Source organism: Balaenoptera borealis (assembly GCF_965194805.1).
Source record: "Balaenoptera borealis genome assembly, chromosome: 12".
Taxonomy (NCBI): Eukaryota; Metazoa; Chordata; class Mammalia; order Artiodactyla; family Balaenopteridae; genus Balaenoptera; species Balaenoptera borealis.
This window is the reverse complement of record NC_138869.1, coordinates 68,899,156-69,039,115: the sequence shown is the minus strand read 5'-3', so window position 1 is coordinate 69,039,115 and position 139,960 is coordinate 68,899,156. Positions and strand designations below refer to the sequence as shown.

The following is a 139,960-nucleotide window of genomic DNA, read 5'->3' as shown; positions in this document are numbered from 1 at the left end:
GGTGGTGTATCAGGACAGAACAGAAGGGTGTCCAGAAACAGGCAAATGGCTGCTGTATTTCTGAGAAAGAACCCTTGTTTATATGGCTAAGGGCCAGAGCTCCCTTCGGATATACTTTTTCTGACCAGTAGGGATGTCTTAGGAGAAAAAAGGTGGAATTAGGGCTTGGGGTGGGGTGGGAGGTGGGAAGTGGAGGCCAGAGAGCAGAGGTGGAAGGGAAGCTCAGTTCTAAGCCCAAATCCAGACGGTGGTGCAGAAGGACAGCTGAGGAGAGCCATCTGGGGGCCCCAAAGCCCATGCTCAGCTCTTGGCTGGGTAGGGTTTGCCAGCGCAGCATCCATCTCAGAGGTCTGCCCAGCTCTGGGGTAGAGCTGAATCTGCACAGATCCTGGGCCAAAGTACCCAGGACATTCACAGGAGGACCCCAGGGACCACGTACCCCTCTCGGGTCCAGAACCTTGGCATCTCTTGGCTGAAGGGGTGGAGGAGAGGAGCCCTTTTGCTGGCTTTGAAATGAAGGCAGTGGTTAAGAGGTGAGGATGCTGGTGGGGGAGGAGGGATGGGGCAGCATTCTGGGAAGGTGCCTCCAAGCAAGGGAGTGAGGGGTCGACAGGTGAGGGGCCCTTGCTCCAGGATTGAGACCCTCTCCCCTCCCACCTCACCCCTGCAGACAGTTTCAGAGTCCCTCCGCAGAGGAAGGGGGGGTCTGGGGTGGCAGACAGCAGCACAGAATTTCCACTGGCCCAACCAGCACCTCGTCTCCACCCCATCCCCCCTGCAGTCCCCAAGGGACATCTCTCCAGCCAGCACTAACACCCCCGGAAGGCTCAGACAGCCTGCCAGAATCCCGTTTTGAGCTGCCACAGGTCCTGCAGGGGCCACCCTAAAGAGAGACGGCCCTCGCCCAGGAGCTCCAGGGAGCCGGGCCCCTCTCCTGGGGGCCTGCACCCCCCAGGCTCCTCTTCATACACTTGCCCCAGAGGCCCTCCAAGCCAGGCCTGATGGGGTGAGTTCTGTCCCTGGCAGGGCCCCTCTGGCTGTCCCACAGCTTTCCTCTGCTCAGCCAATGGGAAAGGCTCAGGTAAGAGCCCGGGGTCTGGTCCTCAAGACCTCAGCTGAGCACCACCCACCTAGGCAGCCCTCCCCAGTTTCCTCCTACTCCTACTCCCAGGTGGCTTCTTTCTCAGGCCAGCTCCAGAAAAAAGAAACACACTTATAGCCCTACTGATCAGTCTGAGCCTCCGAAAGCCTGCTGATCCACGCTGGCCACGGCCCTGCCTCGGTTCTCTGTCTCTCGCATCACCCTCCCCTCTGTTGAAGCCGCAGTGCCATCCCACTGCCCCTTTTCATGGGGCGAGGAATTCCTGTTCGGGGGCCTCCCTCCTGTAGGCGCTCCTCATTTGCAGTTGCTTGTCATGGAAAATCTGGGCAGGTGGGAGGCAGGGGAGAAGGGTGGTATGGGGGCAAAGGAGGTGAAGCTTTAAACAATGCAGCCATAATGGCAAATATACTCCGCCAACCCCTGGATGTCAGAGATAAGTGGCCTACGGGATGCAGAGTGAATCTCCGAAGATCTTGCTCGGGAATAATATGAATTGGTCGCCCTGGGTATAGCACTCAAATGGACAGCTCTACAGTATAAATACTTGTATTTTTTCTTTTTTTTTTTAATTTATTTATCTTATTTATTTATTTTTTACTGCGAGGGGTCTTTGTTGCTGCACGCGGGCTTTCTCTAGTTGCGGCGAGTGGGGGCTACTCTTCGTTGCAGTGCGCGGGGTTCTCATTGCAGTGGCTTCTCTTGTTGCAGAGCACGGACTCTAGGCGCGCGGTCTTCAGCAGTTGTGGGGCAGGGGCTTAGTTGCTCCGCGGCATATGGGATCTTCCCCAACCAGGGCTTGAACCTGTGTCCCCTGCATTGGCAGGCAGATTCTTAACCACTGTGCCTCCAGGGAAGCCCTTGTATTCTTTCTTTATTAGAAGGAACACAGTTTGAAAGAAGAGCTTTCAAACTTCGCTCCTTGCTCTCCATGCATGAAGGGAAGATTTTTTGATGCCTTTGGTAAATCCCTAAAGACAATGTGCACAGGGATACTGGTCCTGTCACCTTCTGCTCGCCCATTACTTTTTTTTTTTAAATTTTGTTTATTTATTTATTTATTTATGGCTGTGTTGGGTCTTCGTTTCTGTGCAAGGGCTTTCTCTAGTTGTGGCGAGCGGGGGCCACTCTTCATCGCGGTACGCAGGCCTCTCACTGTCGCGGCCTCTCTTGTTGCGGAACACAGGCTCCAGACGCGCAGGCTCAGTACTTGTGGCTCATGGGCCTAGTTGCTCCGTGGCATGTGGAATCTTCCCGGACCAGGGCTCGAACCCGTGTCCCCTGCATTGGCAGGCAGATTCTCAACCACTGCGCCAACAGGGAAGCCCTGCTTTTTATCAGGTCTTGACTCTTTGGGCGTCTTCAGAGAAAATTCCCAGAAAGGGACCCAGGAAATCATCTCACCCATCCCCCTACCTCTGCTTAGACCCCAACTCGCCCCCCCAACCATCCCAGACAAAAGAGGAATAATCTCGTGCTCAAAGCTTTTCACAGCTGAGACTCATCTACTCCCAATCCTCCCTTCCCTGATGTCTTAGGATAGGAGGGCAGGCTCTCCATCTATTCATCTATCCATCCATCCATCCATCTGTCCATCCGTCCGTCCGTCCGTCCATCCATCCATCCATACTATAGCATGGAACTTGGAATTTCCCAGAGAGTCCCAATCGAATATAATTTCATTTTTTAAGGGAAGGTGATGTTTCAATAAAGCCCTTAATGGGCTTGATCTTTTTTAAACCTTTATGTGAGGGACTTCACAAAGGCTACAAGTGTGATTGCTGCTTCTGAAGGCACGGTGACCGAGGGAGGACACTGCCCAGTGCTTGTGTGAATGGGAAGGCACTGCTGGATCCAGGTCATGGGCAGGGCCAGCAGCTGTCCAGACAGCCCCATCCTGTCTCCAGGAACTGGGACCAGGTCGCCAGCCTTAGCAAAAGGGACCCTCGATGGCTGGTGACTCAGAAGGGACAGGGGCACTGGTTCATAGGCTGTAATTTCACAAGGGATGAGTCCCTAAAAACCAGAATGCCAATTATTTATTTACATTGAGAAATATAACTGTCATGGGGACGACAGCCTAAGGTTGGACCCATCAGCGCATTTCCCCCTGGAGAATAGTCACTGTGGGAAGGTAATTCATAACTGAAAGTTTGGGGCAGGAATCAGACTGGAGGGGGAGGCCCTTGGAGCTGCATTTGTGTAGTTCTTTATTGAGAAAATATCAACATCAAACAAAACAGCTATGAAGGGGCTTCAGCCATCGGGCAGAGGGAGGTCTGTGGCCCCAGTGGGGTAGTTTGCCCTACTTCTTAGCTGCCCAGCCTCTGAACCCTTTTCTGATGCCTGGGGGCCCCTCTCTCCCTACTAAGCAGAAAGTTTGCCTCCTTTTACAGAAATGCAAACTACCAGATACTCACTTTTCACGCTCCTTTGCAGCTTGGTTGTGGCATGAGCCCCAGGCCCACCAGTGGCGCACAGCATCCCAGGCCTCGAGTGGGAGGCTGGGGGTGGGAGAAGCTTCCGTTCCAGTGACAGTGGCGGCCTGGCCATTCTGGTTTCCAAGGCCAGCTGTTCTTCCAAGAGCATCCAGCAGCCCCCAGCATCCAGGCCTGTCTATCTACTGTGTAAACCACAGGGGCTGGGACCTCAGGGGTGACAGTCGCGGCCTCCGGACCAGCTCTGCGGCTGAATTTCAGACACTGTTCCTAGTCGACTGCCTTGCAGAGTCTGAGCTTCCCGGTGTCCTTTTAATAAATTCCATTTCTGCTCACATCCACCAGCGTCATTCTCTGTGACCTGCAAATAAGAACCCTGCCTGATAGATGACCCCTTGGCACTGCTACCTGTCAGCTGTCCAGAGTCACACAGCTGGTGTGGCACACCTTGGACAAGTTCCGAGCTCCCCGCCTGCTCTGCTGTCAGCCCGGGGAGTCGTAGGGAGCTGTGAATGCCGCGTGTGTGCAGAAGAGGGACCCATCCTTGCCAGGCGTGGTGGCCAGAATAGGCTTCTTGGAGACGGTGGGCCAGAAGGGTGAGTAAACTAAATGGGCTGAGAGGAAAAGGGATGGTTTTCTGGGGAAAAGACATTAAACTAAGCCTGACCATTTGGACAGTAGTGTTAGGAAGTGGCTCAGGATTGGGGACGTGGCCCTTGTGCCAATATGTCACCCCTCAGCCCCTGGGCACTGAGCTGACAGCAATGGGGAACAGAAAAATGAGCCCTTGGCAACAATTAATTGCTAAGATGCAAAGAAAAATTGTTTTGAATATTAAAATTATACATATAAAGCTATTAGGAGCATGATTCAGAGTTTATGAAAACATTATTTATATTGATTTATTCCCAGAGCCATCAAGACTCCTTGAAAATAATTAAAGTTGACATTTCCATCACTGAAGCTAAATGTTGATATCATATAACGAAAATTATATGCTTGGGATGGACGGCGCGTCTAGAAAGCATTAAAAGAAACACCAGCATCTGCAGATCTCCTTCTACTGCCCCCCTCGCCCCCCCCCCCCCCCCCCCCCCCGCTTATTATGTACCCAGCCACCGATGGACAGGCCTCTGAGGCTCTTCGCCCTCTGGCCTCTGGCCCAGCCCCCAGCCATCAGGCACCCCAGGGACTCTCAGAAATGATGAGGAGGGCGAGGAGCACACCCAGGGCCTTGAGCAAGGATGGGGCTCAGCCAGGGCCGTGAACCAGGGAGGGGTAGTGTCCAGACAGGGAGCCAGCTCAGCCAGGTCCTGGGTGGTGACTAAGCTGCTGAGTTCCTGCTGGCCTTGGAGGAAGAAAGGAAGTTAGGGAAGAGAAGGGAGAGAGGGGAAAGGCGGCGAGTGAGCAAGGCAGGGAGGCTGAAGGAAAGGGAGGGAGGGAAGGTCTTCCTCCCAGCCTTGGGAAATTGCTTACACTTCTATGACCTCCAGGCTGGCAGCTGAATGGCAGTCTCCACCTCTCTTGAGGCAGCCCATGGCTACTGGGTTCTTCATTTGCTGACGGCTTTATAAGAGCTGGTGGTCTCCTCTCAGGAGCCGCGTCCTGTGTCATCACCTCATCCTCCAAGGGCCGTGGTGCTGTGTTCTCCGCCCTCCTCTCTCCACCAACCACACGGACAGCTGGCTTCTCATGTCCACTTTTACCAGACCCTAGAGCAGAGGGAAGTGCCTTAAGTTGAGGAATTTCACACAGCAAGATGGGGACCCATTGGTGAGTAGTGAAATCAATTTCATGGGCTGCGACCAGAATTACCACACACACACACACACACACACACATACACACACACACAAAGTAGAATATATCAGTGGGTATGGCAAGCAGTGAAGAATAAATTTCTATGAAACCTTGTTTAAGTAAGTTATGTGGGTGCATGTATGGGTCCTGTGTAATATTTATTTTTCAAAAACAATGTGAAGCCTGTTTGTAGCTCGAGGATTTTGTCCAGATTTTAATGTTTCCATATGAATGTGGGTGAAAATGAGTACCTTCAACCCTATCATCCCTGTTAATTTCTATTTTGATTCCAGGATGTGTTCCTGAGGGCTAGGATGGGGTGGGGAGGGAAGTAGAATCAGGTTAAACTACACACGCTCACCCACACATTCAAACACACTCACACACACATACACGCACACACTACAAACCAGCAGAGACTCAGGAATTGTGCTCTGTCTGCACAGCCCGCACAGGAAAAGTTAGTCAAAGGGACCATCCAGTCACCTGGCTTTGTGCTCACTAAAGGCCCACGAACCTGTGGATTTGCTCTCATTGGTAATTTCCATAGGCAGCAAGTGCCAAAGCAGGAGCTCCGTGTTGCTGCCACGGAACCAGCAAATCCCCTTGCTCCTGAGGGTCACCCAGAGGGCTTTTGAATAGACTGAACCATCACTGTGCAATACTGTGTGCGTTCGTTCATTTTTTCAACTAACCTTCCTGAAACATCCACTGTGTCCCATGCTCCATGTGAAGGGTTGGTGATTTTGAGACATCGGAGCCAAGTCCTAGCCTCGAGTTGTCTTCTCTGATGGGAGATAGAGCTGGGCAACCGTGACAACGCAGGATCCTACGGGCCCTGGCAGCCATGAGTGCCAAGGAGGGGAGGGCGGGTGCCAGGATTGTCCTGGCAAAGGGCAGCACCCTTCGCAAAGGCGCAGAAGCCTCAGAGACCTGGCCGAGGGTGGAGTATGAGGAGGTCCGGCTGACAGAGGCCTCAGGAGCCCAGAGTAGGAGTGAAGTTCTTGGAAAAGCTGAGTGGCTCTGAGGGTGGGTGGGTGCGGGAGGCTCCAGAGGGAGCAGCTGCTCCCCAGCACTTGCAGGGAGGCTTGGTTTAGTTCTGACGAAAACAGGTGTCTGTGAGATGCTCAGACTGTGGGTCAAGTCACTGCCCTGATGTTTTAAGAAGGGCATTTTCATGAATGAAGGCGCCCTGCCCCCCAGGGGGATGAGGTTCCAGGAAGGGAAAGGATCCACCACGGGAGATACGTGCCTCCTCAGATGCCTGTGTCTCTCCCTCAAGCTTCCTTACCTCCAAGTACTCAGACCTGCCCTCCGCCCCCAGCTCAGGCCCAAGAATGCTAGATAAGCCATGGGAGGTGGGACCGCGGGTGGCCTCCCATCTGGGCAGGTGGGCAGAAGCTGATAGGGAAGGATGGGGGGTTAGTGGATGTGGAGACAACACAGGTTGCCTGAAGGGCCTTTTCCCTCAGATTCTGGGCCCCTCCCTTTAGCACGCTCCGCCCCCTACCCCCCACCCCGCACAAGGAAAGGCCCAGAGAGGAGAGACCCTTGGGAGTGGCCCTTGGGCATCCATGGGGAACACTGGTTCTTCCCCTTAACTTGTGCCCTCCCCCTTCCCCTCTTCCCAAGAGCCTCTGATCTCTTTGGGGGGATCCTGGGCTCTGGGGAGGCACACGCTACTCCTGAGCTGGACCACATGACCTGGGCTGAGCCAGTTGTATGTCTTCTACAGTGATTGGATCAGGGCTAGTCATGTGACCTGCATCTGTCCAGTCCAATTGGAATGTAGCTTAGGACATTGGCTACTCTTTCTCACTTTCTTTCCTGCATAAATGAACTTGGAAGCACACAGACCCTAGAGCTTCTGGAAGCCATCTTGGCAACTACTGAGTGGTATCAGGCTTGGAAACCAAACTGTGGAGGACAGGAGAGCTATGGAAAGAAGCCTGCCTGCTGGGCCCCTCCACAGTCCAGGAGAGGGTCCCTACTCTGCAGTGGGTTCAGATCCCAGTTTTGCCACTCACTAGATGTATGACCTTATGCAACTCAGAAGAGATGCTAATGATGGAACTTAACAAACAGGTGCAAGGCTTGACCCAGTGCAAGCACTTAGTGCTTCCCTGGGCACACAGAAGAAGAGCTACCATCCTCTCGTGCCAGGCCCTGTTCTAAAGGCTTTTCTTGCTCTAATGTAAGTCTTACACACCAGGCAACCACTATGGCTGAGCTTTAAAAGGTGAGTAGGGGGGGAAATGAGTACGAACTAAGAAAGGGAAATTGCAAAGGCCCAGAGAAGTATAAGGTCATTGTGATTGTAGGAAACTATGAGCAGCTCCTTATTATTGGAGCCAAGGAGAAACCCAGGAGGAGCAGGTGTTGGAGCAGAGCTGTGAGGAGGGGCCCATCACAGAAGACCTGGTGTACTTGGAGTTGAGACCATTCTCTGAACCAAGGATCACAAACCCAAACGCCAAAGTCAAACATGAGACCTAACTGAGGGAAGCAGGGCGTGTGTGAGAGAACAGAGAAAGCCCAGAGGTACTGAGGGGCAATAGGGAGTGGTGAGGACGGTGGCCAACTAGAGAGCACTAGGGTTCTCATGGGAGCCTCCCCCACTCAGCCCCTTTGCACTGTTGCCTGCAGAGATTTGGGCTCAATGGGGCCACATCCGGTTTTGTTTTTTCAAGTAAAGCCAGAACTCCAGATTCATGTGTGAAGTCCCCTGATTGTAAAAGATAATGCACTTAAATTTCTCAGAAATACTGGGCAGGCCAGTGCCAAGAATGTCCTGACAAATCATGGCTGCAGGTTGTGTTCGACCCATGGGCCGCCAGTTTGAGGCTCTGATGTGGGCGATGGAGATGCCCTAACCAGGAGAGCAGCACGTTTAGCTTTGTCTTTTATAACAGGGACTCTGGCAGCTGTGAGAATAACTCCTTTAAGGGAAGCTGCCTGGTGGCTGGAAGGATACTGGAATATTCCAGATGGGAGATAATAAAGACGTGGACAGGGATGAGGAACTGGATCTGAACTTGAGGAAGGTGTAAAAGGCACAATCAGCTGGGCCTGGTGGCCCACACCTCCCGCAGGATCCTGCATCCTCTGTGAGCCCTGGTGTGGGTACCACTCCCCCGGCACATGACCTGCCAGGTCATGCACGGCTCACAGGTGTGAGACACACCAGGCAGGGTGCAGTTCCTGAAGGGCAGGGGCTGTGCTTTCCTCCCCGCTCCTCAGGACCCCCACACACCACAAAGAGCACCCGGCACACGGTGGACCAGCTCCAAACGTTAACCCCCTTGGGAGCAACAGCCATAAATCTATCCCGAAAGAGCCGTGTGCTCAGCCAGTCAAACACGCATGCACGGAACACCTCCTCTGTGCCAGGCTCTGGTCGCGTGCCGGGACAGCCAGGAATGTGTCATCTCAGCGAGGTGAGTGACTTGGTCGCCCTGCCCTCCTGGAGCAATGCGGGAGAGGTAGACAAGGAGCAGATGATTTGTCAAACATAGAGGGGAAAGAGACGTTGATCAGCTCTGGGGGAAACAAATCAGTTGAGGTGGGGATGGAGATGGAGTGACCAGGGATGCAGAGAGGCCCTCCTGAGAAGATGACTTGAAGGTACCAAGTAGGGGGGAACTGTGGGGGGGAAGGTTCCAGACAGAGAGAGCAGCACCTTCAAAGACGCAGAGGTGGGGTGTAGCTGGTGTGGCTGGACCAGAGTGAACGAGGTGGGAGAGGCAGGAGAGGAAGCACAGGGCTGAGGGTGGAGCAGATCGTGTGGGGCCCATCAGGAGGACTCGGACTCTGATGGGAGGCACCGCAGGGCTTAGAGCAAAGGAGTGGCGTGATCCGACTTGGGGTTAACAAGATGGCCCAGCTGCTGTGTTGAGTGTGGCGTAAGGGCGGGAGCGGTGAGGCCAGGCTGTTGCAGTCCGTCCAGAGAGACAGGGAGCAGCCAGACCAGAGGGAGAAGCCGTGGAGGTGGTGAGACCCAGCTCACATCTGGAGGTGGAGCTGGTGGCCAGTTGATGGATTGGGTGTGGGCTATGAGAGAGGAGTCGAGGACAGCTCCCAGGATGGGGTCTGACCGGAAGGGTGGAGCTGCCATTCAGTGAGATGGGGAAGCTTCAGGAGGAGCAGGTAGGGTTTTTTCCTTGGTTGGCGGGGGGGGGCAAGGGGGTGCGGACAGGACAGCAGCACAGACGTGATAGTTGCCGGCAGGAACAGAACACAGCACACGTGTGAGGCTCCCGCCCGAGTACTCTGCAAGCATGATCTCATTTAATCCTCACAACAACCCGGGGAGAGAGGTGCTGCTTTTGCCCCCGGTGGCAGGACAATTGCTTAAGATACTGTCCTGCATTCCTCCTGCTCATTCTTGCCCCCCTGTGCACCCTCCCCATAACAAACCAAGACAAAATATGAGCAGCCAGGTCCCAGGTAGTGGAGGCAGAGAACAGAGAAGCTGCTTGAAGGGGCTTTTCTTGCCTTTGGTCAGAGCCTGAGCGCAAAGATGAGCTAGTATCTGGTGGGGCTTGGGGAGGGGAGGCAGAGCCTCTGGTCAGGCTGTAGAGGGGCTGCGAGGGGCTCTCCGTCTCCCCCAGAGCCCCAAGCAGCAGAGCGCAGTCCAAAGAAACCACAAATGCCCCCACGTTACAATGAATGGAGACACCAGATACTTGCACGACCTTTATGGGGAGCCCAAGCATAACTGAGAAGGAGTTCCCTCCCAGAATAGCAAGACTGGGTATCCAGGTCAGATTTTTCTGGTCAGAAAACCTGGCCAGTGTGGCTTACACCCAGCCTTGTGCAGAAGCTGGACTGCAGGGACTTGCAAGAGCCAATTGTGTGCCCCTCTTCCCAACTCCATGTTCAATGTCATCCGGTTGGTAGCTTGAATCAGCCACAGGAGTATTTATACTGTGGGAATCGGCAAACACTACACATCAGGACTTTCCTCCAGAATGCATGTTGGTAAACATTTACTAACACACTACTGCTTAAACCCTTGTCCTCAAAGTGTATTGTGACTTGTACTGGCTAACACCACTGGGACATCCAGGACTAGGACTGACTATGGGACACCCAAATGTCATCCCTAGGGCTCAGACTTTCTCTCCGCATCATGTACCTCCCAGGGTGGCAAAGTGGAGCTGGTATCTAGCTCCAGATCCTAGAAGTCCCAGCTTATTAGAGACCCCAGTGGAGGCAAAAGCTTCTGTGCCCCACAAGTCCCAGCAGAAGCCCCATAACTGAGCCTCATGGGTCCCACCAGACCGCCACGTGCTCACCCTGAACCAATCATAATGACCAGGAAGAAGAAAATGCTGATGGGCCCGGCCTGGATCAGGAGGCATTTTGTGTGTGCCGGGGGGACTCCTACACAAACCAGCATACTGAGAGATGCGAAAGGCTGGTTCCTCAGAGGAAAACTGGAGGGCTTTTAGTGGTAGAAGGGGTAATGGATGTTGGGCGGGCAACACCACCAGTGTCTATCACACCTGCCCTAGTGACTGGTCCAAGGTCACTCAGCCAGCTCAGGATTCGCGTAACCAGGACCCAGGCTCCTTCCATCGTCCTGCTCTGTCCTGCTCGGGGTCAGCCATGACTACTGAAACTCTGAGCTGTCACCCGCCCACCCAGACAGCCAAAGCCAGATTCAGTGGCACAGAGCTCCACCCCTGGGGGCTTTCCTTGTCAGGTGAAACCTTTCCGGAAGCCCCTCGCAGGCTTCCCCTCATATCTCATTGGCCAGGACTGAGTCACGTGGTCACCCCTCCACCAAACACTGTTCACCTGTGGGGCTGGCCCTTTAAAACCCACCCAACATTGGGGGTTGGTCAGCCAGGAGGAGGGGACAGTGGCCAGCAGAGCCTGCCAGGGGAGAGAGATTGCCATGTGGTCAGCCACGGCGAGGTAAGAGACTGACGAGAGGCGTCTGCACTAAGGCTCATGCCTGCTTCTGAGCCTGGGGGTGGGGAGGGGGACGGGCCCCGCAGGGTCACCACTCTTAATGGTTTGTCCAGACACGATGGTTTATGCCTGTTGTCCCAGTGTAACTTCTAATTGCACCCCCCTTTCCCTCTTGGAGCGGTCCTGGGCTGGTAGAGGGCAGCCATTGGCATCCCAGCAAGACTGGGGCATGGGCCGGCTGAGGTATCTCCAGGCTAGGACACAGGGCAGGAGGTGGAGTTTTCCAGAGGTCTCTTCACCAGGCTCCCAACCAGGCTGAGGGCAGGAGCATGGGGTTTAGGGTGGGATTTAATTCCCCACCCTGCTCTGGGAGCCTGGCAGAGGTTCCTTTACTGTGAACTGAGGCACTCGGGCGCAGCTTGGCTGAAATCTCCCCCAGACAGTTGGGGACTACGCCCTGGTCCCTCAAGCCTCATTCCTGAGAATGAAGCACACAGTTGCAGCCCTCAGGCTAGGTGGGATGTCTCAGGCCAGGACAAGGCTGAGGAAAGGGAACGTCAGTGGCGTAAACGTGCTGCTGCCCCCGGGTCTTGGATGGTAAAATCCATGTCTTTATTGGGGCACTAGGAAGGCTTTGGGGGAGCACCAAGCAACAGAGAAGCCTGGGACCATCAGGGAGTATTTTCCAGCTGTACATTACCACCCATGAGTGGGAGAGTCAGTTTATGGTTTGCAACCAGCCTTTTTTTTAGGGGGGGGGGGGAAAAGGAAAGAGAACACAAAATATCAGAGTATAACACATATAGTAAGAGAAAGCATCGGTTCACAAGATTTTGTGTCAGTTCATGAAATTTTGTCTCAGTTTTAGGTTTTGTAGATACATATATTGTATATATTTTGTCCTGATATTAAAATGCATTTCAAAAAAGTTTAGAAAATAGTAGCTCCATCCGACCCTAAACAGAGAGGCAAAGTGATCTGCCCAAGGTCACACAGCAAACCAGTATGAGAACCATACCGTGGTTTTCTGGCCACCCATAGACTCAGCGGCTGATTTTTGGAGCAGCTGCTCTATGCCAGGCACCGTGCTAGATGCTGGGAGAGGGCTGCTTGGATGACACAGACACATGAGGTATTTTAATGCAAGAGGTGTGTTGGGAGCCCAGAGGAGACATCTGCGCCAATCCCCAGGCAGGGACTGGGAGTGGGGAAGGGAAAGGATGGGGACCAGGAAAGGATTCCTAGAGGAGGGGCCTGTGTGGTCAGCTGTGGTCAGCTGTGCATTTGTTCCCGAGGTTCTTTTCTAGAGGGCACAGTTCAGACAGGACGAGGTGCAATGTGCCTTTAGGGGGGCTGGCGGGGATGCTACTCTGTCTGATACTGGGGGTTCACTGCCTACACTGAACTCCATTTCAAGGCTCTGCCTCCCGACTCCATTGCCCATCTCTGGTTCCGGCCAGGGAGGGGATCCCCAGACAGCCAACAACTCCGGGCTGGCGTGGGCCCTCGGCCAGGCTGAGAGAAGGCATCAGTTGCATCTTCCATCCTGGGCCTGACCTCTGGCTCCCCCGGGCCCCTGTGCCCCCTCTGCCCTAACTCTGGGCCTCTGAGCTGTCCAGCCCACCCAGGCCCCGCCAGCCTGGGTGCTCCGGAGGACAGGGATGGTGCCGCAGAAGCTGGGAGGTGAGTGGTAAATGCTGAGTGGCTGGAACCAGGCCTGGAGGGGCCTGTGCCTCCCTGCACCCCAGGGTCCTCACCCCTAGGCCAGACCCCCTTCCCAGGCACCCTAGGGGTGGGTGGCCTGGGCAGGGTGAACTGGTCCCCCAGTACCCACCCTCCATGGAGGGGTGTCTCTGCTATTGAGGCAGGAGATAGATGGGCTTCAGGCTAAGCATTTACAACTGGCCTCCTGTTCACACCTCCTAGGGTGAGAAGAAGATGGGCTCCAGGCCGGACATTCATTCAGCACCCTGTTTACATTTCCTGAAGCAAGAGACAAACGGGCTCCAGGACTACATATTTATGACCGGACTCCTGGCTGTATTTCGAGATCTGCACCTCAATATTAAAACCAGCAACAGAAATAGGGTAAATAACGAGACATTGGACATTTTTATGGCAGGGACAGAGTGGGACTAAACCCTGTTAAAAGATCAAGAGGTCATACATTTCCCATCCTTGGGGCTAGGGAAATATTGCACATGCACAGAAAGGCTCCTTGGGGGGTCAAAAAGAAGGGGGCACTACCACATAATATGTGATGCTAAGGCCATCCCATAGGCCTCTGGGCTGTAATCCATCTTGGAAAAAAAGTTGCGCACACACGTTGGGGAGGGTCCTAAGGCAGGTCAGGTGTGGAAAAAGAAACCAGATAATTGGCCAATGGTACACAAAGACCCGGAAGAACTGCCCTGTATAAATGATTTAACCGCCTCTTTACTGTGCTTCTCCTCATTAGGGAGAACTCTCACACACTTTCTCTCCAGGTGGGCATCTCTGCCTTGCTTCCATCTTAACAAACTGTTTCTCTGTGTGCTCTCCCACTTGTGCTATGTCTCTAATAATAAACTTTGTACCTGTTTTTACTGTTTTGCCTCCGTGAGAAATGCATTTTTCACTGGGGGCAAGAGTCAGGGGGTGTGGTGGCTAGGATTCCTAGTTTTTATCCAGGCTACCCAGGTTCAATTCCTGGGCAGGGAATTAAGATCTCGCTTCACGCCACCACTCACTGCTGCCTCTCTGAGATCACTCTCTGTCCGCGCCCCACTGGAGACAATCCTGGGCTTGGGGCAAGGCAGCAGGGAGGCCAGAAGCCTAATTAATGCAAAAAGCACTAAACTCAGGCTCCCCTGTCTGCCACGAGCAAGCCGTGAGGTTTAGAGCCAGCAATTCCCCCACGCTGGACCCCAGGCCCCCAGCCACAAAAGGAGAACGATGTCCAAAGTTCCCGCCAGCCCCAGAGGCTGAAGACTCTCCTCAGTCACAGCCTCTTCCTCTAGAAGTCCTTCTAAGCATCTCACCTGCAACCCACTAGCTTGCGGCAATATCCATGAGCAACAGTTGTCTCCAGGCTGAGAAGCCAGGTGCTGGAACCCAAACCCCACCCAGCCTGGGCTCCACTAAGCAACCCAGCAGCCACTCCCTCCCAGGAAGCCTGGTCCAGGTGGGCAGGTTGACGGAAGAGCTGGGGACTGGGTACTCACAGGCTGATGATGAAGCTCCGCTGTGCTGGTGTGAGTTCATTACCCTGGAGGCCAAGGACAGAGGAATGCTTCACAAAGCCAGAGCCGCCTGTGACTTATTCATCCTCCATCGTTGTAAGAGACAGCCACGGGGGCACCCAGCCTGGGGGGATGCTCCAGGTGCTGCCTCTTGCCCAGAAGGACGCGCTCCTCTCACTCCCACCCCCAGCCCTGGCCTGAGCCCAAGGGGGACTTGGCCAGGGTCATTGGAGGGCCCTGGGTCCCTCCCTTGCCCTCTCTAGTCCTGGCAACGCTTCTGGACTAGGTGGCATGCTCTGACACGCTCCGTGCCATGTAACCTGGGGGTGGGGCCGGGGTCAAGACCTCGGCCTGCCACAGGAGGCACTAGCCTGGGAGAGAGAGTAACCTCGGGCTCAGTACGGTCGCAACCAGACCACAAGCAGGCAGCCGCACAGCACTGGCCACTGTGGGCTGGAGAGACGGGCATGGGCGCGGTGTGACATTTGCCCAACTGTCACACACACACACACACACAGACACACACACACACAGTTGCAAGCGGTGGGGGTGGGTATCAGATGCCCTAGGGATCCACCCCCAGCACTTGTCCATGGCAGTTCCAGGACCCCCATGGCTTGGTCGTAGCAGAGGGAAGGGATGACTAGCCTTGTCCCGAAAGCCAGTGTCGCGCCCACAACCTGAGCATCCTCCACTGCCTCCTGAGCCCTCAGAACCTCCCATTCATCCGCCTAAACAACCTCCTTCCTTGCAACTTCCTAATAGGAAGCAGGTGGGCGTGCAGGTGAGGGCAGCCTCCTCCGTCCCTGCGTGGGCCCTGTGCCTGTTCCTGTGTGTTCTGACCTGCCCAGACTGCTGGGGCAGGAGGCACTCTTGGGAATGCCGGGACCCCACCGCAGCCCCCAGCCCACATGCCCTGGAGCAGACCTGCCTCTCTGGGGACGGTCCCTCTGGCCATCTTGGTCCAGGTTCAGCCCAGGGGGTGGTCTGAAGCCCAGGCCTTTCCTGCTCCTCACCACACGCAGCTCAGCCCTAGCCCCAGAGGAACCTTCCTCCACAGCACAAAGCAATGCCGCACTCCAGCCTGGCCCTGGCACCCTGGGGCTGCCTTGGACAGGAGGGGGTGGGGGACCAGGAGGGAGATGCGAGCACAGGATACAGCCAGCCTGGGGCAGGGGGCGAGTGCCAGGGAGGGAGGGGAGGCTGTCCTGGGGAGGTCTCCCACTCCTCCCTCCCCTCCCACCCAGGCTACTGCCACTTCCGTTTACACAGCTTCCCTAGACTCTACTAGCAAGCTTCATTTCCAGGAACTGAGGTCCCGAGGGGAGGACACTCGGGGGTAGAGGGTGGGCAGGCATCCACCCTCAGGCCTGCTGCCTGGGACCTCATCCCCATCTCCAGCACTGTCCTGCCCTCGGGCCAGTCTCTGCCCTTCTCAGGACCTCAGTCTTCTTATCTGTAAAAAGGATGCTTTGGGCTTCATGATCTCTAGGGCCCCTTCCTGATTCTCCCTTCCCTCTGGGTGAGCTGCATCCTCCCAGCCTCTGACCTGGATTCCCTTTGGCCTCTAGCCAGCTGTGCTGCCTCAGGCAGGATTTCAGCCTCTCTGAGCTTGTTTACTTCTTTGTACACTGGGCTCATATCCCTTGCCCTGCTGACCTCGGAGCCTGTTGTGAGGGTCAAATGTTATCAAGGATGGGAATGTGCCTTTTTTTTAAATTTTTTTTTATTGAAGTATAGTTGATTTACAACATTGTGCTAATTTATGCTGTACAGCAAAGTGATTCAGTTTTACATATATATATATATATATATACTTTTTTAAATATTCTTTTCCATTATGGTTTATCTCAAGGTATTGAATACAGTTCCCTGTGCTCTACAGTAGGAACTTGTTTATCCATTCTATACATAATAGTTGGCATCTGCTAATCCCAAAATCCCAGTACTTCCCTCTTCCACCCTCCTCCCCCTTGGCAACCACAAGTCTGTTCTCTATGTTTGTGAGTCTGTTTCTGTTTTGCAGATAGGTTCATTTGTGTCGTATTTTAGATTCCACATATAGGTGATATATGGTATTTATCTTTCTCTTTCTTACTTCACTTCGTATGATAATCTCTAGTTGCATCCAAGTTGCTGCAAATGGCATTATTTCGTTCTTTTTTATGGCTGAGTAGTATTCCATTGTATACAGGTACCACATCTTTATCCATTCGTCTGTTGATGGACATTTAGGTTGTTTCCATGTCTAGACTATTGTGAATAGTACTGCTATGAACATACAGGTGCATGTATCTTTTCGAATTATAGTTTTGTCTGGATATAGGCCCAGGAGTGGGATTGCTGGATCATATGGTAATTCTATTTTTTAAATTATTATTTATTTATTTATTTGGCCACACCAGGTCTTAGTTGCGGCACACGGGATCTTCATTGCGGCATGCGGGATCTTTTAGTTGTGGCATGCAGGACCTTTAGTTGCGGCATGTGGGATCTAGTTCCCTGACCAGTGATCGAACCTGGGCCCCCTGCATTGGGAGCACGGAGTCTTAGCCACTGGACCACCAGGGAAGTGCCCTCTAGTTTTTTGAAGAAACTTCATACTGTTTTCCATAGTGGCTGCACCAACTTACATTCCCACCAACAATGTAGGAGAGTTCCCTTTTCTCCACAAGGGATGGGAATGTGCTTTGAAACCATAAAGCCCCCTGCAGATGTGTTGTAGAGGGACTGCATAATTCTGAGGTCTCCAGGTGCCAACCTGGCTCTGTTTTGTTTGGCTGGCCTGGTGTCATCTCGTATTTGAATGCCTTCAGGCAGAGCACACACTGTCCAGTATGAGCCAGGCCTCCCCACCACCTGTTCTCTCAGAGCGGCCAGCTGCGTCATATGGCTGCCTTTGTGTCTGGCCCCAAGTTTGGTGGCATCAAGTCCTCACTCCCAACTGGAAGCTTCTGGGGTCCTGTGGGTACCTCCCGACAGGAAGATCACACGCCTGGAACATACAGCTTGTGGAGGGCCCAGCAGGCCGCCTCTGCCTCCTGTCCCACTCCCCACACCCTCCAATGCCTGGAGGGTAGGAAGGGTAGGAAGGGGCCCACAGGTTCTATCTTCAACCGCAGCTTATGACAAATTGCTCCCACGGGTTCTGAAATGACCGCACAGTTTTCCCTTTTTCCGGTTAGAAATTTGCCAAGTTTCCCCCAGCCTGGGCCCCCCCCCACCCCAGTCTACACCCTGCCTGTGCTCCTCAGACCTTAAAGAATATTTAACCACCTGTTAAATGATTTATCCCACTGAAGCTCCAGAGCTCAGGGCATCTCACGGGCCTCCTGGAGAATTAACTAGAGCCATAAATCAAAGCGACATTTGAGAAATTTCCAGCTGCCCCAGACAGTAGGCAGTGGCTCAGACCCAGACAGGGGAAATGGCATTTAGATGGGGCCAGGGTTGGGGGGGAAATGGCATTTAGGATGGAGAGGCAAGAGTGCTGGCGGGAAGCGGCCTCCAGGCCGGCTCTGGAGGAGGTGGTGGGCCAAGGGCGTTCTGCTTCCACAGGGCTCTGTGGGGACTGCGGGCACATCCTCTTGGCTCTTTGTGTCAAATGCATGCAGCACCTTAACCCCTCACACATCGAGAGCCTGCAAAGAGCTTTCCCACCTGTTGTCTCGCCTGATTTCAGAACAGCCCAGGGAGACTGGCGTGGGGAATGAGGGCAGTTAGGCCTAATGGTGGGGTTCCCGGCAGCTGCCGTCCGGGGCGGGGCAGTCCTGACTTGTGGCAGCCCAAGAGTGACAAGTGTGGAGGGACACAGGGACGAGACAGCGACTTGGGTCGAGGCCTGGTGGCAAAAGACGATCAGGTGAGGCGTGTTCAGATTCTGGTTCAGGGTTCAAGGGCAGCAGAGGGAAGGAAGGTAGGAGAAGTTGATAATGAGCGCCAACTATGTGCTAAACCCAGAGCCAAGTTGCAGAGATGAACCCCTTAAATCCCACAAGAACCTAAGAAGGGAGCGGGGGGGGGGGGGGGGGTTCGTTCTTTAAACCCCATTTTACAGATGGGTAAACTGAGTTAGCAAGTATCAGAGCTAGGAATTGAACCCAGAATGGTCAGACTTCAAATTCTGTGCTTTTCTTCCCCACTATGAGGTCTGCTAAAAAATGAAAACTAAAATGTACCGGTCACTTGACTGTGCCTGGCACTCCATTTACCTGCATTATCACCTAGAGTCCTTACAGCAACCCCGGGAGGTTGGGTTTCTTATTCTTTCCATTTACAGATGAGGAAGCTGAGGCCCCTAAGCCCCCAGTTCTAAAAGACCCCCAACCAGTCTGACCCCAGAGTCCTTGGTCTGTACCCACCACACATACGGTCTCCAGTGTTTGGAGGCTCCGTGTGGAAGGCTTGGCGGCAGTACCTTCCAGGCAAGAACGAGCCAACTGGACCATCAGGCCCTGTCTTGGAGGGAGAGGAGAGAATTCCACAGGGAGAGGGCCTCAAGCCAGATGCTCAAAGACCAGGCTGGGGCCAGCTGATAGAGTGCTGAGGATGGAGGCTGCAAGGAGTCCCTGGGGGTTCCATGGGCCCCTGTGCCAGAGCTCTTGTCAGCAGGCCTCAGTGGGCCCCAGGCACCCAGCCATCATCGGCTCCAAGGCAGAGGGGCGGGGCCGAGGCCTGGGCTCATCTCCATTCAGGAGGGCACCCCCAGGGAAGCGGCGGCTGCACCCCACTCTTTCTCTGCAGTGGGGAGGAGTCACCCTGAGCCACTGTCTCTTCCACCCCTGGAGAGTGAAGGCTAGCGGGGGAGGCCCTCACTGCTGGGGTCAGAATCTGCAAGGAACCTGACTGTGTTCGCTGAGGCTCAGAGAGATTGAATAACTCGCCCAAGGTCAACAGTTGGTAAGGGGTGGAGCTCTAAGAAGGCCATGCCCACCTTGGATATGGGAGAAGGAATCAAGCTGTCATAGGGAGCCAAGGACATTATCAAGAGGCTCCGGTGTCATTCCTACAGGCAGCAGGCCTTGGTACAGGGACCCAGCTGCTGGCCTCCCACTCCTCAGCCTGGCTGGTCAGCCCAGGATGATCCCACCCAAAAACGTGCCCCACCCCCAACTACCCCTTCCCAGGGTGTAAATTCAGCCAAGTTCTCAAAGAGACCAGCGCCGCCTAGTGTCTGCTCAGGGCACAGCCCAGGGTCCCCAGGCCGGGAGCCACTCACCCCCTCGGCAAAAGGGCAAGAGACCCAAACAGTGGTGAGGAGGGTGGAGTCTGTTCCAGATCCCACTTGCCCCGCTGCGGGCCTCGTGCTGCCCTCTTACCAGCCTCTCCCCCTCTGAGTCCCCAACCTTCCACCCAATCACCCTCTCCCCTCCCCCCATCAGATCATTCCCATTCTGTGCCTCCGTTTCTCAGGCCAGATCCCAGTGGCTCAGAATGTCAGGGCCAGAAGGGGCTCAGGGACCCACTGTCATATCGCAGATGTGAGGCCTGAGGCAACAGGGCCAAATGACGCCAAGGTCTGCATTCCTGGCACATGGTGAACGATCCCTCGGCAGACGGTCTGCTTTCCAGAGCCCCGGTCCTGCTGTCGCTGGAGCCACTGCCGTAGCTGGGCTCACCTCACTCATCCAGGACCCAGCTCCAGCCCCGCCCCCAGCCACCTCCCTGTCCCCAAGTCACAGGCCAGGCGGGGCTCCGAGGATTTAGGGAGGCCCGCTTCTGCCTTTGAGGTCCCTGAGAACAGATTTAGTAATGGATTCGTGGAGCAACAGCATTCCTAGCCGAGGAAGCGGGAGTCACGTTCCAGGTAACTGGAGTGGGGAGGGTGCTGGGTCCTGGAGAGTAGACTCTGAGAGCCGCCACTCTGAGTGACAATATCAAAACACCCCCAGAGGATGGAAACAATTCAGGAGCTTCTAGACAAGGAAAGGGGAGGCTCATTCCTGTGTTAGCCTGTGCACGGTCACCTGTCCCTGCCAGGAGAGGGGCAGGTCTAAAGCCTTGTGCAGAAGGGGGCATGGGGTCGGGGGTAGGCGTGATGCACCCCAGACCTCAGACTCAAGGCCAGAAAGAAAGGCCCTGCGCCTCTTCATGGCTTTGCGAGTGGAGCCCCAGGGTCACCTGCCCCCAAGAGTGGCTTTAAGAGGCTGACAGGCTCTGACACCAGAATGGTGGGAGTTCCCCACTGAGCACTTATACGAGTCAGAGCCAGACCCTCTGATGTTGGCCACCATGAAGATCCCATTCAACAGCTCGCACCGCAGCAGGAAGGGTCTCTAGGGCTCTGGGAGGGGCTGGGGGAGCTGGGAGCTGTTGGGGGTGGTTGGGGGCGCGTCCTCCCTGCCGCTCCTCGAGAGACTCAGAGGCAGCTCTGGTTCCCTCTTCCCAGCCCCCGAGCTCAGGAGTGGAGGAGATGCAGAGTGCAGCCAGAATCTCATGAGGACAAACTTCTGTTATTTGGGGGTGCAACTGAAGGAGGCTGATCTCCGGAGCAGCCAGCCCTGGAGACCCCACGTGACAACAGCAGGATGTTGATCAAGTGAGCTAACGCCCTGCACCCCGCTGTCCCCATCTGTACAATGGGACCTACAGGTGCCCCAAGATGCTGAGTGTTAGGACTGGATGAGGCCAGGTTCGATGCCTGGCTTGTTGTAGGAGCTCCCTGGCCTTAGTTCCTTCCTCTGTCCCCACCGCATCTCTGGGGAGTCACCTCTGGGCAGCCCTTCTCTCCCCCACCTGCCTCTGTAGCCAGCAAACCCCTCAGGGCCACCCACTTACCTCTTGAATCAGGCCAGAGAGGGTGCCTCGTTCACAGTGGTGAGGTGTGAAGATTGATACCCTGTGTCCTCAGGGATGACCCGGAAGGCCAGTAGAAAGTGCTCAGTCTGCCCACCTCTGGAACATCCTGGTGGACCACTCAGATGTGGCTGGCAAGGCCCCAGGGCCTGTGTGGAAACGCCCAAAGCTTGGGGTAACCCTGAAGGCCAAAGAATGAGGAGGGACCCTGGGGCACAGGACCTGGTAGAGGAGGCGAGGAAGGAGCTCTCTGGAGTGGAGACCCGAGCTGGGAGCCCGCAGTGCTCAGGGCCCAGATGGAGGAGCAGTCAGCTCTCCCCGGGGAAGGCAGAGGGTGATCCCACCAGGAGAAGACAAACGGCCAGATGGCAGAGAGAAGGCACTGGCTGCAGCCTCCACTGGGAAAATTAATTAAGCCTTCAATTAGCGCAGGCCTGCCCCTGTTGGTTCCAAGGCGCGCCCAGGGCCCTGGCTGCCCTGCCCAAGCCAAGAGTTAATAACTCAGCCTCTAAGTGAACTCAGCAGAGGCAGCCAGAACCACCGACCCTCCACGTGCCTGCCTGCCTGCCTGCCAGGACTCCAGGCTGGAAGGAGGGGTGGCGGTGCCTCTTTGGATCCCCTTGCGACCAGGAGTCAAGTCACCTCATAGGCTAGCTGGAGGTGGGATGGCATGGTGGATTCTCTTACCCTTGGGACCTGTGTGTCCTTGTACTACTCCCAGAAAGAACCCCAGCATGTTAGGGTAGGGAGTCCCTGAGAGGTTTCAATGCAACATTTACTGTGCCTGATATGGTATGGGGTGCTGGAAACAAAGATGAATAAGCCCAGGCCTGCCCTCCAGGAGCTCATGGTCAGCTGAAGGGGCAGGGCTACAGAGGAAATAGATATGAAACCGACGCTCCCCAGACTGTTCATGGCCAGTGCTGTCGACAGCAGCACCCTCCAAGAGGTATTCAGGGAAGGGTCTCAGCTTAAGAATAGGAGAGAGCTGCTTGCAGGTGGCAAGGTGAACACATGGTCCCACCCTTTGTATTATAGGTGAACAACCTAAGGCCCAGAGAGGGCAGGCGACTGTCCCAAGGGCACACAGTTATTCCAGGGCAGGACCAGAACTGGAACTCAAGCTAGAACCCACCTCTGAGGCGGTAAAGAGTTTGCCTCCCCATATCGCACGAGGCAAACTGAGGCCCAGAGAGTCACGTAATCAGGACCTTGAATGGAGCCCTTCTGGTACCCATGCCCCACCCTGAGAAAGGCTGGCCCTCCAAGGGTCATGCCTGGGGGTCCACTCACTGTCTTTTCTACTGTGAGTGCTCCGGAGAGCAGCCGCTCCCTCGGGTACACAGGCTTTTCCTGCCCCTTCCACCTCCCCATCTCCTGCTCACACCCCAAAACATTCCCCCAGCACCTCAAGCTGATGGGGCAGGCCACCAAGAACAGCCAAGTTCCACTCAACCCTCCCAGCGCTGGCCAGGGCCAGGCTTAAAGCCTGCTACTCAGGCTCACCCAGGGAGCTGGTCAAAATGCAGACTCCCAGGTCCCTCCCAGGACCCGATGAATCAGACTCTCTGGAAATGGGGCATAAGAATCTGCACTTTCACATAAGCCCTGCAGGGGTTTTTTTCATAAATCTTATTAGTGGATACATAAATACAGAAAAGTGTATAAGCCATAAGTGAATTATTCAATGCATTCTCACAAACTGCACATCTGTTTAATCTACACCAGATCAAGAAATAAAACATCAGTAGCCCCTCAGAGACCCCCTCCTGCCCCCTTCCCACCAACCTCCCCAGAGGGTGCCACTACCCTTACTTCTAACAGCTTAGACCAGTCTTGCCGGCTTTTGAACTTCATGTGTATGGAATTCTACAGACACTTGGGTCTGGCTTTTCCTGCCCAGCATTGTTTCTGAGGCTCATTGATATTGTTACATGCAGAGGTGGTTTATTTCCCCTCACTGCCAAGTAGCTTTCCAACCTATGTTGTGCCACAATTTGTCTGCATTGGTGGGCATCGGGTTGTTTCTTAGCTTTAGGATAGCAAAAGAGGATTGCTATGAAAATTCTACTACGTGTACCCCTGTGGACATTTGTATGCATTTCCAAAGGGTGCATATCTACGAGTGGAACGTTGCATCCTGGGGTTTGCTTGTGTGCAGGTTCAACAGATACCGTGAATGATTTTCCAAAGTAGCTGTACCGATTTAGACTTCCACCCGAAGCGTCTGGGAGTTTCAGTTGATCCACATCCTCCCCGACAGTTGGTACATGTCTCTCTTCATTTGAGCCATTCTGGTGGGTGTGTAGTGGGATCATTTTATGCTTCAGCTTGCATTTCCCTGATGACTAATGATGTTGAGCACATTTTCTTCTGTTTATTGGCCATTTGGGCATCCTCTTTCATGAAGTGCCTGTTCAGATCTTTTGCCAGTTTTTAAATCAGATTTATAGGAGTTCTGTATATATTTGGAATTCCAGTCCTTTGTTGGAGATGTGTATTGTAAATATCTTCTTCAACTTGGTGTCTTGCCTTTTTACTCAATGATATCCTTTGATGAACAGAGGTTTTCATATGAATATAGTCCAAATTATCCTTTGGGGGTTTTTTGGCAGAGAGGGGTAACATTTCTGTGTTCTGTGTCCAGGTGATTTTATACACATGGAAGTTTGAGGGGTGTGAGCGGAGCTCTTCCAGATGGACGGCAATCCTTGTTATTGCGAACCTCCACTTCCTTCTCAGCCAGAGACACAGAATTGCTTAATTATATCAGCTACACTTAACTGAGTATTTACCCTGCTTTCAGGCACTTTACATGTTGTAGGACATCCTTGTGGGCATCTGCTCAGCCGGTGTCCCTGTACCATGTGTGCTGAGAACCACTCCTGAGACAGAAGGGCCACGGCACGTGGCACCAGGGTGACCCCGGCACCCTGGCCACAGATGATTGGATGGGAGCAGACACTTACGAGGCCGAGCCAATCAGGCTCTCTCTCTGGGGGATCAGAATTTGTCTGAGGGGCAGTCCTCTCAGTCCAGACCGCAGCAAGGAAGAGATGACGGGAACTCAGGAGCTGAGGCTGCCATGGGGGCTGCGGGTGAGCACATCCAGCCCCACACCCCTGGAAGCTACAGACATCGTCTGCAGAGGAAGACAGAGGAAGCAGACGTACAGAGAGGAGCAGAGATGAAGGGTGGAGTGTGGACACTGGCCCTCCTGCTGCACCCCCGCCCCGGGGGACCCGGAAAACTCTCAGCATCCTTCCAATAAATCCCCCTTTCTGTTTAACGTGAATCATGTTCTTGCAACCAAGAGTATCTTCACCTAGATATGATTATCACCTTGAATCCTCAGAGCAATGGATTCTTCCTTTTTTTAGAGATGAAACTGAGACTTGAAAGTTGGTAAATGCTTTTCCCCAGACCTGGTTGCCACTAAGAACCAGAGCCAGGACTCCAGACTCATCTGCATGGCTCAAAGCCTGCTCTAAATAAGAAATACTCTACAGCACAGAACCACGCATGCTGGGCCTGAGATCAAGGTTTCCCAAAGTGTGTTCGGTAGAACCCAGGGCTCAGGGAATGAGTCATTGGGGGGAAAAAAGCATTTCGCTTCCCAGATCCAGCCTGGGGGACACTGGGCCAAACATATACAGTATCGAACAAAATACTTTTTACTTCAGGGCATTTCAGAGCCTTTGCTAGAAAGAAACATGTTGGAAATTTATAGAATGCAGAGTTTCTCTAACTAATTTGATCATGGAACCCCCTTTTGTAAGGAGCATTTCATGAGATTAACGTTTTCTGGAAAATGCTGCAAGGAATCAAATTTCTCCTCCCTGCCCTTGATGCCCTGGTAGGGCACGTCCTGGGCAAATAACTGGAAATGTCCATCCCACTGGGTATGTGACCCCACATTAGATACATTGAGGGAAGGGGTCTGTTTTCTGAATCTGCTTCCTAAGGGTTTGACTAACCTGAAGCAACTCCCCTGGGCCTGTGCGTGCTGGATGAATCAGTTATAACTGAATTTCAGAATCTTCCAAGTGGTTGAAGGGCCTCACCACACTCGCTGGAGACTCCAGACCCCACGGGGCCACCAGCCCCTTCCCAGCAGGAATGAGACTCGGGAGGGGCAAAAGAGAAAAGATGAGGACAGGAAAAGGACCAAAGAAAGGAGAGAGGACCAGAGAGGAAGGAAACAGTCCCTCAAACGGGTACGATCTGCCATAGGTGCAACACTGGACCCTGGAAACCAACAAGGGTGGTGCATACTTGGGGGCTGGCGGCACGGGGAGCCATGACCACCCGTAGACCTGAAGAGGCACGGGGGAGAGCAGCCCGGAAAGGGTCGGTGTGGAGGAGCTGACCCGCAGGAGTTGGCAGGGCCTGATGCTGTCAACTATAGATGCCCCACCCTCTTGCCCGCACACTCTTTGAGCTCCTGCTGGTACCTCCCCATTGGCGAACCCAATCAGTCCCACAAGGCAGGATGCCTGCTGGTGCCAACAGCACTGGGCACGTGGAGAGGGTGAAGAGCCGGGCTGAGGGGCGAATGCAGACTGTCCAGTGGAGGGAGGATTGGGAGAAACCTGTGGGAAGCGGAGGACGGAGAAGGGAGATGAAAACCTGGGCCGGAGCAAAACAGAGGGCCTTGAAAGGAGCAAGAGGAGAGAGGAGAAGGGAGAGGGCCTGGAGGGTGGAAGCAGCTTTGCTCTGACCCACCTAGAAACACTGGCTTGTTGCCAATGTCCAAAGCCCCAGATCTCTGTGTCAGAACAGCGCACCCTAGGAAGCTGATATGTGAGCACGTGGTTGAGGGGGGATGGGGAGGCGGAGGCACAGGGGTGCTCAGCTCAGCCTCCTCCGCACCCGCGACAGCTCCCTCGTATCTGGTAGGCGGACGGATCTCCGCTGAGATCAGCTCCACAGACCCGCCTCTGATGTGCACGGTCCTCCATTTATACAAGCCATGAGTGCCTGAAAGGTTGGGAGCATAAATCAATGCCAGGCAGAAAACTCCTCGTTTAAATTCAACAGGAAAACGCATCGCTGAGGATCCTAGAGTGAGTTCCGCTGCGAGGAGAACAGTTGTCCCCCATTCGGTTTTTGTCTAAAAGCAGATGCTCATACATTGGAGCTATTGAAAGTGGGCCCGCTCTGTCTATACGATTTCATCATGGGGACATTCTGGCCCCACCAAGATGGGTGACAGCCCCCTCTGCCTCCCAGACCCCCGGGTTTGGGTGAAGCTTGCCAGCACTCTCACCTCTCTCTCTGCTTCACCCCTGCAAGTGTTAGTCCCTCCAAGAGGGAGAAGTACCGTGTGCCTCTCCCCATTCTGCAGAGAGGTAAACAGATGGATCAGCACTGAGACAACACTCAGGCCTGCCAGTCAGCAGCCCTGCCATCAGTGGGGCCTGACTCCCTCACCGTCTGCTGCCTCCAGGACCTGGCTGGCCGGGGACACAGGGAGAGTCACCTTCCCTGTTTATTCCAAGCACAGCAGCACCAGCTCCTTCAGCAAGATGAATCCAGGAACACTGTGACCAGTCCAGGGAAAGTGATATGTGAGGCTGGGAAATCCATCATGGAGGGAGGCAGCTGCTGTAGATCAAAGCCTGCTCTCTGTGCCTCTACATCATCATTAGCAGAGGGCAGAGATGGGGGGAGGCCAGGGTGGGGGGAGGGCAGAAGCAGAGCTGGAGGAGAGATCTTTGGAGCCCTGGGGTAAAGCTGGATGGCCCAGAGGTACCCAGTGGAGGTGAGCGGGGCAGCTCCAATGTCTTCTGAGCCCAGGGTGTGGCGGGGGCCAAAGGACGGGTTCCAGGCCCAAGACATGTGCCAAGGAAGGCTTCTTGGAGGAGGAAGCATCTGAACTGAGTCCTGAGAAGGCACTGCTGATATCCAGACCCTGCTTGAGTAGGCAGGCCTCTAACTGGGGGAGTCTTCACCCTTGGAGGCTAAACAGAAAGACAAACACCACCAGGAGAAGTCTTGAATCCAGAGACCCATCATGTAGTGCCCATTAATGGGGTATATGGATGGGCAGTCAGGGAAGGCTTCCTGGAGGAGGTGAGCCTAAGCAGAGCTTTAAAGGAAGAGAGTGGAGAGAGACTGAGACCTGGCCGACCCACCATTTCCATGTCCTTCTCTGCTGTTGTCTCAGTTTGAGATTGTGTACACTTCTCTAATTGTTCAATTAATGTCTGCCATCCATGGACTGTGGGCTCAGTTTTGCTCACCATTGTGCCATAGTGAATGCTTAATCGGTGTTTTCAGAATGAATGAATGAGTGAATGAATGAATGAATAGCTCTAAGTCTCATGGTGGCCTGAAGGTGTAGTGGGTCTGTCCCGTGGAGGGGGCAGAAGGCAGCAGAAGGCCCTGGAGATTTCTAAGCATAATGGAGCCAGTATGGTTGAGCTGGGCAAAGGACAGTAGGACAATAAACACAGTGTTCATTGTACTTATTTCAGGAGGACGAGGGAACACCTAGCAGGGAACTGGGAAGGGGGTGCGAGGTTAGGACTGAATACAGAACAGGTCATCTGGAGCTGTTGGGTGGCTGAGCTTGCAGGAGGCAGGCTTGGAGGGAAAAGAGGGCCCATGATGGAGCCAAACCTCACACCATCAGCACCCCAACCCCGTGGCGCCCCTCCCCAGACTGCTCCAGGAGCCACTGTGTCCCGCCTCCCGTCTCGCCCACCGCCTCCTTGGTCTGATTGCGCAGAGTGATTTGTGGCCCTGACAAGGTGAATTGTGGGTAAAGCGTCCGTCCAAATGGGGAGCAAATTGGAACTGCGGCTCTAGCCGGCAGGCCATCCATCACGGGGGAAAGGCTCTGTCAGCACCTTGCTGCCCCAGCCTGGCCAGACCCAGCCCCTCACCGTGCCTGCCCGGGGGTGCAGGGGGTGCCTCCTCTCTCTACCTCCGGTCTAAGGGTAGACTGGGGGATGCCTGGGCTGGGGGCCGGGTTGGGGGAGAGACAGGGAAGAGGAGGACTGAGATCACCATTCCCCACAGGGTTTACATTTACAGGGTCTGCTTTGGGCTTCTTCATAGCATTTTTATGCTGGTAAATGCATTTACACTTTGGGAAACTGAGGCACAGTGCACTTGGGTGACGCCCCAAACTTGCTCGCCATTAGCAGAAACTGGGGCTGGAAATTTGCTGCTGGGATACCTGGAATTCTTAAACAAAGCAGTTGTTTCCTGCAACATGGAAAAATTCAAAAGCAAATAAACATTCCATCTGGCCAAACTCCTAGATCCTGGAGGTGACATGGCAGTGACTCCACTACGGACCAATGAGGTGAAGGAACCACAAAAGCCCCGTAAAGCACAGACCCTGCCTTAAGAGATTTGCCACCTGTGAAGGAAGCAGGGTGCTCTGGGGACTAGATGCATCTGCTGGGCCCCCACCTGCAGCCCCTGCTAACCCTCTGAGGTGTGGTACCCATGGCTCCATCCATGTGACTCAGCTCCCGGCCAAGGCTGCTCAGACCAGAGGTGGCCACCGGAGCCAAAGACTGTTTCCTCAGAGGCTGGTCACTGACCTTGACTTGGGGCCTGGCTGGAAAAGATCAGCTAAGCCAATCAGATTGGAGGAATTTGGAATTAGGACTCTGAGCAACCCTATCAGGTAGCAGAGTGAGCCAAGCTGAAAGGCCACATGTGACCTCAGGACTCATCTTTCTCAGGGACCCAAGTCCTGCTTGGTTTCCCTCTGCCTTTCCCTCAAGTCCTAGTACAGAAAACTGTGCTGGGGGAGAAAGCAGGGGTAGGAAGCATGTTCTGTGTCATACACCTGCCCTGATCTCCTGAACTGTTAACCACGTGAGCCGTTTCCATCTCCCTTTGAGGGCTGTGATTTTGAACTCAGAAGTCAGGCCAGGACTGCTCGTTTCTTTATGCTGAGTCATCTCTTCCCTGAGACAGCAGCTGTCCTGCCAGCTACCGAAGGGGAGACAGTCAAGGTCAGGATGGGGGTTACCACAGAATACAAATGAACGTTTTGACGTGTCATCCTGCCACACGAGGCCACATGTGGCCAGGTGCCCCAAACACTGAAGCATCAGGAAGGGAGAAAGCGCCCCTGTGCCTCCTCCCACTGGGTAGGGTGGAGGGGGGGCCATTTCTGCAGATTTTACTCCCGAATTCACTTTTTTTTGGCCTTTCATAGTTACCATGGTCCTGGGGCCCCTCTTGACCTGCTAACTCCATGCTAAAAGTCCCAACTGTTAGCACAAAGTGCATTTGTGTCTGTTCCAATCAGGGTCCAGTGCAGGAAACAGAAGCAGCCTTGGGATGTTAAGCAGAGAGGGAATTAATACAAGGAATCAGATGCTTACAAAGCCATGGGAAGTACTGTAGGAGTTGGCTCCCGGCTGGGCGTCCAGGAATGATAGGACAACACTGCTGAACTGGCCCATCAGGAAGGTGGGGAGTCCAGAGCCACCACTGGGACACAGGGCTGCAGCTGCCATCCCAGGATCTGGAAGCTGCCGTCAGCAACCTACCTGCATCTGGGCTCCCACAGAGCTGGCGACTGGACATAGGAACGCTGCTGAAGGAAAATCCATGTGCCATCAGCAAATAGCCAAAGGACCAGGAAGCTGGCTGCGTTTCACTTCTGCCTTCCAAGTCTCATGCAGGTGCATCTATTTAGCAGAACCTTACTCATGAACCCCTCAGTGCACAAGAGTCTGGGAAACACAGTCTTTAGCTTTGCAGCCTCTGCAGCACCAGAAGGGATAGAATACCATGGCGTCCAAGCACGGATCTCGGAACCTAATTCCAGATTCCCCAGAGACCCCACAGGCTGACTTGGTCCGTCTTTTACAGCCAGTGGGGGCTGACTGCCCTTGGTTGAGGCCTGGCTCCAGGGGAAGCTGTGTAAACACAAGAGGGTTTATCTGTCCATGGAGGGCAGGGGACTGGAGAGCTAGGTACATGTCTATGATTGTGTGTGTGTGTGTGTGTGTGTGTGTGTGTGTACGTGTACGCGCACATACCCATGCCTATCTGGGAAAGAGGCGCGAGGGCATCTTAGGGGCTGGGAGATGGAGCCCGGCTCTACCCACACTCTCATCAGGCCTCTGATAACTGGAGCAGCGAAGGCAGTTAAAATCGAGTGGCAAAGTCAGAGGTGGAGGCGGGGGATGGGGGGAGAACCTCACAAATTCCAGGGTCTCCCTCCAGCTCTCCTGTGTCATTATAGTCATTTCTGATAAGCCGAAGTCTTTGTCTCTCCCTGACCTGTATTTGTTGGGGGTCTCAGCGTCTCCAATTCAAAAACCAGGCCACCCAGAGCATCCCTCTCTTCAAAATATAATTGCAATACAAACACTCTGGCCTCAGGTTGCCACAGGGGGAAACTTTGTGGGAATGGGGCACACCAGCATTGGGGCTCAGGTCACCCTCTACCCCCAACAGTGATAGTGGCCGGCTCTCTGCAGGTCACTGGCCCTGGGCAGGACAGAGAGGGCGAGAGATGCCAGACCCAGGAGTGGAGAGGCCTTGTGGCAGGGGCATCCTCTGCCGAAGCCCTTGGTGGAATTGCTCTCTCTCCGGCACTTATTAAATAGTTCAGCTGCTGCCACTCACTGCTCCCTGGGAAGATGAAGGGGCCGCAGCTCCAGAGGAGGGAGGGCACACTCCAGGCTGCTGGAGGATAGGGACGGGCCACCCAGGAATGCCACCCGCTGTGAGGCAGAGACGACGCGCTCTCTCCACCCTCCTCCCCTCGGAGAGGGCTCCAGCTCATCTGTGATGAGCCCCTGGCCCAGGGCCCCCAGAGGAGCCACTCAGTGTGTCCCGAATGGGAAAGCCCCTCCTCCCTCTGCCCCCAAACTGCTTCCTCCTACTTCCTCCTCCCAACTGCCCTGTCTGTGCCATGGGGGCTCCCAGGTCTCCAGTCTCTGAGGCCTGCGGCTCTACCTTCCAGATGTGGCCCCTCCTCACTCCCACCCTTGGGCCCTCTTGCAGACCCTCCTCTCCTCTGCACCGCCCCCATCCTCACTCAAGCCGCATCGCCCATCCTCCCTCAGCCCCCTCTCTCCCATCCCCCTTAAAGCCCTGTCTGGGTCCCATGACTCCCCTGCTCTATCACCCCTGGGGCCCTGTGGTTTCTAAATAGAGCCCCAGAGCCTCAGTCTGACCTCAGGCTCTCTACAGCCCACCCTCAACAAACCTGTTCTCAGGCTATCTCCCACACAGCCCCTACATTCTTGCCAAACAGGATCACTTACTACCTCTAGAATGGTGGTTAAGACTTGGGCACCTACCTCCTGGGTTCAAATCCTGCCTCCATGCTTCTTAGCTGTGAGAAATTGGGAAGTTGCTTCATCTCTTTGTGCCTCAGTTTCCTCATCTGTAAAAATGGCAATAACAACAGTACATCTGTGTCATAAGGAATCGTAAGTCATCAATGAGTTAGTACATGCAAAATGCTGAGAATAGTGCCTGGCACATTTAAGGGCTCAGTAAATGTGGGCAGTTGTTATTATCACTCTTGATTCTCTCAGTTCTGAGCCTTTGCTCACACTGTATCTCCATCTAGAATGCCCATCAGATCCCCTCCCATCCCTGGAGGACATGCATTTTGCCTGCCCAGCATCCCATTCTTTGGGGAGCTGCCCTTCCTCCATCCCACAGTGATACCACTCTGTCCATGTGATTAGGTGGAGCTGGCTGGCCCCACTCTCCAGCTGCAAGGTTAGGTGTGTAACCCAGGCCCGGCCAACTGGAAGTCCTCTGTGCTCTAGCCACAGTGATCAGCTTAGGAATGGGCATGTGACTCCAGCTGGCCAATCAGAGCCCTCCCCTGGGATCCTCTGGTATCCTGGGCAGTAGGGATGGTATGGTAGCCTGAAAATGCCTCCTTTCCAAAGATATATTTACTTCCTAATGTGTAGGAATGTTTACAGAGCCTGTAAGCATTACATTACATGCCCAAAGGGTGAATATTAACTTAAGATGCCAAAAGGTATGATTAAGTTAAGGATCTTGAGAGGAAAAGCTTATCTTAGATTATCCAGGTGGGCCCTAAGTGCCATCACAAGTATCCTTATAAGAGAAATCAGACACACACAGAGGAGAGATTAAACACAGAAAGGAGAAGGCGATGTGAAAACCTAGCAGAGATGCGGCCACAAGCCAAGAAATGCCATCAGTCCACAGAAGCCGAGCAGACAAGGAATGGATTCTTCCCTAGAGCCTCCGGAGGGAGCACAGCCCTGACGACACCTTGATTTCAGAATTCTGGCCTCCAGAACCATGAAAGATTGCATTTCTGCTGCCTGAAGCCACCACGTTTGTAGTCATTTATTACAGCAGCCCTAGGAAACTAGACTGTGAGCCTATAGATGCTGGCGGCCATCCTGTGCCATGAGAAGAGGGGCTGCCTGCCTGCGATGAGTCAGAGGAAAGCAGAAATGAGGGATGGAGAGAGGGGGACTAGTCCCCGAGGACTCTGGGTCACCCCTGAAGGCAGCCTTCCTTCCCCGGCCTTTTCAGCAACATAAGCCAACACATGTCCCTTCTTAAGCCAGTTTGAACTGGTCTGTCACTAGTAACCCAAAGAGTTCTGGCTAACGCTCCACCCAATAATTATCAAGAGCCTTAAAAATAGCTCAAATCTTTGACCCAGCTTTCTGCCCTAAGGAAATAATTCGTATAAGGACACTCATTACCTTGTGAAAAAAATAGTAAAAAACCTATATAGGTAATCACAGGACATGGCTTCATAAATTATGACACATCCCTTTGGGGGGATATTATGCAGCCATTAAAAATCATGTTTTCATGCTCATTATAATACGTTAAGTGAACAGCAGGACATTAAGAAAATAGAGACACAAAACACCCATATACCTACATTTATGTATTTATATATATAAACAGAATGATCCTCATTTTATTTTTATTTTGCTTTAGATCATTTTAAAAGAGGTAAAGATTACACATGCAGCTGAAATCATCTGTGTACCTCTCCCCAGTTCCTTATATAGCCCCCTTCCCTCTGTCCCTCTCAGCTAGTATCATTCCCATGCATGATTTTAAACATTTACTTCCTGGGAATGTATCCATAAGTAATGCATAATATTTGTACATGTTTTTACATGTTAATAAATAGCACGAGACTTTCTGCAACCTGCTTTTTTTCAAAGAACAGTATGTTTGTGCACTTAATCCATCTTGATAACGCGTAACATTAATTTTAACTGCTGTCGAGAATTCCATTTCTGAGTATCCCACACTTTATTTATCCTTTCTCTGGTTAATAAACGCTGAGATTATCGACAATATTTTTTCCCATAAAATGCTGCAGCTCTTAGGTCTCCTTGTGCGCGCGCGCGCGCACACACACACACACACACACACACACACACACACACACACACACACACACACGAGACTGTCTCTGGGGATTTACGTGCAGTAGCTGGGTAGCAGGGGGCTCATCATCTTTACAAGGACTTCTGAGTGCGCTGCTGAGTAGTGATACCAAGTCCAAGTGAAGAGTTCCCGTTTCCCACATCCTTGACGGAGAGACATTTTCGTTTTTGTCAATCCAACGGGTAGGAAATTGTATCTCATTGTGGTTTTCAAGTGCGCTTCCCTGTTTACGGTGCTATCCATCATCGTTCCACGTGTGTCCAATTCACTTTGCTCTTCTGTTAAATTCCTTCACCTACTGAGGCGTTTTGAACAGAAAATATATTAGCATGAACTACACCCCAGTGTTAATAGTGGTTTAACAAGTAATTTGTATATTCTTTATAGTATTAGGACACAATTTGCGGAGGTGTCCCTTTCTGCATTTCCCCACCCCCAATTTAGGCAACACCACCCCCCCCAGCCCCCAATCTTCACCCTCCCACCCGCTATCGCCATGTGGACCAATGGGAACTGCTAGCCTCTTACCTGATTCTGCCCCGTGATTGGCCTGGGCTTAGGCATGTGACCCAAGCCAGCCCAATCAGAGCACTTCCCTGCGGTTTCCAGAACTGGAGCTGGGGGAGAGCGCTCCTCTCTTCCCTCAACCCTGAGGTTGTGAGGGTGTGAGGCTGTCGTTCTAGCCTCACCGAGACAAGGAGCCTGAGACCAAGAGAGCCACATGCTGAAGAGAAAAGAAGCAGTGAAGGTGAAGCGGGCCCGCCAGACATGTCTAACACACCTCAGCCCTCCGGTCACTACGGTGACCCCCACCTCCTGCCCCGGGGACGGGCTCCAGTCGGCGCCCCCTCACGTGCACCCACGAGGTCTCGCGTTAACATGGAAGACTTGTCTGCGTTTTTCATGTTTTCTACTGTAGGCACATATGTTACTATGTACCATCAGAAATTTAACGCTTACTGTCATTGTTTAATCTTCCTCATCTTTCACTGTTAGATACAAACATCTGTCTTCCATGAAGGTTTTCTAATCACCCAACCAGAAGCCCGGACCAGCTGTCATCAGAGCTGAGGCCTGGCCTGGAGCATGGGAAACAAGGTCAGTAGTGGCTCCTCCCCAGGAAGGGGTCCCGATGGAGATGGGGAGGGGAGGGACAGAGGAGGGGAAGGTCTTTTAGGGAAGTGGGGGCCCAAGTGGGCCTCTGATCTCCACTGAATGGCACGGATTTGGGAGATGAGGCCTGACCAGACACCTCTCCCTGCAGCCTAGGGTTGCCAGCCTTCTGCAGGGCACCCGCCAGGCTCTGACCCGCCTAGTGTTGGGGGAGACTGCGCAGACTCTGGCCCTTTAGCTAGAAAGATGGGGAGAAGCCTGCTCCAGGGGCCGGGGCTTCTGGGCAGGACCTAGGCCTGCTGACCTGTGGGGAGATGCTTGCCGAGGTGACCCTCGACGCCCACCCCTGCCCCCACGGGTCTTGACCCTCTCCTTCTCACTGAGTCTAGAGGCTTAAAATGAGAAGCGTGTTCCAAAAGATGGGGCTTATGAGAAAACTTCAGCCAAATCAATTAACGATAAAAACCCTTGAGCAAACACAGCTACTTTTATCATTTTAGAATGTGGTGATTTGAGTAGCAAAAGAAATTAAAAACACAGAGGTCAGGATCAGAACCCCAGCCGCTCTCGTTGGTTTTTAATCTCCTGTTAAACAATATATCTTCTGATGGCTTTTGTCAGTTTATTCAATGTAATAACCCAGGACATGTGGCCCGCTGACCCTCCTCATTCCCTCCACGTGGCTGAGGGAGAGGATGCTGCTGGCAGCCGGTCAACTAACAAGCTTAAAGTGGGGATGGGCAGGTGGGCCGGAGTCAGGGGAAATGACAGGGGGCCGCACGGGACCCTGGAGGCTGGATGTCACCAGAGCTGTGATGGCAAAGGGCAGGGCCGTGAGGTGCCCTGGGGCCAGCTAACCCCTCACATTACAGATGAGCTACCTGGACCCCAAAAGCAAACGTTTTTCTAAGTCACACTGAATCAAGACTGGAACTCAGATGTCCTTATGCCCAACCCACAGCTCATTCTGTTGGGCACCCACACAGGTCACCAGGAAGGGGAGTGTGGTCCTCAGCTCTCTGTCTTCTCTCGGGGCATTATCAGTGGGGCCTGTTGAGCTCAGTCTGGGAGACAGAGTTAGGCTCCATCTTTGGGAAGATCCTGGCCTGATGAGAGAGGCAGTTCTCAAGGTTGGGAACTTCAGTCTGATGAGGGAGACACAACCCTGCCCTCAGAAAGTGCTCAGTCTGATGGCGACACAGGCAAATAGAGACAGCCAAGCCTATAAGTAAATCGTTTTGGTGAGAACACCCCATGACAAGACAGGGTAGCCTAGAATTTCTGGTGGCTTCCCCAAGGAAGGCTTCTGGGAGGAGGCTGAGACACAAGGAAAAGAAGCTGTTCTCAAGACAGCTTAGGCAGAGAATCTGAGGCAAGAGAGAGGCTGGAGCTGGTGAGGGAGATGACACACAGAGTGAGTTGCCTCTGTGAGTTGTCTGTACCCACACACAGGCACACTGATAAACACGCAGGCCTGTTTGCACACACTCGCGCCTACTTACAGACTCCGCCATGTACACTCATAACCACATGCTTGCGTGCCAGGTGTAGGTACATAGGAGCTTTCTCCTACTTCCATGTGCACACACATACGTGCACACATGCATTTATGTACATGTACCCATACACGTGATCATCTACAGACCTACACACTGGCCAACCCCCGGCTTTGTGCATAGCTCACGTATGCTCTGTTGTGCACATAGGTGGGGAGCCTGCAGTTATATCACCTGGGGTAGCCACACTTGGGGTCCCCCAGAAGTTATATCACCTGCCAGATGTCCCTGAGTCCCCCTGCCTGGGCTCTGTCTGCATCCCCTGCCCCTGCCATGGTCCGTGTATCTGCTGCCTCTCCTCTGGGTCGGTGGATGGTCAGGGAGCTGAGGTAGACCTGGAGGAAACTGCTGGGGAGTCCCCTAGAGCTCCCCCCCGAGCCTAGAGGACCCACAGGCTAGGGAGGAGTCTCCAGGGCCTCAGAGCGGAACTGTCTGCTTCCCTCTTGTTTACTCAGGGTCTCTGTGACAGGTCAGGCTCCTGTGAAACAGACTCTGAAATGGAGATTCGTGTGTAGATTTCCTGGGAGCAGCACCTGTGGGGAGTGAAGGAGGCAGGACTGGGCAGAGCGAGAAGCTGGGCTGTGATGTGGTCACAGCCAAGGCCTCAGCCACCCCTGGCCCTGCAGGTGGTCCCACACGGTGCGAGGGGGACCATCCTTTATGCTGTCCATTTACCAGTCACTGGATGTGGGCTGCCTCCAGAAAATGGGGTAACCTTGAGGGAGGAGGCTCCCTTCAGCCAAGAACACTCACAAGGAAGAGGGGCTCACCTTGGAGCAGTCCGCTGCCCACACTCCCCACTGCTGGGAGAACAGGCACTCGGGCCTTGAAGGGGGGTGTGGGCAACATGGTGGTACCCGCCATAGTCTGCAAAGGATGAGACATCACTTCCTTCCTACTGCAGGTCTCACTCCAGTCCTTCCTGCTGCAGGCAGATGCTCCTCTCTTGAGTTTTTCTGGGCCCCACTCCCTTGTCTGTCCTTCCCATGTCACCCCATCTCCCTGGACTGGTGTTGACAGCTCCAGGTTGCAGGCTTCTGTTTCCCTCTCAGAAAGCAGCGGACAAGGCTCCCTCCAGCGCCCTCCTCTGCTGGGGGCCGAGAGCCTCTCCGAACACAGAACACAGGGGGCTGCGTAATCCGGGGAGGGCTGAGGACAGTCCTCTCCCACTCGCTAGTCCTCCGTGACTCAGATCAGTGGGACAGGGGCTGAGGCCACCCGTTTTGCTCTGAGCTCACAAGGCAGCAGCGTGGGCTTGTGACTTTATTATTCAGCAGGCTCTGTGGGGGGCAGATGGCTTCCCACTTTCAGCTGACAGGACCCCCTTCTCCACTTCCCTGGGTCCTCTGTTCTATCACCCCCTTCACCGTCTCCTCTCACACACACAACCCCAGCAAGAGTGGGAGCCAAAAGCCTTTGGATCCAAGACAAACCTTTTATCCCTTCCTTTCCAGGGAAGATGTGAGCCAGAGAGTGTCGGTTTGGAGAGGAAAGGGCTCTACCCAGACTCCACCCAGACTAGGACTGTATTTCATCTAAGATACACATGTATTTTCACATTTTAATACCCCTGAAACTGGAATATGTCTAACAATCGATGCCTTATCCTGGTTTAATCAGTAGCATTTTTTCCCCTTCCTGGTACCTAACGTAATGGTTACTTTTTCAAGGAATGGTATCTTAGGTTTGACGCAGCTGAGAGGTGACACCCGCTCTCCACCAGAGGTGGGGGAGGGGAGAGGACTGGAGCTGGACAACCTTTCAGCACCTCCTGCGTCAGCTTTTCATGGTACAACTTCAGGATCTAGGTCCTCCCAAGGCCTCCTGCAGGCAGATGAAGAGCAGAACCAGGTTCTGGAGCCAAATAGAAAATTATTTTTAGAGACTCGGGGCTGAGGTTCGCTTCCAGGGCCCTGCAGACCTCATCTGCCGGCAGCCACAATCCTTCTGAAGCCTAAATAAAAGTAGCTGGAAGCAGTTTCCGCTGCTTTGCAGCTGGGAGGATGTCAGAGATGTAAACGTGGGTGCGGAACTTCTGGGGAGGAGGGCTTGGGGCTCTCTTTTAAAAATGAGGCCTTTTAAAGTGGTGATGGGCTTGGCACTGTCTCCAGGTAAGAGTATCAGCCCTCTGGGGGGCCAGATGTTAAAAGCCTGGGAATCAAGAAAGAGAGCGCCATGTGGAGGAGAGGCGAGGCAGGGGGAGCTGAGGGCAGAGAAGCACATTCTGGACCTCATCTGGCCACCTGCAGCCAGGAGACCCCAGAGGCAGACTCCCTGGGGATGGCCTGCCTACCGGGCACCCAGGCACTGGCTCTCTCTGCCCTCCAGAGCCTTGGTGAACTCCCAAATGGCCATCTGATTAGACTTCTGGGGAAGGAGGTGGCAGATGGATGACACTGAGATCCAAGCCTTGACAGCCAGGTGAAATTTCAATGAGCAGCAGAGACTGGAGGAAGCCATTCCAGGGGCAGAGTTGAGCAAGGCCCAGAGGGAGACATCAGGTGCTGAGGAGGCTGGAGGGCCGCTGAGCAGTGATGCTCCGTCCTCGCCCTCTAACTGGAGCCAGAAGCCCCTGGCAAGGAGCCCTGGGAAGTGTAGTTCCCAGGAGAAAGGCAGGAGGGCTCTGAAGGAGCTCTGGCAGCATCCCCGCCCTGCAAGGCTCCCCAGCCCAGGCCAGCCCGCACTCGTTCCTCCACTCCACCAACTTGTACTGAGCACCCACTGCAGGCCAGGCACTGAGTTGAGTGCTGGGGATTCGAGAAAACAGGCAAAAATCCCTGCTCTCAAGAAGTCTGTGTTAGAGATGTTATCTCTAATTGGGAGAGAGATAATAAAGTAAACATATAGAATGTCAGTGCTAAGTGTCATGGAGAAAGATGCAGCAGGATAAGGGGGTTGGGGAGGGACAGGAATGCTGCTTTCTGTAGCGTGGTCATGGAAGCCCCTCTGAAAAGATTTGACTACAGCCTAAATGAAATGAGGGAGTAGCCAGGAGGGTATCTGCAAGCAGTGTGCTTTAGGCTCAGCAAGCGGTAGGTGCAAAGGCCCTGGGGTAGGAGTGAAGTTGGGATGGTCAAGAACTAACAGGAAGACCATTGGCCAGAGTGGAGAGAGTTGAGGAGACAGGAGGAGGAAGTGAGGGCAGGGAGGAAAGCAGCATCAGAGCCCACAAGGCTTTATGGGCCGTGGAAAGGACCCTGGCTTTCACTGTGAGTGAAACGGGGAGCCTGTAGAGGTTTGAGCAGAAGGGTGGGATCTGACTTCGATTTTAGCAGGACAACGGACTGTAGGGGGCAAAGGGCCGGAGGCAGGGTTGGTTTCTTGCAATCTTCCAAGCAAAAGATGATGGAGGTTGGATTTGGGTATATTTAGAAGGCAGAGCTGACAAGATTTGCTGACAGACTGGATTCAGGGGTGTTCCAGTTTTATATTGCTACATAACAAACCACCCCCAATTCTTGGTGACTTCAAACCGCCACAGTCATTTATTTTGCTCATGAGAATGCAAGTTGGCAGGGCTCAACAAGGAAGGCTCGTCTGCTGCATGTGACATTGGCTGGGGCAGCCTGGCATGAGGTGCTGGAGCCACTGCCAAGGTGAGTCAGTGTCAGCAAGTGTGTGCTGATGGGGCTGGGAGCTTAGCCTGGGCTATTGGCCTGAGGTCTCAGTTCCTCTTTCGGGGCTTCTCATAACACAGCAGCTGGGTAGCAAGAGCAGGTGTTCCAGGAGACCAATGTGCCTTGTGACCAAGGGTCAAGTCCCAGAACATAATTCCACCTTCTCCTTTGGTTAAACGACTCGCCAAGCCCAGCCCTGACTCAGGGGAGGGAGATTTGATGCCACCTTCATCTTTCAGTGGCAGGAGGAACAGAGAATTTTCAGCCATCATTGACCTCCATAGCAGAGAAAGTCGGAGAGACTCCAGGATTTGGGGGCTGGGCCACTTACCTCCTGATAGGGGATGCTGTTTACATCCCAATTATCTTACACTCAAGAGACAAAGCTGTGTGACCTTAGCCAAGTCCCTTCCCCTTGCTGGACCTGTCAAGTGAAGGGTTTGGATTAGAAGACAGCTGTCCCTTCCAGCCCAGGGACACCAGCTACAGAGGCTGGGAGCTGCCTTCCTTGAGGGCTCCCAGGAGACAGATCACCTCTCCTCCCAGGGTTGCTCCCAGAATGTTGGTCGGGAGGCCTGAGACTAGGCCTGGGCAGCTCTTGGGAGGCACCACAGAGCAGGATCCAAGCTCTCAGGCCATCTCCCTGCTATCCTGACGCCGCTTCTGGGCTGGGCTCAGGTGCACTCCTCCCCTGGCGCAGGGGGCTTGGCCCAGGCCACAGTCAGGAAAAAGGTAGAAGGGCCCAGCCAGGTTGTGGTCTCCAGACATCTCCGAGCCCTTATTCATCAGGGCATAATCAAGCATCAAGAGACCCTGAGGCAACCAGCCAAGCCTCTGCCCACTGCCACCCCGCTCTGGGCCAGCAGCCTGGTGGGGACTCTGACATGCTTTCCCAGGTGCAGAAGAGGGGCGGGGAGTGGGGTGCCGCAGCGGCTGTGAGCACACTCCTGGGACGGCTGAGGGGTATACAGACATACAAGACTAGCGGGATGTAGACCCTCCCCTGAAAGCACTCTAGCGCAAACGCTCGTGCACCCATGACTCTCCTGGGCGATACTGTTAAAATGCTGAAACTAATTCAAAAGGTCTCAGGCTGGCGGGGGCGTGGGGTCGTGAGGGGGCCTGCATTTCTAACCAGCTCCCAGGTGACCCTGATGCTGCTGGTCCACAGAGCAAGGGTCTGATCTAGCTGACCTGTGGCTTCCTAGGTGGACACTGCAACCCAGACAACCCAGTCCGAGGGCCCATCTTCCAGCCCCCTGTGCTGCAGACACAGAAACGGGAGCCACGGGCCCTGAGCACCTATTATGTCACAAACCACCCAAGGGGATGAGCTATGTGACCTTGGGCAAGTTCCTTCTGTCTCTGTTTGCTCATCTGCAAAACCGGGAGAGGCCTAGAAAGCGGGAGAGAGAAGGAAGGGTTGAGGGAGGAGGGGAGAGGAGAGAATGGGGAGGAAAGGAGGGGTAGGATTGAAAAGGAAGAGGGGAGGGCAGAGTGAAAGTGAGTGGCAGTTAAGAGACCTTGAAGACAAAAGGATTTAGCTGAGAAAACGAGAGTGAGGAGGGGAATGAAGCGGGGGGTGGGGTGGGGGTGGGGGGGTACTGGGGGCCCCGGGGGACCAGGGTATAAGAGGAGGTGGGCAGGGGAGGGTGGGCCGGAGGGGCCGCAGTATCTCTCGTCTCATCCCAAGCTCTCAGGCACTAGGGAGAAATGAGATTCTAGCTGCAACCCTTCTGGGAAACATCTGCCTTTTCATTTATGAGGAAAAAGTAGAAAAATGACCGGGGGAAGTGCTGCTACTGTTTTTTTAAGCAACGCAGCAAAAATGTCACCGCTGGGAGTGTAAAGCCCATCAGGCTGGTTAAGTAATAGCCTGGCCGCCTTCATCAGGCGTAGCTGCCCACAAGCCTCCCGTTCCCTGGGCTATATTTCACCCCGGGGCCCTGTGGCCCAGACTTGCCTATAAGCCCGTAATGAGCTGCAGGATGGATGTAAAACCCCCACCCCGTCTCACTGGCAAGCCAGGCCCTTCTGATGCAAGATCCAGAGCTCGAAAGGCCTTGACTTTCTCACCCCAGTTCCATAACACAGCTCCAAGAAGGGAAACAGCACAGGAACATTCCCGAGTCCTTTCTGGACCACCAGACCTGCTCATTGTTCTGGCTTTCCCAGCCCACTCAGGGACCTGCAGGGGACCAGAGTTGTCCTTGAGATCATGGAATGACAGTTTTGGGGTCTCCTTGAAGAAAAGAGAAATGATATCTGTACCTTCCTGTAGTCCACCCCCCAGACGGAAACTTTCTCTTTGGATTTTGCTGGAAACAGCTCTTTGTTGGGTAAGGCTAGCAGTGGGGAGGGGAAGGTGAGGCCTGGGAGGAAACAAAGGAAGGTCATCAATGTCCTGCCAAGGGTAGAGGCTGGCATCACAGGCCTCTAAAAGGTGCCAGGGCAGGGAGGGCTCTGTGCCGGCAGCACCTGCCAAGCTCAGATCAGGGGCTGGGGCAGCCCATCCCCTCCTGCACCGGGGCCGTGGTGGGTGGAGCAGCCCCTGCCGCACCTTGGCTCACACTGTACCTTGGCCTGGGGTGCCCTCTCCCTCCTGTGCAATTGTGAGTTTACTCATCCTTCAAGGCCCAGCCCAGATGCCACCTCCTCTAGGAAGCCCACTCTGAAGCCTCCAACCTGCTGACTCCCTCCTTCCCGACCTGTCTGAAGCCAGCTCATGAAGGGAATCCTGTCCAGGGGAGAATCCCACAGGGCCCTGAGGCCAGTCTAGTGTATTTCTCTAAATACACCAGAAGCCCCTTAAGGGCAGAGCCTGACACTCACTATGGCTCAGGTGAGGAACGTTTGGAGATTTCCTCCTCCAGTTGCACAGGAGGGGCCTGGCCTGCTGGCTCTGTGCTCCGAGAGCCCCTCCCACCCAGCCCACCCCGCCCACTCTCTTTCTCTCCTCAGCCCTTCTCCCCCACACTCTCTCTACATAGTTCTTTATTTGTTTATTATCTGTTTCTCCAGACTAGAATGTAAACTCCATCAGGACAGCTATTTTTGCCCATTTTTTTCACTGCTGTATCCATAGCATCTGTAATAGTGCCTGGCACATAGTAGGTGCTGAAGAAATGTTTGTTACATCCTATTCTTTCCAAAGAGTGAATTTATGCGGCGGAGTTTTTCTTTGCCTTGATCCACGAACACGGGCACACGGGCTATGATGGGCAGGGTGTGTCCACACTGGGACAGCGCAGGGGAGAAGTAAGCCCTTTCGTGTCACTTCTGGGTCTTGCCCCTCCCCTTGAAAATCTAGAAACTGGTGGCATCTCCCCATAAAATTCCTTGTATCGGACCGCAAGCACTCAGAGAGCTCAAAGCACAGATTTTTGTTATCGTTCATGTATTTGCTTGGGCACACTGGAGAATATCTAGAGAGTCATTGCCTTTTTGAGATGAGGGGAGTACAGCGATTTGCCGAATCAAGTTAGTGGCCCACCAGAGCCCCATCCCCGACCCCAGCCTGGACCCCCAGGGGAGGGCGCTGGCCACCAGCCCACTGGCTCTCTTCTGCCACCCACTGAGGCTGAAGGAGGCAAAAGACAGGAAATTAGCTGACTTGGGGTTTTGCTCCAAACTCCTGTGGTGGGGGCTGTACCTGCCTCACCTCCACTCCTGCCTGGACCAGGACTCATGGAGCTTGTTCTCAGGCTGGGACTCCAGTGCTTCTCTCCTACAGATAGAGTGCAGGGCCCCAAATCTGCACTACCAACAGAGGCCCACGCAGCTGGAAGGGGCACCAGCTCTGAGAACTACCAGCCAGGCAAAAACTCTCCCCTCCGTTCACAGGCTCGAGCTAGGAGTTTAGATCTGGAAGGAGAGAAGGATGAGGGATTTCTGCTTTTTATTTATCCACTTCGGTACGGTCATGGACGTTTAAAAGCCTGTAGGGGACTTCCCTGGTGGTCCAGTGGTTATGACTCCGCACTCCCAATGCAGGGGGCATGGGTTCAATCCCTGGCTGGGGAAGATCCCACATACCACGTGGCACGGCCAAAAAAAGAAAAAAGAAAAAAAAAAAAAAGCCCGTAGGGATGATTTTTGTAATAACTTTTTAAAGTTTTTAAGGAAAAGAAGTGATTCACGCATGGTGCAAATGGCATTTATCTGTTCAACCTAACAAGCGTTTATTATGCGCTTACTGTGTGCCTGGCAAAATCTTAAAGAATAAGACCCAGAATCCCATTGTCTGAAAACGAAGAGTCACAATGGGGAGTGAGACAGACAGAACAGCGCTAAGGAAAGAAGGAGGGACCTCGCTCGAGGCGTTGACAGGCACAGTGGGCACGCAGGTGGCAATTAATCCCACCTGAGGCAGCAGGGACGCTGCCAGAGAGAAGGTAGCATTTTCGCTCAGCCTTGAAGGACCCCAGCCAAGGGGACCAGCATGAGCAGAGCCTGAAGAAACCAGTACCTGAGTGTTTAGGGAGCTGGACCAAAAGGCTGGGGTGCCGGGAGGCCTCCAGGATTGGGGGATAGAAGGCACTGGAGGCAAGCCAGAAAAAGTGGGGCGGGGCAGGTGGCAGAAGTCCCTGTCTATGGAGCTAAGTGGCTGTGACTTCACAGAGAGCCCTCCAAGTGCTGAAGTAGAAAGGTGAGCCCCTCAGCTCTTTTTTTTTTTTTAAAGGTACATTCAACATCTCTTTTTTTTTTTAATTTTATAGCTACTTTATTTATTTATTTATTATTTATTTTTGGCTGTGTTGGGTCTTCGGTTCGTGCAAGGGCTTTCTCTAGCTGCGGCAAGCGGGGGCCACTCTTCATCGCGGTGCGGAGACCGCTCTTCATCGCGGTGCGCGGGCCTTTCACTATCGCGGCCCCTCCCGTTGCGGGGCACAGGCTCCAGACGCGCAGGCTCAGCAGTTGTGGCTCACGGGCCCAGCCGCTCCGCGGCATGTGGGATCCTCCCAGACCAGGGCTCGAACCCGTGTCCCCTGCATTAGCAGGCAGATTCTCAACCACTGCGCCACCAGGGAAGCCTCAGCTCTTTCAGAAGGACATCTCAGAGGCTGTGCGGATAGATTGGATGGGAGGAGGCAGAAAAGAGAGGCTGGAGACCAGAGAGGGGTAATGGGGCCCTGGGCTGGGGGACAGTGTGGGTGCGCATGCCTGGCCTCGTGAAGGGAGAGAGAAAAGGAGGAGCAGACGTGCTCTGAGGCTCCAGCTTGGACACAGGGCTGCGGTGGCGCCACGGTCTGTGTCCTGTGACCCGGCCCTATTTCCCCACAGCCACTCGGTCCACATCCAGGCATATGATCCAATTGGTGGGGGAAACACCTGGGGGGATGGAGACCTACTCCAGAATATTCCTTTGCAAAATATATATAATTAAGGGCTCAGCCCTGATACCCCTGCCACCCTCCTGGTCCCAGCACAGGACTGGGCCCTCAGTATGGTATTCATTGAAAAGGAGGGCAGAAAGGGCTGGCACTATCAGGGAGGGCTTCCTGGAGGAGAGAGTTGGCTTTAGATGGGCAGAGAGAAGGGCAGAAGCCATGGCAGGAGCACAGGGCCAGGCAGGTCCTTAAAGGCCATCTCTCCCTCTCCAGCCCTCTCAGGAGAGGAGCCCCAGTGCAGTCCTACACCTGGGAAGGAGCTCTGACTTCCCCGCCCCCTTTGCCGGTGGGGCCTGGGCTCTCTGAGAGCAGGTCTGGCAAGGAGTGTGGCCTCCCCGCAGCTAAAGAAATGAGCCCACGGGGAGCAGCAGTTGGCCTCAAGTCAAACTTTCAGTTAGTGGCCCTGCAGGACCTCAGATCCAGGCCTCTTTCCCCTGGGGAGGTGGTCAGATCTGGCCCAGCAGCACCACCACCATGTGGTGAAATCTCCAGCCTGTATGGGACACCAAGGACTGGCCCAGAAATGCTGACTCAGAGCCCAGAGCCCAGAGCCCAGGGAGGCTCTGCAGACCTGAGACAAGGCCACCCAGAAACCCCTTCAGCTCCAGCCGCAGGCCCCTGGAGGCTGGAAGAGGAGGCTGGGCCTGGGGTTGGGAGGTCAGGAGACCTCAGGAACCTCAGCCCTGCCTCCGTACACCCCATTCTAGTGACCACCCATCTGGCCTGGGGGTTCTCTGAACCCTCCCTCCAGAGCGTCAGCCACAAGCTGCCAGATTCTCCGCTGGCCGAGTGCCGGAGACCTCTCCTCGGCGGGCGGGGATCTGAGTGGAAGTAACAGCATGACAGGCACCAGGTGCCCAGACCTGCAGATCGATCCATCGACATCAGGTGGATACAGGCGTGCTGCGGGAGCAGAAGTAGGATGCGGATGAGTCTCCCCCAAATCGGGATTAACCCCGCTCTGGTGACTGGTCCAGGCCTGGGTGGCAGCAGGAAGCACTGCCAGCTCCTCTGTTCTCTGCTTCCCTCTGCACCAAACTCTCTTCTCTCCCCGAACCACACTCTCCATCCTGCTCCAGCTCCACCCTTCTCTCACCAGCCCTGCTCCCACCCCCACTCCCCACCCCCATGGGTCTTTGCCTTCTTTCTCCCTCCCCCCACCTGCCTGTCTCTCCCCTCCTTGCCTTCCTCCTCCCTCCTCCTCCCCGGAGGTTATTCCTGTGGGTTAAGCCTCGCCCTCCTCCTCTGTCCTCCTTTTAAATACCCCTGGGGATGTTCTCAGGGAATATCAGCCACTGCCGTTGATGACAGAAAGAGACCTTGGCAAGGCAGGCCCTGGAAGGAGAAAAGTGAAAACACAAAAGGGGTGGACAGGTGAAGAACACCCCCATTCTCAGCGGGGACTCCCACTGACCCCCTTGGACCCTGCTTTGTGAATTGCAACTGCAAGAGGAGAAGCGGACAGAGAAAGGGGAGGCTGGGACACTGAGAAAGTGTCAGCACCAGCCCGCAGGGAAGAGTCAGGGCGGGCAGGGAGAGAACTGGGCTGACTCCAACTCTCAACCCCACGAGCAAGCGCGCCCAGAGCCCTGTCCTGGTGGGGGCAGGCACCTGGGAGAGCCATCTTCCTCCCTGTCCCTGGGCCTGGGGGAATCTTGTCGCCTGCCTAATGCGATGCAGCAGGTGGAGTTAGGTCACGCGGTGCAAAGGTGGCCCCCACTGCCCACCCCCACCACACACAGTAGCCACATGTGGCAGGTCCTCAGCAGGGTCTGGCCCAGTGCCCCTCCCACCACATCTCTGGGAGCGCCCGAGCCCCTGGGTTTCCGTCCTCCTCCTAGGGAGCCTTGGGTCACGTCACCCTCACCACTATCCGTCCCCCAAGGCCTATCCTCAGCCTGCACATCCCAGCCCCCAGGAAGCTGTCAAATTATGTCAAAGATTTCCTGCATCGCACGCCAGGCAAGCACAGCCTACAGTGACCCTAATGTCCCCCACGCTTGCACTACCATTTTGATGCTATCGTGATGAATAAAACCCAAATGCATCCAAAGCTCTCATGAAGCTGTGGTGGATTTCATCATCTTGAACTTCCTACACAGTGACTGGAAAGTACAGTTGAAAGTTTTTGTTTTCAAACTAAGTGGTGCTGTTGGTTTTTCTTTTCTTTTTTATAACTTTTGTATTATGGAGAATTTTAAAAATACACAAAAGTGCAGAGAATAGTCTAATGAAGGCCCATGTACCCATCCTCCAGCATCGACTCAGTCTTTGCATCTACACCCCCCAGCCACGCCCCCCCCAGTTATTTTCAAGAGAATCCCAGCCATCGTATCATATCATCTGTCAATATTTCACTGTATATCCCTAGAAGATGAGGACCCTTCATTTTTAAACAAAGTCAAAATACCGTCATCAAACTTAGTGGTAATTCTTTCGTATCCTAGTCCACGTTCAAAGCTGTTGGAAGTTTTTTATGTCAAACGTGGATCCTTATACTTGTCAAGTCAGGTTGCCACAGCCTTCATGTCTTCCTGTCACTTGATTGTAACTGGGCATGCCCCTTAGTCTCCACCCCACTCCACCCCCCAACAACCTCAGGCCAGAAACCAGGTCAAAATCTTCTTCTCCCCCCCAAACCCGCAGGGGAGAGGCGGGTCAGGACCACCACTGAGGGCTCCACGGTGGATGCTCCATAAACACGTGTTCAATTGCATTGAGCTGCACTTTTACGCTGGAACACAGCTGGGGGGGGCAGTGACAAGCAGTGGGCACCCCGCCTCTTACCAGGAGCACACCCACCAGGAGAGGATCCAGGTCCAGATGCGGGGTTGGGGGACAGAGTCAGCTTCCCCCCTTGCTGTCCAGAATAGGGTCGCATCCCCAGCCACTCTCCTGGGGGCCCTCACCCATTTAACCTCTCCTCAACTCCCTCAGGCCTTGTGAGAAGCTATTCTCAAGCACCCTACTCTCCACTCTGCATCTAAATGCCACCTCCTCCAGGGAGCCCTCCAGGAGCCCACCTACCACTAAAAGCCCACCAACCTTTGTCCTCTCGTCCTCTGGACTCTGCCTGGCCCACCCTTTACTGTGGATCATTCGCTGTGAGCTCCTGAAGGGCAGGGGCCGTGCCTTGTCCATCTCCCTCTCCCCCACCGTAAGCTCTTGGTAACTACTTACAGCTGAACAAATAGCAGACCCTCTTTCCACTCAGATATTTCTTCTCCCTCCCACCCTTACTGATTCTCTCCACCCCTTTGGCTATTTTCTCGCTTTTTAAACCAGACTTCTCACCCACAAATCTGTTTATTTCACAGATTCTAATTAAGCACCACTGTGTGCCTGGTGCAGGGCCAAGCCCTCGGGGCTCAGAGAGAGGAGGAGGCAAGGTCGGTGGGGTGCAGGGACCAGGAAAATGTCACGCATCTGTAGGCACGACTGCTGGCAGCTTCTCCACTCGTTTGGAGGTCCACGATGCCCACAAGACCTGGATCTGCCACACATCTAGGCGTTGAAAACTCAAAGTCAGATACTCAGGCCCATCCTGGAAGAGATGACCCTTAAATTGGAAAATCATTTTCACTTCCACATCTCATTAAATCTCAGGCCAACCCGGGAGTAAAGTGGGGTTTGATGGGGTTAACAGGTCCAGCTGTCGATTGATGAAAGGGAAACACAGAGAGGTTGTGCCTTGACCAAGGGGCACACAACAAGGCAGGGAAGGAGAAAGCCTGGACGTAAACCCAGCTGTCCACGCTTTTTCAGCGGCCCGCACAGTTGGCCTCCAGGGACCACACTGAGCAGAGACCTGGCTCCACATCCACCATGCTTGGTCCGGCCCCTCCCACGCCCCCCTGTCATCACCTGGAAAAGCCTTCCTCCTTCCTGTCTCTGGTATCAGAGAGTTGGGAGGGGCATCCAAAACCCTGCTGTATGGCCTTCTCTTCCCCCAACTCCTTATATTACAGTTGAAGTAACTGAGCCAAGATAGGGAAATGCCTCAGCCTTTATTGAGCACCTTCCATACACATCAGGCTCTTTACATCCATCATCTAATTAATACAACGCCCCAGCAAGGCAGACCTTATGATCCCCATCGTTCACATGAAAAGGCACTTTAACCAAGCTGAGCCCCAGTATTTCTGCAATCTCAATGGCCAGAAGTGCGAACAAACTTCTATGTCAAAGTTGTCACCAATTCTCTCATCCATGTTGTGGAAAGAGGGCTCTTTTGTTCTGTGGGAAATAATTTAGCAGGTTTTTGGTGTAAAAGTGCGGCCAAACTCCTCTTCTTGACTAGAGAGGATAGAGCTGATGAGAAGCACATGATTTTGGAAGCAATATGGCCTTTCTCCCTCCCTCTCTCTCTCTCCCCCTCCCTCTCTCTCTCCACCAGCCTAGCAGAAGTCGGGGCCTGGGCTCTGGATCACAGGGCTATGGCCAAAGACACTCTCACTAAGGGTATGAGCAGACCCCAGGGCATCAAGTCCAAGCTAAGGTGAGAGCCGCTCAGAGGGAGAGGGCTTGGAGAGGTGCCCATGGAGGCATGGGGCCTTCAGACCCCAGAATCGGGGCACCTGCTAACCCATTTTACTCTACCGCTGACTAAGCCCCAAGGAAAGCTCGCTTAAACTCCGGAGCTTAATCTTAGCCAGGCTTTGCGAATCATAAGGAATTAGGACCCCATCCCAGCCTGGAGGGGCGGGATTTGGGAAGGAAGGAATTGGCCTGAAAATGCCCACAGTGGGGAGGTGGCGGGCAGAGCACCATCCAGTAAGTTGCTGGGGGACCTGCCGCCGTGGATTTGGGGGACGTGCAGGACACTTTGGAGAGGAACCTGGGGAAGATTGGGCTTCCTGTGCACAGGGGAAGGGGCTCAGAGTATCGTGTGGGTGTTGAAGGAAGCCCAGTTCCCGTAGATTCTCCACAGGAGCAGGAGGCATCTGGTTACTACAAGGCTCCGCAAAGCCCCTGCTCTCCTGGCTGAAATAAGAAGGCAGCTCTCCTGCCTCAGCCCTCCCTGTTTCTCATTGGAATCAGTTCCCCCGCTGGGCCAAGTGAGTGGTTGGCCAAGTTCCCCTTGGGTCCCTCCCTCCTTGCCTCTCAGTCAGAAGCTCCTCCACCTGGTGAGGGGATCCCTGGTTCTTAGCAGGGTGCAGCCTGCCCTGACACATGTCTGCCTTCCTCAGCTGTGATTGATTTTTTACTTCCCCGCTTGTCCAAGCAATAATTAGGATCCCTTTTTCCATATTAAGCAGCTGCTGTCATCACCACTTCACGGTCCTCCTAATCACATTTCTCCTTCTCTTTATCCTGGAGGCAGGTTTCTGACAGGTCTGCTCTTTCCATTTCCCTGCACAAAAAGGCAGAAGGACGTTGGAGAGGGAGACTGGGGGTTGCAGGGGTGTGGGGTGGCTTTCTTAGAATGTGACAAGGCCAGTTGTGACTTCCAAGGTAGAGCTGTCCAAGATGGAATAGAAGGTCACATCCAGTCTCTCGGCAGGGAAGCTAGGAGAGAACTTCATGACCCCACGGCCCACAACTCACCTGTCCCTGATGCCTGAATCCCCTCCTTAGAGATTTAGCCCTTTGAAAAGGGCATGTTAAAAATACAAATATTCCTGGAGGGAGACTAAACCGCCCCTGTGATTTCCAGTAGGCACGTGTGTTGATACCTGCCTGCTTTGCCTGCCCTCTCCTGCTCTGCTCTGTATCACAGCAGCTGCCCCCAGAAAACTACATTTCCCAGGCTCCTCACCTGCTGGCTTCCTGTCAGGTTCGGCCAGTGGAAGCCTCTGGCTGGAGACTGGTGGGAGGGAGATGAGGAGAAGCCAGGGTATTTCTTCCCTCTCTCTCATTGTGGTCTCTGCCTGTGGCTGTTTATCTGGCACTGGCCCCATCTCTGCTGTGGCCTCAGCTTCCCCAGTTTGTCCCCTCCACAGTTCCAGTTCCAGCCTGGGAGGCCCCTTGCGCAACCCCTTCCCCACATCCCAGCTCCCACCAAGCAGCCCCAGATCCTGGGCTGGTACCGTCACCTCTTTCCCTTGTACCTCCATCCTAGGCTGGGGCACATTCCTGCCATCGGCAGTCTCTGGGTTGTTTCCCCATCTCCTGTTTTAGCTCTTCCAACGCCTCTGTAACTTGTTCTGTATATTATATTCCCTCTATTGAAACTACCTGGCGAAAGTTCTCTTTTCCTGCCTGGACCCTGACTGACACAGCAACTCACACTTAAAATGTTCAACATGGAACTATTAATTCCACCTCCCCCAACACTTATCTCTTCCTTCCTCAGTCTTCTCCAGCTCTGTAAATACCACCACTGTCCACACAGCACCCAAGTCAGAAAACTAAACACCATGCTTGATTCTTTTTTCCATATATCCAGTCTATCACCAAATCCTTTTGCAAGTATGTATCCTGAATCCTTGGTTTCCATCACCGTCATAATCTCTCACCTGGCCTGGAGCCTCCCAACTGGTGTCCAGGCTTCTTTTCTTGCCTCCTCACAATCTTTTCTCCACCTAGCACCCTGAATGGCCTTTTAAAAACAAAACTCAGATCCTGTCCCCCCCCCCACAACTGCCCCCTGCCTAAAACTTCTCAATGGATCCCATTTGAATCCAGACTCCTGTCCAGGCTCAATCAGGATGTGTCCATTCATATGTAATATCACCTGTTTCTGGATAGCTTAAGAAAAAAAGGCTCTGCTGAAAGATATCTGGGCCCTCAGAATTGATGGCAGGAGACTCTAGGTTTGGAAAACAGGCAAGAAGCATCTTTTGGCAGGAACAGCCAGGACAGAACTTGCCCAAGGCTGCTAGGTCCCACATCCCCCATCACTGCCCAGAAGGAGCCTGACTTTTTCCCATCTTTGGCTACTTGAGACTCAAAGTCCAGGGCAGGAGGGAGGTGTCAGACAAACCCACTCACGTGCCATATCCTAGCCAAGAGAGAAAGAATCTAGCTCTCTGGCTTCCCTCTCTCAGCCCCAAAAGAGAGGGAGGATGAATGCTGGGCAGCCAAAGCAAAGCATGATAAATATCCACAGGTGGACTTCAGGCACTGCATGATCCAGCTCCTGCTTCCTCCTCATCCCCAGCTCATCCACCCCTCACCAGCTCCCCTCTGGGGTTCACTCCACACCGTGCTGACCTGTCAGTTTCTAAAACATAGTCAAGCTCTTCCTTGTCTCTATATTCTCTAACAGGGCTGCCCCTCACAGAGGAGCGGTGCCTCATGACCCCTGGGGCTGCCCTGCAGCCCTCCTGCACACCCCACTTTCCCTGCTGGAGGGGTGTGAGGGGTGAGGGAGCTAATCCTGTGTCCGGTAGGTGCCCAGGCCCTGCTGCAGTCAGCTGTGGTGAGTGACCCTAATCCAGCCTCTGGGGCAGCACATTTTCTGAGCCAGGGATGTTGTCAGGGCCGCTTAGGGCCTCCCCCCTGGAAGGGAGCACCCTCAGGTGCCAGCCGCACCCTCCTCCAGGCCCAGCATTTTCTCCCAGAGGCAGGGCCCGTCCTCAGTGGGCACAGAAATCCGGTCCCTCTGAGTCCCTTCTCCCCAAACGTGCCTCCTTCCGCCTCCCCCCACCTCTTCACCACCAACAGCTGCAAAATTTCAGCCGAGAGCATAAAAGACAGGTGCTTGTCCTTGGCTTTATGCTTTTAAGAAGAAAAACAATGAAGAGACAAACCCTCGGAAATCAAGTGGGGGGAAAAAACCCAGCCCTGCGTTCCGGGGAAATGTTAAATCAGCGAATTGAAATGCCGGAGATGAAAGTGGGACTGCTGGGTGGAGCCTGTCACACCCGCGCTGACAGTGACAGCGTGGTGATGGTGGGGGACGCAGGCAGTGCCAGGCTGTGAGGCTTGACGTCAGCGCCCCCATTCTGCAGTCTCCTGAGCTCCCTCCCCTGTGGCTCCCCCTCCTCGTCGCGCCCTCCAGCTCATACAGGATGGGTTGGAGGAGCTCTCTTGTCAGCCCCCACCACCACCACACCGTGTTTAAGCCCCCTACACCCCTCGTCATTTAGGAGCGTGCTCCCTAATGGTGGTGTGATATTGATTTATGATAACACGTACTTGGTTCCCCACCCACCCACCATTTCTGGCGCAGATCTCCAAGAACCCTTGAAATGTCTTAAGTGATAAGAGAAAGGAGAGCATCGTTTGTTATAATATTTGGCCTTTTGTCCTCTATTCCTAAACAGCCCCTGCCCGAGCCAGAAAGGTGAAGGGAGAGTCTTTTTTTTTTTTTTTTTTTCCTGGAGTACAATTGCTTTACAATGTTGTGTTAGTTTCTGCTGTACAATGAAGTGAATCAGCTATATGTATACTTATATCCCCTCCCTCTTGGACCTCCCTCCCCCCCATCCCACTCATCTAGATCGTCACAGAGCACCAAGCTGAGCTTCCTGTGCTTTATAGCATGTTCCCACTAGCTATGTATTTTACACATGGTAGTGTATATATGTCAATCTTGATGTCCCAGTTCGTCCCAGCCTCCCCTTCCCCCCATGTCCACATGTCCATTCTCTACGTCTACGTCTCTATTCCTGCCCTGCAAATAGGTTCATCTGTACCATGTTATTCCTAACAAGCCACTTTCGACCAACCTGAGTTTATGTTAATGAAGTGACTTTTGGAAAACCCCTAAGCCGGGGTGGGGGGGGGGCTGGTTGCCAGGGGAACCAACCACGTGATTAGAAGGTTGGAAATTTCAGCCCCTCCCTGCCCCCATTCCAGGGAGGAGAGAAGGGCTGGAGATGGAGATCAATTGCCAGTGGCCAATGATATAACCGATCATACCAATGTAATGAAGCCTCCATAAAAAAATCAAAAGGACAGGGTTCGGAGAGCTACTGGGTTGGTGAATGCATTCACACACTGAGAGAGTGGTGCACCCCAGTTCCCTGGGACAGAAGCTCCTGCACTCAGGACCCTCCCAGACCTCGCCCTGTGTATCTCTTCATCTGGCTGTTCATCTGTATCCTTAGACATGGAATTGTTTGCTGGTGTTGGAAAAAATACAGGTGGTGCCAAGGTGGACTCAGCAAGAAACTGTGGCCTCCTTGGCTTTCTAGAAATCACCCCTTTCAGGACCCCCTGGATGGGAAGTGGTCCTCCTGCCCTCCTCTGTCCCAGAGAGTGTTCAGCCCTCAGGAAGTGGACTGCATTCCTGTTTCCAGAGCACTGGATACATAGCCCACTGGTCATTGACTATGACCATGGATCTACAGGACACAGGAGGATTCCAAGTGGATTAAGTTCTCAGAGGAAAGAAAAGTAGAGACAGAGATGTGTGACATCTATGGAGAGGGACCCATCAGATGTAGCTACTCACCGCTAGGCTGTGAGACGGGGTGTGAGGGAGGAAACAGAATGCTTGGAGAAGAGAGCAGAAACCCAGAGCAGCAGCCAGTGAGGTGGAGCAGTCCCCTCCCTGGGTACCTCCAGGGTGCCCCTCCCTTGAACCCGAGCTGGGCCCAGGTCGGAAGCTGTCATGCAGGACCTCTGGGCAGCAGCTTGTGAGTTTGAGGAAAGGCCTGCTGCCCACCCCACGCAGTTACCACCACACCCAGAATGTTTAATCCTCTAATGAGCTGTCTCATCCCCACGCAGCATCTGCCCGTGTGGATCCGTGGGAGCCTGGCCTCACCAAGCAGCTGTGAGTCGTTTAGGACAAAGTGGGAGCCTTCTCTTTGGCACAGTGCCGAGCCTGTTGTGATGAGCATTGAGGGAGAATGATGAGGGGACAAATTGGACCCCTCATATGGGCCTGACCAGGCCAGAGGCTGAGGGAAGGAGCTGGGCATGGCTGCCAGGCTGGCTCTTATTTTCAGGGCTCCTCTCCCTTGGACCCCCACGCACAGCAGGAAGGTTGTAGCAGAGCCTGCCCACACTCCTCTCCCCATCCTTCCAAATCTCTTGTTCTCCCAGCTCCCGGCAGGGCCACTCAACCCCACTTTGCCACTGAGTACCCTTGAATGAGGGGTAATCATTTCAGAGACGCAGCAGGAAATGTTTTTCTGCCCTTAGGGGAAAAGGGAAGTATGTCCAAGTCCATTCGTTTAAATTATTCGGCCCTCCAAGTTCCAAAGCTGCTTGAAGGTGTGCCTGGGCTGGCCAGAGAGCCTGGTTAACTGGGGGCGGCCTGGGCCGTCAGCACCACGGACAGCGCCTCAGTCCCGGGCCACCACCCGGTGCCTGCAGGTTGGAGGATGGGGGAGGGGGGGTGGCGGTGCTAGGCCTAAGAAAACCCCATTCTCAAGGCCCTGAGAGTTCGTCCTTTTCACTGCAGCTTGAAGGGACATCGGATAAGGAATGTCACCGCCAGGCCCAGATGCCTTGTAATCAACCATTCTTGGTGCCCTGCATGGAAAGGCAATTAAAGCAAGAATTAAAAAGCCATAGCATCATTTAAAATCCAATAACACGGCTGGCCTGAAATGTGTCCTCAGTCTCTGGGGAGGGTGGAGGTGGCGTGTGGGGAGGTGCTGAGGACAGAGGAATGCGGCGACGAGGAAAGAGAAAGCGTCGGAAAGGGAGAAAATGGTGGCATGGTAATGGAGGTTTCTGAGTCTCACACGCCTTCCCACCACATAGCCAAAGTCTGCTCACCCCACTCCCATCCCACCCTGCCTTGGAAGCCCTCCCTGATGACTGGCCTTAAGGAAGTCCTCTCCTCTGGAGTCCTCTAGAGCTTACTCCCCTCTCCTGGTATTCAGCATTGATTCCTGGCTATTCGTCTTCCTTCTCAACCAGAGCATGTGCTTCTGTGGATATGAACTGTGATTACTTTATCAGTCCACACCCAGTGTCTTTGGCTGAAGCTTTTAAAATAGTCCCACCCTTGCACCCTATCACCTCCCCACAACCTTAAATTGAGAATAATAAAAACCATGATCCTCACGAGCCTGTGTGTTAAAACACAAAGCAAGTCTGGCCATTTCCCCCTCTTTTGTTGCCAGTATCTAAAAAGGGCTCGTGCACATCCCTTCATGTAAAAGCTCTGAATTTGCTTTTCACCCCTAAGGGACCCAGAGAATTTCTAATCTACTAAAATGACGTTAACCCTTTTCACATCAAATAAAGCCCTCCTGCAGGTAATCTTCCTGTCACAAGCTGACTGCCTTGATGTGACTTGGAAGTGAGTGGGGATACTCGGTTCCCTTTCATTTTCCCTCCTCCTCAGTAGAACCCTAAACCGGGAGGATTCAAGTTTGATAGGAGCTGTTCTTGAAATTTATGCCTCCTGTCCCTTGGGAGCTTACTCGTGTCTATTTTAAATAAATTCCCTCTTTTTTCTCTCCTTTTTACAAAGAACAACTGCAAATCTTCTCTGAGGATAGCTTTTCTTTGGGGTGGAATTCAGTTCTGACAGTCATATATTCATGCTATAGGCCCTGGGTGAATAATGATTAAACGAATTATCTCTGTGATTGGGTCTTGCCTGAGACTCGGGGTGGGGGGGGGGTGTTCCCTCAAAGTCCTGCAGTGTTTGGGCTGCAGTTTCCCAATAACTTGGTTGCTATGTCAAGAAAAATCATATTCTAAGAAGTGGAAAAGGAAACAGACAGATGAGTGCTCCCAGGGGCGGTGAGGGTGAGCTCTAATGCCCCCATCTTCAGGGCTGCTCTGGGCAGCTCTTTCTTGTTTTAGGTCTAGGGGAGAATAGTCAAGGCTTGCCACTATCTAAACTGCTCTCTCCAAATTCATCTTGCTGATGTCCTGGATCCTATGGTGTGAGCACAAGATCATGCCTCTGTCTTGCCTTGCTATCCCAGCTGAGATTTTAGGACCTGCCCATTTGGCACCTCCTTCACTTAGATGTGGTGCACGATAGACCACAATGGTTCAGGATCTGAGGACCACGCTTACTGTGGTGGGAGACCAAGTCTCTTCTCAGCCAGACATTCATGAAGAGGCCGGAGCTGTGAATGGCCCCTTTAGCAGCAAACAATGCCCCCTGAATTCCTGGGTAAATTCACCCTCCTCCATTGCCCACCACGCTTGCCCAGACCCCACCTGGCCACCCAACCCTAGCGCTGGACCACAGAGGAAACAGAACCCTCCCCCTTTCCCTGCCACTCGCCTCCAGAGTTGGCTGGTGTGAAGGAGCCTGCGTGACTGCCACAGCTGTCAACGGCAGAGGACGCATGTGGCCCGCTGCTCCAGTTAGCAGCTGTTGGCAGCGCCCCAGATCCAAAAAGCGTCAGCCCAGCAAATGTGGGGAGGTCAGTGACTGAGGTTCAGTGATGCAATGGAAGAGAAGAAGTTGGGACAGCTAACGCCTTTTACCTGAATCTACCCTGGATTAGGCTGACATTTGAAATGACTTTTGGCTCCCATCCACACAGCATAAAACCTCTACCAAGACTCTCTCCTTCTTAAACATGAAAGCATGAACTTTTCTCAAGCACCAACTTCCCTGATCATTTATGAAAATGTGTCAGCTGTCTCTGCCTCCTTGTTCTAGCACCTCGTGCCCTGGGATCAGGGAGCTGGGAGCTGCCTGCCCCGAAGGGGTTGAAGAGAAAGGAGATGCTTCAGCTTATGAGAGGCCAAACTTTCCTTAAAATTAATTCGTCACTTGCAAAGCCATCTGCTTTCTCTTCACACACATCTATCATCTGCATAAAAATAAATACATACAGCTAAAATTCAATGGAAAGGAGACCCGGTGTCATCAGTTCAATTCACAGAAGGAACAGATCTCACCGAAGTCCGGGCCACAGACCCAGCTCTTAGCACCCGCGTCCTGTCCCTGGAAGAAAAGTTATGTGACCTCTTCTTCTTAAAGTTTTATAGCAGCAGCTTTCGTGATAAACCCCCATAAATAGAAAGGGAACCCAGAAGCAAGTTGGTGACTGGGACATTTCTAGGAGTGTATTAGCCACCCAGGGATGTATTGACCGGGAAGTCGGCAGGAATGCTATTGTGAAACTCAGCCGAGTCCCCAAGTTCTGTGCACACTGTCAACAGTCCAGGCGGCTGAACCGAATAGATCTTATCGGATTGTTTCGGGTCCAGGTTGTGGTCGAGTGTGGGATGGACTCTACAGGAAACCGGAGACGCAGGAATGTTCATTGAAGTAGCAGATGTAACACACAAACAAGAAGCTCAACAAATCGGAAGTTAATTCTGGGTGGACCGTCTGCATGTTTGTGTTCTCCTCTCCACTGGCACTGCTTCTCTACCAGGGGTTCTTGGGCTACAGTGGTGTCTGCTGTGTATCATTTCTCAATGAATCATTTGTGTGTTCTGAAAAAGGACCCTGAGCCATAGAAGGAAAAGAGTAAAAATACCCCACAGGTCACCAAAGCCTGTGTCCCCTGGGCCAGGGCACAGTCATTGCCTAAAATACATCTCTCGGTGCTTTGCCTGTCCTAGTTTTAAATGCCGTCCCCATCGGCTAGGAGTTTTGCCCGTGAGCCCAGTCGCACACCCCCAGCTCTGTGGGGGGCATCAAGGGCTTGGAACCGAAGGGGAAGCAACAGCTATCCCTCCCCCTCCCCCACAGCTCCCACACTTGAGAAGCCGGTTCTTTGCCTCTCCTTGGCCTTGGCATAAGGTGAGCAGTGCCCATTTAATTCTTCCCAGAGTTCTGGGCAAGCTGACCTTTGGAAACCTTTCATTTTTCATTTTGATGCCGTAAGCTTTGGCACTCCCAGCAATCCCTGGCTATTTTTGCTCATCTGAAATCCGTCATCCTCTAGACGCCCTCTGCCTCTTTGAGGGGAAACAAGACAGTGTTCGAGCCGCCAGTCCTCCCCCCAGGAGCCTCCAGTTGCAGCTTTCCTTCTCTGCCGGCCCCTTCCTGTCACCCACATCCTCTGTGCTGTGTCCTCGGGGCCTCGATGACATATGTCCAGCAGCTCACCTGCCTGTTTCCAGCTCATAGTTCTAACCTCCTGACGTCTTCTTGCATTAGGTCTCTGTCAATCCTGATGTTGGCTACATCTCCCAATTTAGTCTCAGCTGCAAATGTAATTAACATGCCGTTGCCTCCCTGTTCCAGGTCATTAATGAAGATGTTACCACGGTACCCCGCAAACGATATTTTCAAGGTCATGAGGAGAAGAGAGCTAAGCTGCTAACACCTCTGCCCAACACGGGGGGAAAGAGGCAATCAAGTGCCCACATGTGGTTTGAGTCATTTCCTCTGGGTTTTGGGAACTTCCTTTCTCTGACTTGGGTTAGGTTTTTATGCCTCCTCTCAGCTTCAGCTGCTGCACATCCGGGGCAATTCCCATTTGGAGAATGAAGAACATCAGATTATGCCTTCGTCTTATTTTTGTCCAGTTTCTAGCAGGAGAAACAGCCACTAATCGAGCATTTGGAGGGAGAGACGGTGTACATGATAAAGACAAAGTTGTCGTTATCAGGCTTGTTATCCGGCCACCTCTCCATTCCTGAAGCACTAACCGTGACAGTGGAAAATACACATTGAGGCCAAGGCACCTACCTGACAGCTAGGGGAAAACAGGCCTGTTCTCGCTGAGTCGGTTCCTAAAGGGCTGACCCCCAAGATCTGCCGCCAAGAGGGACATGTCCTTATGGCTGGTGCCGCTAACCCTGTTTGTGACCCCATAGCAGACCTTGAGCCCCCCCACCCGCCCCCTCCCCCATAGTCTACATCCCTTTCTGCATTACAAGGAGTAGCCCTTTATGAACCCCGATTTGCCTTCCTTCCACACCAAACTGCAGATATCATAGCGTAACACTGCAAATTGCTTGGATCAGAAGTACTGAATCACAGAAGCAATTCAGGATAACGCTATTTACGCCCAGAAAATTGATCCCAGGTTATTTACTGTTTCCAGCACTTCCCTTCTCCCCATCCCTCATTGCAGGCCTGTCTCCCGTTTCCAGGCTCCTAATCATTTCTCAGACAGAGTGTCTTGAAGGTGTCTCTGGACCAGAGCCCAGACTGGCCCAGCAGAGTGTGAAGGGGCGGGGGGCGGGAATAGCTTTGCATCTCCCCCGTGCTTGGCGGACAGGCTTGCCGCGCCCCCCCACCCCCACCCCCAGCTTCAGTCCTTCTTGGGTCCAGATCTGGTCTCTCCAAACCTAAGAACATACGAGAACCATCTATGCGTGTCCCAGTTGGTCAGCTGGGACTGCGTCACGGTCAGATGCCTTGCCAGGCAGATGGCTTAGGGAGAGAGCCGCAGGTTTGGAGAATTTGTACCTGGCCTCTGTTATGGGCCTTCCCCAGCTATAAACATTCATGTGCTCACTCATCAGATACTGAGAGGCAAAAAAGCACAGTGCATTCTAAAGCCGGACTCCTGAGTTTGAACCCTGGTCCTGCCATTTTAATAGCTGTGTGACATTAGGCCAGCTGTTTCAGCTCAGTTTTCCCACCTATAAAATGGGATAGTAGCCACACCAGCCTCATAGGGTTGTTGTGAGATTTTTTAAAAAACTGTTACATGTGATGTCTGGCTGATATTTATTACGTATCAAACAGCTTTCACACTCCAGACACTGTCGAGGTCAGGGGTCAGCAAACTTTTCCTATAAGGTCCAGATAATAAATATTTTTGGCCTTGTGGGCATTAATGTCTCAACTATTCAACCCTGCTGCTATAGCCCCAAAGCAGCCATAGACAATAAGCAAAGAATGAGCATAGCTGTGTTCCAATAAAACTTTATTTATAGATGCGGAAATGTGAATTTCATATCAATTCACCTGTCACTAAATATTATTCTTCTTTTAATTTTTTTAATAATTAAAAATGTAAAAATTACTCTTAGCTCAAAGTCTATATAAAAATAGTGGGCGAGCTGGATTTGACCCATATTGGCCGACCCCTGGTCGAGGCGCTGGAGATGCAGATGCTGACATGTCCTGCCATAGGAGCCCACGAGCTTCCCTGAGGCTGGGAAGGGCTCCTTCACAGCCCTCAGGCTACTATGCCCCCACCAAGCTCTCTGACCTTGTCTTAAAAGTCTCTCTCGAAACGGGGACAGTGAGACTCTGATCAGGCCAAGGTTAAGAAATGGCAATTCAGTTCCAAGCCCTGGCATTTTGAGCTCTAATTCCTCTAAGATAAATTTCAGACTCCAGAGACCCAATGCACAAGTGTGTCACCAATCCAGCGCACTGGAAGAGGTCTAACCTTGCATCTGGAATAGAACACAGAGCCCCAGCTGGTGGGAAGCCCTGCTGAGCAGGGAATTTAGAGGTTATCTGGGTTGGGTTTGAAGCACTGCAAACATTTGTTTCTTTCAGAGGGCAAAAGCCAGAGCTGATGGAAGGATGACAGGATAGGCGTTCCTGGATGAGGAGCAGGGGTGCTGAATGTTTGGGGCAGCCTCTCTGGAAGGCACTAATGGCCAACAAGGTTCACCTGGGGAAAGGCCTCTGCCCATCAGACTCTCGGGACTTCACAACAGTCTGCCCAGCCACCTCCCCACTGGTCTCCCAGCCCCGCCTCTCCCTGCTCCAACGCCTACACCCAGACACTGAGTGATCTTCCACCATGACACGTTTGTTGTATCCCCTTCAAGACACCGTGAGGACCCCCGGCTTCCTCCCCCATCAAATCTAAATCCTTCTGCTTGGTTTCTAAGGGTCCCAGACTGACCCTTTTCCAACCACACAGTGGACCTCCCGGGGCACCACCATCCTCTGCACCTGTGTGTGTCCTGCATCCCAGAAGCCCCCGCTCCCACCCTCTGCCACACCTGGTCACATCCAACCTTGACCTTTATATGAAGAGATCTTGCAGTAGGGTCACAGAAGAGGGATTTAATCGTGCTTCAGTTTCCTTATCTGTAAAATGGGGAAAATAAGAGCACCAACCTCATGGGGTTGCTGAGATTTAATTAGAACACGTGTGTCGAGCGTTCCCTGAGTGGTGCCAGAGTCGCCACTGTATTTGGAAACGGCACCAGCCAGCAGCAGCCAGCCCTGTCTGACCGCAGAATACGTTCACCTCTTCCCTCTTTGAATATTTTTAAAGTTACCATTTGAATGACACAATTACCACAAAAGATTTCCAGGGTAGGTGTCCCTTCTCCCCATTTAGACTACAAACCTTTTGTACTGAAAGCATTACGCCTTCCCTGGCCCTCCACGGAGACTCTGGGCCTCCACGGCCCTGGGTCTGGACTGTCATTTGCTTTTCCCTAATCTATTGAAATGCTGCCACACACTCTGGTGTCCTGTCTTTCGTGAGGAGCTTCAGGGGAAAGGCTGAAGACAAGTTATCTTCCTAGTACAGCGCTTTGACAGGCCAACAGAGAATCTGATCAATAGAGTGGCTTGGAGACGGTCAACATTATATATGTAAGTAACAAAAACAAAGCGCTTTTGTTAAAATGACCCTCTGAGCGGCAGTCGAGCTCTAAGTGGACAGAAGAGTGCCACCTGGGCGGGGGCTGGCCTCCACCAAACCCTGAGTGTCACTCGAGAAAAGGGCCTTCCAGGAAAGGCCCTGACGTCCACAGCGTGGCAGGCCCTGCCCATTGTTTCCACGAGCTTCAAGAATCCACGCTCCCCACCCAGAGCCCCCAAAGGTATGGCCAAAGGTTAATGGGCTCCAAAGGGAGGGCAGGAGGTATATAAGGGCCCGTCAGACCAGTCAGACACCAGCGGACAAGCAGAGAGAGGCTCCGCCTGGCCCACTCAGACCACACTCACACTGTGAGTAGCCAGAGAAGGTGGGCGGGGGAGGTGTCAGCAGGAGCCTGAGGATGGGATGTGAGCCGAGCCAGCCCCGTCCAGAGCTCTCTGGGGTGAGCTGACCCGCTCCTGTGGCCCTCTGCCACCTTCAAATACCTACCTGGGCTTCAGACTGAGTGCCCCGAGCTGGTTTCCAGCGTACGGGTTAAAGCTGCACACAGTGGGCAAGCGCAGGGCTGCCCGGAGGCATGCAGGCTGGAGGGAGGAGCAGGGGGTGCAAATCCTGGCAAAAGTGAAGCTTTCTGGGGTCGGTGGTGCCATCGACTGCAGGCCGGGAACCCAAGCCAGAGCCCAGAGGCCATCCCACTTGGAATGGAGTCTTGGCTCTGGGAAGTTAAGGGGAAAGGCTGGGTCCCTAGGGAGATGACATGGCTGGGCAAGACTAGTGGGGCCCAGGGTTCCTAAAGGAGAGAGAGAGAAGAGACAGGTGCCCCCTCAGCCAGAGCCGAGCACCTGAAACCTGGAGCCCCACTCCCGGGAACCGAAAAGGAAAATCAGCGGCTCATCATACAGTGAAAAGCCCTCAGAAAAGCTCCCCAGAACGCAAATGAATGTAGGTGACATGCCGGCTGCCAGTTGGAGCACGAAAATGAGCAGCAATTGGATTTTTGCCTTTTTTTAATTTAAAGTTTTTATTGATTCTTATGGAGTGAATTAAATGTGAACACCAGAATGAAAAGGGATCCATAGCGTCTCCGTGAAGGAAATGGGACACCATTAATGTGACACAGCTGTCTCCTCCGTAAGGGAGCTGGGGCCCCAGAGACTTCCACAGGGAAAGGAAAGGAGGAACAGTGATTCAGAGCACCCCACCCTCACCCGTGCTCTGTTACCTCAACAGAGCACAGGGCCTCAGTTTCTGAGACGTGGTCTTCAGTGGGTGGGTGGTCCTTCCCACCCTCCTGGGAATTTGTATGCAGCCGGCATGGGAGGCTTTGACTGTCTGAACTCTCGTGTTCTTTCTCATGGAGTTTTAGCGACATGGAGAGACCAAGTAGGACAGGGCAGCGGGAGAGCAAGAAGACAGAGGGGCCTTCAGACAACCAAGGAGACGGGTCCTAGCAGAGAGGTAGGACGCAAGCCCACAGCCTTGGAAGATTCTCTCCAAAGGGAGAGTCGAAGTTGGACCTGCAGGGAAGCTTAGAGGCCAGTCTGGGGCAGAACCCTCTCCTCCCAATGGAATCCAGCCCACCCAAGGGCTGTGGGAGCCCTGAGGTGACCCCCAGAAGCTTTTTATCTGAACCCTGTAATCCCCCCACCCCCGCTGCAGCAGAGGCTCTTCCAGTCTCTCTTCCCTGCTCCAGGGGCCTGCCCCCTGTGGTGCCCTTCTCCCCTTTCTGTGGGCAGAGGCCACATGGAGAGGGTATTAGGACGAGCGCCGGGCCTCAGAAGGCCAGGCCTCCAGACCCCACTGCCTTCAAATGGGTCCCTTCACCTCCCCAGGCCTCCTCCACTCCCTAGATCACACCTGCTCCCAGGTGGGCATGAGGAGTGTGTGGGAGAGGGCTTGGAATGGTAAGGAATCAACCAAGGCCAGCGCCCAGCAGGCCACGCCCCCCCTCCACAGGACCATCCTGCCCCAGCCCCTTTCTCAAGTCCCTGCACTCCTGAGGTCCTCACGCCCACCTGCTCGCTGGTGTCTTGGCAGCCCTCCTTCCCGCCAGCCATTCCTGACACACCCACTTCCAGGATGTGGGAGGGCCTCACACATGCTCACGCTGGCACCTCGCCAGCACTGGTGGCATTGGTGCGGGTTGTTACCGGGAGGAAGTTGTTTCTGGATGGCAGCCAGCAGGCAGCTGGACTCACTCGAGCTGGGAAGGGGTTTGTTCCAGAGCCGGTGCTGGCCCAGAGGGGTGGGAACCCTGTTCTGCTCTTAGATGCTGCTCCAAGCTGAAGTATTCCATCTGGCTCTGCCTCCGCATGGGCGGAGGGTCTCCGCCCTTCCTCTCTAGACATGGGGTCTTGGCCCAGTGCTCCCAGGCAGAGCTGGAATCAGCTGGGCCTGGGTCCATCCCTTTTATCATCCTAATCGGCTCAGGGAGCAGGCAGGGCTCTCTGGATCTTGGGGCTTGGTTCTGCTGACAATCTAAGAGTTTTTTTAATCTGCAACATGGGGTCCCTCCTGCTTCATTAGCCCAGCTGACCCCAGGAGATCTCGTCAGTAACAAAGGGAAGAGCCAAGTGGAATGATTCTTCCCCGGTGTGTGCAGGGGACAGGGCAGCCTCTCCCGGGTGCTTAGGGCAGAGAGGGGGCTCTGAGTTCCTCTGGCACAGCCCCACACCAGACCCAAGTCCAGACAGGGTAAGTGGCTTGCTCAAGATCACACAGCTCCAGGTGGGCCATGGACCAGAGCTGAGGGCTCCTGCCTCCAATGCAGCAGCCTGTCCCTGTACCCTACATTGGTGACAGGAGCTTCCTGTTTTCGTCCAGCTCCAGAATGCTGTCCCGCAAGGCCGTGGCCTTTCTGCTGGTGGTGCATGCAGCCATCATGCTGGCTTCCCAGACGGAAGCCTACATTCCCATCTTCACCTACGGTGAAGTCCAGAGGATGCAGGTAAGATATTCCCAGGCTGCCCACCTCCCCATTGTGGCCGAGTTGACCCACAGCCCTGCTCAGCACTGAAGTGACATTAGTTTCTCTGAGGCATAAGTGTCCCTTCAGTAAACCCATGTTTAATCAGCTATGCCAGGGACACTGAGGCAAATATGCAGAACCAGGACCCCAGATAACCCCAGACCCCAGCCGTCCCCCCGGCCACCTCCACTCTTTCACTAGCGCCACAAAGGTGTCAGCGGCTCCCACGGGCGACATCTTTTCCCACCCCTGCCCATCCTTCAGGGGAAGTTTTCAATTAACAAGCCAATAAATATTTGTGGAGCATCTCTGCAGCACAAAGGGCCACCCCAGGTGAGAGGCCAGACATGCAAGGAAATCTCAGAACCTCCCGTCTTCAGGGAGCTGGCTCGGGAGCCAAGACACAAACATATGAGAGATTCACTAATAACAAAAAACAAAAGGGAGATGTCACAAGGCAGGACGTGATTAATTGTCCAGTAAGTAATGCTGCTGGTATGCGCTGAGTTCAGGGCAGGAGAAAACATGGTGGGCTGGTGCGGAAGAGGGGAACCTGAGCTGAGGGCCTCGAGAGAGAAGGATGGGGGACAGGTGGGCGCAAGTGTCCGAGCGGGAAAGAAGGTGCCTTTCCAGGGAGTGGTGGCCAAAGCCTCCTTCTCTTTAGAGCCCAGAAGAAAACAGGGCAGGTTTAATGGAACTCAGGCAGCGGAGCCTAAGGAAAACTGGGCTGCTGGACCTGCCTCCCTGGGCCTTTTACTTTAGACATCAAGGGGTTCTGAGTGTCTTGCCACCTTTGTTTCTCTCTCTTTTTTTTTTTTTTGGCCGCACTACACGGCTTGTGGGATTTTAGGTCCCCAACCAGGGATTGAACCCGGGCCCTCGGCAGTGAGAGCACAGAGTCCTAACCACTGGACCACCAGGGAATTCCTTGTTTCTCTTTAAATGGGATGAAGTAATGGACGTTCATGTCCCATGTGTCTTGAGACCAAGGCTCCAATAGGGATCCATGAGTGAGTCAGTTCTCTGGGAGGTCACGTGGCCCTGAGGCTCAGCCTCTGTAGCAACGCGCTCTGTCCCGGGGTAGGTTTCCATGCACCCAGTGAACAGCATCCTTTACAGAGGCCAGGCTGGACCCGGCTCCCCTTCTTCAGGGGTGGACATGCAAAGTGATGGAGGAGATACGGCGGATCCCCTAAACCTACCTTCGTCCACCACTCGGCTCCCTCTGCAGGAAAGATGACCAACTGTTCCAGAATCACCATGTCCCAGGGCAGGCCCAGAGCTGAACCCCCAGAGTGTCCTCAGAGAAACCAAAGGAATGGGGGTGTATCTGATCTCAGTGCTCAGGGACCTAGCAAGCAGGATGCCCGGCAAGATGTGGGGCTGGACAGAAAGAGTCAAACTCAGTGTTACACGAACTGGCAAAATGGCAACCAAAGGACGCTTGGCATTAATCTGCTCTGTGGTTTTCCTCCTCATAATTGCCAGGCACTGGCATTTTTATGAAGAAGCTGCAAACTCCTTCCTCCATAATTCATCTCCCTGTCTTGCCTCATAAATCACCTCCCAGGGGCTCCAGTTTCGGGGGCCACCCCACGGCGCCCTCACCATCTTCTTTTATAGGCTCTTTGCTAAGAAAAACACATTTTCGCACTTAATATGCAGGAAGGGCGGCCATTATTTTCAGCATTTTAACTTAATTAACAGTAACAACCTGGGTGTAATGTTTGAACTACAAAGGAACGGATTCCTCTTCGAGTTGACTTGTTGGTGGGCAAATTGAGGGCCGTTGTCAAGCTGCTGGGTGTCTGAGACACCCTGTGAGAGGTGCCTGGGAAAGGGGGTCCTTTCGGCCTGAGCGGGAGCTCAGGCCACTTAGCACTCTGGGTAGCGACTCCAAGGGGCCATACGGGCGGTTGAGGGAGGGTGAGTTTTGTACAGTTTTGTGCCCGACCCCTAGGAAAAGGAGCGGTACGAAGGGCAGAAGAAATCCCTGAGTGTACAGCAGAGGTCCGAGAAGGTGGGCCCTCTGGACCCCGCAGAGCCTTTGGAGGAAGAAGAAAAGGAAGTTATCAAGGTGAGCAGACAGGGGGGCCAATGCAGAGAAACCCAGTAGGGGGATGGTCCCCGGCCACCACAGAATGTTCTGTGAACCAGACACTGAGGCAACAAGCTCCGTCCTAGGAGGGAGAAACAGATACCAAAGATGAGACAATAAACCATTTTAGGCACCAAATAAGGAGGTAGAATAGAGAGTGACGGTGGGGCTGGGGGCACTGCTTTGGCCGGGGGAGCGGAGGGAAGGCCTCTCAGAGGAGGTGACGTTTGATTTGAAACCTGAAGGATCAGGAGGAGCCACCCATGCAAAGAGCTAGAGCAAGAACATCCCAGAAGAAGGAACAGGGAGTGCAAAGGCCCGGCTCAGGAAGCCCCTGGTGGGTCGGAGGCCCTCGAGGCCCAGGGGGTGCTGAGAGAGGGCAAGAGGCCAGCAGGGCCTGGTGGGCCAGGCAAGATGCCTGGGAGGCTGTTGGGGGTTCAAAGCAGGGAGGTCATCTGCTCTGACTCAGAAAGAACCGGGGCGGCAGGAGTGGAGGCAGGAGACCAGTCAGAAGGCAGCTGTGGTCCTCAGGGAGAGACGACAGAGGTGCCGTTTCCTGCCCTAGACTGGAGCCGGGAGACAGCTACTGCGTCAGGACCCAGGGTCCAGGGCCATGAGCGCGCAGTGAGGATGCACAGATTGTCAGGGCTGGAGAGAGCCTTGAGTTTGTCTAGTAGGGCTCTTTAATTTCACAGACTCATTTATTCAGACGGAGAACACTTACTAGGCCTCTGCTATGTGCAAGGCACGCTTCTGGGCACTGGGGATAGGATGACAAACAAAACAGACAAATCCTCTGCCCTCAGGGAGCTCATACTCCCAGGGAGAACAGAAACAAGGTACTGGAAGCATCAGCAACAGACTGCAAACAGGGTAAATAAGCAAACTTTACAGTAGGTCACGTGGTGATAGGTTTTGTGGAGGAAAATAAAACAGGGAAAGGAGATGGGGTGGGTGATAATTTTAAATAGGGTGATCAGAGCAGGTGTCATGAGTAGATTGTTGTTCCTGCAAAGACCTGAAGAGAGGGAGGGAGTGAACCATAAGGATATCTGGGGGAAGAGCTTTCCAGGCAGAAGAAACAGCCAGTGCAAAGGCCCTGAGGCAGGAGTGGGCCCAGAGGAGAGGGGGAGAGGGAGGGAGGGAGAGGAGGGGGGCAGGGGAGAGAGAGAGAGAGAGAGAAAGAGAGAGAGCGCTTCAGCCCAGGGTGGTCATGGGGGAGGCAGAGCAAAGTGGTCAGATTCTGGAAATATTTTGGAGGTACAAGCCCACAGGATTTGCTGAAAGAATGGATATAGGATGTGAAGAAAGTGAAAAGTAAAAACTGACTTCAAGGTTTTTGGCTGGAACACCTAGAAGGATGGATTTGCCACTCACTGAGCTGGTGAAGCCTGTGGTTGGCTCAGGTTGGCAGGAAGAAGATCAGGAGGTCAGACTGGGCCTGTGAACTGTGAGATGCCTGTCGGGCACCCAGGTGGAGATGTTGCACGGGCTGGTCAATATGCAAGTCTGGACTTTAGGAAAGTTTGGGGCTGGAGACATAAATGTGCGAGTCACCAGCGATTATATAGAATTTCAAGCCAGGACAAGGCAAGATCCTTTCGGGGCGGGGAGTCTGTGGGTGGAGAAAGAAGAAGTCCCAGGACTGAGTGTGGAACACTTTCCTGTAAAGGGGTCTGGAAGGGGGTGGGGCAGACTGGCAGACTGATATCTAGAGAGAGTGGGGGCCTTGCCAAGGTCACGCAGTGGTCAAGGCAGAACAGAGCTGGACTCCACACCTCCTGCCTCCCAGTGAACACTGGCCAGTGATCTTTGCACCCCCTTGGGTCCCCACAGCATGCTGTTCACAAACAGTGAGGTCATACAAGTGGCACAGAGTGACCTCGGTGCTGTCACTGCAGTGGCAGAAGGAGGGGCACTCCTTTCCTTCCCGCATGCTCCCTGGGCTCTAGAGGAGGGAGCCGGGAGTGAGTCCTCTGCCTGGCAAAGGGGGAGCTTGCTCAGAACTGCCCTCGAAATGCACCTGAGACAGAGTTTATGGCACGGACCCTGAGGTTCCCACGGTACAGGTTATATCCGATGTAACATCTCAGGAGGCTTGGGGTGGGTACCTCTTGTCCCCTCTCCCTATCCTTAGAACCATGACATGCAGGCCAGGAGGTCCTTTCTGGGTCATTCAGTCCAGCCTCTTCATTTTAAAGTAAGGAAACCATTCCCACAGCAAGGGAACAGCACAGGCAGGGCTGGAACCGCCAGCCCGCAGAGCCACCCCTAAGGTTGTCCTTCAGGCCTCCTGAGTCCATTTCCCACCCCCGGTGTGTCAGGTGGGAAGTGGGGGAGCGGGCCTGGGACTCCTCCATCACGGCTCTCTGGAGAGTCAGGGGGTCTTGGCTTGTGCAGCAAGACCATTGAACTGGGAAGCTCTGGGGGGAGATCAGTTGGTGCCCCTTGCTCTGCCCCAACAACCCCTCTTGGTGGAGAGCCTCCAGACAGCTCCTCCACGGTCTCACATGTGTCCCCAAGGTGCTAGAGAAAGCGTAGCCTGGGGGTCCCGGGCCTGGACCCTGGAGCATGGCCCTCTGCGTGTACTTCTCCCTCGCTATTTAGTACCTGTGTGGCCTTGAGCAAGTTACTTGACCACTTTGTCCTCAGTTTCCTCATCTGCAAAATGGGGACACTAATCCCCATTAGTGTCTCTACATCATAGGGTCATTGAGAGGCTTAACCTACGGAAAGCATTTAGAATGACACCTGGCACCTGGTACACTCCCACGTGTTAGCTATTATCATTCAGGAGAAGGGGAGGGGACTTTCCTCCTCTGATCCCAGCTTCCCCAATGGGGTGAGGCTGGTTGATCCTCCTCCCTCCCTGCTGGTCTCAGCAAACTTACAGAATCCAGCCCCCAGGTGAGAATTGGGGGGAGGGGCCAGAACTCCCAGAGGACCCCAGGGGATCCGGAAGAGTGTCATGGCTCACCCGCGCGATCCTCCAACCACCTGTAGGGCACCCAGGGGTCAACGGCGCGCTCTCCCTTCCTGTTAACTCTGCCTTATTTCACAGCTGACTGCTCACGTGGAAATTGGAATGAGGATGAACTCCAGGCAGCTGGAAAAGTACCGGGCCACCCTGGAAGGGCTGCTGCGTGAGGTGCTGCTGTCCAGCCAGAACGGTAAGCGGAGGCAGGGCGCCTCCGGGTTCATATTCCTGCAGCGGGTTCATATTCCTGCAGCGGGTTCATATTCCTGCAGCGTAGCCAAGTAGGGTTTGGGGGCTGTGATTTGTTTTTCTGCTTTGCTCTTGAGAACCTGAAGCTGCCTTCTGCCGCAAGCTCCCGCACCCCACCCCGCCTCCGAGGGGAGCCTAATCACAGATTTGGTGGGGGTACGGGGAGGGGGCGAGGGGGCGGGCCTCGGATGGCTGCTGGTGGTTGGGGAGGCCCAATTCCCCAGCCAGGGGCGTCTTCAGGCCCTGCCTCCAGGGCTCAGACCCCTTTCCCTAACGCCTTTCTGGCAGAGGACCACAAGTGACAGCAACCCCGCACCCTCCCCCTGCACAGATCTGTTCCTTCCCTCCCCAAACGCCAGTGAGGCTGCTTGGTGACTCTAATGGAAACCCTGGCGCAGTCTGGCCACAAAAGCCTGTATTTTTTTTCCCCCATCCATTCTGCAAATCGAAGTTCTGAGCCCCATTTGGCCTTCCCTGGGTCAAGGTCGGCCTGAGTTACTTGTGCAAAGCTAGGTCCTATGTGACAAACAGCCACCAATTTCTTCTCCTAGTCCCCAGGAGGAGAGGAGAAAGGCCAGGAGAAAATGTTTGGGGCGGAGGAACTGAGAGGTTAAATTACTAGCCCCAGGCTATGGAGAAAGCTAGAGGGAGAGTCTGGCCAGACCTCCCCTCCTTCCTCAGACCTGCAGGCAGGTTTAGAAGGTGGTTTCACAGATGGACCTGATGACACTTCTGAGCTGCAAATTTCCTTTGCTTTTCTCCAGCAGCCAAGTGACAGGTCACCTGGGGGAGAAGCTGGACGGAACTCGGATCCCCCCACGCCCCATCCAGAGAGGCCCCGGGAGCCCATCTGCGCAGCCCATCTGCTGGGCTTGGAAGGAAAACACCCTCTCCCAAGCAAATCCCCCTCCAGCAAATAAATCATGAAATATACAGAAATGACTCTTTTATTTAATATTTTAATTTCCAAAGGTCAGAGTCAGGTCATGCCATAAAGGGGGAAATAATAAAGCTCAGAGAGAGTTTGGCCATAACTGGTGCGTATATTAGCAAAGCATGTGCCTTTTGTAAGTTCTGTGTGCAAATATTAATTGAGACCCACGGAATCGGAAGATTTGCGCCGGCCCTTCCGTTCTAGGTAAGGAAACTGAGGCCCGGAGAGACGGCATCTTTTGCCCATGTGCTGAGTCAGTGGCCGAGCAAGCACAGGAACTCAGGCCTCCTGAATCCTGGTCCATTTTCTGTTTACTGACTCGAGGTCTAATGGACCAGAGCGTTTTAAGGCCTCTGCGCTCAACCCCTTGCTGGGTAACTTCCAGCTAGCCCTTTAACCTCAATGAGCCTTTGCAAAAGCAAGGTGGTAATATCTGCCTTGAGATCTGGGGACGCAGGCACCAGCAAAAAGCAAATTACTATTATCATTATCACCTTGTGACTACATGCTCCAGCATCTATGGCAAAATTACACAGCCAACCCATTTTATTTCTGCCTTCTAAACAAAACTGGATGGGAAATTTCATTCTAATTTAATTTTACGCTAATGAATGTTCATTTATTTATAAACGGGGGCCATATAGGAACCCAAGCTCCAGCCATAAGTTACTAGCAATTAGACAACAGTGCCCATTCCGTATCTCCACCCGCCCCAGCCACTTCAAGGGCTTAGCCGTGGATAACAGTCAGAACAAGACGACTCCAGCCCTTAAAAAGGACCCTCGCTTGGGGTGCTCTGAATGCCCCTCGAGGAAGCTTACACGGGACCCAGAGCCTGCACACAGCACGTTCACACAGTTTCCAGTGCACGTACTGATCCACCCAAGCACAGCTGCCGGATCCCAGGAGATGCTGCCCAGACACCCGCTGATAAATGGGGAGAGAGGGCTGCAGCAGGGCACGTGAAGGGAGGAAAAGCCACAGGAATCTAGCTATAAAGCGTGAGATTGGAGGAACTGGATCCAGAACTCCTCCTCGCCCTTCCGAGTTCCACCAAGTTCCTCCGTTATCAGTAACGCTCTCCAAGAAGCAAAAAAACAAAATGTTCACTGTCTCTTTCCTTGTGGAAAACACAGATTTCGCGTCTTTTCCTCGCCCTCTGCTGAGATCTGCCCCTACAGTGAGACCACCTTCCCCCACCCCTAGTAGGGGGCGCCCATTTCTGGGGCGGGGGGGGGGTGGGGGTGGTCCCAGCACCCTCTGGGGAACTTTCCCGAAGCTCCTGAGGGTTGAAATGGGTGCTATGGAGGGAAATGAGACACCTAGGAGATTTCACCCCGGATGGTCTGCGTCTTTTTAAATGGGAATTGCTTCAGCAAGCACAGCACCTAGGAAGTGTGAGGATGCTGTCGGTTCCGCAGAACAGGCCGGTTCAGAGCTCAGCTCAGCTCAGAGCTCAGAGTTCAGAGTTCAGGTCCCCCACCCTCACCCGGTGGCCTCTGAAGTGCTTCCCAGTAATGAGCCACAACGGGGACCCAGCCACCACCTGCTTCTTTACGCACAGCGCCCCGGCTGCCTGTTTAGATATGTCGGCCCCTTTCTTCTCTCGTTTTCCTCCTCCACCTGCCACTGGAAGAAATTAAAACTGGGTCAGCGGTGGGGGGTTGGTTGGGGAGGTTCTGAGCTGAGCCAAGGAGAAAATGACCATGCTTTCACAAAACAGAAGTAAAGAGAGACACACTCTTGATTAAAGCTAGAGGATGTCTAGACCAGGACCCAGCCAGCATCAGAGACAGGGAAAGTGCCCAGAGGAACCAGTAGGGCGAGGATGCGGCTTCTCAACGTCTGGCTGAGATTTATCCAGCAAAATCTACAAGAATCGTTCCAGATACCTGGCAATTACAGAGAGTTACAGATTACCCGTTTTCATCTGGAATGTACTTTTACACTTAGGACCACGGGTAATTATAGGGTGACCTGAGCCTAGTTTCACAAGATGGAGATGATGAGGTATTTTCTTGGTAACCACGTCGGTGTGATTTTATAATTACTGAGCTACGTGGATTTGCCATGAAATTGAATACTTAAAAGCAAAGAGTAATTACCTGATATCTGTACTCTATAATTTAGTGTAATCTAATCATGGACAAAGCCCAAAAGAAAATGTTCTGAAAGCATTACATTTTTCTTCATACACAATTCATTATTGACATTGGGGAATGTATTCCATGCCTCTAAAGGAACTCTTACCCACAGGTACCAAGGTGTGAAAGTGGCCAAAAGAGTGAGAGTCTTGTTTAATTTTCGGCTGCTGATGAAAAGCAGGTAACATAACTGCTCATTAAACCCATTCTGACACTTTTTTGTGACTCTATTTGCCCCTTCATTGACCTAGAGAGATAGGTCAGGGTACTTAGATGAGGCAGCAAGATGCTGGGCAGAGCTGGGGCCGTTCCAGTCCAAATCTAAGCCAAAAATTGCACCCACATCGTCCCCCTTTCCAACCATACTCTCCCAGTGCCCCCACCACGGTGTAACGCCACCCATGCTATGGTTCGAAGGAAGCCCAGAATAGACAAGAGGGATGCACGACGAGGCCGGGGACAAGGTGGATCAAGGGCAAGTCCATGGTCCGGAGCATCTTTAAGGACCTGATAAATGTGTGCAGGGCTTTTCGCAGGAAGAGAATGAGAAAGGAACCCACTAAAAGATTTATGGCTGTTATTATTATAAGGCTCTGCCGAGACAGAGAGAGGTCGGCAGGACAGCAGGCAGCATGGCAGCCCCTTGGGAATCCAGAGCATCCTCCAAGCGGCCCCTCATCTCTACTAAATGTGTGGATGTGGTTACGAAGTAGATTTAGACATTGGAGCTTGTTTTCCCTCTTTTGACTTAAAGAAATCAGGAAGACCAACCACAGCCTGAGCTGCTCACCTTAAAAAAAAAAAGCCACAACAAAGTGATGAGAAAGGAGGGCACACAGGACAGCCGTTGACTTTGCAATATTGCCCTGTTCTTGGAAATGTGTGTTCCCATACTCGACAGGCCCAGCGGCAGAACTAGAAGAGACACAGAAAGGCAGATCTGAGAAGGTCCAAAGGGGCCTTGTGGGCAGCTCCCAACACGACACGGGCGGTGGTGGCAAAGAAGCACTAAGATGGAGCCCTTCGGAGGGGAAGACCTGAGGGTCAGTGTCGGAAGTGTGGGGACGGTCACGTGGATAAAACAAACTGATGGGCAACAAACTGACTTCACTGAAGCTGGTAAAAGTGCTTTGAGGGCAGAGAATGTTGATGGAGGACCCTGAAGGGTTATCAATCCAGGGAAGGGGTGGACTGGATCGGGGAGTTCAGGAGGAAAATGTAGAGGCCCGAGACCTGGGAGGAACGATTGACTCATGAGGTTTTATTCTTTTTTCTTTTTTTTTTTTAATGAGGTTTTTTTCTTTTATTTTATTTTTAATTTTCCTTTTTTTAAATTTTTTTATTTTTAATTTTTAAAATTTTTTGGCTGTGGCGCACGGCATGTGGAATCTTAGTTGCCTGATCAGGGATCAAACCCGTGCCCCCTGCAGTGGAAGCGTGGAATCTTAACCACTGGACTGACAGGGAAGTCCCTCATGAGTTTTTTTCTGACTGAATTTTCCAAACAGATTGTGAGGCTTCTTCTTGGAGGGATGGGGAAGGGAAGCATGATTGGCAAATATGCTCTAAGTGGTGGCACATTACCCCAAAGGCCTGCTAGACCCAGCGAGGCAGAGGTGGAGCGCTGGGGGATGGGGGGAGGGAGGGCACTGCTGCAAACATGATGGGTTTGAGGCTGAAGGGAAAACAACAGGGTTCGGGTGGGACTAGGGGAGGGCTGGGGGTCATTTGGCCCTGGGTGTATGTAGCAGCAGCCGGGACCCCAAACACAAGGAAAGCCGACAAAGCCCACACTGGGGACCACCCCGGGGGTGGCCCCGTTTTGGTATTTTTTAAAATCGCCCCGAGATCCACTGTGTGGAAATAGACTGTAACTCTGCGAAATGCTGTAACATTAACTTTGTTTAAGCATCAGTTTCAAGCCCTCTTAGAATACATGGGGCCAGTATTGATGCTGAAAGGCTCATTCTTTATATATTGAACTGCACAGCTGCAAGGAGAAGCACAAATGTTACCAACTCATTTGTCATGCAAACAGTGCTTCAGAAAGAAAGAAAATACTATTATGTGGTATATGTGTTAGGCAATCACTATATCAAATTCATGGTATTCCATGCAAACACAGGCAGAGAAAAGGAAAACAACACTTGGTGAGAGAAATCGCACCACATGGGAGCAGCTAAGTCGGGGGAGATGGCGAGGCTAACTCGGAAGCCTGACCAAGCGGAGGCTGTCATTTCCCCCGCAATGTGGCCAGTGATAAATGCTCCGTGATAGAGCAAGTGGCAGGAATGCAAACGCTGGCAGAGGTGACTTGTCCAGGGACCCAGGGTGGGGAGACAAGGTGGGGGTGGGCAACGGGACCATAGAGGAGGAGGCGAGATTGGGGGAAGGTGAGAACTGAATTGGAGGGTTAGAAAGAGAATGGAACTTATGAGACCAGCAATAAGTGTTTGGGAAAGGCAGTTGATGATCGATGTGGAAGGAATACAAAGAGGGAGTGGGAGGCAGAAGGAAGACCACAGTGTTACTTCCATTTGTCACCACTCCCCATGCTTCCCTTAGGGGTTTCTCTGTCCGGTGGGAGGTTCTACAGAGCACTGACGCTGCACACAAATGGGTTAAGTGCAAACACTATGGAGCATGTGTCCTGAGCACCTTATACAAATTACCTCTTCTAATCCTCACAGCAGTCCTATGAGGTTTACTGGCCAACAGGCTAGAAATGTTAATTAGATATGATCGCACATCTAATAGTGGTGGAGTTTGGATTCAAGAACCCCCTACCTAAATCCACAGGTGACACAAGACTACATCTTGGGGTCTTCTCCTATCTATCTCTCCTTATGAAAATCCCACCATCCGGCCACACGGCCTCCTCGCACAGGCTCAAACTGCCCCTAAGAGGCCAAGGGCATTTGCTTGTTCTGCCCCCACGATGGGATGCAGTGTCCTCCTCTGGCGGGAGCTCCTTTCCTGCCAGCATCTGGCCAAGGGCAGGGCCTGCAGCCCCTTAGGGCTCAATGTCAGTGAGTGAACAGCCAGGAAAACACAGAGGCCTGCCAACCATGACCTTAGTTCAGACCAGGTCCCAGAACATGCCTGGGGTCTACGCCACAACCCAAACAAAGCCCTTCCCTGAACGCATTGGTCCCCAAGCGCAGAGAGAAGCAAAGGATTCCATCTCCCCACTCTCGGCAGTGCTTGTCTTTCACCCTTGTCGACTAAAATGCACAACTTAAAAGTTGAGAGTTATGTTTTATTCAGCAGACATTCTTAGGACTTCAAGCCCGGGAGAGAGCCTCTCATATAACACTGAGAAAACGGTTCCAAAGGGGAAGAGGGGCAGTCAGGATATATAGGAGTTTTTGCAACAACACCAGGTAGTTGGAACAAAAGATAACTGTCAATAAAAGAAAACCAGATGACTCAAGTTAAGGAATTTAGCACTTTTCTATGTATGGGAAGATGCAAGAGTCTGGGCTCACTGAAACCATTCTTTCACCTGCACCTCAGCTATCTGGGGCCAGTATCCTGTGTTTTCCAGAGTTTCCTCAAGCTTCACTGTGGGGAGTGGCTGCTAGATGGCAGGCATCCCTTGTTTCCTTCTTGAGTTCCCTCAGGGCTCATCATTGGGGGTGACTGTAACGTGGTGGCTAGATCCCTAGTTTACTGATATGGCAGGCAATATTTTATTTCTTACCATTAAGTAATTCATCCATTAAATCAACATGACTTTATCGAGTGCCTACCACGTGCCAGGGACTGTGCAAGGGGAGGAGGATTCAGAAATAAACAGCACTTGCTCTTACAGACGAGAAGGACTGAGCAAGGTGGGAAAGAAAAAAGGAAAACAAAAACAAAACGCCAAAAACCCTCAGACCTCCCCAACATGGCAGCCTTGGAGGCTGAATCTGACCTCCTCATCATGGCCCGCCCATCGTGCTGTTCAGACCTTCTCAACATGGCGATTAATATGGACCTTCTCAACATGGCGCGGGCCCCGCCTACTCCGCCGCGGTCGCCGGCGGGAACAGTTCCGGGTGCAGTGTGCGCCACGGGCAGGTTGGGGGTGGCGTCCTGGCCATGGCCGGCCTCTCGGACCTGGAGCTGCGGCGGGAGCTGCAGGCCCTGGGCTTCCAGCCAGGACCCATCACCGACACTACCCGGGACGTCTACCGCAAGAAGCTGCGCCGCCTGCGGGGCGAGGTCCGGCTGCGCGGCGAGGAGCGGCTGCGGGAGGAGGCTCGGGCAAGGGGCGAGGAGCGGCTGCGGGAGGAGGCCCGGGCAAGGGGCGAGGAGCGGCTGCGGGAGGAGGCCCGGCTGCGCGAGGAGGCTCCGCTTCGCGCCCGGCCAGCCGCGTCCTCCCTGCGGTCGGAGCCCTGGCTCTCCCCGCCGGCCTCGGGCCCGGCCTACGCGACCTTTGGGGCCTACGGCGACATCGGGGCTTCCGCCACTTCCTGGTCCAAGAGCCGCGGCCTCGCCTACCCCGCCCGCCCCGCGCCGCTCAGACGCCGCGCCTCGGTCCGGGGCAGCTCCGAGGAGGACGAGGACTGCCGGCCACTCGACAGGGCCGCGCCGGGCCCCGGCCACGGAGTCCGTCGGTGGTGGGCCTCGTCCCCGGCCCCGGCGCGGCTGTCCTCCGCCCTCCTCGGCCCCGACCCGCGCCCGGGCCTGCGGGCGACGAGAGCGGGCCAGGCGGGCGCGGCGCGGGCCCGGCCCGAGGTGGGGCGGCGGCTGGAGCGCTGCCTCTCCCGGCTCCTGCTCTGGGCCAGCCTGGGGCTGCTGCTCGTCTTCCTGGGCATCCTCTGGGTGAAGATGGGCAAGCCCTCGGCGCCGCAGGAGGCGGAGGACAACAGTACGTCCCGGGCCGGCGCAGGGGAGGGCCTTGAGCGCGCGTGTGTCCACCAGGACGATCTCCCCCACTCCCCCCAGTCCTCTCAGCGCCAGGCTGAACACTCCCGGGCCTTGTCAGATGTCTCTGGCCGTCTTCTTCCTTCCAGACTTTGACTTTCCTTCCTCCAGTTATGGGAGGAGAGGCCTGGGATTCCTGCATCTGCAATAATTTCTGTCTTCACTTTCTCCTATTCTCATTTTCTGCCCTAGCCGTCCCTACTAATCTCCCGTTCAACTACGTGCTGGAAGCAATCGTTCTGTGGTCACTTTTATTTTCCCTCTCCAGAGAAAGCCCTCTAACACACCCCTCTAAAGGTCCACCCCCATTGCTTTTGAGTTCTTTCTTCCCTTTTGATTTTTTGTTCTTTCACACATTAGTGCCCGTTTGAAGGCACCCCAGGTGTCACGGCTCACAGATAGGCTCTGGTTGGGGTCCCAACTTTGCAGCACCAAAAAGGCCACATACTCCACTTCTCTGGACCACAGGACCCTCATTTGTCAGAAGATTATACTAGCCCTGCCTCTGACACAGGTGTGGAAGAGCCTTTTAAAGAGTTTAAACTGATGTAAATGATGGCATTTATCACTGCAGCACCTTCTTGGGGTGTGTTAAAAGAGAGGGTCCCGTGACTCAAGGATGTTCCCAGCCATGCTTCTGTCCACAGGTAGTTCCGTGATAAGACATGCCAACAAGAAGTCTGCAGGATACAGTATGTTAACGAATAGTTAAGGGTTTGTGTTTCCTAAAAGGAAAATTTGCTTCTTCCATAATTCTGGGCTCTAGGCTAATAGCAAACAGCACAGAGACCATTTCTTTATAAATTTAAGTATAAAATGACTCTAGTTCACTGACTTTTAATATTCTTTGCAAAAAATGATTGTGATTAATACTATTCCCAGCCTTTAGCCCAGGCCACATCTTTCCACGCCTAGCAGGAACAGCCAAAATGCAGGGAAAGGCTAAATTATGTGTTAGCTGTTGCAGCAGATGGATATTTGGGTGTATGAACAAGTCTGTGGGCACGGGGATCCCAGGCTCGTGCACACACCCAAATAATTTCTTGACTATGAGAGCAGTTTATCCACCTGCTAGAGAAATTAAGCAGACCCAGGAGTGTCATGGTACTGTACTGGTACTAACTATAACTGTTTACATTGGTGACATTAAAAAATGGTATACTGTCGTACTCACTGCTGAGATGTTTTAAGACAGTAGCTCCTGGATAGATACTGGGATTTACCTGGAATTCCCCTCCCATGATAGTATTAATCCCTGTTTAACATAACGTGTACAATTTATAAAACCATCATATGTGTTGTCTTGTTTGAGACTAAGTCTGATTTAAGCAAGGAAGGCTTTAGTGATCCCATGTTATGATGAAGAAACAGAGGTTCAGAGTGGTTAAGTGAATAGTTGCCTAGTATCCTGTGGCTAATCATTTTCCCCTGGGATTAGAACACAGGTGTACTAATCCCTAATCCAAGACCAAGAACCTCTTACGTTTTTTACTGTCCATTTTTTAAATGCCTCATTTAGATGACACCTTTCTAATCCCCCCCCCCTTTATGTTGGTAATGTTTTACTTACCCTGAATTTTGAGAGTGATCCCTTTTTGTACCCTTTCCCACAACCCACACTTTTAATTTCCTCTGTTTCTTTTCTTGGTCTCAGTGAAATTATTGCCAGTGGACTGTGAGACAAAAACAGATGAGGTGAGTTTGGGTTTCTCTAGCTTTTGCTCTTCCTCCCAAGGATGTTGGCCTCCATCAGGAGGTAAACTTGCCCAGAAAAAGATCTAATAGGATCACTTTCAGGAGTGCTTCCTGTAATGTACCAGAATCATATTGTGTTCTGTGATGTATGTGTCAGACTCAATTGTGGCAGTGAAGGAGTACTTGAAACAGAGAGAATTGAGCTTCCAAGATCCAACCTCCGGCTCCTTATGGGAACTCTCCCATCAATCGCGGCATTAAGGACTTTGATCTTCTGCCTAAGTCGATCTGGGGGGATGCAGTAGGTTGTGGTCGAGGGACCTCTCAAGCTCCCCTGGCTTCAGGAGGAAGAGCTGGCAGCTTTTTAAGCATCAGGAGGCCAGGTTCTCAATTCCACATTCTCCGGTTGTACGTCTGTGGCTCTGAAAATGCTGTTCTGATTTGAAATGTCATCGGGAAGTTGTTTTAAACACATCTGAAGTGGAGTTAGCCCTCTTAGTCTATAGATTTGTTTTATGAAGCTTTAATGATCCCTACAAATAATATTTGGGGAAGGTGAGCAGCCCCATCCATTTATGAGTCATGAAAACAGCATTACCGAGGAGCTGGGGTGCTCCGGTACAGGTGGTAGTCTGGGGAAGATACAAGGCAGTACGTTTTCAGGTCATAAATCCTGCCAGGAGGAGCCTTGTGCTGCCAGAGGGCATGACTTAGTAGTCTAATTATTAAGTGTGCAACGACTGGCCTCCCTGAGCCCTGAGTGCACATCTCTGGCAGCCTGGGGGCTGGGAAAGTAACCACCCACAGATATTTCCAGGCCCCTGCGTTGACTCTCTTATCTGCGTTAACAAAGGGACATCCTGATGCAGACAACCGGTTTTATTTCCCTTTGACTTCTGCTGTGTCATATTTCGGGCTGTTTTTATTACACGTATTTATTGCTTTCATCCACCAGATGTCTTTGCTTCCCTATTGTTTTGTGAAAACAGACTCATAATAAGTATAATCTGCCTTCTATCATAAAAACTGCAGTTGATGATTGAAGGAAGTAGCCCAGAACCATGGCCAGAAGGGGAAACTAGAATTTTGAAGACTGAAAACAAAAACAGGGACCAAAAATACTTTTTCTGTAAGACTTCTCTGGTGATGTTAGTTTCATTCGTCTTTTATTTAGAAACGGGTTCCCTGGTTTCTGTCTCTTGGTCCTTCACACCTCTGAGTGTATCAGGCCCAAGACGGAATGACAGATATACTCCGGGGTGCTCCTCTGCGCTGGACGCGCCCGGCCCCACCTGAGTGAGCCAGTCGGGCACCATCCAGGTCCTCGCTAAAGACTTGCTCAGCGAGCACAGACAGGCAGGGCCTGCGCCACGACATCACAGGCTCCCTTCAGTTGCAGTGTTGGGCTCGGTTGAGCTGAGATTTTATGGGGTACCCTTGGCCTTCAGGGTGGGTGGACACGGGAACAGGTGGGTTGGGAGGTGCTTCTCAGCTTGGGTGAGTTTCTTGCTGAGTCTCATTCCTTGTGTGGCTCAAGCTCACCCAGAACCCAGAGGGGCATTTGGGTTTCAGATACACATATTCTTTCCTTTCTCAGCTGACTGTGACTGTTTTTCTTTCTGCCTTTGTCCTGCTGAAACCCTGGGGATGGGCTGGGAGTGGGTGTGTTGTCTTAATCAGGCTGTCTCGTGGTCTGGTACCTTCTGTCCTTTAGGTGATATCAGCTCTACTTTGCCTAAATGTCTGTGAGTTTGGAACAGTATTAATTGCTACTGCTTTTTTTTTTTTTTTCCTGGTTGCGACAATAATAGATGTTTAGAAAATTAGACAAATGTGACAAAAATCGCTTGTGATTCTGAGACCTAGAGATGATCACCATTAACGTTTTGGGAGCATTTCCTTCTCACCTTATGTCTCTGTGTATGTGTGTCTGTAGAATTGGGATCTCTGTATATTTAGTTACATTTGACACTTAATTATCAACTTTTCCCATATCATTAAATAGCATTTAAAAAGTAGTTGGGGTTTCTAACTCTACTAGGAGGCATGTCAGTTGTTTCTGGACATTTATAGTCGTGTGTGTAAATCTTGGTCGCATCATTTCATACCTTGTAAAGGCATTAGGGTCTTTAGGCCATGTGAAGGGACAAATCTTGGCCTCTGAGACTGTTAGAAACCAAATTAGATCAGGGCAACAAATGAGCCCCGAGAAGGAAAACGACCTTGGTTCCTTCTGTAGCTGCAGAGCCAGGTCCAGAACCCAGACCTTCGACTACCAGTGCAGGGCTCTGCCCAGTGACAACCCAGAAGAGGCCTGGAGTTCGAGGGGTGGGGGCTCGGAGTCGACTGGCCACACTCCAAGTGGCTCCACCATCTACTATGAACTGTGGGTTCTTGGTGGCCCACTTAAGGTCTCTAAACCTTGGGCCCCTAGCCTGAGAAATTGGGGTACAGTGAGGAGTGCAGCGAGGATGCAGTGCTCCTTCACGTATAGACCACTCAGCATGGCACCGGCCTGTCGTCCACTCTCAAGGAAGAGCGGTCTTTTTTAAATGTTCCAAATCCAGTAAGTCTAGCAAAATGGTGTCCCCACTGTTACAGGTGCCGAAGGAGTAAATGTGCAGATATTCTGATTTTCTCAGACAGGTGACATTTATTTTCTCCCTAGAGTTGCAAGATTCCTCGAAATTTTCCATTTCCAAGGAAACCCAGTCTAAGATTAAACATTTGCATCAGATAATCCACAAAGTAGACAATCCACAGGCAGATTGTAGACACTTGTCTCTCCAAAAACGGACAGGAATGGCCCACGGGGGAGACCAGACTGCATCGTGCAGTGTTTGCTCCTCCCTCCGAGGAGGCTGGGCTCCTGCATTTCCCCACAACCACACCGCCCCTGCTCCACGGCCCCACCGATGGCCTTTATTCCAACGGCGACCACGGGGCAGAGGCCCAGGAGCCTCCAGGATGGTGGACCCTTAGTTACTGTATCTGCTGTCCATCTGCCTCTGCTTTTACGGTGTTCTTTTCAGTCAGTTAACCCAGTACTTATCGGCCCTATCCCTGGGCCCACCCCTTTGCAGAATTTGTTGTCGTTGTTGTTTTAAAGTATGAGGTGTACCTTGCTGTTGAGTCCTTGACGGTGCAGCTGAACATTTAAAACCAGACAGACAGGCCCCCCTCACCCACCCCTCCTTGCTGACCGCTTGTCCTGTGCCCTTCCAGTTCTGTCAGGCCAAGCAGAAGGCGGCCTTGCTGGAGCTGCTGCACGAGCTGTACAACTTCCTGGCCATCCAAGCGGGTGAGTAGGTCTCCCGAGGCCCAAGACTCCTCATGAGCGGGCTGTGGGCTGAGATGCCGTGTCATCTCCCAGAAGACACGCTCAGAAGCCAAGTCTCGCCTTCCCCGCCTCCCCACACAGACGCATCTTGTTTAAGCCTTGCATCTGGGCAAAACGCATAGGTTCCTGAAGGATCCCAGGGGTCCTGGCACGTGCACAGGCCTTTCAGCAGATGTGCCCCCTTCTCTGGGATGCCCCCCACCTAATGTCCTGGGGGTCCATGTTGCACTGGAAGGGCCCGGGCCTCAGGTGTTCTCAGAGTCTGGGTCCCCCAACCTGGAGGGCCTCCCTGTACCAGGTGGTCGGCCCGGCCCGGTGCAGAGGCCTCTGCAGGTGGAGCGGTCTGAGCGGTGGGCCAAGCACCTTCAGGCCCGTCCTGCCCTCCAGGGCCCTAGTGTCCCATGTCCCCATCTGGCTGTGGGACACCAGACAAGTCCCTGACATCTCAGAGCCTCAGTCTCCCCATCTGACTGAATGATCTTGGGTCTGTCTTTTCTTAACCAAATGAAAGCCAAGTGCTGTTCTCTAGATGCCCCCCTGAAATCTCCTCCATCCAGAAGGCTCCCCCACTGTTTTCTTTGGTAAACATGTTCCTTGAGGCCAGAGATGGCACCTGCATCATACTGTGTCCTGCCTGACACCTGGCATCCAGGAGGCTCTCCAAATCACTGATGACGTGGGTGACGGCTCAGGGCTTGTGCCTGTGTTAAGTGTACTTGACGCGAGAACCAGACGTCAGTCTGTGGGAGGTTCAAGGGGCGCCTCTCACCTGTAGGGCCAACCCTGTCTAAGGCTGTCGCCGGGAAGTTAAGGTTGGGTGGACTTGTACTGGGCCCTCAGTCCTCAGCGCCAGTCTTGTGGTCCTCAGCTCTGCCACCTCCTCCCTCCTGACTGCTGGGAGACTGGGGTGGTCAGGGAGGCCTCTGTGAGCTCCTCGGAGGAGAGGTAGGAGTTGGGGCTCACAGTATTACAGTCATCTAGTTATACGCCCAGGTGCTTGGCGTATAAATTCTGGCCTGAGGGTGTGTTTGAAACCTTTGTGACTCAATTGTGGTCCAAGGTCCAGCAACGTCAGTGCCACCTGGGTGCTTACTGGAAATGCAGAATCTTAGTCCCATCTCAAACCTATTGAATCAAAGTCTGAATTTTACTAAGACCCCCAGGATATAAAGTCGAGAAACTCTGCTCTTAAACTGGATCCTAGTAGACAGTTCTCCTCCGTCCCACCCTCCTTGTGTGGTCCTGACTCATGCCATCAAGGGACCTGGTACCCACCGTCTTCCCACAAGCCAGGCAGGGGCAGCCCTGAGGGTATGCATCTCAATGAGACAGGCCGCAGGGGCGTGCAGGCTCTGTACTCAGCTATACTCCCTCCCCCCACCTCCTGCTGGAGGTCAGCTATGGACAGGGCACTGGCTGGCCTTTGCAGGATACAAGGTGACTCAGCCCAGAATCCTGCCCACAGCTGCCTGCGGTCTAGTAGAAGAGATAGGCTACCTACCCCCCTGACCACTGGGTGGTATAAAATGCCATTGGATGAGAACCAAGAGGCCAGAACTTCTGGGAGGCACAATGCCTTTTAGCTAGAGTGGTCAGGAAAGCGTCACAGGGGAGGTGGCATCTGTGCCAGGCCTTGAAGCCCAGGTGGGATTAGTTACGTATTTGTGGGGGAAAGGTGGGGCCAGAGAGGCAGGAAATTATAGGGTCAGAGATGGAAGCAGCTTCACGAGGAAGGAGAAACAGAGGGAATGGACTTTGGAAAGGCCAAGTGAGTCCCACCCTGGCTGGTCATGGTTGCCAGGCCACCGCGGGTCCCTTCTGAAGGCAGTGAGGGCCGGGAAGGCTTTTGAGCAGGGGAGTGATGGACGGAGAGCCTGGTGCCAGGGAGACAAATGTGGCAGCAGTTTGAGTGGAGCAGTGTCATTTAAGCAGAATCATTTTAAAGCTTTGTTGACCAAACATGGATGAGAAAGGGGAGAGGAGGAACCCAGGAGACCTTGGCAGTGGTCCTGGCAGGCCTAAGCAGGGCAGGGTGATCTGGGTTGGGGCAGGAGCACAGGAGAAGCCAACTGATTCTCAGGGGACCCAGAAGGACGAGATCAACTTTGAAATAGGAGGATTTGGCTGTGTTAGGGGGTGAGGGGCAGGCTTCAGTTCATTCTCAAGATTTTTTAAATATTATCTTCAGCCACTCCCTCCCCAGCACACAGACACACACAGACTGGCCATCGCAGCCCCCAGGCTGTGCCAGGTCAAGGGCAGTCAGGCCGTGTATGGGGGTTAAGGATCTTGTACGGGCCCAGCCCTGCACTGTCCCTGCTTCCAAGGGGTCTAGTGGTGAAGCAGCACCTGGTGGGTGAGCCACTGTGGGTGATCAAGAGCCAAGGGCTGTGGCAGAGCCCCAGGTCCAGCCGATTTGGCTAAACAAGAGGCCCCTAGGGCTGGGGGCTTTTCAGAGGGGCTGGGCCTTGGGCCGGGCCTGGGAGCCTGGGCAGGACTAAAGGGGAGGCTCCCAGCTCCATCCTAGATGGGAGCCAGCCACCCAGGGTGCTCAGAAGAGAGCTTTGGAGCACCATATCGGGGTCCCAGCACATAGACACCCCTTCTTCCATGGAGCATTTTGGACATCCCTCCCTAGGGCCCCTCAAAACCTGGCATTCTAGGTCACCTGCCTGTGTCATGGGTCAAAATCCCTGCAATGCAACAGCCTCCCTGCCTTTCTTTTTTCCCAGGCTGCGGTTATTTATAGTGCCATCCCAGTGCCTTCCGAAGCTGTCTGTCTGATCCTTTTAGGGATCAGTTGCAAACAGACCTTGGTATTGGGCAGCTTTTTAGTCATTTAATGCAAATCGCTGCACTGCTTTGCCGGTCAGGTTTTAATGATCTGGAATCGATCCAAGCTAAGTGGCTTTTGATCTTGCTGCAGAGTGAAGATGCCCCACAGAAGCTGGAGCCGCCGGGCCACATGTTCCCCATCAGAGCTGATGGCTTGATTTTTGCTGCAGTTTTTAGTCGGTTTCAGGGTAAATATTTTTCACCTCTTCTTTGTATTTGAATGTGTGTTTTTTCCCTCCTAGGTAATTTTGAATGTGGAAATCCAGAGAAGCTAAAAAGCAAATGCATTCCTGTAATGGAAGCCCAGGAATATATAGCAGTAAGTAGGCTGCAGTGTGCGTCCGTTCCCGGGAGGTCCTGGTGCTTTTGTATTGATCTTTCAAGCCCTGCGTGTTTTTTTCCCTTTTTGTTTTGTGTTTGCTTGCCCTTTTTTAAAAAAAAAAAATTTTTTAACTCAGTTGAGTGTTAGGCTACCTTAAGTTAAGGCGGTGATGGGGTGACTGGGCCCAAGGTGAGCTGTGAGCCAGAGCCAGGCCTGCCGCAGCTCATTCCTGACCTGCTGCTTCCTGACCAGCCGGAGTGGGCCGCTGCCCCTTCTTTAAGTGGCCCTGTGACTTGCTCTTCCTTTGGCTCATTTTTCCCCCCTTCTCAGCAGCCTTAAGACATTTAACCTGTCATTCTCTCCCCTCAGGATTACCGTCCGGGTTGCTCTGAGTCCATTTGATTTTTGGTGTGGCCTCAGGATGACAGAATTACAGATTTTTAGAACTGGCAGAAACCTAAGGGGTCACCTCGTCCAATTTTCATTTCACAGACGAGGAACCTGGGGCCTAGAGAGGGGAGGGACTTGCCCAAGGCCACACAGCCGGGACTGGCTGCAGGGCCCCCACCCCGACACTTTCTTTCATCTCACTGCAGATGAGCTGCCAGCTCTCTGGCCTGGTGCTTCATTCCTTGAGAAAATTACATGCTTCTGCTGTCTCAGACCTGCATTGTTTTCCTGTGTGTTCTTCCGCATCACCTCCTCTGGTTATAGCCTCTTCTCTGGTATCATCAGCTACAGACTTCTTTCCTGCCAGTTTGCTGGGCATTTAGCAGAACAGGGCTTTGGGGCAGGCGGAGGACATGGAGAGGGCTTCCTTAATCTAGCAGCAGAATAATATCGCTCCAACTGCTCCGCCCAGATGGAGGACTAATCTCCTCCCGCCCCCTCCCACAGAATGTGACCAGCAGCTCCTCCGCCAAGTTTGAAGCCGCACTGACCTGGATACTGAGCAGTAACAAGGACGTGGGCATCTGGTGAGTGTGGGCGGGGCGTCCGGAAGCACCTGAGGCCCTGTCATCGCCCATCAAGGTGTCTCAGGCCGGGAGGTAGAGGGCAGGTCTCCCAGCCAAGTCGTCTTGGGCCAGGCCTGAAGGCTGGGCAGCGGAAGGAGAAGCATTAGGAATGCAGTGTAAGGAGCAGTTTCAAAATGAGGCACAAAAATCCAGGTGTCAGGGTGATCTCCTGGCAGTCCAGCTCAACCTGTTTCAAGTAACTCAGTCTGTACCCCTTTCCTTCACTGGCCCCGCACAGTTTGCTGGAGATGGCATTTTTTTGCACTTCCTTTCCTTGGTGCTAGTTTTCATTTGTAGATGAAATGATTCTGTATGTTGGTTTCACTCAGTATGGAAATTGCAAAAGGAAAGACTAGGTTTTATTCCGACTGGGCAGTTTCGCCTGTTTCTGTCTCTGGCGAGCACGGTTAGCAGAGACAGAGTGCCCTTCACCCTCCTGAAAGGCCCTATCTGGCTGCTCGGCCCAGGGGTGGGCGGGCACCAGCCATTGTCAGATAGCGGAGTCCCCTGCTGGAGAGACACTCGCTTCATCGCCCCCTCCCACCCTTCAGGGTTTGTCGGGGTCTCTGTTCAGGTTACAGCTGCTGATATTAAAGCACACTCTAGGGTTTTGTTCTCTTCCTCTCTGATCTACCCAAATTACTAATTCCATCAGCAGTGCATCCAGCAGAAGCCCCTCGGGCAGCTCAGCCTAAAGCTTGATAACTGGATGCATGGCACGATTAAAATTCGTTGGCTTAAAAAAAAAAAGAAACTTCCCTGAGTGGCTGAGCGATTTTCCTGTGTGTTGGAAAGGCAAAAAACACGGATTTTATCCTCGGCAGCGTGCACTGAAGCTGCTAACGCAGAGGAATGATGACACTGCCTTTTCACATTGAGGAGGGTGGCCTGTGGGGAGCTGAGCCTGGCTCCCACGACCAGTGTTAGAAGTGGGTCGTGAGACTTTGCTGTACAGCAGAAATTAACACAAGGTTGTAAATCAACTATACTTCAATTAAAAAAAAAGAAAAAAAGTGGGTCATGAGAAATCCGGACAGTTTGGGCACCAGCCATTCGGCTGTGCAATCCAGAGCAGGAGCTTGTTGCCTCGCTGGAAGAAGGTGGAGTGTCGGCAGTGTCCCCGTGTGTCCTGACGCCTCCTCGCTGGGGCTGGGGTCTGGCCTCCAGGAACCTGGCGATGTTGTGCTCCTGAGTCTCGCGGCACCCCATGGTCTCTGCACGTAAACAGCTTATGTGGCTCCTCATCACCGAGGAAAGGCACCCCCTCCCAGACTCTGTTTCCATTCTTGCCGTGCTGCACAAAGCCAGTGATTCCGTAAACATTTCCATTTCTCTGTGCTGGGAGGGGGGAATCCAATTTACAGTTTAATCTTCCACATGCTGAGAGGGGCTGTCAAAGACCCAACAGAGGGAGGCGTCACTTCAGCAGCAGGGGTTCAAGCCTGCTGCCGTCTTTAAAGTTTTATTCTTTCTAAGTAGCCAACGTGGGAAATTTCTGGAAAGAGTGCAACCAGGATAGCGAGTCTATTTTATGAGCAAGTGGAGACCTCAAAGCCCCGCCTTCCTCCTCCTTCCGCTGATAGGCTTATACAGTGGCTCCTCAGAGCTGTTGAACGTGTCTACAGCCCTGTGTCCTGTTTCAGGTTGAAAGGGGAAGACCCGTCCGAGCTGGTGACCACGGTGGACAAGGTGGTCTGCCTGGAGTCCGCCCGCCCCCGCATGGGTGTTGGCTGCCGCCTGAGCCGCGCCCTGCTCACGGCTGTCACCAATGTGCTTATCTTCTTCTGGTGTAAGTCCTGCCACCGTGTCACCCTGCCCCTCCCACTGCGCCTCCCGGGAGCCCAGCTCAGCAACACTTCTGGGCATGGGTGATGCGGTCTCTCGGAGTTCGTTTCTGCCTAGTGAACCTGAGGTCTGTCTAACGAAACTGAGGAGATGAACCAGTCAGCCTCTGCCCTGGGTCGTCTTTCCCTTTGGAGACTGGGTGGTTGGAGCAGGAAGATAACTAGAAAACATCCTGGATTTGGGGCAGGGGGCCATCAGCATCCCCGAGAGGGTGCTGGCTTGGGCTGGAGGTGGGCATTGTCCTTTCCGGCACCCCAGACCGCAGGCCGCTCCGAGGGGGAGACCCAGCAGGAGCTTAGCCTAATTTTACTCCCTGAACAATGTAAGCACCTCCTCAGGAACTACAGACGCCCAGTGAAAACAGGCAGGGCCCAGGGTGCTGAGCGGCAAAGCAGAGTCTCCCGACATGAGGGGCTGTCTTTGAGCAGAGGCCTTGGGGTGTCTCTGAAGGCCAAAGGCCGCAACACAGAAACCACCAGCTCTGCAGAGAGCTGGGTTACAAATCACAGGCCGTCTGGGCGTGCACACGGCTCCCTCCCCCACGCCGGCAGGCACAGACATCATTATCGGCAGCAGCATCTGGAATACAAAGGACCCGGCATGTATATATGTATGAAACGCCATGTTCTGGTTCACAAGGGAGGAGATGAAAGCCCAGAATAAGGTTGGGAGGAGCCAAGATCCGGACGGCTGGGGAGGCCTCTGTGGTGACAGCCGTCGGGAGGAAGATGATCACTTAATAGCCTGTCCTCCCTCTGCATTTCCCAGTCCTTCGTTTCTTGCTTGCTAGCCCTGGGTCTGACACACAGTAGGTACTCGGAACCCCCTCAGCCTCCAGCGCAGTGACCTGCCCTAGTGAGACAGCCAGTGGGCGCCTGGCCGGGGAAGGTGATGTGCACGATTAATAGTGCTTTGTTCCCTCCCAGGCTTGGCCTTTCTGTGGGGGCTCCTGATCCTCCTGAAATACCGGTGGCGGAAGTTGGAAGAGGAAGAGCAGGCCATGTATGAGATGGTGAAGAAGATTATAGGTGCGTGGCCCCCAGTGAAAGGGCTGCTGGCTCCCGCCAGAGGGCCCTCACCCTAAACAGTGCCCTCTGTCGTGCAGATGTGGTCCAAGACCACTACGTGGACTGGGAGCAGGACATGGAGCGCTACCCATACGTGGGCATCCTGCACGTGCGCGACTCCCTGATCCCGCCGCAGAGCCGGTGAGACCCGGGGCGGGCCCCCCTGAGTGCCACAGAGGGAGGCCCAGAGCTTCGAGTCAGTCATGCGGGGAGGGGGGCAGGTCAGCCCCAGGATCGTGGGAGGTGGGGCGCCATCCACACCTCTTGCCATCAGCTTATTAAGGCAGAGTGCAGACAAGAGGTACAGAAGCATGGCCCCGCTCCTCTGTAGAGATGGCGCTTTGGGGTGCTTTGGGGAGCAAGCCCTAGGACCCGACCCCTCCCCTCCCCGCGGGGCTTTGCAGGGAAGGACCTGATGGGCTTCCATGAATGGAAGTCCAGGCACAGAACAGTCAGGGCTCTGATTCCATTGCTCTGTGATTCTCATGGTCCTGCCCTCTGTGGATGTTGTTGGTTGGCTGGAGTTCCTGGTGGTCACAAGATGGTGGCCAGCAGCTAGCCGGAGCAACACCTGCCTTGCAACAACCAGCAGGGGAGAGGTGGGCTTCTTGTTGCTCTCATGAGCAAGGGAAAACATTCCCAGAAGCCACCGGGGACACACCTCTTTGAGGTTCCACTGGCCAGAATTGGTTACTTGTCTATTCTTGAATCAGTCACTGGCAAGGAGGAAGAGATTGTTTTTCAAACATTTTTAATCATGGTGTACAGTCAGAAACACATCTTACCTAAGATATCATGGTCTAGTTCCCATACACAAAGGCACACTCACGTAGTTGGAAACATGGTTTCACAGCAGTGAATGGGGTCAGCTTCCAGGGTGCACGGCTCATGGGAGGGGGTGGCAGGCCGTTGTCAGGCACGACTCCAGCACCACCTTCCAAATGGGCTGCGGATGCTGGGTAGATCCCTGACAAAACCAGGAGTAGGGTAGAGTTGGGGGACAGAGTCCCAGGAGGCAGCCAGCGGGGCCCGCTGCGGTGTCACCTCAGACTTTGCCGCAGTCTCTGGCCAGATGCCGTCCTCTCTCGGATGGTGCTAAGCACTCACCCTCGCTGGGTGCTCGCTGTGAGCTGGGCACTGCTCCGAGCCCTGCACAGGTGCAGCTCACTCACTCCACCCTCAGCATGGCCCTCGGAGGGAGTACATTGAGGATACCACTTTACAGATGAGGACACTGAGGCACAGGGAGGTTAAGAACCTGCTCAGAGACCCAGGGCTGGTGCCACTTCTGTGTTCCCAGTGCCAGGCTCTGTGGTCGAGGTCACCCCGTTCTGTCAACCCAAGAGGAACTGGAAGAGTAGAGCATTTAAGGGCCCCTTTTAAACGTGAAAATGCTTAATAACTCTCATGCCCACCCCACCCCCGGGACAGTGGCAGGCAGGAAGCTTAGAGCAGACCAACCACGGTGTGGGGCTTGTGCTAGCTGTTGGTCCCCAGCATGAGTCTGCCACACGGCCCTCCAGCTCTCGGGGAGGCCACTGGTGGATCCAGACTCCCTCCTAATTCTTGGATCTGCCAGAATTCATCATCATGTGACCATGGGTAACGCCCTGTCTGAGCTGTAACACAGAGATAATCCCACTGCCTTGCAGAGGGCTGTGTTGAAGAGAGGTCATCGTTCATTCATTTTCTCAACAAATGTTTATTGAGCACCTGCTGCATGTCATACTCTACTGGGTCATGGGGAGATGGGGAGAGGAAGAAGCAAAAGTCCCTGCCCTGCTGGAGCATTGGTTCTGGGGAGAAAGAAGACAAGATGCGTAAGGAAAATATGTGCCATTAGGTAGTGGCAGGTCTTAAGGAAAGGGGAACAGGGTGTCAAAGAGGTGGCCTCCCACCTCACCGAGGCAGCACGGAGCACTTGAGCCCTCATCAAAGGGCAGCACGCATGGTCATTTTAATAAGAGCAGGAAGTGGCACTGCAGCTTATCGGGGGCTTGAGCCACCACGCCTCAGCTCCTGTGCATCAGCAGAGACTGCAGGCAGGCAGCTGCCCCTCAGGGTCTGGACCCCTGTCCGTGAACCCAGGAGGCTCAGCCACCTGGTCAGTGTATCCGAGCTCTTGACTCGTAAGGACCCATCAGCTCCTGTGGGCCCTGCGTGGGCACACTGTCCTGTGGATGAGGGCCCGCTTGTGGGAGGTTGGGGGAGGTCTGAAGAGCTTGTCCAGGGAGGCACACAGGGGGCCGGCTTGTACATCACCTGGTAATGGGCGGCCTGGGAAGGGGGCTGGGGGTGAGGCCGCGGCCCCCACACAGTGCCGATGCCCCCGCTCAGGGACCCGGCGTGAGGAGCTCAGCCCCCAGGGCCTGTGTGGCCAGGGCCAGACCAGCCAAGTGGGGGCTGCTGAACAGCCATGGGGTTTGGTTGGCAGCAGGACCTCACCCCCTGGGAAGAAAGCCCCGCCACCCCACTCTGCCTCCTGACACATGGGCCACCCTGGGAGTTTCCCTCCATTTGCACTCCCCCAGCTGAACCCCCTGCTTCCACACACACCCACATTCACTCTGCACATGTGGGGTGATGGGGAGTGGTCTGCAGTCAGACAGGAGGCTGGGGCTCACCAAAGTCCTCCCCCACTGCCCTGGAATCTTCCTGTCTAGTTTGGAGGGGGAACGAGGAAAAAGGGGGCTGTCCGAGGGGGTGCAAGGCCCCAGGGATCCGGCAGAGCAGGAACTCTGGTGTCTGCGAAGGGGCCCTACCTGGTGGCTCAGGTTCCAAAAGCAGCTCCAGCATCTTGCCCTCCCCGGTTGGATGCCTAGTTCATCCCCATCCCCTGAAGTGCTGTGGAGTCTGGGCTCAACAGCCCAGTGGCCACTCTAATTAGCCCACACGAGGCATTAAAATGCAGCCTGCACTGGAGGCGGGGTGCCGCCCGGCCGGGCTGTAGCAGTAATGGGTCCCAGCAAGTCTTCCCACTTGGACACCTGGGGGGGCGGGCCTCCAGCCCCTTTCAGCTCCCTTTAATTGAACGCTTTTGGAGCAGAGAATGTTGAGGAATCATTTCTCTGGGGCCCAAGAAATTTCTCTCCTCTGCAGGAGTCCAGTTAGTACCTGACCACTCTTCTTCCCGCAGATAAATTCTGTGTGGGATCTTGGAGCTTTGTGCCCCCTTTTGTACAGAGGGCATCCAGAGACCAGCTCGCCTCTCTTGGCAGCAATGGGCACAGCGGCCAAGGGTGCCGCTTGCCTGCTGAGCCTGCACCCCCACCCCTCATTGCAGGAGACGCATGAAGCGGGTCTGGGACCGGGCCGTGGAGTTCCTGGCCTCCAACGAATCCCGGATCCAGACAGAGTCCCACCGCGTGGCCGGAGAAGACATGCTGGTGTGGAGATGGACTAAGCCCTCTTCCTTCTCTGACTCAGAGCGATAAACCCTGGGCGGGGCCCTGTTCCCAATCAGCCTGTCCCCAGCCAGTCCCCTCCAGGGGCATGAGAGGGCCACCATCCTGCTGGTGCTGAGTTCACACTTGCCTTGACTTCACCCTCCTCCTGACTGGTTCCAAAGGTGTCTCTGTGAGACTCTTCAGAGACGAGCTTTCAGAAGGAAAGCGCGGGCTTCCTCAAAGGGCCAGGGGAGAAGGCCAGGTGGGCAGCTGCCCTCTGCGTTGGTCCTATCCTCTCTGCCCCATTTTGCTGGCAGAAAGGGGAGAAGGGTTTTTTATGAAAAGATAAAAGCGCAGCAGCCGTGAGCCCCTGCAGAGCAAGTGTGTGCGGCTCGGCGTGCCCCGCGCCCGTGGGAGGTGGGTCGGGGTGGCGGCTGGGACGGCAGGGGTTGGGGAGCAGCTTGGTCATGTGCCTTCGGGGGGGTGTTACGTGGGAGCTCGAGGGTGAGGGGAGAAAGCCTGTCCTCTAGCTGGATTGGGCCTCTTATCCCGGAGGGGTAAGGTGCTAGAAATTAGAACAAGTATTGTAGGAGAACTGTCTAAACACGCGGCCTGGGCACGCGGGGCCTCAGGTCGGGAGGAATGAGCAGCTAGGGTGGCCTCCGGGGAGGAACCTGGAGTCGGCGAGGACGCTCCCCCAAGAGCGGAGAGGAGGGTCGAGCCGCCGCCAGCCCCCATCTGGGAGGCCCCGCCGGAGGCGGCCTCCCCAGTCCAGGCCTGCAGTCGCGGAGCGTCACCCGATCGCGCTCCAGGACCTGGGGATCCTCGCACTTCCTATGGGCAAAGATCGCCTAGTTTACGGCGACCACGCCTCCCCACCCCGAGTACTTTGCCCTTTGCCGGGGACTTCAGCCAGTGGTTTCAGTGCGCGGGTTGTGGCCGCACCTCCTCCCCCTGCTGGCCGCCGGGACCGACCCCGCTGCGCGGACCTTCGCCCGCCCGCCCGCCCGCCAGCGCCTCCCCGGCACGCGGAGCGACCTCCGGAAACCTCCGCGGGGGCCTTATTAGTTAAGGGCCGGGAGCCTCTCCATCAGAGCAGCATCCCCACAAGTTCTTGTCCGCGGCGGGCGGGAGAGGGGACGAGCCGAGGAGACTGAACAGCTGCCTCCAAAGGGCGTTAAGCACCCCTCTCTGGTCTTATTGGTATTTTTTGTTTCCTTAATAAAGCGCCAGTCTCTCTCATTTGAGCAATACTCTCTCTCATTTCCTCTGATGTCTGGGTGATCGGCGGGGCTGGAATCCGAGCGCCGGCGCCGTGGCAACGCAACAGTCTCATAATCAGGCTCCAGCCAGAAGAAGAAACTGCAACAGGCTTCACTGTCAGGGCTGAAACTGTTGGATAAATAAACTATTTATTAAAAATGGATGTGTTTCTCGTCCGTGGTTCTTTTCCTCTCCCCTCAAAGCAATGTGTAAGGAGAGGCAACATGCGGAGTTATTAAGCGCTGGCCCGGGAGAGGTCAGCTGGAAGAGAAGGTGGGAGCGGCCTCCCTGTGACGGGTTCTCGGGCAAACCACATACCTCGGAGCCTTGGTTTCCACGTTTATAACACGGTGTGACGACCTACCCTGCAGGGTGAACTCACAAGATGCACGCCTGGTTCCTGTGGGTGGCAAGGAGTGGGGGCCAATAGAGCCTCTTTCCTCCGGCCCCACTTCTGCCTCCCTCGAGGCCCCAGAGGCTCCCTGAGGTGCTCAGCACCAGCCCTGGGAGGGGGAGGAAGGAAGAGGCGGGTGAGGTTGGACGGGGCCTCTTGGCAGCTGATGGTGTCTCCCAGGAGGCAGGAGGTTGACATCGATGGCAGACTTGTCTCCTCTGGGCCGGTCACTGGGGAGAACAGCACAGCCAGGGGGACACGTGGGGGTCCCCCACCTGCAGTGGAGGCAGGGGTTTGCTGGGAGTGCTTTGGGGGTCCTGCCGCTCTCCACCAGCACTGCCTCTACCCTGGGGGCGCAGCGGGCGAGCTGCTGCCATTGGGGGTCCGCGCCCCATGCGACGGGGCCGTCGTTTCTCAGCCTGGGAGGAAGGCTGCTCCACCACCCTGCCGGCCCATCCACACAGGTCCGACTGGCACGTGAGCGCCATCCTGCTATCCTCCCATTAGCTGGAAACTCGGTGGGTAACTTGATAGTCAAGGACCCAGAAACACAACTCAGAAAAAAAATGAGCCCATCTTTTCATTTTTCTGGTTTTCAGTGCAAGATTTTCGCGCTGCCGTGTTTCATTTTAAGCTGAGAAGGGAGTTAACGCAAGGCTCTATTTCTGTGACCCTGTTTGGACAGCAGGAGGGAGATCAAAATAAAGAAATAACAAAAGGCCCCCAATGTCCAGCCTCTTCCTTTATGGTAGAGAGCGCCCGGCACAAAAGCCCCGAGCGAGGCGTCTCAGCTCAGCTCTGCACTGCACCCTTTCTCAGCTTTGAAGGGCCAAGCCCCCTTTTCAGCGACTCTGATTTCAGAAGGAACAGCGTGGGGTGGTGGGATTAGCCCGAGGAAGGGGTCTGAGGGCATCATTGGGGGGGGCCACTGTTGAGAAGTTTCTGCTGCTCGGCCCAGTCCTTTCCAAGGCTCCCCAAGCTGCAGCCCTGTCTTCCTCGGTGACAAACGGCCCTCTCAGACTCGGGGGGCACCAGTAAAGAAGCTTGAGGGCTGAGGGAGGGAGATGTATACCCCACAAATCTCGCCCGTGGACGTCCACCCAGGAGCCCCAGGCCACCTTCCAGAGTCTCTGCTTGGGAAAAAGGTAAACACGACCATTTGTCACTGACTTATCATAAGAACTGCGGTAGCAGCTGTTCCCCCTTAATTAATACACCGTTGACTTTGAGCCTCAAAAAAAAGAAGAAATCCTTTCGTTGAGGCAGGTGTGTGGACTCAAATCCATTATCCTGTCAGCCGCCCCCAAAGGGAGGGACCAGGGGAGCAGTTATGCAGGAAGTCAACCCAACTGCTCCAAAACAGCCCTCCTTGGGCAGCCAGGCCAGCTTCTGCACCCCCATCCCCAGAGAAAGCTCAAGAGAGAAGAAGAGAACCTGGACAGAGGGTCCCGTGATGCGCCCGGGAAAAGAGAGGCAGAGGGGTGAGTGGGGGGCACGATGCTGCCTGGTGCTGCTGTGTTTCCAGGGGGTGGGGGTGGGGACATGGCATCCTCAGGACCAGCTCTGCCCTTTATTGGCAGGGACCTCAGGCCAATCAACTTATCCCTGTAGCAGGGGAAGTTACTAAGAAGGGCATGATAGGGACTTCCCTGGTAGTCCAGTGGTTGGATGCAGGGGGTCTGCGCTTCCAATGCAGGGGGCGCAGGTTCAATCCCTGGTCAGGGAATTAGGATTTCATATGCTGCGTGGCGCAGCCAAAAAATTTTTTTTTTTAATTAAAAAAAAAAGACATGATAAAATTAGTCAACACAGGATAGCATTATAGCGTGCTCACGGTAGCCCACTGAAGCCTCAGGATGCCCCCATGCCATAGGTGCTGTTGTTACCCCCTCCTGGTGGGGGTGGGGGGCGGAACTGAGGCATGGCGAGGTCAGGAAGGTAATGGAGCCGGGGTTTGAACCCAGACAGCCCAACTCTCTTCCCTTCTCCAAGGAAAGGAAGAGGAGGCCGCTCTCAGATCTGTTGTGCTGCTGTGGGTTTGCCGGAACAGAATAAAACCACCTCATTCCAGACAAACAGCCAGGGCCTCACAGAGGCTCTGGGAGGCTCCTCTGACCTGCCCTCTCGCTCTCCCCCAACTCGGGCCACACACCTTGCCACCCTCGCCCTGACCAGGCCCACTCCTGCCTCTGAGCCTCTGTGCTAGCTGTTCCACCCACCCTGGTGATCCACCCCACCCCCAATCTACACGTGGCTCACTCCCTCCTCCAGACCACCATCCCCGTGGGGAGTTGTAGCTGCCCCCCACCCTGCACACCCTCTAGGGCCCAGTCCTCCTGTATTTCTCTCTTAACACTAGACGTGCTACATATTTTACTTCTTCATGGACCTGCCCCCTGCAGGTTACCAGCCTGTTACCTGGCTCCCTGAAGGGTCCATAGCCCCTCGCCAGGGAAACACTGGCCACAGTGGGAATCGGGCTGGACTATTAGAGCCAGGGTGGGGTTCTTGGGCAGAGAAGCAGAGAGGGAACCAGCCTCCCCAGACAGGAGGGGGTCTGTTTGCTGGAGTGCCTCCTGGGGGACACCCAACAGAGCCCCGAGGACCTGCCAGTCCACAGCAACCTAGGACAGAAGGAGCTGTGGTGAAGATGGTCCAGGTCCCCTACCTTTTGCCAGGCACCAAAGCAGACAAGCCCCAGGATTTGTGTAAGATATTGATTGGGGATGCCCTTCGTCCGAAATGTGACTTCTCTGCAGCCCTGGTGAGTGGGGGCTTGGAGCAGATTTCATGTGTTTTCGAAAGAAAGTGATGAGATGTTTCTTCCTGCCAAGAGTGTGGGCCGGTCCCTGGCTGAGGCCCCTGTGACATCTCGGGCGATCCTGTCAACATCGCAGGGGTGAGGTGAGACTCCAGCCAAACTGAGGAGGTGCTACCCAGCACCAGGGCCGGAACCGGCTGCTCAGGCCAGGCAGACGGACAAGAACAGCTCAGAGCAGGGTCTCAGGAGTGGGGAATTACTGAGCAGGCTCTGAGAAGACAGGGTAGGAGAGGTATCACTGGTGATTACAGCCCGATTTCTAAGCTGCTTCTGTTTAGTAAGGAGACAGGGGAAAGTACAGTAATTTTCTTCAATGAAAACAGGCAACAGAATTCCCTTTGCCTCATTCCCCTTGCAATTAAGCCCTTCTCTGCAAATGAAATGATTTGGTTTTCATAGGGACTAATTTAAGCACACTGGAAGGGCCGCTGAACTTTCTGATTGCAAACACCAGCATGTGCAAAGCAGAATCCCAAGCAGCGATGCCAGACTGGTGAAGCGGCCCTGCATGGGGTTGGGGCTTCCCTGGGGTAACGTGGGGTGAGCCCTGGGTTGGGAGTCCAGCTCTGCCCCTAAAGCCATGACCCTCTCCGTGTGGCTGACCCCCTTCCCCTCTCCAGCCTCCATCCCCGCATCCCAAGTAAGGAGGTTGGACCAGACCCCAGGGGCAAATCCAGAAGCTTCTGGCACATCAGTGGATCAGGAGTAAATGCCTGGTGTTGTCTTAAGCTACTAAGTCTGTATGATTATTGTAACTTCTTCATTTGAAATATTTTGACTCAAGAAAAGATGCTTTAATAGTACAGAGATTTCTCCTGTACCCTTCACCCAATTCCTCTAATGACACCACAGAAGCGTGGTACATTGTCAAAACCAGGAAACTGACCTTGATGCAATACTATTAACTCAGGCACAGACCTTATTTAGGTCTCACCAGTTTGACATGCGCTTCGTGTGTGTTTCTATGAAATTTTATCACACAAAATCACTACGTTTCGTGTGGTTTGTTGCTTGTGATAGAACAGATACAGGTATGGACAAGATCTCCAGGAGTGTGTGTTACAGTTAGAAGTGACAGAAACACAGACAAACTTCAGCACAAGGTGCAAGCACTGGCTCAGGTAAGCCAGTCCCCTGAGAGGCAGGGGTGGGCAGGTCTCAGAGCAGCTCCATCCAGGTGAGGGGGGAGCATCAGGGCCTGGGTGCGGCCACATGTTCTCAGAGGTCTCCTCCACCTGGCTACTACCGCTCTGAGGACATCGAAGGGAAGGAGAGACGGGAAGGGCTCAGATGGACATGAGTGGGGGCCCGCCTCCCAGCCAATCACTGGGGATGGAACCAGAGGCTGCTCAGAACTGAACCTGGGCCTCCCCTGGGCCAGGTCGCATCCTGTACTGAAGGTAGGAGGTGGGAGGAGGGCCTCTCAAAGGAAGGGGTGGAGCATTGAGACTGGAAGAGGAGAGAAAATACACGCACTGTAGAGCAGAAATGTGAGAGACAAGGGCCAAATCCTGGGCACACAGACCATAGGGAAGGAGGTGTAAGAGCACTCCACGCTGGACTCAGAGAACCAGCATCCAAGTGGTACGGTGGGAACTCCAGTGACTCTGAGGGACAGGAACGGCTAGTATGCAAAAGTGTCACTGAGGCCATTTGCCAAAATTCCTGCCACAAGAAAAGATCACACTTCCCTACTCTCTTGAAAATTGGGCCTGGCCATGTGACTTGCTTTAGCCAATGAAATGGAAGTGGCAATGGCCCTAGGAGGCAGATGCTTCGAGAGCTGGTACCGATCTGCCTCATTTCCTCTGCGGTGGTGCCGCCGCTGGGGCTGCCTCTGCAGCCTGGGTCCTGGAGCAACGACAGCTTGGACCGGAATCCCCAGCGGACCTACAGTGCAGTAGTGTGAGAAATCACCGTATGTTGGCATAAGCCACCCAGAATCTGGGGGTGTTTGTTACTAACATCAGCTGACAGATACAGGCGACTAACTTTTGCCACCTGCCCAGAGGGAAGAACAAACGGCTGGTATTGCAGTAGGGGAGGAGGAGGAACCTGCCTGAGTCCTCTACACCCTGGAGGCTGGGAATGGACTAGAAGATTCTGGAAGATCAGTTTAGGCCCTGGGATTATTTTCGTTCTGCTAAAGCAGTGTCTGGCAGGCTCTGTAGTGAGGATCTGGATCTTTCCGAGCTGGCTACCCTTGCTAGGCAATTACTGCAGAGACAAGGTCTGGGGTCCCCTGAAGAGAAGGATCAGAGAGACGTGCACAGCAGGTGCATGGGAGAAGGAGTCCTCACCCAAGGCAGTCGGGCTGGCTCTACACTGAGAGCCACAACCTAGAGGAGGACGTGCTGCCTGATTAGCAGGGGAGGGAGGACCACACAGCCGTCCCGGAGAGCCGAGACCCAGGCTGGCTGGCCAGCCTTGCCCTGAGCTTGGTGGAAGAGGCTGATAGGGCGTGGCCAGGTCAGAGGCTGTTTAAACAGTGGCCAGTGGAGTGAGAAGATGTGGATGTCCCCAGAGTGTCCTATCCCCCACAGGGACACGTGCACAGTGAGTGGCTGCCCTCTGTGGGGCACAGGTACCCAATGTCCCCACCAGGATCTTGAAGGTGGCTGGACAGGGCTGACAGGGCCCAGACAGAGGGAAGCGTGTGTGTGTGTGTGTGTGTGTGTGTGTGTGTGGACAGGCGTGTACGCACGGCTGTGCTCCAGCCACCCAGTGGGGGGAGGGGGCTTCATCTGGGATGAACACGCTCCATGTACTTTATCAAATTTGCAGATGCCACACAGCTGGGGGGGACGATGGCAAATAGGCCAGATGACAGAGCTGGGATCTAAAGGGAAGCTGACAGTCCAGAGCGATGGGGTGGATCTAACGAGATGGAACTTAACAGGGACAAATATGTTTATTTTGTTTTATTTATTTATTTGTGCCCTGCCTCCATGAGCGAAGAAATGGGGGAGGAATAGTGGGTCACAGGAGGAAGGCAATGAGATGCCTGCACTCAGGGCCACAGACCTGACTGTGCAGACCTGGGGGTGGGGAGGGGGCCGGGGCTGAGCTCCAGCAGGGGACTGGGGGCTTAGGGATCATGGTCAGTCCTATGGGAAGCAATGGGGAGGTCGGTCTGTGGCTGCATCAATAAAGGTATAGCACCCAGGTTTGAGGAGGTTAGCGGGGACCGTGAGTCAGAGCACCTGAGTCTGAAGCTCCATGTGGTCAGGACGTCCCATTGGGCGGGTACCTTTCAGGCAGCTCAAGCCCGACTGCCCTCCATGCTATCCACCTGGTAATCAGGCCCCCATGCCTGTCTCTCCTTTCCTATGGCCAGGGCCCCCCAAGGCAGCCTCTCCCTTTAAATACGTCCCAGCAAGAGATAGGCCTGGGACTTCCCAAAGTGGTCAAAGCAAGGGTGGGGGCAGACTCAGGTCACTTCTTCCAAGAACTCTCTCCACCCTGCACCCCAAAGCTGACAGGGCCAGGCTCAGGGTTTTGGCAGCTCAGCTGAGGATTGGGAGTGAGATGTCTTTCTCCTGTCTGGCCAGCACCTCCCAGTTTCTCTGAGGGGTCTCTTACTGGCCCCCTCTCTTGGCTGTGACTGGGAGAAGATTCAGCAGGAAGATGGTCCCTTGCTCCAGACATCATAAGAGAAAGGTTAGGCTAGTTCTGATGACCCCTGAGGGGCAGGGCTGGGCCTTGTGAGCAGAAGCCTCAAGGAGACAAACCTCGGCTCTGTAGGAGAAGGAAGCCCCTTGCTATTTTGAGCCTTGGGCTGCCTTGATAGGTAATGAGCCCCCCATCACTGGAGGTATGTAAGCAGAGGCTGCACAGGCATTCAACAGAGATGCTAGCATGGAATAGATGAATTGGAACTAGATGAGTCTGAAGGTCTTGCCCTACATGAGATGGCATGACACTAGGGAAGCTCTTGGTTAAAGCTTAACCAAGGTTTTTGATCCATGGGAATCCTCCTGAATGTGACACCTCTCCTCCTGTCACTGTTAGAAGATACCTGGGGAAGAGGGCTCCCTCCATACCCCTTGTCTGTCTCGGGAGGGCTTCCTGGAAGAGGAGTTAATCCAGCTGCAGGGTCTGGGGGAGAAGGTGTGAGTTTATGTGGGGTAGCAGCGCCTGGCAGAGAAGTAAGAACAAGCTGGAGAGAGGGGCCAAGCGGACAGTGGGGGCGGGATGGGCACATCCCTAGCTGGCAAGGGCCTGGGCTCTGGATTGGAAGCCCAGGTTCTGTGACTTCCTGGCTGTGTGACATACTTAGGTGACACACTTCCTCTGGACCTCAGGTTTCCCACCTATATAATGGGGATGATATAGACACCAACTTCACAGGTGTTGAAAGGATTAACTGACATTTTGCAATGTGCCTGGTGCATAGACAGTATCGATAATGATGAGGATGATGAAAATGTATAAACAGATGGAATTAACCAGTATTCAGACTTCAGCTCATTACAAAGAACTTGTCCAAGAAGCAGAAGCATCTCTGCCTGGAGCAGGCTGCTGCCTGGGGTGATGAACCCCCCGTCCCGGGAAGTATTCAAACCCTGCACTTGATGACTGTGCAGGGAGGGGAGGCCTCCCAGGTGTGTGAGGATGGCCAGCAGGGGTCAGCAGCACAGCAGGAGTAAGGGAGGTCACCACTAACGTCTCCACTAGCTGTGGGGACAGCAGTGATACCCGAGTCAGGCGGCCTTGCTTCTGGCCCAGGCTGAGGCTTGTCCGGCAGGTCAGGCCAGGGTCCTGACACCCAGTGGTCTGGGCAGGGGTGATGGGAAAAGGAGGGCTCTAAGGTTTCCCATAAGGAGCCCTGTGGCTGAACACACAGTGGACCTTAGGGGGCTCTGGGCAGACTGGGGAGACCAGAACAGTGATGCTGGCACCCCAGGAGACGAAGCTCTGGGTACAGCCACCAGAAGGGTCACTCGGGTAGCTGACCCGGCCATCTGTTCTGATCTCCACAGTGGGGGCTGCCAGGATCCATCATGCCCGCCCCCAGCGTCGAGCCCTCCCTCAGCTCCCCTGGGGGCCTCCCGGGGCCAGGAGAATGAGGATGAGGAGACCGAGGATGAGGAGACCAGGTCCAGGGAGGAGCAGGGACTCAGCCACGTACCCAAAGATGGCACGTCTCCCTTCCTGACCTCCAGCCCGCGATTGGGCGGCTCTGAGAGTGGGCAGGGAGGGGGAGCCCAAAACATCCCCTGCAGCCCGCTCTGGTGCACAGAGCCCCCGGGTGGGCTGTTGGGGGCTGAGGGTGTGTGAGGGATTCATTCCTTCACTGGCTCCGCTGAGGCCTCCCCCTTAGAGAAGGCAGCTGCCGCCCCAGACTGAGGTAAGGGAGCCAGGCCCAGGTGTCACAGCTGTCAACCAGACTCAGAGGTGGCTGCGGTGCCCTCTGCCCAGCCCCCGCCCCTCGGGAGGGCGTGCAGGTCACTCCTGGCCCCCAGAGCGCCCCTCACCTCCCTCTGGGGAGGGTGTACCAGGGCAGAGCAAGAGGGAAAGGGGCGGGCTGAAGGTGGAGCAGAGGATCAGAGAGCAGACCCTCCCTGGCTGGGGGCCCATTTGGAGCCAGAGGAAGCTAATGACCCCCACCCCAGGGAATGCTCTGGTAACTCGTGGGGAGAGTGACCTGTCCAGCAGCATCCAAGAGGGAGCCTGGGGCTTCAGGGTGGCTCCAGGGACACAGGGAAGCTTCCCTGGCAAAACCAAACCAAAGCCAAGACAAATAAAACCTCTCCTAAGAGGAAAAGGCCTAAAATTCCACCATTAAAAATTCATTCCTTTAGCTTAACACTGTGTCCTTTTTAAAAATGCAAACCCATCAGAGCCTCACCTAAGAGTATGTTTGTCAAAGGAAAGAAGAGAGAGAACGCATAGCATCCTGGAGAAGAAAAAACGTGAGGAGGCCAAGGGAGAGAGCAGGGGAGTGGGTTTCTCAGGATTTACTTCCCTGCCTACACAGCATTGGGCGAGGGCCAGCTCTAAAGACACCTGCAGGGGAGGGAAGCTAAGCCTCCCAGTGCTGCTCCTGGGTTCAGGGAGTGAGAACAGACAGAACAGACTCGCAGCCCTCCAACCAGACACCATTCACATGTGCGCACGTCCGCACATCCGTGGGCTCTTGTGCACACCTGTGCGTGCATGAGAAACGACATGTGCGGACATGCTCCCACCCCCAGCTCTCACCCTCCAGCTCCTGTGCGTGACATGGAATACAGAACAGAGAAGACTCTGGGCCCAGATGACCCTCCAGGGAAGGCAAGGATGGAATGGTCTCTACCGTCCCCTCCCAACACCTCTCCAGGGTAGCTGCCCTGAGCTGCATCCCACAGGAGTTGCTTTCTGATTTAGGGTCACTGGTTGCAGCCAGTGAATATTTTTGGAGCGTATGCAGGAAGTTGCTGAAGGCCCTTGTGACATCTGAGAGGCGGAGAGATTAACCCATTAGCTAGGATTAGCTTCTCACGTTGACATCAGCCTGGGGCCTCACGTGTCCTTGCCCTCTGCATCCACAGCCCCTCCCAGCTGCCCGGATCCACCTGCAGGCCTCAGCTGAGCAAGGGGGTCCACCTTGGTGCATTAGGTCGTTATGCCGGGGGGCCTCTTCCTTTCCTTTCCTTTTCTTTTTTTTTTTATTGTGGCAAAACACCCTCCCCTCCTTTTTAAGTAAGTTTAACTTTTATCAAAGTAACACATGGACATAATTGTAAAAATCAAATAGTATTTCATGGCTGATGAAGAAAGCTACCCCTGCCCCGCCCCCAGGCCTACTTTCACCTTTGTTGGCCATTTTCTTCTGCTTCTGTCTCATTTCTACACAATATGCAGATACTACAAATTTGTGATTTTTCTTTTTTATTTATTTATTTATTTATTTATTTAATTTTTGGCTGCGTTGGGTCCTCGTTGCTGCACGCGGGCTTTGTCTGGTTGCGGCGAGCGGGGGCTACTCTTCATTGTGGTGTGCGGGCTTCTCATTGCGGTGGCTTCTCTTGTTGCGGAGCACGGGCTCTAGGCACACAGGCTTCAGTATTTGTGACACACAGGCTCAGTAGTTGTGGCTCACAGGCTCTAGAGCGCAGGCTCATTAGTTGTGGCACACGGGCTTAGTTGCTCCGCGGCATGTGGGACTCTTCCCAGACCAGGGCTCGAACCCGTGTACCCTGCATTGGCAGGCGGATTCTTAACCACTGCACCACCAGGGAAGTCCCTCTATTAATTTCTTATTGTAGATTAGAATTTTACTTCCCATTAAGATTTAACTAATCTATTGCCATTTCCCCTCCCCCTCCTGCCTCATACTTCTATTACCATTTTTATTAAATCAGCATCTCCTGTTTACATTCCTGTCACAACATGTAAATATGATTGAATCTGAGTCCTATAGTGCCTCAGGATTACATTTTCTCTCCTAGGAAACTTTTTGTTTCCTAAAGTTAATAAGTTGCCTTTTGAGGCTTTTTGTTTGTTTGCTCCTTGAGATTTCTGTGTAACTGTCATCAATCTATGCCAGACTCTCTGACCAGACTTTAAACCTCCTCTCAGGGGAATTCCCTGATGGTCCAGTGGTTAGGACTCTGCACTTTCATTGCCGGGGCCTGGGTTCAATTCCTGGTCAGGGAAGTAAGATCCTGAAAGCCATGCAGCACAGAAAAAAACAAAACAAACAAACAAAAGAAACATCTCCTCTCAAGGTGGTCACCTCCCTTTGGTAATCTGACCTGCAAGGCTCTCCAGGCCTGCAGAACCTTGAGGTCCTGGGCCTCCCCTCCACCACCTTCCAACATTAGATTCCCTGCTTGCCAGGTGCTGGGTTGCTCTCTTTCTTGGTTTCTTTCCTCATTTTGGTGGAGGTCATCTTTTAAGAGCTTTCTGACTCAGGCTGCTTGGGAATTAGATTTTTTGACCCCTTTGTGGCAGACTGCTGGCAACCACCAAGATCTGCTTTCCCTCCTTCCACGTGCTAGAGGGGCTACCTGGCTGGGCTGTGTTTCTTGCCTTCCTTCACAGTTGAGTGGCATGGAACAAGAGCTTGTCACTGGAATGCATGTGAAAATGATGATTGCTTCTTCTGGATTTGGCTTTGAGTCATTGGGCCTCCTTGTATTCCCTCTCCCTTGTTCTGTCTGTGGGAGCCTTGACCCTGCAGGCAAGGCCTGGTCCAGACCCCGGATCTAGAAGTAGGACATCGCCAGCCCCTGGAGCCCAGCTGGGGAGGGGATGTGGTCTTGCCACTCCTCAGCTTTCAGCCCATCCTCCTGCATCAGGTGTATAAGCTGCCTCGTTTCAGAGGCCCCCCCCCGCCCTGTTCCTTGTTGAATTCCTTGACTGCGGGCCTTCCCCAAAGTGGAGAAAGCTGGACATTAGTTGGTTACCACTCGTTTGTCTCTTTCCATCTCCCAAAACTGATTCTCTCCCCTACAGCCCTCTCCTGGTTCATCCTCTCTGTCCTTGTGGCTCCCTCTTTTGACTCCTTTGCTATCACTTAGTAGGAATTGTGGACGTAGTGTTCACTCCACCATGTGGACCAACTGCAAGGGCATCTTTGATTCGTTTTTGTAAACCCCCTGAGACCCAGCACAATGCCTGGTATGTAGCAGGTGCCACCTGGATAAACGAATGAATGAAAGGCAAAGAGACACGACCCTCTACTCTCAAAAACCTCACAGCCCCATGGGGTGGAGGATGCAGGTTGGAGTGAGGGGAAAGCAGATAGACAAATCCCTGCACCAGAACTCAGAATGGGACGGATTCTGCAGGCAGCCATGCAGCCAACAGGCTATGGGAATTCGGCTGCCACGTCGAGCACGCCACCTGCACCAGCAGGGAGGACGGAGAAGGCATGAGAGGAGGGTGGACGGGGTGGCCGGTCAAGGCTATCTGGGCAGCCAAGCTCCAGGCACAGGCAGGGCGGCGGGGAGATCCAGTGCAAGGCGGACAATCGGCCCTGCCCCACTGCTCGGCCCTGCTGCAGCCGAGGCGGAGGCGTGAGGACGGCTGTGCCCCAAGAAGGCCGGGTGCACAGAGAGGATGGGGATGCCCTCCACGTGAGACATGAGGGCCAGTGCCAGCGTGGGAGTGGAGGGGAATGGAGGGGAAGACTGGGGCCAGAAGCAGGTAGGGTCGTCAGATAAAACGCAGGAAGCCCAGGGACCCGCCTGGTCTAGCCCAGCCCGCAGCCCTGCTCTGGCCCCCCAGTCAGCTGGGCTGCCCTTCGTGGCATCGCCCAGGGGCCACTGTGGCTGCCCTGCTGCCACCGCCACTGGGGAAGGTGAACTGGCTTCTCACGTTTCAGGCCTAATTTTCTCTGCTTCCTCAGAAGGGCTGGAAAGGACACCAGAGGAACAAAGCCCAGAGGGCCAGAGCTTTGGGGATGAGCTGGCCCAGGCCTACAAGGGCCTCCTCCTGCCTCAGAACCTGGGGTCCAGTCTTCCGCCCTCGTCTTGCCCAGAGGGGCAGGCAGGGGGTGGCTAGCCAGGCTGAAATAGGGCAAGAGGTGAGGGAGAGAAACTTACGGGGCCCTGTGGGATCCTCGTGGCCAGGCCCCTGCTACATCTCACCTGATCACTGCTGTAGCCCCCCATCGGGCCCCCCAGAATCTCAGAGCTTCTCAATCCAGGGCCAGGAGTCAGGAGCCAGAGCTTCAGTTTCCTTACCTGTGCAATTTGGGCATAACAATAGCACTTCCCTCGTAGGGTGATGGGAGGATTAACCGGAGTTGATAAAAATTAGTGGTTTGAACAGTGCCTGGCACTTAGCAAGGGCCTTACACGTGTCTGCTGACATTGCTGTGAAAATATCATGATTTGAACCCCTGTTCTTGCCACCAGGCCCCAGGCATTCAACCTGCCCTCCTGGGTCCTCCCAGGCCCCTCATTATCTGTAGCAGCCTCCAGGGCCTTCCCGGGGCAGAGAAGCGGGCCTAGGGAGCGGCTGCCCAAAGAACAAACTCCCTGACCACCAGCCTCCCTGGGCCCTGCTGGCATGGGGTCGGCTTCCCAGGGACAGATGGGGGCAGGCCAAGGATGGATGGCTGCTCCAGCCCCGCTTGCCCAGCTCAGCAGAAACCAGGGCCAGCGGCAATGGGCTGGCGGCCCCCAGCTGCAACCAACTTCATTTTCTGCCACAATTAAATGATCGCCCACGTTTGCTCATGCTCACTTATTCAATTACCTTTGCGGCCCTGAAGGACTCGCGGAGAAACAGCCATAAATAATGTGTGTCAGTCGCCCCCCGGCTGTCACCCCTGCCCATCACTCTTACAGGCCCAGCCTGGCCCTTCCTGCAAGCCCCGCACCATCGCCCTGTGCCTCCCATTTCTCCAAGTAAATCCTCCCCAACTCCCACCACCCACATCTGCAAGTCAATCCCTGGCTTGAGAGCGGGTGGATCTGGGCCCCCACCTGGCTCTACCCACCCAGCTGCGGGTCCCCAGGAGGCCAACCCCTCGGCGGGCCTCTGGCTCCTTATCTGAGAAATGACAGAAGTTCGTGTGAGCTATGAAGGGTTGCCCTTGCCAGGAACTATGGTCCTGGCTTCACAGTCAAAATGCAACACCCCTCAAAGTGGGGAGAGACGAAGGGTCCTCTCTTCACTGCCCCCACTCCCACTCCAGCCACTCTGAAGGCTTCTGGGAACGCCACGCTCTTCTAGGCCTCCGAGCCTCCGTGGACGCTCTTCCCCTTGTTTCCTTCATTCACTTCTCTGCCTCGGGACTCCTATGCACCCTTCAAGGTCCAGCTTGGATGCCTTGAAGTGCACCCCACCATGGCAAGACGACTAATCTCCCCCTCCTTACACTCCCACAGCACCTCATATGTGCCTCTGTGGTACCCAGGGGTCCTGCATTGGGGGGACAGCCTAAGATTCAACTATTCTGGGCCACTGTCCCCATATAACCATGTCAGGGCATGAGTCTGAATTCAGGGTTGGAAAGTGTGACCACTGTGGTTCCCCTCCCCAACTGAGGCCCAGTTCACACGAGGACTTGCTGGCATTTATAATAATAATAATAGTCAACATTTTGGGGGGGCCTTTTGTCAAACACTGTGCTAAACATTTTTTTACTTGTACTATGTCATTGCAATGTCACAATAACCCTAAGAAAATTATCCCCACTTCACAGATGAGAAAACTGAGGCTCAGTGAGGTTAAGATGCTTGTCCAAGATCACATCACCAGGAAATGGCAGAGCTGGAACTCCGAACCGAGGTGTGTCCACATCTCAGTCCACACTCTTCACCAGTCCCCCATCGCGTGCAGCGCGGGCCGAGGGTTCAAGTCTGGCTCCTCCATTGGCTGCTGTGTGACTCTGGGCAAGTCCTTTCATCTCTCTGCAGCCTCGCTTTGTCTCTCCTCTCCTGTAAAATGAAAAGATTGTTGCCGGTGGCCTCTGAGGGTCCCACCAGCTCAGATGTTCTGAGAGTTCATTTCTTTCTGTAAAGCATTGCTCTGACCAGCGGAACCAACAAAGTTGTGAAAACTAAAGGCACGAATGGTGGGTTCACCTCCTGGGGAGCTGCTCTGGGGCAGACCGCCCCCCGGTGCCCCTCCCCTCATGCCCAGAAAGCAGGTGGCAGCCTGTGCCCTCCAAGAGGGCAGTCCTCCACCCTAGAAACGGTGGCGAAGTCTCCGGGCTTCAGGGCAGGGCAGGGCAGGGTCCTTCCTCTGACGGCCTTTGATGTCAGCCACCGGGGAGGCCTCATAAAAGTTAAGGGGCAAAGGAGGCAGATGCTGCGGTCCTGACGTGTAACTGGGTTCTCAGTGCCACCCATTGGCTCTTGCTCGGATTAACAGCCCACAAGAATCCACCCCCTTGAGCACTGTCTGGGGAAGGCGTCCTCACCGAGCCCCAGCCAGATGTGAGCTGGGGACGTAACCAGCCCTGTGCCAGGTCCCCTCCCTGTGTCCCCATGGGGGGACTGGTTGACACCTCCCTGCTTCCACTTCCCCAGCCCAGACCTGGCTCTGGGCTTGGCTGGGGAAGTGGGGGGATCACCCTGGGCATCCCCCCACCGACGGGGGATGAGTTCCTGCACCACCGGTGTGTGATTGTGGGGCTGCCTGGTGAATAAGATATTGGTTGAGAGCGGGGGACCCCAGCTCTGCCACTTACCAGCTGTGTGCCATGAGGCCTCTCTGGACCTCTGTTTCTCAGCTGTAAACTGCGGTTAATAACGGCCCCAACCTCACACTGGATGTGAGGGTCAAATGAGGTAACGTGTGCGTGTGAAGAGCGGGTGCCCACCGACTGCTCCCTGCCCCTGCTGAGTGGTGGCCGTGCTGGTGTCTCCCTCAACGCTCTCCCCTCCCCCGGACATTACTCCCAGGACTGGTAGGTGACACCCCTGCTGTGTGCTGGTCAAGGGAGCCCAGCCGACTGACAGAGGGTTTAACACCTGCCCTCCTGTGTGCAGTCTCCTCAGATTCCAGGGTTCCCTGGGTCAAGTGGAGGCTGAGGAAGTGGAGTGGCTGCCATGCCCTGGGGCCCTCCGCCCCCAGGGGTCATAGCTCATCAACCATCTGGGAGCCCAACAGAAGCCCGGGCAGCCTCTGATGCAGAGCCCGGGAAGGGATCCAGGCTACAAGGTCCCAGGTGGGGTCGAGGGGCTCAGTCAGGCCAGCACAGACTCAATCCAGTGGGAGTCACCAGCTGCCCAGCCTCCTCTGACAGCGAGAAGCTGCCAGCGACCGGGGACCTTTCTCAGCGTGTGGTCTATCCTGGGCTTTCTAGGCAGGGAGTGGCAGCTGACAGCTGACGGAGGAGGCGGCCAAATCCCAGAGGGCCCAGCGGGGGGGCTTTGGACGACTCAGGGAGAACTGGGGAGGCAGGTGAGAGAGATCCACACGTCAACCACAAAGGAAGCCGAGGGGCTTCATGCCTGGGACCTTGCTCTACGGTTCCCTTTGGGGCACCCAGGGCCTATGTGATGTCCCTCAGGGCCCAAGTCTCTGGGCAGAATCCCATACCCCTGCCCTCCCCAGAGAAGCCTATCCCAAAGGCCCACTAATTCGGACATACCTGTTCAGCCCAGCGTGCTCCCCCCCATCGACGTGCTCACACACCCACATCTGGATGCTCACCTGCACCCGCCGGCATGCACACTCACACACATGCACACACAAATACACACATGCACACTCACACACTCGTACATACACACAAGTACACACATGCACACACACATGCACACACATGTACACTCACACACATGCACACTCACACTACGCTCACATACAGCCTGAACACAGCAGAATGAGAACAAGAAGTGTCAGCAGAAACAGAAAAGGTAACAAGAGAATGCAAGAGAAAAAAAGAAAAACCAGAGACAGAAAAAGCCAAGATAGCCCAGGTACTAACCGACAGGCAGGAAAAGGAGGGAGACAGAGAGAGACTGTGGAGGGGATCACGCAACTGAGGGTGCCTCTGCTCTGAGCCTCGGCATCCTGGCCTGTAAAATGGGGCTCCTCACACAGAGCGGGGGCGGTTGGTGGAGGAGGCGGTCTGCACATTTGTCTTGGAGGCTCCCACACGACCAGGGAGAGGAAAGGGGAAGAAGGGGAGGGCGGCATGCCAAGCCTGGGTGCAGCAAGAGGGAGGAGGGACTTTTGCCGGAACCTGGGCAGCTCAGCAGCATCTGTGGCAGCCATGATGTTTACCCTGTGGGAAGGGGGTGGTGACATGTCCTGGAACACAGAGGGTTGTTGTTGTCTCTAGAACAAGAAAACTGGGTCATGAGGGGAGCTGCTAAGGAAGGATGTCACAGTGACCAGGCTGAGGACTCCATGCCCGGGGCCAGGAAGAGAAGAGGAAATCCCCGAAGGCTCATGACTCCACGCACCCCCAGCTGTGAAAGCCAGAGACCCAGAATGAGTTCATGCATTCATTCATTCATTCATTCATCAAATACATACTGGGAGGCTGGCACTGTGCTACATGCTGGGGACATAGTGTGAAACAAAATGAGCCAAGTCCCTGTCCTCAAGGAAGGGAAACGCACAGGAGCAAATAATCACACAAGAGTGAGACCACATCTGGGATAAGTGCTTCTAAAGAAAGGTACTGGGTGGGTGACGGTGTTGGAGAGGTCAGGGAGGGCTTCCTGGTGGAGGTGATGCTTGAGCTGGCATCTGAAGGGTGAAGAGGAGTTAACCAGGCAGAGAGGTGAAGGAAGGGCATCCCGGGCAGACGGGACAGCAGGTGCAAAGGCCCTGTGCAAGGTGTGGTTGGACCACAGAGGCGAGATGGGGCTGGGGAGCTGGGCCCTGGGAGGCATTTGGACTTTATTCTTAGGACCAGGAGCCACTGAAGAGTATTAAGCAGGTAAATGACATGACCCAAATTGTTCCAAAACGTCAGTCTGGAGAGAATGACTTGTGGGAGTTGAGGAGAAGGGAGGACGGCACGAGGAGCTACTGAAGCCATCGTGCCGGAGACAGCAGGGTGGTGGCCACAGAGATGGAGCAAAGGGGACCAGTTTGGGATGTGAAATCCACAAGATGTGGAGCTGGATGAACTGGTGGGGAAGGCAGCAGTGCAGGGATTGGGGTAGGGGTGTCCTAAAAGGTCAGTCGAGTCTGTGGGGGGAACAGGTCAGGGAGGGACCAGCCCACCCCTTTGCCTTGAGGATGGGCCCCAAATAGTTGGAGTATGCTTATGAGCCCCAGGCATTTCCTGCCTTCAAATGGTGACATCTAAGAGCTAGTCTGGAACGTTCAGTACACGGAAGAGCCTGGCTGCTGGTCAGGGCTGATTTCCTGGAGGAGAGATAAGAGCCAGACCCAGTGTCACAGGGTCCCAGACAGGGTGGCATTGGAAAAAGGCAGAACAGCAGGTATCTTGCAGGGGAAGCCAAGCTTCAGGAAAATGACCACGGAGAGAACTTGGCTGCAGTCAGAAAACAGAAATAGAGCAGCGTATCCAATTGCGTAACAGAAAGGACAAGATCATGGGTGCTTTTGTTTACTGCTGTGTGTTTCGGATCACATACTGGGGGCTCAAAAATGTGAAATAAATGGGTGAATGAGAAGTCAGCGTGGAATCTTGCTCTTTACAACAGCAAAACAAAAACAGAAACCAGGTACTGGAAGGTGAACCGACCCTCCTGAGGCCCTGGGTCCACCCAGCATCTGCCCCTCACCAGCCGTCTTGCGGGGAGGTCCCTTCCCCTCTGCCCCGCTAAGGGCCTCCCACTCAGCCTGTGGTAGCTCTAAGTTTCCCAGAACAGGGATCTGAGTCCAGCCAGCAGGGAGAGGGGAAGTGGGGGAGGGCTGGGAGGAAGGGAGGTCACGGCCAGGTAACCAGAGCCCGGAGCATAGCTGGGCAGTGGGGGGCCAAGCACGCTGGAGGCTCAAGAGGCAGCCTGACCGTCTGCTTTCCCTAGTGAAATGGGATCCGCCGGCCTGGGCCAGGCAGCAAGTGGGGGTGCATGGGATCCTCGCTCCACTTTAAACCAGGCCTCAGAGCACCCTGGGAATCCCTGTCCTGTCCTGCCCTGTCAGGGAGAGGACCTGTGGTGGGAACGGGAAAGGAGGCTGGCCACAGGAAGGGCAGCTGGGCTGTGGGCGGCCAGCCCCAGGCCCCTTCTTTTGCCGATAATACATCTATTGAGCAGCACGTGCTGTGCCAGGCCCCAGAGTGCGTGCGGTGGGCACACTGAGTGGACAGTGACCTAGGGCACCTCTGCGAGAGGGACCAGGAGACCACGTTCTAGTCCTGCCTCCTCTCTGTGCTCACCTGCTCCGTGAGCGAGCAGCGAGGGAGAGGCTGCCCCGAGTGCGTGCTCCACGGACGCGTGGAAGCTCAGGGAGGGGACGGGGCAAGCCGGGCGGGGGTCCTTGTTAGACCAGGGGGTGGGGGAGGGGACCCTGGGGGATGCGGCCCAGAGTCAGAGAGAGGCCGGACGCCCCCAGGGGGAAGCTGGCAGAGGGGGCCGGGCAGAGCCTCTAGCCCCAAGGCTGCTGCGGAGCCTCTGAAGGCCGAGCGCCCACGCATGGAGAAGCCCCGAAGGGACAGGCTGGGGTCAGGGCAAGTGGGCTGCGCAGCGCCCGGAGGAACGGCGGCCAGAAGTGCGGGGTAGCTGGAGTCACCTGAAGGGCGGACGTCAGACCTTCCTAATACTTGGCCCAGGGTCACTTAGACCTGAAGCCTGTCCCTTGCTGAGTCTCTGCCCTTTGTCCCCACCCCACCCCATCTCTCACTCGTCACCAGACTTTGTCAAGCCTGCCTTCTCAACACCTCAGGGATCTGCCTGCTCCCTTCCACCCCGCTGCCTGCTCTCTGCACCAGGCTGGGACTCACCTGGAGGACAGCACCGGGGGCCTCATCACCTGCCTGCCCACCTGTGATCCACTCCTCCCCAGTCCGCTCTCCTCAAAGCAGAGCGAGCCCTCTAAACACACACCGGGGCCCGGCTCCCCACCCCCACTCCCGGCATAAAGCCCTTGAGGGCCTCCCGAGAAGTTGAGGACAGAGAAGTGTGAGGCCCACCTCCCCGCCCCCCACCTCCACCCCGGCTGCCTCTGGGCCTTTGCATGCGCTCTTCTCACCACCCTCCCCTGAACCAAACCTGGACGACCCTCCTTCTCCTTCAGGTCTGCATAGGTCACTTCTTCCAGGATGCCTTCCCTGCTTCCCCCAGGCTGGTGAGGGGCCCCCCCTAAGCCCCCTGTCCTCCCACCAAACACTTACCCTGGAACTGCCCTTTGACTTGCTGAAGCCCCTGACTGTAATCTCCCAACAACAGGCACTGTTCTGGCAGGTTCCTGGGTCAGCCTAGCAGAGTATCTAGCACCCACAAGGGCCTCAAAAAATACTCGATTGTCCTCAAGCTGATTGTTGATTGAATGTCTTGCTGCGAGACTTTCCTTGTCTCTGGCAGCCACTTCTTGGGACAAACTGGCAGTGAGGTTGTAGGGAGTGGGGTGGGGGCAGGGAGACAGGGGAAGGGAGAACATGACCCCTACCCCAGCCTTACCCCCTGAACGGGAAATCAAAAACTAACCAGGGGCCTGGGGCAATTGGCTCTTGGTGCACAGGGCCTGACATCCATCCAGACAGCGGGCAGAACCCCCCTCCTCTTCCTCCCCACACCCTCCCACCCTCTGGCCCTGCCCCAGAGCAACCCAACACCAGCTGACAGTTGGCCATGCCAGCCAGCCCCTGCAGGCCCTTCCCGAGGGTCAGGTGACCTCTCCTCCCCAGGCCTCTGCAGTCCAGCCCTCTGGTCAGACCTGAGTCTGGGCAGACCTCTCCACCAGTACTATAGTGGACGGTGACTTCTCCATGCTGGGACCCTGGGAAGGGTCTTTGCCCAACACCACAGACGGCGGGCACTGAAAGAGAAGATTACTTTCCACTGGACCCCCTCTTTCACACGTTCCCACAGTCCCGCCACTACTGAGGCTCTGGTGAGTGCTGTCTTGGGGGATACGGATGGGCAGGGAGGTCCTTGATGGCACCTGAGCGAGGGGAGAGAGGGTCTCACGGCCACAGGACCTGTTCAGACCATGGGGGACCGAGGGGAAGGGCCTCATCTCTGTCCAGGACCCCATGACTAGGGGTCCGCTCTGCGGAGATGCCGGTGTGTCTGTGTGTGTCTGTGCTTTGGGGAGGGGGGAGAGGGATGTTGGCACAGTTCAGCAACATAGAAATTCTGTCATACGCTCTTCCCCCGTCTCTCCCCCCCTCTCCCTAGAGTCATTCCTACCCTCTGCTTCCTAGGATGTTCTGGAGTCTGGAACCTTGGCTCCTGCACGAAGGTGGGAGGGCCAAGGTGAGCCGGGACTGTAGGGGAAGCTGTGGGGTCAGGTCAGAGGTTGCAGCCATCCTTTCCACGCCACTCTGGGCTTAACCCTTCACAGAGGCAGCTGTCCCAGGAGAACTGGGCAGCATGGGCCCTGGGAACAGCAGGTCTTGTCCCAGCAGCCCTACCCTTCTGCCTGAGAGGGGCCACAGGGCTAGATGATGTCAGCACCTACAGGCAGTGGCTGGGGCCTGGGTGTGGGCGCCCCCAGTGGTGGGAGGGTGTGGACGAAGGCCATCAGAGATGTGTCACCACCAGGGGCCCCCAGTGCCCTGGGCAGTGGCAGAGTCTTTAGGGTCACCCTCCCCATGGGCTCTTCTGCCCCCGCGCCCCTCCAGTAAAACAGATTTGAACTTGAGCCTGCCACGGTCCTCAGACTCTCTGGGGGCCTTGAAAACATCCATGGTGTGCCCCTCCCCAGGGATTCAGATCCCACAGGGCAAGGCCTGGGCTTCTACAGTTTTTAAAAGCTACTGGTTTATTTTTTAGCCTTTTTACTATGAAAGACTTTAAGCCTACAGGAAAAAATAGAGGGAATGACACAATGAAATTTGCATAACCTGAGTGTGGATTTTCACAGTTGTTTGAGTTTTGCCATATTTGCTTCACTGTATTCTCTAAGGCTAAGGTATTTTGAAGTAATCTATGGACATCACCGCACTCCCCTCAAAGACCTCAGTACAGGTCCTTACATAACCCCAGTGCCTTACCCCACTGACAAGATCATTGGCTCTCCAAAGACGGCCACATCCAGGCCACATTCCAATCTCCCCAATTGCCCCCTAAATAGTTTTTAATGCTTTGGACCAGGATCCAATCAGGGGGGATGAGGTCAGTGTGTCTTCTGAGCCTCTTTCAATCTGGTAGCGTCTCTGCCAACCTCCACTCTCCGCTCCCCCATTCTCCCCCCACCACAATGACTTGCTGAATTGAAAGGCCAGCTGCCCCATAGGAGGGTAAGAACAGGGCTGGGTCAGCAGCTCTCAGTACAGAGAGGGAAACTGAGTCCTGGAGAGGAAGGGACGGGGAGTCTAGGCAGAACCGCGTCTCCTGGCCCCACTGTGCAGTTTTCCTGCACCCTTGCTCCATAGTGCTCCCACAAAGCCGGCTCCTTATCAGGGATCTGAGAAACTCCTCTTCTGCAAAGGGGCTGTGGTCCCTGGGGCCGTCCCAGTGCTCTGTCCCAGGGCATCCTGGGGGCGGCAGGCCGGGCTGAGCCCACCCATGGCCGGCAGCCTGCCCCTGCTTTCTCCTGCTCTGAGCAGAGTCCCTAAAGATATCCTTCCCATGCGGTTGCTATCTTGTTCATCAGCGGCCGCAAGGGAAGAGCAATCAACTTTATGAGCATCAAGCATCGGCTTGTTCAGGGACCTGGGGGTGGGGGGAGGCTGGCCTAGATGACCAACGAAGGGAGTGTGGGGTCCACCCACCCCCAGGGGAGGAGCTGGTGGGTTGTAGATGCTGAAGACCACTTCCGCTCTTCTCAGATGGACCTTCCATCACCCTCGCCCCACCTCCTCGGCAAGCCCCCGTCTCTGGTTTTGGGGTCCCTCCCCTGTGAATCGAACCAGGCACCCCACTCCTCAAAGTGTGCCTCACCCATGTCAGGAAGCTCCCCGGCCCCTGCCAGACAACCTTTAGAAAAAGCAGGTAGGTGACAGGAAGAGAAGGGAACGTGGGGGAACGTCCACCTTGATGGTAACTTCTAAGCTCTTTAAAAACAGCCATCTGGGAAAGGCAGGGGCACTTCAGCCACCGTCCAGGCTCTCTGAAGACAGGCCTGGCAAACCCAGGGCAGCTGGGGAAAGCGGCCCCTGATCGCTGGGCCAAGGTGCTTGCTGGCCCGAGGGCATCCTCTCTGGGAGGTTCTGGCCCGTCTGCTGCTGCCCTCTGCTGGGCAAAGGTTCACCCTTCAGACTTGACCAGCTCAGCCCTGTGGCCTGCAGTGACCACACACTCCCAGAGAGACAGACAGACACACACACACACACACACATTTCTCCACCCCACTATTGTGTTTTGACCTTAAAAACTGTTTCTTCTTAGAGTCCTAAAGATGCCATACTAACCACTGGCAAGACCGTCTCTCTCTGGCTCATAAGGCAGGTGGCTGGTCATGTGACTTAGAGAAAGGTGTGGGGAAGGATATCAGAGGCTGGGAAATGTGCAGGTCTGGATATTTAGGAGTATCCAAGACCCTGGGCACAGCTTCCAGGCGGAGAGGTCCCCAGGAGCCAAGCCTGCCTGGGAGGGGCTGTTGGAGTGGTTCCCAGCCACGCCCAGGGGGGCCCAAGGTCCCAAGGTGCTGTCATGAGGTCTGGCTCTGTCGGAGTTGGGAAGGGAGAAGCCCTCCCCCGGAGCAGCCCTTCCGGGGCGCTCGGCTTTTGAGTCATTTTTACACCATGCATCTCCCGCCCTGACAGCAAGCTCAGAACATCACTGCTGCGGCTAAGGACATTTGTCAGGAGCTGAAGGGCTTCTAAACTAATAATCGCTGTATTAAAATCGCATTTGGTCCTCAAGCTGGAGGAACATTGGAAGATTTTAAATGTTAAGAGAAAAGGAGAGGGGGAAAAAAAACCTTCCCTCAAAGGATAACATCGGCTTGGAAATAAGTCAGGAATATGAAGTATTGCTCTGTGATTCTGGAAATCAAGCCTTCCCCAGGAAATAGATGTTCTCCAAAGCCTCATCTTTCAGCCATGGCTGAGAAGGTGATGTGTGAATTCCCCCAGCGTTCAGTATTGATCCTACCGAGCCGGGACTGAGCAGATGGAGGGGCTCACACCCCATAGCCCTTGAGTCATTCATAGGATGGATTTTAAAACTTGATTTTCTTCCCCCCAGAAAATAATCTTGTGCCTTCCAGGTCCTGATGGCCCCAGATGATACACAACCCTCTGCCGTGTGAGAAACTCCAAAATTCTCCTGCCCATTACGACCTCAACAGTTTTAAATGGTTTTCTGATCCTCTCGTCTCTAATAGATTAAAAAATGCTCCCTTGGGCATCACAGATACACCGAACGGTACTTGTACCAAACCTCTGGCTCTGAGCTACCTGCAAAACGTACCTTAGAGCTTCAGAGGCGAGAGGGCAGGCCATAAACCATGCTGCTTCTGAGTCTGCAGCCCAACACATTTTATTTTGCAGTCTTCTTTTGCTGCAAGCGGTTTCTCAATTATCTCCTCCCCAGAACGCACCCCTCCCCCTTGGATGTACTGGGATGCGGTCCCGAAGGCTTCCACACCTTGGCGATCTCAGGCAACCCCCCTCCTGCCTAGACTGATGAGGGGGCCAGACAGGCACCTCCGGTCCACGTGGCCCGACCTCCTCTGCACCCACTCCATGCCCAGACCCCCAGCAGCATTCACCTCGGCCTCCCAACTCAACCCTCCCTCTAGTCCTGTCTCCCTGCCTGTCCTTGCCTTTCCCTGTTGCTCCCTGCACACACACACCCCCAAACAGGCCTTCCTCAAGTTCCCCCAGGCTGAGCCTCCATCTCTCCCATATCAGACCCCTTCCTGGACCCCTCACTCCACCCCTGTCTTGGCCGACAGCAGTATCTCTTCTAATCTATTCAACTAGGACTCATTTTTCAACATAATTTGTTCCCTATGAGTCCCCCTGCAATACTCATTAGACTTTTAGTATCTGTTGATTGAGAAAACAGATGATGATTAAAAAAACTACTAGGAACTCAATAACGCCTTTAAATGAATTTGTATTTTGGTAAACACCAAAGCATTTAGATACATTTGAGAAATGATCGAGCTCCGTGGGTATTAGTTTTCTAGTCTGCAGATAATGCTGGTGGTGGTGACGTGGCTTTCGGTCAGGGCTCAAGAGACCCACGGATGGGAGCCCTCCACCCACGGCATGTGAATCCACACTACCCCCCCAGGGTGGCGCTCCCACCGCCCAGACAAGGACGAGTCTCCCGTTCCTGATGTGCACAGCTGAGACACACAGCATAGAGAGGGCCTCAGACAGGACCCTGGCCCCCACTTAGGGCTCAGGACTCCCAGAGGGAGCCAGAGCGGCTGCCCCTCCCTTACAAGGGAGACCGCATGTTGGGGGCAGAACAGGCATCAGCTTTAGAATGAGATAGACTCACTGTGGCTGAATCCCATCACCAGTGCTCACTGGCTCTGGACCCCGGGAAATCTCTTCTACTTGCCTCCATCTGAAAATTATTCTCCTGAGAAACAGAGATGGGCATTGTAAGGCCAGTGGTCCATAGTAGATGCTTCATAGGAGTAACTATGATCGTAGAGGATATATTTGTGCAATGAAATATTTGAGTGCCTGAGGTTGCTCCGTACAGGGTATCTGGCTGTGAGTTGGTGAAATAGTCAGGAAGGACTAGGTTGAGCTGCATAACAAAATACCCCCAAACCTCAGTGCCTAATATAGCCCAGATTTCTTTCTCTGTCATGCATAGTCACTCAGGAAGTGACTGTGCTTCCAAAATCACCTTGGCCAGGGAAAGAGAATTTAGGGCACTGCTTTCTCTAAAAGCTCCCACCAGAAGTGGCATATGTCACTCCCTTCCATGCAGTGTCGGCCAAAGCAAATCACACTTTGGCCAACGTACCTTCAAAGGGAAGTGAAATCATACCACGTTCCCGTAGGAAAAAACAGAATATTTGTGAACAGTCTTGACAATAACCACAGTCACCCAACTAGTTTCCAGATATAAGGAGCTGACAGCCTCTGATAAGATAGAGATCATGACTCATTTAGTCCAAGCTGAACCCTTACAAGTTTGATTTGTGGTTTCACCTGCCACCTTCCCTAAAATGGGAGAGGCGAGTTCTAAAAGAGGTGTATCTTCCGTAATTTTTAATGAACTCTGGTTTAGCCTGTGGGGAGAGGTCGTATATACAGAAAGGATCTCAGGAAGAGGAACTAAAATGTGCCGACTGGTGGTGACGAGCCACAGTGCCTTCATCCACCTCAGCTTGATGGGTGACATCTGTCACTGTGCCTGACGTCACTGTTACTGTCATCCGTCCCCACTCTGGGAGCCAAATACAACTGCAGGCCCTGCTGTCCGTAACCCTCCTTTCAAACCAGGGAGTGTCTTGCAACCCAGCGCAGGCTGGCTGTCACTCAGGCCCCACAGGGCTGCACTGACACAGACGGTCCAGGGCCTTATTTAACAATCAGCTCGATTGCCGGGCCCCATCAGAGAAATTAGCCCTTGAGTCTCCTGTGGTGAGGCCCAGAGTCATTTCATTCAGGACATGACCCAGTGACAGGGCAGGAGGACACAGGGATCTGGGGGCATTTGACCACTGTTCCCGGGGGAGGGGGCACTAGGCTGAGCTCCTCTGGCTGGGAGCAACTCATCCTCCTCCCTCCCTCCTTCATCCTTCCTCCCACTTCTCCCTCCCCAAGGAGCACTAGGGAAGGATGCTGGCCAAGGGGTCTGGGCTGTGGGTCTGCGGGAGGAGGCATGGGCTGGAGAGAGGGACATTTGTCTCCCTTCAAAGCACTAAAGGGAGCCCTTCAGTGTATCAGAGGGGGTGTGAGATCCTGTCTCTGGTGACCGCCTCACCTGCCTTCCCAGCACCCAAGCTGAGTCACAGGGGTCAGTCCTGAGAACAGCCCACACAGTGACAAAGCTCAAGTGGTAGAGACACTTGGGAAGAGGACTCCACAAAGGAGGGCTGTGCATTCTGTCATCTGAGCGTCCTGACAAGGCTGTGGCAATGGGTGGTAAATCAAGACTCAGACAGTTACCCACTTCATCCCATGGGCCTCAGCAAGCTGGTGGGGATGCCTGGAACGGACCCGGGCACCTGACTCCTTGCCCAGTGCTTTTGGGAAACAGAACGGGGCCCAGAGGCATTGCTCAAAGGCCAAGGCTTGGGTCAATGAAAGAAGTGCCTGCGTGTGGCAAAAGGAAGGTCTGGGCTAAGAAAGGTCTATCAACCTGAATTATTCATCTGGGACTTGGCAGGAAGGATGGGACGACTGGAGGCCTTCTCTAGCTCAATCCCACAGCAACAGACAGGAAACCTCAGCTTCCTTGGGAATCCAAGGTCAGCATCAGTGCCAAGGGGAAGCTGCAGAGTGCTTCTCCGAGCAGCAGCAAAACCCACCTGCCTGCCTCAGGCAGGTACCCCGGGGGCTGAAGCCACTGCCCATCTGTCCTCCTTCCGCCCCTTCCCACAACCTGCCTCAGAACCTCAGGCCGCACAGCTCAGGAGCTGGAGGACCTTCAGATATCCCCTAAGCTACACCCTAAGATGACCCTTGAGCAGAAGGGCCTCAGTTTCCCCAGATTCAAGTCCAGCTTTTTTAAAAGTACAAACTGGTTACCCAGCAGACACCCCACCACTGCCAACCCACACCAAGTCTGGGGCAGGAGAGTTTACGTTGCTGTGTGTGAGCCGTCTCGGAGGCCTGGGGTCTTCTGGCTGATCCTGGCTCCCTGAGAAGGTTTGGCCAGGGCTCCTGAGAACGTCTGACCCTGGGGATGGCAGGGATAGGAGGCGGAGGCGCTAGGAATGACAGTGCCTCTTGGGTCTGGCTGACACCCCCCCAGGCAGAAAGCCCCAAGCAGGTCAATACCAAGGCCCAGCTCCAGGGGGGCCTCACCTGATCCCTCACGATGGTTTCTGCAGCAGTACGGATCCCAGCCACCACTAGGACATGCACTCACTGTCATCAGGTAGCGGGAGGGCAGGCCAGGGGGCATCAGGGTAGGAGAAACCACGCCTGGGGACAAGAAAACCTGAGTCCCTGTCCCAGCACAGCCAGTGACTTGCGGGTGACTTTGGCCAAGCCCCAGCCTCCTTGGGGCTCAATTTCCTGACTCTCAAAGTAGAGAAACAGCAGTCCCCAACCCCTCTGCATCATGGCAGGTAAGCATGATCTGAGCTAGTGTGCCTGGGTTCAAATCCCTGTTCTCCCCCTAATAGCTGGGTACACACAGGCAAGTTACTTAACCTCTTTGTGCCTCATTTTCCTCATCTGTAAAATGGGGCCGATAACTAATTACCTCATAGGGTGGTTGTGAGGCTTACATGGGTTCATCTATGTAAAACTCCTGGAACGCTGCCTGGCTGTGTGTTTGTTACCATTTATTGATATTTTCTCCCCATGCCACCACTGGTAGGTGACATCCATGTCCTTAGAGCTCCTCGGGGTCACAGGGGGTGTGGGGAAAGAAGGGCGGTGGGCCGCCCAGCAGAGCAGCATGAGGGCCTGGACGCCGCCAAAGCTGGGCTTGCAAAGGTGAGGCCAGGCCTGGTTAGCGCCAGGCGCTGGGGAGACAGCGTGGTGGACGGGGCCTTGGCTCCTTCCAGGAGTGGCTATAAATGAACTTTACAACCTGGCTGTCCCTCTGCTTACCAGAAGCGCCTCTTCCTCCCTGACCCGGGGACAGGTGAGCTGGCAAAGGCTGACACACAAGTGAGCCCGGCCAGAGGAGAGGTGTTGGGCTGCCTTGGTTTTTCTCTTCCTTCCTCCTTCCTGCTTTGGCCAAGTTTGCAAGGAGGATTGGGTTTGCCACGGAACTGGGATGTCTTGTCTGATAACCAGACTGAAGGTATCAACTCATCCTAGGGCCGATTCCCGATTTTCCTCGCATCTAGATGCCTCCCAACTTCTTTCCTCAGCTCCTGGGGGCAGATCCCAAGCAGGGCTCACCTCTGGGTGGTCTCAGAGCAGGGCTGGGGGGAGCCCCTCACCATCAGGCCCCAGTCCTCTTCGCCCCAAGGCCTCGCCCCAGCACCCCCAGCCTCCCCAGTCACGCTTCAGCCACGCATCCGGCAAAGCAAATGCGCACACCAGGTAGAAGTCATCCCCTTTCCCTTCCTAAAGGGGAGCTCTATGGCCTGCCAAATAGTAGCCAATTCGGGAACGGCGCCATGGAGGGGAGTGTCGGGCCGGGCTGAGGCTTTCAACTCCTCCTGGTGCTGGAGGTCCAGGTGGGTGGTGGGAGCTTCTCTGAGCTGGAGTCCTGAACCAATTGACAGGTACTGCTGTGTGTGGAGCCAGCCAGCCATGCCCATGGTCTGGACTGAAGGTCAACAGAGGGTTAATCACGCCCAGCGCTGCCTAGCCTAGTTGCATCTTTGGCCGGCCGGGAGTCCAGCAGAGGAGAGAGTATTAATAACTCCGTGGTGATGGGCACCGCTGCGGGAATGTCCTCTCGAACAGGATGAATACGACCACAAGAGCCTCCCCTTGCAGTGTCTCCTTGTCACTCTCCTGAGGCAAAGTCAGGATGTCTTTAGGGGCCATGTTTCCAGCCCAGAGTTCCAGCATTTGCCTGAGGTCCGGCAGGCCCGCTCTCAGGGAGGGTGAAGGATGCACACGTGGTGGGGGACCAGACGAGGAGCCCCCGCTTAACTTCTGCCTGTGCTCCTGGCCTGAGGTGGGCCCCAGCAAGCCATCGAAGGCCTTGCTTTCCTCATTTGCAAGCAGCAGTGATAAAGCCGGCCCTCCCGGGGCCGGTAGGAAAATATGACCACCATGGCAATAATGCTAGAAATAATCATGATAAATCACATTTATTGAGCACTTAGCTCCGGGCACTGGGCTAACCTTTTCATGGGCTTATATCTCAGTTCTGAACCCTAAGTCCACGAGATGGGTATCATAATTATCGTGTTCTACAGATGGGGAAACTGAGGCCCAGAGAGGTTTAGTAACTTCCCCAGGTCACACAGCAATGATGTTGTGGAGCCATGATGGTGCACAGCAGGTGTATATGCAATATCAAAACGAAGCATTCCTGTACCCCTCCAGCCCCTGCAGGATGGTGAGTCCCCACCAGCAGGGACTCTGCTCTCTTCTCGTTGGGTTGGGATCAAAGTTCCCAAAGGAAGGCAGGCAACGGGACACGAGAAGTTCAGACACACTCACTGCACTCTGAAAACTTACAGTTTTAGGTATTGTTTTTTGTTTTTTGAACGTTTTAATATTAAAATTCAAAAGGCACAGAATGGTATTTAGTGAAAAGTCTCCATCTCAGCCCTGCTCCCCAGAGGCAGTAACTGTTACCAGTTGCTTGTAACAGATTATTCCAGAAGAAATCGATGCCTATTTACAGTCTTGTTTAACTACCTGGGGGTCGTGGCTGGCGACTTCAAGTGCTGCCGCCACCAGCACAGCTCCTCCCTCACATCCTTTCCCTTCCTCCTCTGCTTTCCAGGGAACGCCGCCAAGAGCCCTCAGCCAGGAAGACACCTGGGCTATGACAGCGATAAAGGCCAAGAAGGAGAAAGTTGAGGACCGCTGACAGCCCTGCCTTCTGTCTGGGAGCTGCTACCTCGACCTCGGGCCCTCCCTCTTCTTGTGGATTTGCGGGTTGCCCCCTTCCCACGCCGAAGCATGGTGGTGCAGGACAGCATGGACGCCCCTGGCGTGCCCCTGGAGCCCTTCCTGCACCAGGTCGGAGGTCACCTGAGCGTACTGAAGTATGATGAGCACACGGTGTGCAAGCCCCTCATCTCCCAGGAGCAGAGGTTCTACGAGTCCCTGCCACTGGCCATGAAGCGCTTCACTCCGCAGTACAAAGGTGAGTGTCTGGGGCCAGCATGGGGCGGACGCTCACACCTGCCACCTCCTCAAGCACAGTGGTGTGTTGAAGTGTTGCCATGGAGACCTGCCCCTCTCCGCAGCCCAGCTGGCCTTCACAGCCCCAGTTTCTCTGAACTCTTTGAGCCTCCAGGCCTGGAGTGTTATGCCATTTGGCGTCCTACAAATTAGCTCAAGCCACCAGTCTTCGAGGAATTGAGAATGGGATAAAGTGATTCCCCAGCCCCACCCCGCCCTGATGGGGCATCCTGGTCTGTGCTTTGGGAGTGCCATGCCTGGGTCCTATGACTGTGGTTGGTAAACACAGGACAGGTGGAGACCTCCTTCACCTCCCTCAGGTGACCCAGGTGCATGGCAGGAGCCTCGGGTCTGAGACAGGTTATGGAAGGGCTGGTTCACAGTGTGTTTGGGAAACCAGAATTCCCACCGTCATCCAGGGGCAAAGCCGGGGCGTTTCCACGGTGTAGCTGGGGAAACGGTGCACGGAGCAGTGTGTGTTCTGGATCTGAGCACAGAGTGAGTTCTGGGGAGAGAAGGCTGGTGGGGGAGGGCTGCTGTTTGCTGGCCTCCAGACAGGGGCACTCTGTGGGCTGCCAGCATCCGCAGGGCAGGCTGTTTTGTTTACATCCAGCCTTCGGTAAAAGCGGTTCACAGGGCTCAGGGCAGGACTCTGCCAGCCGCGGGCCCACAAAGGGATACATACTCAGAGAAAAGACCTCCTTTAGAGGATTTTAGACCTCTAATAAGTCAGTTAAAAACTTACCTGCATTTCAGTGATGTGGATAACTGGGAAGGATGGGGCCTGTCTTCATCGGTGTTTCTCAAAGTGGGATCCAGGATCAACCAACTTTACCAGAATTGCTGGTGTCTGTGTGTGTGTGTGTGTGTGTGTGTGTGTGTGTGTGTGTTTAAATGCAGGCTCCCAGGCCCCATTCAAGACCTCTGAATCAGAATCCCTGGGGTCAGGGCCCAGGAATCCGTATTCAGCATGCTCCAGATTCAGACCCACTGAGAGGGGCCCAAGGTCTTGAGCCCTGGGCATTGCTTCAGTCATGGGCTGCCAGCACCTCTGAGAGTCTGAGATAAGACAAATGAGAGACAGGGGTGGATGGCTGGTGTACAGCCTTTGCAGGCCTCCCCGGGGGCCCTCTGGGGCCGCAGGCCGGTGTTGCCCATCAGCTGTGGATCACTGCCCATCTTGTCCGAGCACCCACTGGAACTAACATCTGGCCCTTCACAACTGAACTCAAGCCAGCAAAGGGGCGGCAGGATCTCAGGTGGGGTGGCCTCCTGCCCGCAGCATTTCACGCTGGTTCGACACAACCCTGGAGCTGAGACAGGCTGCCAGGGCAGCCCCAGGCAGAGTGGGGAAGTGAAAGAGGCCGGTGGGTTTCCAGGACCACATCCCGGTGCCCTCCCCGTTCCCTGTCTGCACGAGCCATCCCCCATTTCGGGGGGGGGCGGGCGCGGGTGGGTTAGGACCACACCACTCTGGGGAGTCTTGGGCACTGTCGACTCTCCAGACCCCTCCTCTGCCCTGCTTCCCTCTCAGGTTGGGCCCATCCTGGTACCACCTGCCTTGGGGCCCTGCTAACTTGATAGATTAATTTGAGTCATCACTTCATGCATCAGTCTTTGCCTTGGGGCTTCATTCAGGAGATGATGTTTGCAAACAAGTCGGGAGGGGGCGGGTCAGGGAACCACAGGACATCTCTCAGGTGAGACCACACAGCCTGGCTGAAGGGGAGGGGGAGGCAGAGCCCATGGGCTGGCGTGACACCCAAACAGGAGGTTCCGATGAGGCAGAAACGCTGATTCCCTCACCTGCCCGAACACGATCCACGTGGTGCCAGCATCCAGGCACCACCCAAGGAAACGTATGTCTGAGGAGACACTAGAAAGGGCCCAGAACTGGGATCCTCAAGCCCACAGATGCCAGGGGCAGGGAGCTGAAGTCAGGTTTGGGATGGGAAAGGGTCCCTCGAAGGACCTCAGGCTGTGCGGGCATCTTGTTTCACCAGAAAAGAAAAGTAATATCGGCCAACCCTTAGTGTTCACTCAGTGCCAGGCACACTGGAAGCAGTTTCCATGACTGACTCGTTTAATCCTGACAACAGTCCTCTGAGGAAGGTACTTCTATCATCCCCATTTCACAGGTGAGCAAACTGAGGCACAGAGAGGTTACCCAACTTGCCTCAGGCCACACAGCTAGTGAGGCAGAGCCAGAATTCAAGTTTAGCTCCCAAGTGTGGGCTCTCGGCCCCCCAGGCCGGCTCCACCAGTGACTATCACTGAAGAGACAACTCCTCAGATGCCAGTGCTCAGGGGTCACCCAGCCCAACGTGGGAGGGGATGTGACTTGCCCAGGGTCACTCAGCTAGTGACCTCAGGTCAGGGGAACTTGAACACCCACAAAGCTGCCACAGGGGTCTCCTTTTTCTTTCTGGTGGGAAAGAAAGGGCTGTTCCTGATGTGGTCGCCGCCTGCCCCGGAGCCCACCCTCTTCCTTCTCACTCCCTGCACGGTGATGGCAGCGGACTGCTGCGCAGGCGCGTCGTTCCCAAAGGCAGCCTCCCTGTGCCAGGAGCTCAGCCTGGACCCTTTGCTGGGTTCCTTGGGCATGACAGCGTCTTGAGGCTGTGTCCCTCTGCCTCCCAGTCTGCCCATCGGCTTTGGGTGAGTGAGGACGTACTCCTAGGTCAAGTTGGTAGTGGATGAGCCAGATTCATATTACAGACAGCAGCAAATAAATGTTCTCATGAGCTTAAAAATAAATACATGACAGAATATTCACGGAAGCTGCTCGGCCAAATCGAAATTGCTGAGATGCTCTGGGCACGTCAGCCAAGGCAGTGAGCACTCATGTCTGCCCAGCTGACATGGTCACAATGGAGGTGCTTGGGGGGCTGGTGAGCAGGCAGACAGGGCCGGGGTCCCCCACTCTCCTGGCCAGGCAGGGGTAGCAGAGCGTTGGGAGCCCATGGGCGGCCAAGTCCCCATGGACACCCAAGGCAAGCTGGAGGCCAGGCTGGAGCCAACAAGGCTCTTGACTAAAAGAACAATCCAAGCCCCAAGGAGTCTGGATTCAACTGACTTGCTGCTCTTGTCAAGGGCAGGCAACCTGAGATTGTTTGCAAGGCCGCTACGTGCTATGGTCCCAGGTTTCAGAGGGAAGGGCTGGGCTGAGCCAAGAATGTGTGAGAGAGGGAGGAAGACAGACCTACGGAGACACAGAGCCAGGGAGAGGCAAGCAGGGAGACAGAGTGGGAAGGCAGAGACATGGAGTCTGGCTGGGTAGCTCTGACAATATGAGAAATAGAAAAGACTTTCGGATCTTATTGGTTTGGGGTTATTTGCACCTCTGCTTGCCTCCATCTATGTAGACACTCAGCACGGATGAGGTGAGACAAGAGCTGGAACCTGGAGAAGCAGGTGAAGGTCACATTTCTTGTCCCTCCAGGGAGGCCTCCTGGGCCCAGGGCTCCCCAGGACCGTGGTTTCTGGCAGGCCTGTCACCTTCGCCTCACAAGTGGGAAAGGCCAGGCAGTTGCCGGATGGTAACTTGAACTTAACGAGATCCAAAAGGGCCTTGCCTTTGGCCAGCACCCCTTCCTGCCTCCCCAGGAGCCAGGAGGCTCCAAGCCCCCCAAGGAGAAGCACAGAGGCCAGCCAGCTCCCCCTCTTCTCACACCTGGAGGGTAGGCTCTGGGGCCTGGGGGTGGTTCCCAGGTCAGTCCTCCTCCCCGGAACAAGCACAGCGACCCTCCCGCCAAGAAGTCAAGGCTGGAAATGTAACACTGTATCCTTGGGCTTCTTGGCGCTTCCGGCCCTCGGCACTGACGGCCCTCTCACGAGGTGGTGGCATCGTAGCCTCTCCGTTCGTTCCTGTGGAACAGAATGACCGGAACAAATGTGACTGGGGACACAGCAGGAGTGTGCCTCATCCACACACGGGTAAACATAGTGTGATGACACAGGAGCCTCCCGATTAAGTCCCAGGCTCAGTGTGACAGCCTGTTCTGTCTCCCATATTCACGGCTGGCGTGGCCTTCATCCCTTACCAACTGTGTGACCTTGGGTGAGTTATCAATCTCTCTGAGCCTCAGTGACCACAGTCAAGTGCCTTGCAGGCTTAGTGATCAACAAAATGCACATAATGCTGGCACACAGTAGATATGAAAGACCAGGGAGTGGTTATTACTACCGTACTTGTGTCCCTGACCTGCCATCAGCCCCCTGCTCTCATGAGCAGGACAGCCCTGGTGGGCTCGGTCTAGGGATGCAGGCTACTGTCCAGGTGAACTACAGAATGCCAGGTTCAAGTGTGCTGTTATGGTTACTATCATGATTACTTCACGGGACGCTGGGGCCTGGGATGAGCTAAGGAAAAGCAGAGTTTTTTTAAGGAACTGGAGGGAACCAAAGGTCACGCTCAGGCTGCAGAATTAGGGCACTGGGAACCTGAGATGACAGGCCTGGCCCAGGGAGACCACTGAGCTAGGCACAGATGGGCCTGGAGCATGACGCGCTGAATTATAGAGCAGCCCTGAAAATGAGTGTCTGCTCTGAGCAGCCCAGGAGGGCCGGGCAGGGCCGCACGAGGGGAAATCAGCTGCCTTGGCTGCTGGTTCAGCAGAAATGACCACTTTAACGCTGAGAAGGTGACCAAGTGGCCAGGGGAGGAAAGTAACACCTGGGAGGATGTGACCACAGACAACCCTCCCATCTGTCAGGGTCCCAGAGGAAAATGAGCAGTACATGCCAAGGGAGTTAAATAAAGAGAATTTTTCAAGGGACTATTCACAGAATTGCCACAGGATTAAGGAAACAACTGCGGAGACTTCCCTGGCGGTCCAGGAATTAGGATTCCATGCTTCCACTTCAGGGGGCACAGGTTCGGTCCCTGGTTGGGGAACTAAGATCCCACATGCCATGCAGTGCTGCCAAAAAAAAAAAAAAAGGAAATAACTGGGGATGGTGAGGCAACCAGGGGGCAGCAAGACTGGAAGTCTGTAACCACCCGCAGGCCTGAAGGGCCGAGGTGAGGGCACGGCGGAGCTGAGCAAGAGGGAGGCTGCAGAGAAACACAGCCACGGCAGAGCCACGCCGCAGCAGGGAGGGAACAAGTGGGATAAAGCCCCAACCTTTCTCCTCCCCTCCCCCCATCTCCAGCCAGCGTCCCTCATTGGCCCAATTGTCAGGCAAAGGAGCCATTGGTTCATGCCAGAGTCAGCCCCCAGGCACAAGATGTATGGAGAATGGGTTGGTAGGAGAAGGAGCAAAGAGAGGGTCCTCACGGCATCAGCTGCAGGAAGAACAGGGAACAAAGGACTCTGTAGAGATCCGGTTCTCTCAAAAACATTTGTGTGGCCGTCTCCTGGGCCACGACCATGAGTATCTTCCACCTTCACCAGAACTCTGGCGAGGCTGGGCACCCACAGAGGGAGGGCTGGACCCTGCCACCAGAGCGAGAAGTCCAAAGAACACCACAGAGCCATTAACGTACAGGCCAGAGCCAATGACCTGACCTGGTCAATGTTCTAAAGGAGAAGCTCAGCTAGCACATGGGCTCAGTGGGTGTCCTCACATCCTTCGCTATCACAGCCAGCGACTGGAGTAGGATGTCATGCCTGGATTACAAACACCGGTGGTTAGGAGGTACCGTTGGAGAAATCTCACACACCTTCTCTTTTCTATCAAAGAACCACATTCTGTCCATAATCTTCACGTAATGTGCGTCTAACCAAAGGCAATGGCGAACGTCAGTGTGAAAGCCAGGGATGGGGGGAGGATGAATGAAGGGGCAACCCGAGCACCAGGAGGCTGTTAGAGGAAGGCTTCCTGGAAGAAGCTGCTCAGATACAGGTTAACAGAGGGGAGAGCCAGGGTGTCGAAGGAGGCAGAGGATAAGGGGCAGTAATGAGAGGAGCCCCTGACTTCCCTCACTGCCACTCAGAGGCAGGGGCCCTCTTTGCAGAGGACCAGCTCAGATGCCCCCAGGCTGGGCCCGGGTGGGGTGCTGCGGGGTGCCTGGGTGGTGTGCTCGCGCACAGAGGAGTGGGGATGTGAGGACGAAATGTACGCAGCTGCTTTGTTTCAAGCATGAAGGGGCAGGGAGAGGTGACGAAGCAGAAGCTGTGCCAACATCCGTACGAGGCCATTTTCTGCAGGCTCCGCAGCTCTGGGCTCATTCTGGAACAGGATCGGGTTCAGGCCAGTCCCCGTAGCTCTTCCTTGAGAGATGAGTTGGGGAAGGGGGGCGGTTGACCACTGCCATTAAACTATAGTTCAAATGGACATCACACTGCCTCCACTCCGTAAATGTCATCTGCTTTCTCCACCCCTCCCCTTCTGCAGGCACCATCACCGTGCACCTCCGGAAAGACAGCCGAGGCCATCTTAGCCTGGTTGCCAACCCACTGAAGGAGAGCCGGGGGCCCTTCAAGGTCTCCACGGAGTCGGCGGCCGCGGCCATATGGCAGACACTCCAGCAGACCACCAGCGGCGGCGGTGCCCTCCCCCTCCCCCAGTGGCAGCACACCCAGCAGGCACACTCACTCAAGGAGAGGTGAGGGCCACTTGGCAGGATGACAGAACCCGGGCAGCACGTCCCTAGCAGGGACCAGCACCGCTCCCACCCGTGCCCAGGCCGATGGCTCCCCATTAGGGCCAGAACCAAGAAAAGGAGAAATTCAGATGAAGGCTCTGTCTAGAATAAGCCACGTGACCAAAAAAAAAAAAAAAAGGAATGCATTTTCTTTGGTGCCACTTCTAGAGGGAGGATTTCAATGCATTTCATCTCGGAAGTGGATGCACACGCCGAGTCCTATACAGAGCAGACATTCGGTGTATATTTGTTTCATTAAATACCTGTTTCACTGAGACCATGAGGTGTCTCTGGAGGGGGAAAAGGTGCAGAGCAGAAACCCCAGAATAGTTGACATAAAGGAAAAGTGTGGCTAATGCCTCTCTTAAATCATCTTCCTTAGCGGTCGAGACGGGACGAGGAGAGAGGTCAATTGCAGGGCTCCGTGGGACCCTGGAGACTCAGGCGGCTCAGGACGCCCAAGGTCCTTGGAGAGTTCTCAGATTAGCTGACCTTTCTCAGATGAAAAGGATCCCTGGGGATTTTTTAAACACTTATGGGAAACAAAAGGGAGCTAATACAATGAAAGTACCTCCCTTCCCCAAGGATCTTATTAAGCCTCCTGGCTTGGCGTCAGGAAGCGGTGCATATTATCTCCATGTTACAGACGGGGAAGCCAAGATGCAGAGGGCAGGAGAGGGTGGACCAAGGACCTATGATTCTTCCCCCCATGGCATCTGAAGCCACAGTAACAGCCTAACCCCCAGCCTTCTGATTCCAGGCAGGGTCGCCACCTCTATACTGTGTTGCCTCCTTAGGGAGGTAATGACCCAGGTCATTTACAAGTGAATTTAAACCGCCTCAGCCCCCTGAGGAGGTGACATGCTCCGGTGAGTTATTCCGGACTTTAGAGAGACCCCTGCGAGGCCTGCAGCATGGCCTGATCTGGTGCCCCAGGGCCTGAGCAGGGCCGGCAGGGGCACTCTGAGGTCCTGCAGGCATCCTGAGAGTAGCCAGGGAGAGTCCACATCAGGGTCCAGCCAGGAGAGCCCAGCCAGTCACAGGGGCCCTGACTGTCGTGTGCTCCCCTCGCCCGCAGCCCAGCCACAGCGCTCCTGAGGTCCGAGCTCCACCTCAAGGCCCACGTCCCCTCCCTGGTGGAGGATGTGAAAGGGAACCAGACAGAGAGGAGAAGCTTTAACCCGTGGGGCCTGCACTGCCACCAGGCCCACCTGAGCCGCCTGTGCACTGAGTACCCTGAGAACAAGAGGCACCGTATCCTTGCCCATGACCCGCCAGCCCGCCCAGCCGCCACTGTGCACGGTGCTGTCAGGGGCTCGGGGTGGTGAAGGGGGTGATAGACAGACGTTTGGGGGCAGGGCCAAGGGAGGTGTGGGTAGGGAGAGAGAGCCTGATGTGAGGGAGAGTGGGAGGCACAAGCCCTCCAACCTGGGACCTAGGAGAAAGCAGATCTCTCCAAAAGAAAAACCAGAGGCTGGGGAAGGAGGACTGGGGGAAAAGCTGAACAGAGTGCCCCTGTTTGGGCCACTGGCTGTGTCTCTGCCACCTGGGCAGTGGGGATGGGCAGGGCTGGGGTCTCTGTGGGCAGATAGGAAAGATGACTGCCACGCTGGGTGGGGGTATGGGTGCGGGTTCAAAGGGTGGGAGGGTCCCTGCACCCAACCTCCCTTTTACACCTCCCACAAATTCAGAGAGCAAATTCAGTTTTGAAATGCCCCTCTTTTGTCACCTCTGGCTCCTTCCTGCAAACGCAAACCGGTGGCTGGTTTCTCTGTATTTACTAAGCCACATCTGCAACCCTCATCCGTAAGAAGCTTTTGCAGGATAATTACTCCGCTGAAATTAATATTCCTGCAACTCATCTCCGAAGCTAACATCAACCCACTTCTCCCAAAAGGTATTGGCCCATTCAGTGACTCGAGGTTTTAGCATTATGATTTTTCTGCCATAAAATGTAAATTGGGCATGGCCTGCCAGGGATTTCACTCCTGCATTTAAATTACAACCTCAGAGCAAAAAGGAAAAGAAAAAGAAGCTCACATCCTCATCAACTCCCCCTAAATGAATGGACTTATGAAAGCAGCCTGCAAAGTTAATACCTTGAAATCTTCATAGCAACTGACAGGCTGGTCTGTAATGAAAGAAATGGGAGTGAAGGGATGGGGCTCAGAGGAGGGAATCTCCAGCCAGCTTCAGAGGCCTGCTAACCGCCTCCTGTGGGGCAGTGGCCTTTATGTCCTCAGAAGCCTTCCTTAAAGTAGCATGACCAGGGTTCCTGCTGCTGGAAAACGTCGTGTCACAGTACAAGCATCCCTGCATCTTAGACCTGAAGATGGGGACCCGGCAGCACGGGGACGATGCGTCGGAGGAGAAGAAGGCCCGCCACATGAGGAAGTGTGCACGGAGCACCTCGGCCTGCCTGGGCGCGCGCATCTGTGGCATGCAGGTAGGTGGGGGACATCTGCGGGGCTGGGCATCCTGGCATGTCCGCTAGGGACAAGGACGTCTCCCATCCAGATGCTGCTGCCCCCCGCAGGACCCTTCACTTTGTGGGAGCAACAGAAACGGCGGCCAAGCACCTCTTTCACCAAGAAAACGCATATCCTGGTCTAGGACACACTGGGTTTTTTAAAGAGCGCCTTTCAAGATAGTGATATCAAAACCCCACCACTTTGGGGGAATGTAAATTGGTGCAGCCACTCTGGAAAACAGTATGGAGGTTCCTCAAAAAACTGAAAATAGAATTGCCATATGAAAGAAAAAAAAAGAATTGCTATATGATCCAGCAATCCCACTCCTGGGCATATATCCGGACAAAACTGTAATTCAAAAAGATACATGCACCCCTATGTGCAGAGCAGCACTATTTACAATAGCCAAGACATGGAAAGAACCTAAATGTCCATCGACAGATGAGTGGATAAAGAAGATGTGGTATATATATATACAGTGGAATACTACGCAGCCATAATGAGTGAAATAATGCCATTTGCAGCAACACAAATGGACATAGAGATTATCATACTAAGTGAAGTAAGTCAGACAGAGAAAGACAAATACCATATGATATCACTTATATGTGGAATCTAAAATATGACACAAATGAACTTCTATGAAACAGAAACAGACTCACATAGAGAACACACTGTGGTTGCCAAGGGGGAGGGGGTGGGGGGAGGGATATATTGGGAGTTTGGGATGAGCAGATGCAAACTATTATACATAGGATGGATAAACAACAAGGTCCTACTGTATAGCACAGGGAACTATATTCAATATCCTGTGATAAACGATAATGGAAAAGAATATATATAACTGAATCCCTTTGCTGTACAGAAGAAATTAACACAACATTGTAAATCAACTGTATATCAATAAAATTTAAGAAACCACCATTTTTAAACTCATCTCAGGGTCTCTGGCAGTTGGAACTTTCCACGTGACCACGTTGGTCCTGCCCATGTTGAGAGCAGACCTTTGATGACAGTGTGTGAGCAGGTCTGGGAGAAAACTGAGAGAAAGCTTCTCTGTGTGCTCCGATGGTTTCTCGTTCTCTTGAAGCATGAAGCTGAACCCTCTCCTTCTCAGATGCTGGCAGGCAATCTGCTCTTTGAATCCTTATTAGCCATTCCCTGTTCTTTCTCTGCCTTTTCTGCTTCTGCTTGCTACCTCTTCTTGTTAACAAAGTGGGAAGGTCGTAACCTGCAAAGCCCAGTAAAGGAATGGTTAATTTTTTATTGCCCCGACTCCACACTTCATTTTTGCTGTTCTGATGTGGTTTATAGCCAGGGCTGCAGGAGAACAGGAGGAAATAAACTTTCTCCAGTGGTTCACTCTTAGAGTCTATCTACTCAAAGCAAAACCAGGCACGGATCTGACGGTAATCGTTATCGCTTTCCTTAATTGAAACTGCCACCCCTTGAAGCTGGAAGTTGAGTCTATAAATGTGTGGCACAGATGTCCCTAGGAAGGCTTGGAATGCAGTCCTCAAGAGAATGGAGTGTGACAATTTGTGGAGTACATGGAATCTCTCTCTGGACCTCAAACCTTCTGAAATTGATCTGATTTATTTAGAAAGAGATGCCTGACGTGGGCTTAGGACGGCTAATTGTAGCAGCTGATCTCCAGCCCTCCAAAGGCAACACCAAGTCTATGGTATCTTTCTGATTTTTTTTTTTTTTCAATTCCTGTTTTCTGTAAACATATCATGTAATCTGAAGGCAGGGAAGACCTGAGAAACTGTCTTGGTCAGGTACGGGCAGCCCTTCCCAGGTGTGCCAGGCAGAGGTGTGCCAACTCACCCTCTGGCCATGCCAGCCACTGACCTCCGTTCAGCCTCTGCCTGCCTCTGCCATCTGAATGAAATGGGAGCGGCTGCCACTGTCTCCCCCATCAGCATCTCTCCTCCATCTGCTCCCTTCCGGTGGCCAAGACATGACAGGGGAGGGGAGAAGAGCTGATGCTAAGGAGAGGAGGCGCCAGCCCCACAGAGCTGCTGTGAACCTTCCCTGCTCCATCCAGGCTCCCCTCAACCTCACTGGCTGCCTGAAAACTCCATCCACACCTGATCTAGCCTGTCTTTTCATCTCCAAACAATTCACCCCACTCTACCCCCAGAGCCATAACGGTTTTCTTAGAATCTGCAGAGAAAGGACTTCATAAACTTTGTTGGGGGAAATTTTAATCTACTTGGCTTTCCAAGGCCATTGGCTGTGATTTCAGATTCCCACTAAAGCTTTCTCGCTTGGGTTTGCTAATATTTAAAGAGGGCCAGAAGCCAGGGTTTAAATCATGGTTTGGAGGTTGACATTGGAAATTCACAAGAAAGGAGATCCAAACCTTTTCCTGGTGGGCGGAGGGTCACCTTCATAGGATGAAGGATCTTTAGACCTTGGATTCCTATTAAAGGCTTGCACAGAAAGCATTTTAAAATGTAAAAGTTACACTGGTGCTTGATGAAAGATCATCTTGCCAGTCATTGCAGCCATTCTTGCCCTGCATCTCTAGAAATCTGTTTATATATTAGGTAGCTTGTGATGCTGCCACCGTAGCAGATGTGATTTTTTTTGTTGTTTGCAATTCTTCACATTTTCTATCTTCTTTTTAATGCAAGGTTTATCAAACCGATAAGAAGCACTTTCTCTTCAAAGACAAGTACTATGGAAGAAAACTCTCAGTGGAGGGCTTCAGACAAGCGCTTTATCAGTTCCTGCACGATGGGACCCAGTTCCGGACGGAGCTGCTAGAGCCCATCCAGCGCCAGCTCCGGGCCCTCCTCTCAGTCATTAGGAGCCAGAGTTCATACCGGTTCTACTCCAGCTCTCTCCTCATCATATATGATGGGCAGGAGACTCTGCAGACGCCCCACGGCAGCAATGTCGTCAAAGTTGACATCCGGATGATCGACTTTGCTCACACAACCTACAAAGGCTCCTGGAATGAACACACCACGTACGATGGACCAGATTCAGGCTATATCTTTGGTCTGGAAAACCTCATCCAGATCTTGCAGGATATTCAAGAAGGAGAATGAGACTTGTTGGGCCCATCCAGATTTTTCTGGAGGATAGCTCTCCAAAGGGGCCTGTTGGTAGCTAGGGTAGTCTACACGCCCCTGAGATGTGTCTGTAATAATTATATCTACATTCAAAAGCCATCTCTATACATGGCAGGCTATACTAACAGCTGCTAAGGAAACCAGCTCTGGAGGTGATTCACGTACCCTGGCATCTTGCACTCATGCCAGTCATCGTAAGCTGCACAGCAGGATGAAATGGTGCCTTTCTGGAGTAAAGGGTGGGGTGCAGAGGAGTTAGAGGCCAGCATTACAGTGAGATTCTGGAGTATTTGCATTTAAAGATGCTTTCTTGTTGTCATGCTGCAGTCTCACAAGCTGTAAGGCAAAAAAACAAAACAAAACAAAAAAACCTTACCTGAGGAAGTCTGGAAGAATGAGTCCCCTGGTTATCGTTTTTCTGCTCACATGGGCTGCGGCTCCCAGGGCAGACAGAGCTACCGAATGTCTCTTACCTTCCTCAGAGGCACTGTTGGTGGGGCTGGGTGAACTGGGACAGATCTGCCCATCTCACCAGCTTTGTCCCCAGGTTCTGAATGGACAAGGACAATCCCAGACACAGTACTGGCAAACCAAGACCCCAGCTTCCCCATTTTGGCCCGTGGAGAGGCGGGTCCTATGGGAAGTGATGACTTTGTCAGATTCTGACCATGAAATGCAGCTTCCGGTGGGGGTGAACTGCGCATAAGGAAGATGTGAACTTCTACTCTCCGCTTTCTATTTATTTATTTAGAGGGTGGGGTGGAGGAGTCAGAAGAGAGGAGCCTGGGGGACCCAGGAAACCAGGCAATGTTTACGAGACGGGTAGACAAGTGTAAATACGGAACTGAGAGCAAACGGTTCTAATTAATTCCTTCTTCTGCAGTGTGGAAACCTATTATAATGCCCTCGAGTCAAGCACTGAGATACATTACCCAATTAGGGAAATAAATTTGTTAATAAAATTGCTGAGGTTACCAGTGATTATTTGGTGTGCATTATTACCCTTTCTGTTTGTTGATTCTGATCATCATACTGTATGGTAATTCCAAGTTATGGGTGATTAAAGTATACACAGCAAGAACACTTCACTGATCTCCTGCAATCCTTCAGGGAACCTGGGTGAGAAATGGTGGCTAATAAAATATCTGCGTGTATCACAAGGCAAGCACCAGACCTGAGAAGTAAGTGGTCCTTTCACGTGAACCTTATACAGTGCAAAATGAAACCATTTTTATATTCTCATAGCTAATTACCATCAACTTTCAAAAATCGGCACCAAAAAAAAAAAAAAAATCCACACCAATAGAAGGAAAGAGTGCCTGACAATAAAAACACTTGGTTTAATTTTAGTTTACATTATATGGATTTCCAAGCAAGGTAACTTGCCTACTCATGTTTGGCCGAGGTAAAGATGTGACTGATTTGCATGCCCTGTGTCCATGGTGGAGAATTGAGTCAAAGCACACTGAGTGGCAAAAGGAAGTCAGCCGAAA

At 54.0% G+C, this 139,960-nt stretch overlaps 3 protein-coding genes and 1 long non-coding RNA gene across 10 annotated transcripts; 3 read left to right on the top strand and 1 right to left on the bottom strand.

Annotated features, from left to right (window-relative positions):
- The first annotated feature begins 64,691 nt into the window (after positions 1 to 64,691).
- MLN (motilin) lies at positions 64,692 to 71,887 on the top strand. Of its 3 annotated transcripts, XM_082346797.1 has the most exons (5): positions 64,692 to 65,350; positions 65,480 to 65,603; positions 67,585 to 67,701; positions 70,784 to 70,892; positions 71,713 to 71,887. In XM_082346797.1, exons 2-5 carry the CDS (start codon positions 65,487 to 65,489, stop codon positions 71,721 to 71,723), a joined length of 354 nt encoding a protein of 117 aa, XP_082202923.1. In that variant the 5' UTR covers positions 64,692 to 65,350; positions 65,480 to 65,486; the 3' UTR covers positions 71,724 to 71,887. The 3 variants fall into 3 exon arrangements, with proteins under 3 accessions (XP_082202923.1, XP_082202922.1, XP_082202921.1); XM_082346796.1 differs by having other exon boundaries at positions 64,692 to 65,603; positions 71,716 to 71,887; XM_082346795.1 differs by having other exon boundaries at positions 64,692 to 65,603.
- A 5,393-nt stretch (positions 71,888 to 77,280) lies between these two features.
- LEMD2 (LEM domain nuclear envelope protein 2) lies at positions 77,281 to 95,870 on the top strand. 5 transcript variants are annotated; one of them, XM_082346792.1, is made up of 11 exons: positions 77,281 to 78,307; positions 78,344 to 78,884; positions 80,595 to 80,635; positions 83,861 to 83,936; positions 87,053 to 87,129; positions 88,030 to 88,109; positions 89,792 to 89,937; positions 90,920 to 91,021; positions 91,099 to 91,201; positions 94,344 to 94,446; positions 95,674 to 95,870. In XM_082346792.1, exons 1-11 carry the CDS (start codon positions 78,113 to 78,115, stop codon positions 95,728 to 95,730), a joined length of 1,521 nt encoding a protein of 506 aa, XP_082202918.1. In that variant the 5' UTR covers positions 77,281 to 78,112; the 3' UTR covers positions 95,731 to 95,870. The 5 variants fall into 5 exon arrangements, with proteins under 5 accessions (XP_082202918.1, XP_082202919.1, XP_082202920.1 ...); XM_082346790.1 differs by having other exon boundaries at positions 77,285 to 78,884; XM_082346793.1 differs by lacking the exon at positions 94,344 to 94,446 and having other exon boundaries at positions 77,284 to 78,884.
- Positions 95,871 to 109,916: 14,046 nt separating this feature from the next.
- LOC309607059 lies at positions 109,917 to 114,239 on the bottom strand. The gene is made up of 2 exons (XR_014232221.1): positions 112,303 to 114,239; positions 109,917 to 110,302 (listed from the first exon to the last, which is right to left on the bottom strand). It is a non-coding gene; the product is annotated as an uncharacterized lncRNA (long non-coding RNA).
- A 1,905-nt stretch (positions 114,240 to 116,144) lies between these two features.
- On the top strand, positions 116,145 to 139,448 carry IP6K3 (inositol hexakisphosphate kinase 3). Its single transcript, XM_082345121.1, has 6 exons — positions 116,145 to 116,351; positions 125,918 to 126,283; positions 132,661 to 132,871; positions 133,989 to 134,164; positions 135,181 to 135,356; positions 138,024 to 139,448. Exons 2-6 carry the CDS (start codon positions 126,097 to 126,099, stop codon positions 138,441 to 138,443), a joined length of 1,170 nt encoding a protein of 389 aa, XP_082201247.1. The 5' UTR covers positions 116,145 to 116,351; positions 125,918 to 126,096; the 3' UTR covers positions 138,444 to 139,448.
- Positions 139,449 to 139,960: the final 512 nt, after the last annotated feature.

Coding starts and splice junctions, on each gene's coding strand:
- MLN (XM_082346795.1), top strand. CDS start 65,421: ATGCAGCAGCCTGTCCCTGTACCCTACATTGGTGACAGGAGCTTCCTG. Junction 65,604..67,584: donor GTGAAGTCCAGAGGATGCAG/GTAAGATATTCC, acceptor CCCGACCCCTAG/GAAAAGGAGCGGTACGAAGG. Junction 67,702..70,783: donor AAGAAAAGGAAGTTATCAAG/GTGAGCAGACAG, acceptor CTTATTTCACAG/CTGACTGCTCACGTGGAAAT.
- IP6K3 (XM_082345121.1), top strand. CDS start 126,097: ATGGTGGTGCAGGACAGCATGGACGCCCCTGGCGTGCCCCTGGAGCCC. Junction 132,872..133,988: donor GCACACTCACTCAAGGAGAG/GTGAGGGCCACT, acceptor CCTCGCCCGCAG/CCCAGCCACAGCGCTCCTGA. Junction 134,165..135,180: donor CCCTGAGAACAAGAGGCACC/GTATCCTTGCCC, acceptor TAGCATGACCAG/GGTTCCTGCTGCTGGAAAAC.
- LEMD2 (XM_082346790.1), top strand. CDS start 78,113: ATGGCCGGCCTCTCGGACCTGGAGCTGCGGCGGGAGCTGCAGGCCCTG. Junction 91,022..91,098: donor GATGGTGAAGAAGATTATAG/GTGCGTGGCCCC, acceptor TCTGTCGTGCAG/ATGTGGTCCAAGACCACTAC. Junction 94,447..95,673: donor TGGCCGGAGAAGACATGCTG/GTGTGGAGATGG, acceptor TCCTTAATAAAG/CGCCAGTCTCTCTCATTTGA.